This window comes from Perca flavescens, chromosome 2 (genome assembly GCF_004354835.1).
Source record: "Perca flavescens isolate YP-PL-M2 chromosome 2, PFLA_1.0, whole genome shotgun sequence".
Classification (NCBI taxonomy): domain Eukaryota; kingdom Metazoa; phylum Chordata; class Actinopteri; order Perciformes; family Percidae; genus Perca; species Perca flavescens.
Window position 1 is genome coordinate 8,298,515 of NC_041332.1, and position 144,179 is coordinate 8,442,693.

The 144,179-nt window shown below is 39.8% G+C and overlaps 8 protein-coding genes and 1 long non-coding RNA gene across 11 annotated transcripts; 5 read left to right on the forward strand and 4 right to left on the reverse strand.

The window, feature by feature from the left end:
* The first annotated feature begins 10,349 nt into the window (after positions 1–10,349).
* LOC114546641 (B-cell receptor CD22) lies at positions 10,350–32,716 on the forward strand. Its single transcript, XM_028565577.1, has 7 exons — positions 10,350–10,468; positions 27,926–28,083; positions 28,181–28,441; positions 31,006–31,087; positions 31,209–31,269; positions 31,977–32,164; positions 32,338–32,716. The coding sequence occupies exons 1-7, from the start codon at positions 10,350–10,352 to the stop codon at positions 32,420–32,422; spliced, it is 954 nt and encodes a 317-aa protein (XP_028421378.1). The 3' UTR covers positions 32,423–32,716.
* Positions 11,328–12,699, reverse strand: LOC114548872 (uncharacterized). The gene is made up of 3 exons (XR_003691443.1): positions 12,630–12,699; positions 12,322–12,551; positions 11,328–11,498 (listed from the first exon to the last, which is right to left on the reverse strand). It is a non-coding gene; the product is annotated as an uncharacterized LOC114548872 (long non-coding RNA).
* Positions 32,717–35,123: 2,407 nt separating the features above from the next.
* LOC114546646 (B-cell receptor CD22) lies at positions 35,124–50,900 on the forward strand. Its single transcript, XM_028565591.1, has 11 exons — positions 35,124–35,130; positions 35,275–35,475; positions 36,990–37,217; positions 37,443–37,796; positions 37,908–38,129; positions 40,489–40,716; positions 40,807–41,064; positions 43,519–43,779; positions 44,066–44,326; positions 50,553–50,613; positions 50,818–50,900. The coding sequence occupies exons 1-11, from the start codon at positions 35,124–35,126 to the stop codon at positions 50,822–50,824; spliced, it is 2,088 nt and encodes a 695-aa protein (XP_028421392.1). The 3' UTR covers positions 50,825–50,900.
* Positions 50,901–53,041: 2,141 nt separating this feature from the next.
* LOC114546678 (complement C3) lies at positions 53,042–90,988 on the reverse strand. The gene is made up of 41 exons (XM_028565646.1): positions 90,906–90,988; positions 88,442–88,631; positions 87,220–87,385; positions 86,395–86,465; positions 86,087–86,178; positions 85,282–85,364; positions 82,997–83,084; positions 81,633–81,735; positions 80,536–80,650; positions 78,560–78,675; positions 78,232–78,375; positions 77,155–77,370; positions 76,129–76,329; positions 75,227–75,382; positions 74,773–74,902; positions 73,374–73,442; positions 72,179–72,472; positions 71,262–71,538; positions 70,128–70,213; positions 69,427–69,566; positions 68,788–68,997; positions 67,206–67,266; positions 66,739–66,822; positions 66,453–66,656; positions 65,827–65,902; positions 64,965–65,127; positions 64,005–64,112; positions 63,114–63,270; positions 60,773–60,936; positions 59,536–59,688; positions 59,205–59,264; positions 58,952–59,042; positions 58,222–58,273; positions 57,996–58,083; positions 56,572–56,661; positions 56,168–56,273; positions 55,764–55,853; positions 55,571–55,654; positions 55,275–55,355; positions 54,884–55,031; positions 53,042–53,367 (listed from the first exon to the last, which is right to left on the reverse strand). Exons 1-41 carry the CDS (start codon positions 90,986–90,988, stop codon positions 53,232–53,234), a joined length of 5,226 nt encoding a protein of 1,741 aa, XP_028421447.1. The 3' UTR covers positions 53,042–53,231.
* Positions 90,989–92,662: 1,674 nt separating this feature from the next.
* On the reverse strand, positions 92,663–101,460 carry yju2b (YJU2 splicing factor homolog B). Of its 2 annotated transcripts, none has more exons than XM_028599270.1 (10): positions 101,344–101,460; positions 99,306–99,347; positions 99,129–99,182; positions 98,947–99,029; positions 98,447–98,502; positions 98,286–98,346; positions 97,501–97,643; positions 97,111–97,283; positions 96,595–96,733; positions 92,663–94,428 (listed from the first exon to the last, which is right to left on the reverse strand). In XM_028599270.1, the coding sequence occupies exons 2-10, from the start codon at positions 99,306–99,308 to the stop codon at positions 94,181–94,183; spliced, it is 960 nt and encodes a 319-aa protein (XP_028455071.1). In that variant the 5' UTR covers positions 99,309–99,347; positions 101,344–101,460; the 3' UTR covers positions 92,663–94,180. The 2 variants fall into 2 exon arrangements, with proteins under 2 accessions (XP_028455071.1, XP_028455065.1); XM_028599264.1 differs by lacking the exon at positions 101,344–101,460 and adding an exon at positions 100,147–100,196.
* LOC114569438 (transcription factor IIIA-like) lies at positions 100,196–101,929 on the forward strand. Its single transcript, XM_028599254.1, has one exon. The coding sequence runs from the start codon at positions 100,341–100,343 to the stop codon at positions 101,451–101,453; it is 1,113 nt and encodes a 370-aa protein (XP_028455055.1). The 5' UTR covers positions 100,196–100,340; the 3' UTR covers positions 101,454–101,929.
* A 10,712-nt stretch (positions 101,930–112,641) lies between these two features.
* Positions 112,642–113,481, forward strand: LOC114546697 (persephin). Its single transcript, XM_028565683.1, has 2 exons — positions 112,642–112,720; positions 113,015–113,481. The coding sequence occupies exons 1-2, from the start codon at positions 112,642–112,644 to the stop codon at positions 113,479–113,481; spliced, it is 546 nt and encodes a 181-aa protein (XP_028421484.1).
* Positions 113,482–114,470: 989 nt separating this feature from the next.
* On the reverse strand, positions 114,471–124,527 carry wdr83 (WD repeat domain containing 83). 2 transcript variants are annotated; one of them, XM_028596335.1, is made up of 10 exons: positions 124,308–124,527; positions 123,857–123,970; positions 122,170–122,290; positions 121,560–121,665; positions 121,360–121,408; positions 120,946–121,072; positions 119,525–119,592; positions 117,760–117,868; positions 115,945–116,059; positions 114,471–115,258 (listed from the first exon to the last, which is right to left on the reverse strand). In XM_028596335.1, exons 2-10 carry the CDS (start codon positions 123,957–123,959, stop codon positions 115,103–115,105), a joined length of 954 nt encoding a protein of 317 aa, XP_028452136.1. In that variant the 5' UTR covers positions 123,960–123,970; positions 124,308–124,527; the 3' UTR covers positions 114,471–115,102. The 2 variants fall into 2 exon arrangements, with proteins under 2 accessions (XP_028452136.1, XP_028452126.1); XM_028596325.1 differs by having other exon boundaries at positions 124,295–124,527.
* A 28-nt stretch (positions 124,528–124,555) lies between these two features.
* On the forward strand, positions 124,556–132,579 carry wdr83os (WD repeat domain 83 opposite strand). The gene is made up of 4 exons (XM_028566470.1): positions 124,556–124,754; positions 125,669–125,774; positions 126,626–126,723; positions 132,165–132,579. The coding sequence occupies exons 1-4, from the start codon at positions 124,705–124,707 to the stop codon at positions 132,229–132,231; spliced, it is 321 nt and encodes a 106-aa protein (XP_028422271.1). The 5' UTR covers positions 124,556–124,704; the 3' UTR covers positions 132,232–132,579.
* Positions 132,580–144,179: the final 11,600 nt, after the last annotated feature.

The window sequence follows — 144,179 nt, forward strand, 5'->3', positions numbered from 1 at the left end:
CATTTTATTTAAAAATCTTTTATAACACAATGTAAATATATTCTGCTAGCTACAAATGCGTTTCTCACCTCTGCAGTGGTGTTAGGAACACCCGATACAGTGTCTGGGTAAGGCGTGTCTGGAACAAAGGAAGGGCTTCTTCTTTTGGGCGGGAGACCGGTCGTGTATGGCTTCACAGGCTGGAATTAGCATTAGATTAGATTTTTTTTTTTTTTTTTTTTTTTAAATACAACACGCTATTTTACTGCTTTCCTTTTAAACTCACCTCAATAGATCTCTTCCTAGATCTCTTCTTAGGCTTGTGTGGACATACGTATCTGCTCCATGGGGGTGACTGTGTGAAATCGTCCTCAGGCGTCAAATACAATGTAACTAAGTCTTCCGTCGCCTTTTAGTTGCTAAAACAAAGGAAAAAAAGCCTTTTTAAAATATATACATTTTATTTAAAAAGCTTTTACAACACTATGTAAATATATTCTGTTAGCTACAAAAGGTTTTCTCACCTCAGCTGCTGTGTTACTATCATAAGATACAGTGGTCGGGTAAGACGAGACCGGAACAAAGGAAGGGGTGCTACTTTTGGGCGGGAGACCGGTCGTGTATGGCTTCACAGGCTGGAATTAGCATTAGATTAGAAAAAAATCTTTTTTTTTTTTTAAATACAACACGCTATTTTACTGCTTTCCTTTTAAACTCACCTCAATAAATTGCTTCTTAGGCTTACGATGGCGAACGTTAGGCGTAGCAGCTTTCACAGAGAGGGGCATCGAAGCACATGGTCTTTCAACAGGATTGATTTCAGCCACATGGGAGAGCGAGTAGCCCTCGCCCTTGCGGATCCTTTGTTCAGGGGCTGATTGTCTAGACAAAAAAATATATATATATATATATATATATATATTAGATGGCTACAAACACAGTGATAAATTAAACAGTAATAAATATTACATACTGAAAGAGATAAATAAACCGTAAATACCTGTTTGCTGTGTTCTTATTCCTTATTAGAGTGGCCTTTGGTTTAATGTTCTGGCGTGTTGGGGTCTGTAGGAATGGGCTACACGGAGCTTTTTAAAAAAAAAAAAAAAAAATGAATGAAAACACAGTACTAAATCAATTAATGCTGTAGTGTATAATATATTTATAAGTTTTTTACCTTGTGGTTTAATAGTTTCGTCAACTAACACAGCCACGTTATCCCAGCTCTTTGCACGATCACCTAATGATGCAAACTACATTATAACACACAAAAAAAAAAAAAAAAAAAAAACGTTTTTAAGTCACAAATGTCTGAATGAATTAAATACCTTACAATAAGCTTCTTTTTTTTTTTTTTTTTTTTTTTTTAAATATACTCACCAAATGCAGCCATTGCTGTAGAACCGAATCCTCTTTCTTCAGAGGACTTTGTTGAGAAAACGAGGGAAAGTTTTAGCTAGCCACGTAGCTACAAAATGCAGGTAAAAAGTGAGCAGACCCGTCTTGAAACAAGGGGTTTTAAACACCACAAACCAAACCCCTTTATGACGATTTAACACTCACAACAAAAGACCCCACATTTACAAGCTAGCTACTGGTCTAACACAACTTTTCTTTTTTTTTTTTAACACTAGCGTCATGTGGTACAACCCACCAGCATTACGAACACACGATCAAAGTTTTAGCTAATTCATGAATGACTGAATGAATTAAATAGCTTTGAACATTCTTAAACACAAGCTTTACTTACCACTTGTAGGTAGCGATGAAAAAAAATTAAAAAGTGAAACTCCAGAGGGCTTTTGATGTGGAAAAAAAAAATGTGGAAACAAGCTAGTTACCAGACTAGCTAAAAAAAAACATCTAAAAAAGCTAAATAGCAGTAAACAAAAGGCTAAAGAGGGCACTGTTGAGAAACGATCCCTAGTTGTTTTTCACCAAAACATAAGACAAACGCCAGATGGCCTTTTGTTGCGGAAAAACGCAACGCGGTAAAAAAAAGGGTACTACATGTACTATGAAATCTGTGAGAATACGCCTCCGCTCAAGTGCACCAGACCCCTGTAGTGGTGAAGCGGCCGCCCACACTACATACGTCACCACGTTCGCGAAATGCACTCCCATATTCGACCACTAGATGGCTATCGCGGGTGTTCCGACATTCGACCGCTGCGTCATCACATCCGCTAGAGGCGCACGCAGCATCGACGGCGGGATGCGCTCCCATATTCGGCCGCTAGATGGCACTCGCGGTGTGCCGACGTTCGACCGCGACGTCATCACATCCGCTAGATGCGTGCGCAGTTTCGACGATTAGATGCACTACCATATTCGGACACTAGATGGCGCCCGCGAGTACCAGCAACGATTAGATGCAATACCACATTCGGCCACTAGATGGCGACCGCGAGTACCAACGGGCACCCGCGACGTTACATGCACGCTCATATGACCAGATTACATGGCGGGTTTGCGCGTGCGTGTGATGACGTCACACATGCACGCGCAAAGACGCCATCCTATTACTACTTACATTCATTCTTTAAAAGAGGGAAAATGTGAGACTGAAGGTCATGTGGAAATAGGTTGGTAAGTGTGAAAGGCAAACTTCCCAGAAACGCTACAAATATTAGTTTTGTTTACACTTTTGATTGTTTTTTTGTGAATTGGATATCAGCAAGATCTTTAAGGAGTTAGAATCATGCCAAAACCTCACACACACACAAAACGTGTTTTACTCACGCCCAACGATTCACAAACAAACTCAGTGTGGTTTGCAAATACAAAACATCATTCACAAACTAATGCATTTTGTTCTGCAAATAAGAAACCTACCTATCAAACAAATACAGTATGTTTTACACATACAAAAACGTATTTCTTCAATTACAAAAAATATCCTGCAAGTACAAACTAAAATCTTTCAAGTACAAAAAAAAATCCTTCAAGTACAAAACAAATTCTACAAGTACGGAAAAAAAAAATCCTTCAAGTACAAAAAAATCCTTCAAGTACAAAACTAATTCTACAATTACAAAACTAATTCTACAAGTAAAAAACTGTCACGTGACTTTTGACACTAACTTTCCGCCTTGCTGATCCACACACAAATGCCCACAGATCCACACACAAATGCAGGTACATTTTCTAACAAATGTCCTGTAATTCGAACTCCACAACAGCAGGTGGCGCTGTTAAGTAAATTTAAGCTAACTAGGCCCATAGATATATACACCGGATTTTTTTAAACGTTATTATGGTGCATAACTTACTGGAACAAAACTGAGCAACGTGTTGTTGCTGATGACAAAACCACTGATTATATATATATATGTATATTGAAGCGATTTTTTGTCATTGAAGAAATACGTTTTTGTATGTGTAAAACATACTGTATTTGTTTGATAGGTAGGTTTCTTATTTGCAGAACAAAATGCATTATTTTGTGAATGATGTTTTGTATTTGCAAACCACACTGAGTTTGTTTGTGAATCGTTGGGCGTGAGTAAAACACGTTTTGTGTGTGTGTGAAGTTTTGGCATGATTCTAACTCCATAGTTCTTCTCTTGTGTTGGCCATCATCTTTGACTTTTGTATGAAGTAACTCTGTGCTAAACACTTTTACATGCTGTAAACAGAATATTGTGGGTTTTAGACTCTGTGAAAACATGTTACTGTTTAATCTGTTCTAAAGACGACCCTGGTTGTAGAAACAGCTCACTTTTAAATCACGGTGAAATTTATTTTAAAGGAATACTGGTCAGTGAAGTCTCCCATACCGTCTCAACTTCTCTTTATTCATCACACATCTGAGCCTGATGACCTCAGTGTTCTCCTTTTTTTAGTTTTCACACTTACCTCAGCATCAACCTGACCACAGAATGAACAGAGAGGAAACTAACCAGGAAATGTATATATTAATATACTTATTATCCCTATAATGTATTATGTATGTGTTTTAAAGGTCGGGGGGGGTCAGGGGCGGTGTTGGTATAAAATATATAAATATGGGTAAGAAAGGACCAACAACGCCACCTAGGTTTTGATACTGAGGCCTAGGACCTCTTTAAAAACTACAACAATTAAAAACTAAAAGTCGAAGATTAAAACAGGTCCTTTGTACCGGGGGAGAGCAGTAAAACACGGTGTATTTAAAACAATGAGTAAAAACAAATAGGAGTAACACATTTATTTTAACAAAAGGATAAAACAATAAAAATTACTTAAAAAAACCCCCCAAAGACTTAAACTAAAAATCTAACTAAAAAACAGTCCAAACAGAACGGGAGTCTTGACTTTAAAATGTCCACAGGGTTCTGCTGGCAACCAGTGTCCTCTCCTTGTGCGGCTTTCCTCGGGCATAACCTGTAACAGAAAACTGCGGCCAGTAACACGTCCTTAGCAACTGCTACCACTTCATGACGTTTACCACCACCTAACACCACTTTTTGCCGCTAGCGGACGGTGTTTGTGTTTCTTCGCTGTAGCTTCAGGGCTCTCTAAGGTTGTCTTTCTGTGTGTCTTCATCTGATCTCCTGTCTGCTTCACCACCTGTTCCGAATGCCCTGTCATATCTCAGCATCTTCACTGGTGTGCTCTCAGGCCTCCCTCATCTTCACCATGGCCTCTCCTTCTCCCATGTGCCCCTCTCTCTCTGGCTCCTCTAAGGTCCTGCCCTTTTTATACAAGGGCCAATCAACCCCCTCTCACCCCCAGGCGAAAGTCATTAGCCTGATTAGGCCTGCTAACATGTTTACTGGCAGAAGTCAACATTAAAAACACCACACATTTCAGAATAAAAGCATGCACTATAAAATATAAAAACACAGCAAATCCAATAAAAGCATGTACAAATAAAAATAGACTTCCGCCCCGTGACATATGTATATTAATAAATATCAGCTCTTCAACTTTCAACCTATTTAACTCTTCCGTTGTGTTTACACTTGTCTTTGCCTGTTCACTTTGGTTTAATTCTGATGTAACTTTAAAAAAGTATTATTTTTAACAGGAGGTAGACTATAAATTAAAACATGTATGTTATGTATAATTCTGCTCTATCCTAGAAGAGTCTGGTAAATGTATTTTTTTGTTAACATGTAAGAAGCACTTCTCAGGCTTATTTTTTCAAAACAATTAACACATATATTTAAATACAATAATTTAACACTTTTTCCTGTGTCCCGACTATGATGAAACACAGATAAGACATTTCATTTGTGTTTAGACATCTGCTCTATCCTAGAAGAGTCTGTAAAATGTATTTGTATTTTCTTGTTGACATGCAAGAAGCACTGCTCAGGCTTATTTTCACAAATGTTTTTTTTTCAATTAAATAACCAAAACCAAAACCAGAAGTAACACATATCCCTATATGTCCCAACTATAATAAACTATGATAAAACCTGATGAAATTCTTAAATACAGTTAAGTTAGACAGATGCATGATGATGAACTTTTTATGACTTTTTTAATAGCTGCAGATAATTGGTCTGATAATTGAGGATTTTTAAGTTTGTCCAGGTTTTTTTTTTTTTTTTTTCCCTAGATCATGTTGGTAGTATGATTGTTATCTGAAGTTATTAATTCATTGTGCTCTCTGATGTTCTCTGTGTTGCAGTGATACAGGGTCAGGATGACTTGGGAGTGACTTACACCTCTACTCAGATCTGTGCCTTCAAGGGATCAACAGTGAACATATCCTGCAGCTACACATACCAATCCAGAATAAATGACCTTGTTACCAAAGTTGAGAAAAGATTCTGGTTTACTGAATTAGGTAATGGTGAAACCGTGGATCTGACAACAGTCTCAGAGTATTCAGGTCGTGTGCAGTATCACTCTGAAAACAGCGACTGCACTCTGAGAATCTCAGACCTGAGAGAGAGAGACTCAGCTGAGTACAAGTTCAGGTTCACAACAAACCATGGTGCAAAATATATTGGTTCACCTGGAGTCACTCTGTCTGTCACAGCAGGTAACATTTTTATCTACAATATTTAATAAATCACTTTCAAGTGTTCAATATCTTATGAAAGTGTATGTGTTGGTGGGTTCAGTCTAAAATTAAGACTTCTGTTCATTATTATTATTATTATTATTATTATTATTATTATTATTAGTAGTAGTAGTAGTAGTAGTAGTAGTAGTAGTATCCTTATTATTATTCAGGTCTCCAGGTGCAGGTGAGCGAGTCTCCTAACCAGGCAGATCTGAAGTGTCAGAGCAGTTGTCCTCTACCTGGTCGTCCTTCCTACATCTGGTACAAGAATGGACAGAACATTCAGGGACAAACATCTGATTATTATTCAGCCTCCTTTGATCCTGCAGACAACTTTTCCTGTGCTGTAAGAGGACATGAGGACTTCCGCTCTCCTTCAGTGTGTGAGTTTACTTACAGTCTTCCTCTGACATAACACCATCTAGTGGAGCCTTTAACCTTTTGTACTGTACCTTAACTGCATGTAACTACGTGATATTTGGTGATAATTGTGCAGAAGTGAATGAAAACCAAATCACTAATCAATGATCTCTTATTTCCTGACCTCACTGTAAAGTAAAGCTGGAAAATAAGAGCTCACACTGGAAATTTGTCCTTAGACTTTTGTCTTTATATGACATTTTTCATTGTTAAAATGTGTTATTTAGTAATCTTGACCTTTTATTTTTAAAAATTAAAACACTTAACTGGTCCAGGTTTTAACTAACATGTTTTTCTTCTGGTCCATCCAAAAACATGAGTGAAAAGAATGAAGTCAGATGTTCATAAGTCCTGAATATTTACAAATTATTAGTGTTAGAAGATCTGTCCGATCAAGTTTCTTTGTGGAAGTGATGATGTCAGAAAATGTCACAGGAGGAAAAATCATGTCTGACACATTCTCATTATTTAAAGGTCCAATGTGTGGGAATTTCTGCCATCTAGCGTTGAGATCATATATTGTAATCAACTCTCTGGCACCACGCAGTTCAAAGTACATATTACAGCTACTGTAGCCTTCACGCTTCAAAAGCCGGTCTCTTTCTCTTTTCGATATCCTTTTTCTTTTTCTGGGCGAAGAAGAAGACTCCTGTTCCTAAAATTTGGATTTTGATTACGTGTGGTCCTCCACGTTTCCTTCTTCAAACTTGCTGGGGCCAGGAAGCTACGATACCCGTTAGCAGCATTAGCAGCACCTGGGAGTTTATCATGTGACAGAGAAAACGCGAAAGGCGGAGCAGTATGTCCTGTATGACCCTTACCGGCTAACGTATTTCAAGATGGCGCATGAATATGGAGCGTCTACCCCAGTTCATGTGAATGCAAATGTAACATTTCAAGTCAAAAGGAATACTTGGAATTGATGGTGGTGGTAAATATTCATGAAAAAGGACAAGTTTGTGAACGGGCAACACAGATTTTGATAATGAACTAACTAAAAACGTTACACACTGGACCTTTAATGCCCTCATGTATCTTATTAACCAGCAGAGATCATCAGTAGACGTGACAGTGTCCAAACACACTGAACCTCAATCATTTCCTTGTTTACTTCACTGCGTCAGTTAGAAAGGATTAAACTAGTAACCATGGTAACAGGACACCATGTAGTTTCTAATATAGAGGAAACTCAAGCTCCATCACCCACTTTCTGTTTCTGTTAACTATTGTCCACTTAAGTTATGTTCCACCGGGAATACAAACTTGTCTTTAAATTAAATGTGTTCACATAAGATAAACTTTTCAGGCATTTTCTGACATTCTATATTTTAATTCAGTTCTTGTTAGACTGATGCACTGAAGTTATTAATTCATTGTGCTTCCTGGTGTGCTCTGTGTTACAGTGATAAAGGGTCAGTATGGCTTGGGAGTGACTTACCCCTCTACTCAGATCTGTGCTGTTAAAGGATCAACAGTGAACATACCCTGCAGCTACACATACCCATCAGCTGTAGGTGGAGTTGATACTACAGTTGAGCAGAGATTCTGGTTAAATCAACAGTTTGTGGATCTGACAACAGTCTCAGAGTATTCAGGTCGTGTGCAGTATCACTCTGAAAACAAGGACTGTACTCTGAGAATCTCAGACCTGAGAGAGAGAGACTCAGCTGTGTACAAGTTCAGGTTCACAACAAACCAGGGTGGGAACTATGTTGGTTATCCTGGAGTCACTCTGTCTGTCACAGGTAACATTTCCATCTGAACGTTTTGTAATTTACTTACAAGTGTTCAACATCTTATGAAAGTTACCTGCGTCCGTGTGTTTTTATACATGTGTGTTCAGTCTTAAATGAAGACTTTTCCATATTCAGGTCTCCAGGTGCAGGTGAGCAAGTCTTCTAATCAGACAAAGCTGAAGTGTCAGAGCAGTTGTCGTCTACCTGGTCATCCTTCCTACATCTGGTACAAGAATGGACAGAAAATTCAGGGATACACGTCTATTTCTTATACAGCCTCCTTGGATCCTGCAGACAGCTTTTCCTGTGCTGTAAGAGGACATGAGGACTTCCCCTCTCCTTCAGTGTGTGAGTTTACTTACAGTCTTCCTCTGACATAACACCATCTAGTGGAGCCTTTAACCTTTTGTACTGTACCTTAACTGCATGTGAAGTCCAATGTTTCCTGAAAGTCCTGAATAATAACGAGTGATTAGGGTTAGAAGATCTGTCTGATCAAGTTTTATTGTGGAAGTGATGATTGTGGACATCATGGAGGAAAATTTACCCAGCATAGGTCCTCAGTAGACATGACAGTGTCCAAAGACACTAAACCCCAAACATTTCCTTGTTTACTATCCTATATCAGCAAGTGTCAGTATCCATGGTGATAGTGGTTTAAGTTGTGGTTTCTGAGTTTGTAATATGTAAGTTCCACAACCCACTCTGTGTTTCTATGAACTAGTGTTGATTTAAATATGTTCCACTATGAAAACATACTCCTGTTTAAATGAAATGTTGAATGTGTTCATGTTTTCTCCTCCAGATACTTCATTTAAAATCTTTCTCATACCAGACACACAATAAACTAGACAAGACAGCAATAAAAAAAGATAAAAAGATGGAAAAAAAGAAAATGAAAAAAAATCAAGAAAAGCACACATACACACACAAATGTAAGGTAGAGTCTCAGGGCCCTATCTTGCACTCAGCGCAATTGCCTTTGTACACCAACGCATGTATCATTCCTATTTTGCACTCGACACAAGGCGGACTTTTCCCTCCACAGATTCCCGTCGGTAAATTAGGGAATGTGTTTGCGCTCCCGGTGGCGGTTCAGCGAAAAGAGGAGGCGTGTTCCGGCACAAATGTTACGTGGTGATATTTAGCAGTTTCAGAAAACAATTCCGCCACTGACCAGGAAAAACCTGGTCTAAAGTCAGTGGTGCTAGTCTAAAGTCAGTGGTGCGTTATTCAGATGCTATTTTAGGGGCGCATGCTTGGCCATAATGTAGCGTGTGCACAATGTGCATACACTTCTCTCTTCTAAATGGACACAGCAGTTCCCATTTTTCTTCGTGAACCAGTGTCTTTACTTTCTGAGCTCACTAGATGGCGCTCTCTGTTCAACAAAGGGTTTGAAAACCCATTGAATTGCCATTCATCTAACCTTTTTCTTTGAACAGAGAGCGCCATCTAGTGAGCTCAGAAAGTAAAGACACTGGTTCGCGAAGCTTCATTTGACCATCACTAATTATTAGACTAGGCATGGTTGCAGCTAAAAAAATAATATTACTCAATTGGAAGTCTCCACTGTCCCCATGTTTCAGGAGGTGGCTCAATGAAATGCACACAGATTGTAAATGGAACAGATTCGTAAAAAATGTTTTTGATATTGCTTAATGAGACCTAAATGTCGAAGTTTCAAACGTATCAAAGTATCAAACGTGAAACGCAAGTAGCTTTGTGGGCGGATCTCGGGCGCTGTTGCTATTTTACCGGCGGGATAAATGAGTCTTGCGCCCGACGCAAATCTAAAATGGGTTGGTCTGAAATAGCTAGGTGTGGTTTGGGCGTCACGTGCAATAAACCAATCAGAGCGTTTTCAAAGCCATGCCTTTTCAGTGGTTGAAAGTAGCCATACTCTGACGACCGAATTCCCCAAAGTTATCTGCGCAGACTGAACAGTAGGCTGACTGAGGCGCCCTCGTTCAGGGAATCACAGATAGGCTGTTGACTTTAAGCTACAACTGAGCTGAGCCTGTCCTCATTTATCCTATTCCATCGCTAAAATCAGGTTTGCAAAAGTAATAAGGTTTGAGCACTAGCCTAAACGATTTCACAGAATCACAATGATAAGGACTTTATTTTCAGGGGTGCTGAGATGATTTTTACGGGTGAACCCCTAAAAATAGCCTAGAGTTACACTTTAACTGAAATGTTAAATGTGTTCTATGTTTTCTCCTCCAGATGGTCCAAAGCTTCCCTCTGTGTCAGTGAGTCCCTCTGCTGAGATAGTGGAGGGCAGTTCAGTGAATCTGACCTGTAGCAGTGATGCTAACCCAGCAGCTAAATACACCTGGTACAAGGAGAATGAAGACTCACCAAAAGCATCAGGACAGATCTTCACCATCACTGACTTCAGAGCTGAACACAGTGGGAATTATTACTGTGTAGCCCAGAACAGAAGAGGAAGTCAGAACTCCACCTTACATCTGATTGTTGTAGCAGGTCAGTTTTTACATTCAGCTACAACTTACAAACATACATGCTTGTATGTCTTCAGTTAGGGCAGGACTTGTTATCCTTAGTGATATTGTTAATAGGGGAAAAAGAACATTGGGAAGCATCTTAACCTGACAGTCACATCCTCTGAAAAAGAGGCAGGAGATACAAGTGTGTTCCAGTTATCTGGGAGTCAGACTGCTCTGCCTCCCTAGAAACTCTGATACCAAGATCCAATAAAGAGAAGAGTCCAGATTCCATCTTCAGTTTGAAAGAATGGTCACGTTTTTATGCATCATTACATTTTTCTTCCACTCACAACTTCATCAGCTCATAAAACCATAATTACATTTTGTAAACTAAATTGATGTAATATGGGCACAAGCATCATTTTTGTCATATATCCCTCTATGGAAACAATGAGCTTAAACATGTTATAACACCCTGATTAACTATCTGTTTTCTTTTGATCATCATATCTCAGGATCAAGTCTGTTAATAGCTGCTGGACCAATCAGTGTTGTTCTCCTGGCTGTCCTATCCCTCTCTGTCTTCCTGTGGATCAGGTGATCAGTTCTGTTTCACTGAATCATTGTTTGTTAAAGCTATAGGCCGCAATTATTTTTTATTAATGAACGTCTGTTACATTCAAGCCATTGCCAAATGAGTTGACACAAAGCTAATTAAGCCTACCAGCTCCACACAACTCTCTCTGTATATCTCAGCATGGCTATGTTTACAAAATGGTGTAGTCCGGCTACATTCCCTCGCAGCAGCTCGAGTGATGTGTTTTATGTCACCGCTTAGACAGGAAACATCAGCATTCAGCTTTGGAGAGGAAGAGGAGTGCTGCAACAGGTGAAGGCACGGCTGAAAACCTGAAGAAGAGCCCACGGAATGTTTCAGTCAGTGATTGTAGTGCTAAGAAAAGACCTGCACGTTTAGCAGAAGGACCACAATCCCACGGACCGACCACATTGCTGTTGTATAAAAATTACAAGATAATTACCTCTTCTAAAATGTCAATATTTGTTTTTCATCCTCTGTGTCCTCTTCGATTTGAGGGATAAACGCTACTAGCAACTGTGTGGAGGAGGGGTGGGGGTGGTCCGCGATCACCGAAGGCTTGCGTCATGTGGATGAGCCGCAGCGTTGTTGTCATTACTTAGAATTCCTCGTTCCTCACACACTTTAGCTTTAAATCACTAAAAGTCAGTTTGTCAGAACTAAAACATTCCATCATTTATTTATTTTTAATTGTCCTGACCAGAAAGAAGAGGGCTTCCAGGGACTCGTCTGGACCAGACAACAGGGAACAGGTGAGAATAGTTACGTATATTATTCTAGTATCAAAGAAAACCCATTCCATTAAAACTGCTGAGTCACTTACTGTCTTTAAGGGCTTCTAGAAACCAACTCTGACTGAGAAGGACCTTATGCTGCTCTTTTTATCTCTTTTCAAAGAAGTTCATTTCTATCACACTCTTTTATTCTCCTATATTCTTGGTAGTTTTCTTACTATTTGTCCCTTCCTTGTATATTCCTTTCCTTTTTTCTGTCATACAGCAACATGTTGGTAAAGCAGGGATATTAATTCCATCCGTCCTGGTTGCAATCCTCTGCAAGAATGCACTATTCAAATGAAAAACCTACTCATGTAAAATGCGTAGCTGAAAGTAATTGTGTCCCTGCAGTGTGTACCTGATCCGAGTGAGCCAGAGGAGCAGGTTGACCTTCAGTACGCCACCATCCACGTCTCCAACAGCCAGGCAGATCCTCTGTACTCCAACATCAGAGCTGCTCCGCCCCTCAGACACAGGGAGCAACAGGAAGCCGTTGAGTACGCTGCCGTCAGCTTCAACAGTGGCAGTACTGCCCCGAGGTGAGCAGCTCCTCACACAGGAACATTATCCTCACTACAAATCACACATCTTTGAATTGAAAACATTGCTTTTACGTTCCTATTACAGTATGATGAGGATTATATTATTTCATATCTTCAGAATCACCTTTTTTTTCTTCTTCTCAGAAACAGAGGTCGGGACACTGGAGAGGATCCAGCTGCTTTGTACAGCACAGTCAACAAGACCAGATGAACACAATAGGCATTGCATTTATAGTCTGATATTTCTATCTTTTTTACCAAAAAAGATATTTAAATTAATCAGGTAACCATTGATTTATATATATTTTATTTTCAGGATGGCTCTCTCCAAGAATGTACAAAGAGACAATAATAAATCTTATAGAAACTTAAATGTATTACTTAAACATAAACCAGAGTCAGCTGTAAATAATGAGTTAACTATTTCATGATTTAATTTGTTAAATTGTATATATACTATGAAAGAGAACAATATTCAGTGACCTTTCATGTGCGGTTTGAATTAGTCTCTAACTGGTCTTCCTCCCAAACATACCTGAAGTATGCAACAAGGGATGTGATCCCCAACTGGCTTCCCTCCTGCAAACACTGGAAGTTGTTTTTGTTGGAAAGCACGGTCAAGCCAACAATGGCAATGTTTTCATATTTATTTTTAAATTTCTTTTTTTATGGATAGACCTGAGAGACCAGAAGGGGGTGTGTAGGTGAATTATGTTGGCAAGATAAGCAGGGGCCTGACCATTTAGAGCCCTATAGGTTATGGTGAGAATTTTGAATTGGATCCTAAAGGTTACAGGAAGCCAGTGAAGGGACCAGAGTAGAGGAGTGAAATGGGTGCGCCTGTGATCTGGAAGGGCTGGAAGATTTTTACCAGGGGACACATTTCCCCTGAGAAGTACACTCACCTAAAGGATTATTAGGAACACCTGTTAAATTTCATGTTAATGAAATTATCTATTCAACCAATCACGTGGCAGCTGCTTCAATGCACTTAGGGGTGTGGTCCAGGTCTAGACAATCTCCTGAACTCCAAACTGAATGTCAGAATGGGAAAGAAAGGGGATCTAAGCAACTTTGAGCGTGGCATGGTTGTTGGTGCCAGACGGATTGGTCTGAGTATTTCACAATCTGCTCAGTTACTGGGATTTTCACGCACAACCATTTCTAGGGTTTACAAAGAATGGTCTGAAAAAGGAAAATATCCAGTATGCTGCAGTCCTGTGGGGCCAAAATACCTTGTTGATGCTAGAGGTCAGAGGAGAATGGGCCGACTGATTCAAGCTGATTGAAGATCAACTTTGACTCAAATAACCACTCGTTACAACCGAGGTATGAAGCAAGGAAAAGGAAGCTACAATTTGCACAAGCGCACCAAAATTGGACGGTTGAAGACTGAAAAATGTTGCCTGGTCTGATGAGTCTCGATTTCTGTTTAGACATTAAGATGGTAGAGTCAGAATTTGGCGTAAATAGAATGAGAACATGGATCCGGCATGCCTTGTTACCATTTGGCAGGCTGGTGGTGTAATGGTGTGGGGGATCCCTTTCGCCTTCAGAACTGCCTTAATTCTTTATGTCATTGATTGAACAAGGTGCTGGAAGCATTCTTTAGAAAGGTTGGCTCATATTTATAGGTTGGGGTCAAACACGGTATTAGTATGATGTTCCTAATAATCCTTGAGGTGAATGTATATTCTAAATGACTGTAAAGTGACTGTATCTTGCTGCTTTGCTATTGTAGAGAACATGTGTTCCATGTGTAGTTTCCAGCTGTTGCTACTAGATATAAGTAAAGAGTTATATTTTACTATTTTACTGATAACAGACCATTTCTATTTTTTGTATTTTGTATTCCATGTACTGCATATAGACTTTTGTAATTGTGCTATATTGTTTTTTGTCTTGCTTAAATAAAAAGTAATAGTTAGTAAACATGTTGTTTTGCCCTCTTATGTTCTTTGTCCTGATGAGTCAGTATTTGTCCAGTACAATCTCTTAAATGGCTCATGCGATGGGTGTTTGTAGTCTTTTTGTGCTTTTTGTTAAAGTGATGGTTCGGAGTAATTTACCCTAGGGACCTTTGCACCATGACCTCGAGCCAAACACACCCCCAGAAGCTTTTTTCACCTGGGTCTAACATTGGGCGAGTTAGCGTAGAGTAGCATTAGCCGCTGAATAGCTTAGCGCAGGGGCTAATGGACCCACGTTTGTATCTCGTAAATGACCCCACTAATAATGCCCAAAATGATACCAAACTTCTACACTAGTACAAATAGGTTATGTACTCATAAAGCGATGGATTGGAAAGTTTATAAGTACACCAGAAGTTTATAAACACTTGCCTGCTCTCTTCTGCACTCTGTTGTTGCTGCTGCTGCTACCTGCAGTTAGACGAGTGCTTAGGGCTGTCTACAAATTACTACACCGAAAAGAGATACAACAAAAATATTTAATTTAATGATTAAATATGGTAATGTCTCCAAACTTACCTCAGTTATTACTTGTCTCCTGCTAGTTATACTACAGTACTTAGTTAAAAAAAAAAGTTAAATTAAAAAATATTTTTGTTGCATCTCTTTTCGGTGTAGTAATTTGTAGACAGCCCTAAGCACTCGTCTTACTGCCGGCAGCAGCAACAACAGCAGAGAGCAGAAGCCGGCAGGCAAGTGTTCATAAACTTGTGGTGTACTTACAAACTTTCCAATCCATCGTTTTATGAGTACATAACCTATATGTACTACAGTAGACGTTTGGTATCATTTCGGGCATTATTAGTGGGGTCATTTACGCGATACAAACGTGGGTCCATTAGCCCGTGCGCTAAGCTATTCAGCTGATAACGCTGCTACGCTAACTCTCCCAATGTTAGACCCAGGTGAAAAAAGCTTCTGGGGGGGGTGTTTGGCTCGAGGTCATGGTGCAAAGGACCCTAGGGTGAAATTACTCCGAACCATCACTTTAAGCCTTTGACATCCCATTTGTTTTCTGCTCTGATTAAACAGATTAGTTTTCCAGAGTAGATAACAATCTAAATCCTCCTAAATGACACTAGACGTCCCCATCTTAGAGTTTCCTCTTAAGACCCATTCAGAAATCTGCTGAGAGCATTTTTAATGAGAAACAAGAGAACTTTAAGCTAAGAGAAGGGGCAGGGTTGACCCCATTGTTATGTGATGCTGTGTTTTTATCCCATTTTAAATGTAGGACATCTCTGCACACAGTGTATCCAACAGATCCACCTAAACAAGTCAAAGTCATTCAAAGTACCTTTTTCTTATCAACATCATTATATCACTATTGTGTGTCTACACCAAACCCTACCAGTTTGATTGTTTGTGTATGTTAAATGTTCATGTTTAGTTAACACTAACATGCATGTGAGTTTGTCACACCTCAGTGTTCTGCATTTCTCTGCAAAGAGAAGCAACCTGGCCGCAGAGAGAACAGAGAAGAGACAAACCATGAAAATAATATACATATTTCTAGTGATGGTCAAATGAAGCTTCACGAACCAGTGTCTTTACTTTCTGAGCTCACTAGATGGCGCTCCGTGTTCAAAGAAAAAGGTTGAATGAATGGCAGTTCAATGGGTTTTCAAACCCTTTGTTGAACAGAGAGCGCCATCTAGTGAGCTCAGAAAGTAAAGACACTGCTTCGCGAAGCTTCATTTGACCATCACTACATATTTCCATCCCCTCTTGTAATTAATACTCTGTTCTATTTCGCCCTCTAAGGGCTGTTGCTATTGGCTTTATCCCTTCGTGCATGTGCGGTTGTGAAGATTTCTTTCGCGCCCTTGTGTCCTGCACGGTCCTCTATTACGTTCACACTTAATGTATGTTACTACTGTGAGACCATAGATCCTATTTTTTTCAGGCGTCTCACCTACTTTGCCCGGTGCGCGCGTTATCTCACTATGTTTTACACACGGCAGACATCAGATGAACACAGCAGCTGTTCGTTCATTACAGAGAGTGCTCACAAGGTGCGGCTCTTTCAAAGCGGCGGCTGTCTCCCTGGCTGTGTGAAGCTTTCACCCAAATCTATAGCACGGAGGGAGTGGAACCCCCTCAGGGCATCCGGGCACATTCTACGAGAGCACGATCAGCGTCCGCGGCCCTCCTCAGAGGCATGACGGTGGCTGACGTCTGCGCAGCGGCTTCCTGGGCATCCCCGTGCCCGTTCATCTGTTTTTATCTGCGTGATGTGTCTATGTCCTCCATGATGCACTCGGTCCTATCCACACTCGACAGCAAATGATGTGCTGTTGGATGTGTTTTTGCTGCTGTCTCCATCCCTCCTGCACTTGAGTGGCTGTGAGAAATGTGGGTGCTTGCAGTTATTAATCATGATATTGATTTTTGTATCATTATAAAGCACTTTCTCAATCATGACGTGGGCCTTACGATCAGTAATAGGCCAATTCATAATCATGACAAGTTTTTTTAAAATAATATATTATTTGATACATGAAAACCTTGACCCAATAGCAACAGCTCTTAGAGGGCGAAGCCTACAAGAAATAGAACGATAGATACGTATTGTAACTCCAGAGTCTATGAGTATAGGCATAGCCCTCTAAGATTCAGGCCACCTGCTCCACTAGAATTGGCTGAAGAAAAATGCTGATGTTGGGAGCAGATCTATGGTCTCGCCGTGATAATCAGGGTGCAAACTACGGGGGCAAGATGAACCGAAATCAGCTTTATCAATCTGTGATCAACAATCTCACAAGGCGAATGCCAGAATCAGACCTCCTACTAATGATAAAACCCCTGGACAAGCAGTATTGGCCACAGGATCTGAATGCTTTGATCGTGTATTGAGAAAACAAAGTACGTGCACTTGCTAAAATGCTCGGGGAACCAGCCACAGAGGTGGTCGAGGAGTTTCGCGACTGGAAGTTACAAGACTGGGCACCAGGCAGAAAGCTGGAAAAGATTTGTACAGTGAGTAGAACATACCTTCCTACTTCAGCTGAGTGGGAGAGGGGATTTTCTGCCGTCAATGATACTGAAAGCCTCTCATCGCTCCTTTTTCTGGACATTAATGGACCCCCAATGGAGAGTTTCGACCCAATTTCCTTTATCACATCTTGGATTAAGGCAGGTCATCGCCCATCCACTTCTTGGATTTCTGGACGAACAGCAAAGGAAGCTGACCCCAGGCCTCTGTGGTGGATTCTGTGTTAAGGTAAGGCATGCTATTCCCAATGTGTTGTCGCTGGGTTGTTAAAGGTCTGCATGACTCTCGATATTTTAGGCCTAATTGAAAGGAGGAATTATGGTATTCTTCGGTAGCCTGAGTAATTTGTAAATGTCAATCTGATGTATTATTTGTTGTTATACTATTTGTGGCTGGCTGTTTGCTGTTTGACCTATCAATTCCTGTCAATAAAGTATAATAAGGTAAATCCTATAGTGCATACACTTGTTGCTATTATTTCTCTTTGTAAGTCGCGGCATTACCCCCGTGAAGAAAATAAAAAAGTTGGCTGCCCCAAAGATCACGGTATAGTTTGAACACTGCTTTGACAGAGGTCTGCACTCTCAGAGTTGCCCTTCTACTTTCCTGTTTTATCCCATTTTAAATGTAGGACATCTCTGCACACAGTTTATCCAACAGATCCACATAAACACGCCAAAGTCATTAAAAATTTTACTTTATAATTTTACCCCTTGTTTTGTTACGTGTCCATGTTTAGTTAACACTAACATGCATGTGAGTTTATCACACCTCAGTGTTCTGCATTTCTCTGCAAAGAGAAGCAACCTGACCACAGAGAGAACAGAGAAGAGACAAACTAAAAAAAAACAAAGATGTCATTTTCCATTCCCCTCTTATGATTAAGACTCTGCTCTTCATTCTGTTCAATGTAACTGCCTCATGGTTCACAGGTCAAATACATTCCTGTTCCATCACTACACCTGCAGACTGTGTGACATCCTGAATCAGTGCACATAGAGATGAACTGTCTGTCTGTTTTTCTCTTCTCTTTATGAATGCTCTTTTCTGGTGTCGGTGGGATGTTGGTGGTGAAACAGGTTTCCTAATAAAAGGCCAATATTAGTTGTTACTTTTTTTTTAAGTTTATAGTTTGTAAAACAACATAACTTTATTGTGTTGTGGGTACTCTATGTACTGGCATTTGGCTCTTCCTGCATATTAATGATCCAAAGAGGAAGGAAATGTAGTCTTTATCAGCCTGATATCTGTCTTCTGCTTACTGACAACAGAGGAGAGGCATCTTTAAAGATGACGTCCGTCTTCATTGTAAGTAGAAACAGTTTATTGATTAGTTTATTGATACTGTATACCTCCTGTGTACATTATTTTATCTGCTGACATGTTTTATTGTCTCACACAGAGAGATGAGAGGAGCAGCTATGAGTTTAACTGCAGCAGCGAGTGGATTTGTTGTCTTCCTTCTCTCTGTGTCAGGTACTGTATATCTACAGTTATATTCAGTCTTTAAAAGAGGATTCTGGGAAAATGTGGGACTGAAGGTCATTATGTGTGAATAAGTGGATCAGAGTTGTGTGAAAGGTAAACTTCCAGAAACGCTACAAATATTAGTTTTGTTTACAATTGTGGAAACTCGGCAGACGGTGTCAGTTTTGTTTCTTGTTGTGTTAATTGGACAGTATCTTTTATTGTGTCGTTTGCATGAAGTAACTGTGTGCTAAGCACTTTTACATGCTGTAAACAGAGAATATTGTGGGTTTTATTCAGAACTGTTCCCTCCTCACTCTGTGAAAACATATTAGTGTTTAATCTGTTCTAAAGACGACCCTGGTTGTAGAAACAACAGTTTTTTTAAAGGAATACTGGTCAGTAAAGTCATCACCGTCTCAACTTCTCTTTATTGATCACACATCTGAGCCCAACCCTGCTAGTTCCTTCTGTACTCTCTGACTTCAGTGTTCTGCTTTTCTTTTTAGTTTTCACACTCAGCATCAACCTGACTTTTTTTTTGTTGTTGAAATGTACAGACTCATATACTTACTATTATCCCAAATAATGTTTAATGTATATTAATATACATCAGTTCTTCAACTTTTAACATATTTAACTTTTCCTTTGTGTTTAGACTTCTCTTTGCCTGTTCATTCTGGTTTAATTCTGAAATAACTTGAAAAAAAGTTATTGTTAAGCCGCAATTCCTCCATCTTAATCCTCTGGGAGCGAACATTGCTAAAGAGAAGGCGAAGGCGTTGTTGAATGCCGCTACTTCTCCCTTGTTTCCGCGGCCGCTTGCCTCCGCGCTGTCGTAGTTCTCCGGGAACACGATCTAACACGCCTGGTTCTGGAGCAGCTTTCCTCCTCCAGGACAACAGCCAGTCCCTGCCCCGCAAAGTCAGCTCATTACCTTCGGTAAGTCTGGTGCCATCGTATTACGAGCATGTGCAAAAGGTGGATGTAATTAGCAGCAGCAGCTGCAGCCACACTCTGGTGAGCGATTCTCTTTCCTATAGTGAAATTCTCTTCCTTGTTCACTTCATTTCTATCAAACCAAGCAGACCACCAGCATTTGAAGCACTTCAGCACCCTTGACATAGACTTTTGACAGACTTGACGAACTTAAAACTTAAAAATGTACGATTATTTTTACAAATTGACTTAGACTACCACGGAGTTCTCTCATGCCCGTGTCGCCAGCATTGCTGCGCCACCAGAAGTGGCGGTAGGAGGTAGTGTAGGGCTGAGGCTGGCTCTGTGTTTCACAGAGTTGTAAAGGAGTGAATGAGAGACCAAGGATGCTTCACCACAGCTGCAGTCCCGCCTACAGTTTTCTTTTTACTTTATTTTCTTGCACAATTCTCTTATATATCTTAGTGCCCTGGTGTTGACAAGTTGCTGTTCATGCTAGTATTTAAATACACTATAATAGCTTTTACTTCCCTTATTCGTCTGTCTATGTAGTGCTGTAAGATGTGGATAAGCCCCCCGAGATCAATCAAGTCCTATCTTATCTTATATTCACTGGTTTCATACATTAGTTCCCTCAACTGGAAATATTTTAGATCTCAAGAGGTTAAACTGTACAGGGTTTACGCTACTTTCCTCTTTGAATGTGAGTTATACCTTTTTTTGTTCCAACTTTGTGCCTTTCACCAGTAGTTTAATACCCTGTGTCTTAACTGTGCCCACACTAAAAAAGTTAGTGGTGTTCTTATTTGCCGCAAAGCTAGTTTCTCACAGTTCCTTAAATAGATTGTATTAGGAAGTTCATAGTTTGCATAAACAAGTTACTTCTTTGTTTTTCCACTTAACTTCTCTGGCTCATCATACATGTAAATGATGTAATGAGGAAGGAAGTTGGGTGTATTTTAAACAACTTGACTTCTGTCTTCTGCTCTTACACGACATAGAGATCGTGTCTAATCAAGACAACTTGCTTTCACGTGAAGTTTCTAATGTGACTGACTTGATACATATGTACGTTATTTACCTGCAGGCATGTTTTATTACTTCTGAACTTACACACAGAGATATGAGAGGAGCAGCTTTGAGTGGATTGGTCTTCCTTCTCCTCACTGTACCAGGTACTGTGTTTTTACATCTGTGTTTTAGGATTTTTACTCAAAGTCATTCTCAGGTCACCATGTTCATAGATGTGACCTGTAAAGTGATGCAGTGTTTAAACTTAAAACTGTGGACACTTCCTGTTCCGGCAGCATGACGTGAACACGTCTTGGTCGCTCCGTCCTCTGATAAAGTTTGTACTTTTGACCATTTCTTTAATCAACACTACACAATGTCCTGCATTGCAAGTTTTGAAATATTTTGCAATTGTAAACGCTTAATTTCGGGGAAAGACCATAATTTGAGGAGCAGTTCTGCCATGCATTCAGTCAAGGATCGCACGGAGCTCACCGTGATTATAAGAGATTTTATTCCAGAGGGGATTGGTTTGGCATTTGAATTAAAATTGCAACCGATAAAGCAATCACTAGACTCTTTACAAGAAGTTATAAAGGATGATGACCATCGTCTGACTGAAATGGAGAAGAAATATGCCAATCTACACGTAGAAAACATCTCATTGAGAGAAAAGATCCAGCAAATAGAAGACCACAGCCCTACATTTAATGTTCGCCAGAAGGAGGACAACCGACGGCCTTCATGAACAACGTTCTGAGGGAAATGTTTGGTGCGGACAAACTTGGGCCGCAGCCATGTGTGAATATTGTGCACCGCACCGGTCCTCAATCCCAGGCACGCACAATGATCGCCTGGCTGTTTAGCTGGGAAACTAAAAGTATCATTATGAAACTTGCCAGGGAACCAGCTGGAAATCTGAAGTTTCAGGGAAAGAAAATACATACCTTCCCCGGTCTTTCCCCTGACCTGTTGAAGAAGAGAGCGGCATTTAAAGGAACACGCTGACTTATTGGGAATTTAGCTTATTCACCGTAACCCCCAGAGTAAGACAAGTCGATACATACCCTTCTCATCTCCGTGCGTGCTGTAACGCTGTCTGACGGTTCCAGCATTAGCTTAGCCTAGCATAGATCCTGCAGGTAACTGGTTCCAACTAGCCTACTGCTCCAAATTGTGACAAAAGTGACAAAATAACACCAACATGTTCAGGATTGCTGGAACCATTCACCTGCATGTTCTGTGCTGGCCAGATGCTGCTGGAGCCGTCAGACAGCCTTACAGCACGCACGGAGATGAGAAGGGTATGTATGGACTTGTCTAACTCTGGGGGTTACGGTGAATAAGCTAAATTCCCAATAAGTCGGCGTGTTCCTTTAAAGAGACATAAAAGTTTGATTGAGAGAAGCAAGAGTGAAATACGGCTTCCTGCATCCATGCAAGCTGATAGTTGCTCATCAAGAGACTACGGTGACATTTACTGACACTAAAGAGGCAAAGATCTATTATGAGCAGGTAATCAAACCATCCCTCCGGGATCCACAAGTGTGAAATGTCCGTATATGGATCTCTTTCTCGAGTTTAGACTACTGTAAGCACCACCAGATTTATTTTTTCTTCTTTTTTTATTATTTATTAAAATTTTTGCTGGTTGTTTTCTGGCTCACTTTCTGATATTGAGTATATTTATGTTTTGTTAGATAAACGGGCCAGGTAGTCTATATGGCAGTTTGATTTTCTATTATTATTACTATTTACGTCTTATCTTGCCTTTTTTTATTCTTTTTTTTTCCTTTTTTTCTCATCATCCAAATTTTTGGCCAGATGGCGTAAAGGATTTAAATGAGTAGACTGGGAGTTACATGGAGTATGGACAGTGTTTTTGTTTAGTTTTTACTCTTAATGGACAATAGTTAAAGGATATGTTCAAACTTCGATATGGATATTTAAGTTTTATGTAATTGAGGCGGAGCTGACTGTATACCATGCAGCACCTCTTTCATTACTTAGACGGGGACATGTACAGGGAGTATATAACGTTATTGGGGTGGGAGTTAGGTCTCGGGGGTGTCGTTTGTAAAGTATGTATTTTCTTATGTTTTTTGTGTGTTTTTTGTAATGCATCTCGGTTTCATAAGTACTCATATTATGTTGTTTGTATGTGAGGCCGAAATATAAATTTCTGAGTTGGAATATTCAAGGGCTGGGGAGTTCTGCTAAAAAAAGGAAAGTCTTGTTGCACCTTGAATAAAATAAAATAGACATAGCTTATTTACAAGAGACTCACCTCATACCATCTGCTCATGATCATCTTAACTGTAGTTGATTTGGGAAAGTGTGTCATTTGTCACTTACATCTAATTTGAGATGGGTGGCTATTCTTATCTGTAAGAATATACCTTTCTCCCTAGACGAAGTTAAATCGGACCCATGTGGTAGATATATATTTGTTAAAGTTTTTTTAGCATTCATATAGTCCTAATTATGATGATCCCATTATGTTACTCCAATATGATATTCCAATATTTCGGGGTGGAGATTTTAATTGTGTACTGGATGCAAAATTGGATAGATCATCTCAAAATAAATAGGTATTATCTAATATGTCAAGCGCTTTGGTAAATAATACATGAAATGTAGGACTCTATGAAGCATGGACAACGCTTCACCCAGAGGAGAAAGCGTTCTCTTTCTACTCCCATGTGCATGATTAATATTCACGATTAGATTTTTTATTTATACCAGCTGATTATCTTTCAAAAATTATATGAACTGCTCTTACTATGCTAGGATTCTTTCAAACCCCTCTGCTTTGATTTGTGAAATAGAATTTGGAAAGCTAGCATCAAATTTCAAGCCATGGAGATTTAATACTATGTTATTCTTAAGAGGAATTTACATCGTATATGAATGCATATTGGGAAACGTTCATTTAGGTACATCAAAATAGCTCAAAGTGTCCATTGATAATATGGGACACGCTTAAGGCCTACATAAGAGAGTGTGTGATAGCCTTTTCATCATCATTGAAAAAGAAAATTTGTTGAAATGCATTGAAAACGATATAATTAATCTGGAGAAGCAACACTATGTAAGTAATGACTCTAATATTTTATTGCTGATAGATGAACTTAAGTTGAAGTATAATTATATTAATACTCATGCATGTGAATCAGCATTCATAAAATCCAAATTATCCAATGTAGAAGAGGGTGAAATGGAAGGCAAACTATTAGCTAGGCAGATCAAAAAAGAGTCGGAAGACAGAACAATTCTTAAAATCCAAAAACAAGATGGCGGCACTACCAAGGACCCTCTTCAGATCAATTATGTTTTTAAATCATACTATAGTGAACTATATACATCTACTTCACAGTGTGACCTGGGCAGATGCAGATCTTTTTTGGAGAACACGTTATTACCTACCTTAGCACAAGAAGATCTCACACACCATTCTCTGTTATTTAGTTAAAGTCTGAGTTTTTTATTAGGCTAAATGTGGTATTTTTTATTTTTAACTACTGAAACTGTTTTCTAGCTGCTCACATAAGGTAGCTCTGTGTGAAAAATATATAATCCTTGTATTTTCTCATTCTGTTGCCACAATTTGGAAAGGCACAAACGCGAACGATTTCTTTTCCACAGTAGATCAACACACGTTATTCTTACTCCAAGCTTCTTCCCTTGTGAACACCTCCGATCTTCACTCTTCACACACTACGCTCTGATCTGCACACTACTGTTTACCATTTCCTGCAACAACTGAATTCCCACGGGACTTCAGCACGAGACTAGAGCTAGCCTTCAGTAATGCTATTACTGTGCAAGCCACAGGCATCATTTAGACCATCTTTAACATCTTTAAAAATGAAATGTAAACCTGCAGCCTGTTGGTTCTCCATGGCAAATGGTTTGATACCACTGGAAGGAGTTTTGGAAAGTAGTTTAGTTAGAAGAAAAAATGCATTAAAAAAAATCTGTTCTCTGATGTTATGAATCTGATTTTGTTTTCTTCTTCTTACAGTGATACAGAGTCAGAATGACTTGGGAGTGACTTACACCTCTACTCAGATCTGTGCCTTAAAGGGATCAACAGTGAAAATACACTGCAGCTACACATACAAATCCACCACTGGTGATGGAGTTATGGAAACATTCTGGTTTACAAAAGAGAGTAATAATGTTTACGTGGATCTGACAACGGACCCAGAGTATTCAGGTCGTGTGCATTATCACTCTGAAAACAACGACTGTACTCTGAGAATCTCAGACCTGAGAGAGAGAGACTCAGCTGTGTACTATTTCAGGTTCACAACAAACCATTTAACAGGGAAATATACTGGTTCACCTGGAGTCACTCTGTCTGTTACAGGTAATGTTTCATCTGAATATTTAATAAATTACTTCCAAGTGTTCAACATCTTATGAAAGTTATTTGCATCTGTGTGTATGTATGTGTGTCTGTTGACAGTTCAGTCTAAAATGAAGACTTCTGTTAATTATTCACATATTCAGGTCTCCAGGTGCAGATTAGTGGATTCTCCACATCCCCAAAACTGAAGTGTCAGAGCAGTTGTCCTCTACCTGGTCATCCTTCCTACGTCTGGTACAAGAATGGACAGAACATTCAGGGACAAACATCTGATTCTTATTCAGCCTACATTTATTCTACAGACAGCTTTTCCTGTGCTGTAAGAGGACATGAGGACTTCCCCTCTCCTTCACTGTGTGAGTTTAATTACAGTCTTTCACCAGTAGACCTCCACCTGGTGGAGCCTTTTAGCTAGTGTACTGTACCAAAACTACACTTGGGTTACAACACTTGGCTTGTAATTTTTTGGCTAACCAGACAGGTTGCATGCTTGTGTGTGTAGTCAGCTTCATAAATAACTTTTAAGTTTAACACATTTTGAAAAGTCTCACTCTGAGGAGGAGATCCAGTTCTCCAGCAGGTTTACATATTGAAGAACTTCCACAAAGTGTTCAACTCTGTCCTCCGATGTTATGAATGTGATTGTGGTTTCTGATGTGCTCTGTATTACAGCGATGCGGGGTGAAAGAGGCTGGGGAGTGACTTACACCTCTACTAACATGTGTGCCTTAAATGGATCAACAGTGGAAATACACTGCAGCTACAGATACCCATCCACCATTGTTAAGGAAAAATTCTGGTTCATAAAAGAGATCAATAGTGTTTATGCGGATCTGAAAAGGGAGCCGCAGTATTCAGATCGTGTGCAGTACCACTGTGAAAACAAGGACTGCACTCTGACAATCAGAAACCTGAGACAGATAGACTCAGCTGTGTACAAGTTCAGGTTCATAACAAACCTTTCAACAGGGAAATATACTGGTTATCCTGGAGTCACTTTGTCGGTAGCAGGTAACATTTTCACTTAAAGTCAGTTTGCTTTAAATGTTTAATATAAAAGAAACATTGTTTATGCATATGTCGACACTTGATTCTAAAACAACATCTCTGTTGGTTAATCACAGAGCCACAGCTCCAGGTACATGTGAGGAGATCAACAGTCAGATCCTACCAGCAGCCTACCTGGACAGAACTGACATGTCATAACAAGTGTCAGCTGCCTGATCATTATTCCTACATCTGGTACAAGAACGGAAAGAAATTTAGAGATAAAAAAGTTTACTTTCATCTAGACCTATTTAATCCTGCAGACAACTATTCTTGTGCTGTATCAGGATACGAGATGTTCCCCTCTCCTTCAGTGTGTGAGTTTACTTCTCTTTGTTTCACTGTAATCATTTGGCCGAAGATTTTACCTAAATAGTCGAGAACAAGTCAAATTCATCTTTTACCTCTCCCACATTTTAGTTCCTCTTCAGAAACATTTATTCCGACCAAATTGTGATGTCAATCATTATGCTTCATTCACTTTCCAAGCCTTTTTGTTTTCATTTTAAAGCACTAACATTAAGATTAATTTTCATTTTTTTATTTAAACAGGGACAATGCACAAGTTGTGCTATTTTCCGCCCGTAGTCACTTAACAGATCATTAATACAATAAAAATAAAAACAAAAATAAAAATTGTGAAATACAAGACATTAAAATATACAAATTTACAACCACAGTCACACCTAATTTACAATTAAAGCACTCACACAACCCAAATAAAGTTATTAAAAGAAAACTATGAAAAGGAAAAATTTAATATTATTTTATGTTCTTGCTATAAAGAGTTTTATTGGAGTGCAGAAAACAACATACATAATGAGTGTTATAAATCATGACCAGTTAAGTTTGAGCTCCAGTATCAGCGCTATGGACAGCTGCAATAATCAATTGAAATTAGTTAGAAAATATTCCATTGTACTTTCCTTAATTTCTTCCTGGATGAATCATTATCTTGAGAATAAATTACTACAAAATAAAATATTAATAATATTTTATAACATTCTTATTTCTCAGATGCTCCAAAGCTTCCCTCCGTATCAGTGAGTCCTTCTGGTGATTTAATGGAGGGAAGTTCAGTAAATGTGACTTGTAAGAGTGATGCTAACCCAGCAGCTAACTACACCTGGTACAAGAATAATCTAGTTCCCAATCCAGTTCTTGAACACCTCAGTGAAGAACCACAGCTCGTCTTCAGCTCCATCCAGTCCTCTGACTCTGGACAGTATTACTGTACAGCTGAGAACCTGCTGGGGAGGACATCTGCAAACATCTCTATTAATGTCAAATGTGAGTAAAATACATCTGTCACATCATTAGCTCTTTATTAAAGGGGCACACTACTGATTACACATGTATAGTATATATAATGTACAGTATAGTTTAGGAAGACATTTTTAACAAGAAGCCTGCGTTACAAGCTGTGCTGTGGGGTTCGAAGGAGTGGGTTTTTAAGAGGCAAGGGTGTCTAAATAAAGATGCTATTGATCAATTTATAATATATGTTCATAAACAGATGCTCCAAAGCTTCCCTCTGTGTCAGTGAGCCCCTCTGCTGAGATAGTGGAGGGCAGTTCAGTGAATCTGACCTGTAGCAGTGATGCTAATCCAGCAGCTAACTACACCTGGTACAAGGAGAACCAAACACTGCTTCAAGGACCAGGAGGAAATTACTATTTCACCTCCATCAGCTCTAAGGACAGTGGGAACTACCACTGTAAGGCTGAGAATCAACATGGACTGATTAACTCCTCATCTCTATCTATAGATGTCCAGTGTAAGTCACTTTTTTAATGATGCAAAAGTCTTACATAATCATGCATGACAATGTTAATGGAATATGTCTCCATACATATTGTTTACTTGCTTACCAGATGGTCCAAAGCTTCCCTCTGTGTCAGTGAGTCCCTCTGCTGAGATAGTGGAGGGCAGTTCAGTGAATCTGACCTGTAGCAGTGATGCTAACCCAGCAGCTAGATACACCTGGTACAAGGAGAATGAAGACTCACCAAAAGCATCAGGACAGATCTTCACCATCACTGACTTCAGAGCTGAACACAGTGGGAATTATTACTGTGTAGCCCAGAACAGAAGAGGAAGTCAGAGCTCCACCTTACATCTGTCTGTTGTAGCAGGTAAGGTTTTATTTTTTATTTACCTACACATGTTGATGTCAGATTGCAATTAAATGATCTGTGAGTTGAATGACTGTGACTATGGTGTGTATTGGCAGCTGATGACTAAATCTGAAAAGATAATCTTTAAAAATAGATTGCTTGAATCTCAGAAAATGGCATTATTAAAAAGCTGTCAGGTGGGGGCAAGAAACAAGAGGCAGGGTTAACCAAACCTCCAGAGAAAACAGAAGCGGACACTACAATAATTACTCATCAGACTGACTTCCTGGTTTCACTTTGACCCACCGGACTTTCTGAATTTGAAGGCTTACACAGTTGTCCTGTTACACAACCTGTTGTCTGACCAGCGCTCTCAAGTTTTGAACAAAATACAGAGTGAGATTTTGGCGGCAGGGGTTTGTGTCTGACAGGGTTCTGATCTGATAAATGACACATAAATTCGTACAAATAAAAAAATGTTTATTTATTTCTGTGTGTGTGTGTGTGTGTGTGTGTGTGTGTGTGTGTGTGTGTGTGTGTGTGTGTGTGTGTAAGAATTAATACTATGCATTGTCTGGATAAAATATAATGAAATAGCCTAGGCCAAAGGTTTTCACAATGGGGGCCGGGAGGTTGTGCAGTAAAAATAAAAGGAAACAAAAAATATTCCAAATTCATTATGGGTACGGTTATAAAAGTATTATGGGTAGGCCTATTATAAAATGGGTATCTTTATAAAAACATAAAACTGTCAGAGTAGCCCTGCAGCCGATTCAACATATAGCTATAATAATAATAATAATAATAATAATAATAATAATAATAATAGGCGCAAAAGCTACTCAGTGATTCCTCTATGTTGATTTCTGCCGCCACAGTATCAGAAATAGTGCAGACGCACAACAGGGATTCCGCTATGTAGGCCTACATGTAGTATATAAAGTCATAATTCCACGACTCTACAGAGCCGTGTGCTCTACTGAACTCAAGCGAACTGTCATCCGCTCTCTCTGAACTCAACTGGAACATTGACAGGACGTCATCACTCATGAGGTCATGGCAACCAAATAAACAACAGGGCGAGTACACTTGTCACTCAATCTTAGGCAAAGTCACAAACGGCGAAGAAAGCCACAACTTGAAATCCACACTCACTCAGCTGGTGCGTGGCAGGCACTAGCGGCGCCAGGATTTTGATTGTAGTTGGGCCTCCAGAAAACTGGATGGGCCAATTAAAATATGCCAAAAAAAATGTATTCAGGTTCCCCCTGCATTCAGACAGCCAGACACTAATAACGTTAAGACACTACCTACTTGCCTTGCTGGTGTGAGGGGGTGGCTACGGGAGGAATTGATGGGGAGAGTGCGGCCGAGCAGGATGGTAACTCGTCACTTGTAACCGCGGTACTTAAAATGTCCTCCTCCTGCTCCTCGGAGTGTTTCTTGCTGAATTTAAATGAAAACAAGCTGCTTTGCTTCGCTTTGCGTTTCATATTAGCTAGCTAATAGCTACACTCTGTGCATGTCTCATTGAGCTTGCTTGAAAAGCTTGCACGCAAACCTCATTCATTTCATTGGATCACTTGCTGGTGAAGATGCAGCCTATGGGCAGGCTTAAGAGTCCAGACATGGGGTAGAAGCCGCTGATTGGCTGAGAAGCTTTCACTCAAAGCTTTCCTTGGGCTGCTTATTGGATGAACTGCTAGAATTAATATCACTCACTACTCACTATAGGCCTGGGTCAAAATGGGCGGGCCTGGACCTAAAATGCCCAATGGTAGCGCCGCGGGTCGTGGCAGGGCCTTCTGAACTCTATGGGGAACTCACTTGATTCCTCTACCTGTTCCACCGTTATCCTGGTAATTTCTCTGCGTGAGAAATACAAGGTGAGGCGTGTGAGTGTGTGAACGGGTTGAAATGCGTGTGTCTCACTCCCAATGCGTGAGACTTGAGTGCCTTGTGTCTGACTGATGTTGCCCTGTCAGGAGTGATGTCCTTGTGTGTTCCCTTGTCCTTGTAATGTCACCATGACGCGTTTTTATGGATCCCACGTAACTTCTAGGCAAGTCCTGCCCTACGAAGCAGCTCGATTGGTCGGGGTTAGGCATTGACCTCAAGTGGTTTAGGTTAGCATAGCCGATTGGTCAGGGGATAGGACCTGAACAAATCGGGTTATGTTACCTTGCGTAAGCATGGATGCCTGGCCAATAGTAGTGTGTGTGAATGCTATTGAAGGGCGGGTCTTGCCTAGAAGTTGCGTGGGTTCCATAATAACGCCACCATGACCCATAAAAACAAAGGCCAGAACTACAAAAATAACACCCAAGTCGTGATGAACTGGACATTTTACTTTAAAAAGACCTGCATGTTTATTAAATTAGGGGCTTTGTCAGCAAAAAATGCAGGCTATGAGAGCATGCACATCAACTAGCGTACATTTTTGTTCTTATGGGTGAACTTAAGAAGAGCTTTGTGTAAAAGGGCTTGGTCAGGTGGAATGCAGATCAGAGTAACTGAGCTTTGCACTGCCACATTTTAATGAAACTCCCATTTGTTGTCACCTTTTATCACCATTTTCCCAGAAACATGGAAATCAGTCATCATTGGAACAACCCCTGCTGTTTTCCTGGTTACCGTGTGGCTCTGTGTCTTCCTACTCATAAGGTGAGTGGATCTGTTTTTACTAAAGCAGTGTAAATGAAATACCTGAAAATCTATTTTGTTCTCAGTCATTTTTGCAAATAAATTATAAATTCCTTTGATTTTAATGAATTATCCTCACCAGAAAAAAGAGAACCTCCAAGCAATTACAAGGGCCTGGAGATGGATCAGACAACAGGGAACAGGTGAGCAAGGAGAACAACTCAGTGTAAGTTCCTGTGAAGCTCTGGTTCCTCAGTCATTCAATATCATAAAGTTCTACTTGACTCCATGTGGCTTTTAAGCCAACCTTCTCCACAGAAATGAATCCTTCTTGAATCTTGGTAACCAATCAAAAACAACAAATGGCCGTGCCATAAGATGTGTCAGGTGGAGGCGTTGCGTCACTACGTTCTTGCATCCTCTACTGCAAGTCGAACACATAGTCAGCAGGTCTTGGTACCACGGGATACAGATCATTTAGTTCTGCTGGCTCTATCATGGAGTGTGAAACATCCTTGGCAAGGGTCAACCCCTCCAAGACTGTGGCCATGGTAGTCTTCTGGCAAATGGTGGATTGCCCCCAGTGGTCAAGATGCCTCCTTGATGTTTCCCTGAAAATGTTTTATAAATTATTATATATATCAACTGTTTGAGACCTTGCAGCAGCAGACGCTGGTGGGATTACATACCACATCTGGCTCAGAAAAGGCCTTAAGATCTAGTAAGCTTAGCCTGCTGCCACCATGACTCAGACAAGGATAAGTTAAGGACAATGGATGGATTAATTGATCAAGAAGATGTACTACAACTTACTAACTATTATTATATATTATATTAACTATTATATCTTCTATAACTGTATGTGTAAAATGTGAAAGTAAATTTGTCTTTGTACTGTCTACCCAATCAGTCAGAGGAGCAGGATGAACTTCACTACGCCAGTATTCACTTCTCCAAGAACCAGACAGACCCTGTATACTCCAACATCAGACCAGCTGGACTCCGCAAACACGAGGGGCAAGAAGAAGAAGAAGAAGAGGAAGACGACAAAGTGGAGTATGCTGCTGTCAAATTTAACAGTGCCAGTACTCCGCCGAGGTAAGAACCTCTTCTCACAGAACATTCTTCTCACTAAAATCTCAAAATGACATGCATTTAGTAGGTATTTATTGTCAACAGGTTGTTGCATTTGCGTACATTTTAACTCACACAGTTCTTGTATTTGTATTAGATTATACTATATTACACCCTGTTTATGTTTTTCCTCTCAGAACCAGAGGTCAGGAAACGGGGGAGGATCCAGATGTATGCTACAGTACAGTCAACAAAACTGCTGAACTTAACAGGAAACTCTAGTATTGCCTTTTTCTGATTTCAAGCCATGCTAGCAGCCTCCAATTTGTTCCAGACTAAAATGGCTCAACAACTACTCAATGGATTGCCATACACTTTCGTTCTGACATTCATGATTATCAGAGGATGACTCATTCTGACTTTGGTTATTCCCTGACTTTAATATATATACAATTTCTTTTCTTTGTAGTGTGTAAATATACATGTAGGAAATTGTAAAGAACGTGTTAAATATGATATAAATACTTTATGATGTAAACATGTAGCTATTCATGGTGATTATTATATAGTAGTGGAAAAGGGGGTAGGATTAAATAAGCTTTTGCTTATTCCTATTCCTTTTTCCGGACATGTTTAATTAATTTTTCTATTTTGTTCTTTTAGTTTTTATTATTTAAATTTTTTTTGTACATGTTCGAAATAAAGCATTCATCCATTCAACTCCAAAGCACGGCAACATTTTTGTTTTTTGTGACATGTCTTGACCATTATTGGATGGATTGTGATAAGAGTTGCTACAAATATCCATGGTGCTGGGTAGCTCACCTGTGACGATTTCCTGCATGTCTTCCCTCTGTCCTCCATTTCATATCTAGCTGTCCTATCTATTAGGGGCGCAAATTCCCAAAAGATAATCTTAAAAAAAGCATGAAATGATTTTGTTGTAGTTTATTTTTACTGCTGCCACTAGATTTTAGTCGAGAGCCATATTTAACTGAGCCCGACATTTCTCTTTTGTGTGTATGCAGTCTTTTTAACCACATTATTTTCTGCTATCCTTTTTTAACCAGTTTCATTATTAAAATTCAGTTGTTGGTTTTTAGTTATTTCTATTTCTATTACCATCACAGCTCCTTATACCATTTTGCTTTTTTATACTTTTTATGGCCCATTTATTTTGTTCTATATTGCATTTGTTTACATTTTCCTTGTTCTGTTCTGTAGTGTTTTATTTTGTTTCAATAAAAAAAGCGGGTGAAATGCTCTCAGCTCATGTCCACATTGAAAGGTTAAAGGACTGCATTTTCCCTGTCTCAGCATGCACTGAAGTGTAAAGTGATGTTACAAACTTTACGTTGTCTCCTTATGAACTTGGTTAAATTGTGCACCATTGAGAGGATTGATAAAACATTGTTTAAGATACTGGCTTGTGCCTCCATTTACAAAAAAGGAAGACATGAGAAATAATCTTGTTAGTGTTGAAGAGGTGGTGTGGATGATACCGGTTTGGTTGCAGCAGATCACAAAACTGGTGTCTTTTTCTGCAAAACAACAAACAAGTCATTGGCTTTGTAATTTACTGGCACCTGGTCCACTGTGTGTATTAATACTGTAAAGAGGAAGGAAGTCTAGTGGGTTTTACCACCATCTGCTTACTCTCATACCCAGAGAGGAACGTTGCTGTTCAAGACACCTTCCTTATACATTAAAAGTAGAACGCTTTAATGTGACTAATCTATGTCTTGTGTATATTTGTCTTTTGTCCCTCACTGAAGCCACACAATGATGAGAGGAGCAGCTATGAGTTCAACAGCAGCAGCGAGGGGTTTTGTTGTCTTCCTTCTCTCTGTGCCAGGTAATGTATATCCACATTTAAACTGTAGGTCATTTAGTTCACTTATTCAGTGCAGCCTTAAATGGGATAAAAAAGTATTCTAAATAAATTCCAGGAAGACCACATTTTTCAAGTCTTTGAAGAGGTTTTGTATTTTTTAACCTGGACCCTATTTTCCCATGTTCCCAAGTGACTAATGGGGACAACCATTTTTTGAAGTTGGTCCAGTATAGAGCAAGAGCCCTGCAGCCAGAAGCCACAACACAGGCTGCAATGTAATCCTATCACACAAAGACATTATTTCTATGTAGGGTCCTTCCCATAATGTAGTCGATCACTTAGAATAACAATCTGAGCTTTTCAGTGGCAAAAACAGCACTTTTAGTGGCCATATATTGACAGTTCATAATTGCCCCATAGGATTACATTGCAGTCCATTTTGTGGCTGTAGGGATGTCGCTTAATACTGGACCAATTTCAAAAATGATTGTCTCTACTAGTCACTTAGGTCCAGGTTGAAAAGTACAGAAGTTCCCCTTTACGTTTTCTTTATTATTACTAGCACAAGTTGTTTTATTGTGATCAACTGAAGTCCTTGGGTCATTTATTTCGTACAAACACCTTACCTTAAATTTGTAAAATAATTTGTTTTCCAATCAAATGCAAAATTATTATTTTATAAACATCCAAAGGAAAAGCATCACAACTTTGTTGATCCTCAATCAACATTTCAAAGTTGTTGCCAATTTTATTTTCTTCTCAATCAACTGATGTCCTTTCAGCTATATTGTGTTGGGTAGTTTGATCAGTAATGGGGTACCATAGTTCATGGATTCTTTATATGTTTTTACTAACATCTGAATATGTAAAGTAACCAGTAAATAAAGCTGTCACATAATTGTATTGGAGTATAAAAGTACAATATTTTCCAATGGCGGTATGAAAAGAAAGGAGTCACAGTAAACTAAAAGTACCTCAAATCTTTACTTAAGTAAATGTACTTAGTTATATTCCATTACTGATGTGGGGGGCCAAAGTCATTTTGGATATTTGGAATTAGTTCAGTTATCTTGCAGCTTTACATAAAGAAACACTTTGTTTGATTTTATGTATCTGATTGTGCTTCCTGATGTGCTCTGTGTTACAGTAATGCAGGGTCAGAACTGGAGAGTGACTTACAATCTTATTGAGATATGTACCTTAAAGGGATCAACAGTGGAAATAAGCTGCACCTACAGATACCCATCCAGAATAAATGGCCGTGATACTACCGTTGAAAAAACAATTTGGTTTACTCAAGTAAGTGATCGTGAGCCTGTGGATCTGAGAACGGACTCAGAGTATTCAGGCCGTGTGCAGTATCACTGCGGTAAGAACGGCTGCACTCTGAGAATCTCAGACCTGAGAGAGAGAGACTCAGCGGAGTACAAGTTCATGTTCACAACAAACCTACCAGGTGGAAGTGTTGCTGGTGAACCTGGAGTCACTTTGTCTGTCACAGGTAACATTTTCATCTAAATATTTATTTTTGTTCATTTTTGTTTTTGTCATTCACTTCATTCATATTCTACACTTGTATACATGTATACTGTACATGCGCATTCTTTTCATTCCTCTTAAGTATATTTTTTTCAGTAGGTGTTCTGGTATTTTGATATTTGGTTAACTTATTTCTTCTATCCATCATCTATATCTATCATCTATCTATCATCTATATATACAGTACATATTTATATACTCTATATACTATACCCCCCACCCCCCCAACTATAAAGGGTCCATAGTTTTGTTCTGGTGTTTAGACAGCTGTGTATGATGCTCCTGTCAGCCTTCACGTGTCTTGGTATGGCAGGCATGGCTTACCATCTTCAGGACCACGGAATCTGCAGACACAACATTTTCCACATATTTAAAACAACTTAAAGCCCCAGTGTGTAACGTTTGTAGTTGTTCATTATCAAAATCTATAATGCCCTTCACAAACTTGTCCTTTTTCATGAATATTGACCACCACCATCAATTCCAAGTATTTCTTTTGGCTTGGAATTTTACATGTGCGCTTGCATGAACTGAGGTAGACGCTCCATAATGATGTGCCATCTTGAAATACGTTAGCCGGTAAGGGACATACAGAACATACTGCTCCACCTTTTAGCATTTTCGACTCACAGCTGCTGCTAATGGGTATCGTAGCTTCCCGGCCCCGGCAAGTTTGAAGAAGGAAACATGGAGGACCACACGTATTCAAAATCCAAATTTCAGGAACAGGAGTCTTCTTCTTCGCTCAGAAAAGAAAACGGATGTTGAAAAGCGCAAGAGACCGGCGTCATCAGAAAAAAGAGTGAACATTGGAGCAGCTTTGGAGGCACACACCAAATCCCAACTAGTCCTCCGGACCGTTGCAGTCTCCTTTTCGTTCTCTCTCCTTTCCATCGGGGGGCGCGTGTGCCCGCTCGTGGTGCAAACTGTGTGTCCGCGCCCTTTCCGACATGAACTCATGGATGTATTAAGAGAACGCATGAACTCCAACAATGGCGGCTGATAGACGGCCTTTTGTACACCTTTGCTTTTTGCAGCTTGAAGGCTACCGTAGCTGCAATACTGCGTGGCGAGAGAAAGTTGATTGTGATATATGATCTCATTGCTAGATGGGAGGAATTCTTACACAATGTAGCTTTAATAATAAGTAAAAAAATGTTAACCAATCTCACATCTTCACTCCAAGCAGAAAAACGTCTTCATCTGGAAAAATTCTGCAGATTTCCATCCTGGATTACGACTAAAAACTGTAAAAACTGTGTTTGGGTCTGTTGCTCAATGGTCAGTTGATTGAATGTTCACAAGACCATTTTTAGTGATTAATATCTCTGAATCGTTTGTAAAAATATTAGATTAGATTCTCACTTCAACATTCATTGTTCCCAAGGGGAAAACATGAACACCCATGCATAGATGCTGTGAATGTGTTCGGATTAATGTATAAATATAAATTATATTTCAGTTCCTTTTTCACAGATCCAGATCTACAGGTTCAGGTGAAACCAATTGTCCACCAGGGTGATACCAAGGCAGAGCTAAAGTGTCACAGCGCTTGTCGTCTCCCTGATCATCCTTCCTACATCTGGTACAAGAGTGGACAAGAAATTGAGGCACAAACATCTTCTTTTACAATCTCATTTGAGTTGACAGACAGCTATACCTGTGCTCTTAAAGGACGTGAAGATTTCCCCTCTCCTTCAGTGTGTGAGTTTACTCAACATTCTTCCACTAACAGAACGCCATGGCACATTTAACCTCAAATGAAATGTTTTAAATATGGATGAACTCACTTCCTCTTTCTATATTAACACCATCGTTTCTCACTTCTGCTGTCAGTAGCTCAGCGACAATACAACCTTCTCTGTGTTACTGCTGTGAAAGATTTAAAAAGTTGTAACGGCTCAGTTTAAAAATTGTTTTATCTTTCAGGTGTCTACGGTCAGCACTGCCACAGAGTGCTGTACACTGAAAAAAGCGTCTGTGCCTTCAAAGGCTCATCAGTGGACATTTATTGCACGTACAGCAGTGATGAATCTATTACATCTAAATTCTGGTTTAGCCCTGAATGTAGTCATCAGTGGCAGAGTGCGTCCCAGCCTGAGGACCTTAGTACAGACTCCCAGTATACAGGTCGTGTTCAGGTCATTGAAACATGGAGAGGATTCTCCACTCTGAGAATCTCTGACCTGAGAGAGAGAGACTCAGCTGAGTATCACTTCAAGTTCAGAACACCAAGATTTGAATGGAGGAGTAGTTTACCTGGAACAACTCTGACTGTCACAGGTACTGATCAACACAACACAGCACAGTGAATGTGACATGTAGCTGATGTAATGTAGAAGAATGTCATGTGACCCTAATGTTTAAAAAAATACCAAAAAAATGTTTGTAAAGATCCAGACATGCAGGTGCAGGTGAGGAGATATCGGTATAATTCCTGGGCAGAACTGAAGTGTCACAGCCGTTGTCGTCTACCTGATCATCCTTCCTACATCTGGTACAAGAACGGACAGAAAGTTCAGAAAACAACATTGTATTATTCTGACTACTTTGGTTCTGCAGACAGCTATTCCTGTGCTGTAAAAGGACATGAGGACTTCCCCTCTCCTTCAGAGTGTAAGTTTACTCCACAGTCTTCCTCTGACATACTGCCATGTGGTGGAGCCTGTAACCTGTACTGTACATTGACTGCTTCAGTAGGAGCTGAGAGCTGAGAGTTTGAGGGAAAACCATAACGATGATGGCTCAAGAGAATGTTAGACATTTTGCATTTCAAAGTTTACATTTTTGTGTGTGCATTTAGTTCTTCTGTTTAAATTTGTGGGATCACAAAAGCCTTGGATGGATCTGGTGACTAAGCCTTTTAAACCAACACTTAGTCATTGGGGAAATTCAATGATCTGTTTTTATGTTCTTAACTTCTTCTTTTGTGGTTCAATCTGGCAACCAGTTTCTCTTCACTCTCAGTTTTAGATGAGTAAATTGCATAGTATATACTGTATTTCAACTACAAAAATGTCCCTCTGAAAAAAAAGAGTGGCAGGTATGATAACATAAAAACAGCAGTGACTGAGCAAATGTTTGTCTAGTTCCTAGACTGATTGATTAGAGTTACAAGGTCTGGATAGTCGAGCTTTGTTGCGGAAATGATGATGTCCAATAATATGTGCCTTAAATAGATGCAATAAAATGTTTAAGATGTGTTTATATTTCAGGTGTCCATGGTCAATCCTGCAACAGAGTGACGTACACTGACAGAAGCATCTGCGTCTCCAAAGGATCTTCAGTGAACATTTCTTGCATGTACAACAGTTACCTAGATCAAGTTGAATCTACACTCTGGTTCAGTCCTGAACGTAGTCATCAGTGGCAGAGTGCTTCCCAGCCTGAAGACCTTAGTACAGACTCCCAGTATACAGGTCGTGTTCATGTTGAAACAGAGAGAGGATTTTCCACTCTGAGAATCTCTGACCTGAGAGAGAGAGACTCAGCTGAGTATCACTTCAAGTTCAGAACACCAAGATTTGAATGGAGGAGTAGTTTACCTGGAACAACTCTGACTGTCACAGGTACTGATCAACACAAACTGATACATTAGCACTCATAAGTTTATGAACCCATGCTAAAGTTGACTAAAAAGAGGTATAAAAAAATCATCTGTTGGAAATTGATCTTAATGCCTTAATTTACAAAATGAGGAAAATCCAACCTTTAAGGACACCAATTTTGTTTGTGAATGAATAATATATCGTAAATAAATAAAATACAAGGGGCATAAGTCAGTACACCCCTATGTTAAATTCCCATAGAGGCAGGCAGATTTTTATTTTTAAAGGCCAGTTATTTCATGGATCCAGGATACTATGCATCCTGATAAAGTTCCCTTGGCCTTTGGAATTAACATAGCCCCACATCATCACATACTTTTCACCATGGTTTTATTTCAGTTAGCCTAATAGCTGGTTTGATTTGCATTATGAGTGCCACTGTATATTTACAGCAGCAGTTTAACAAAAACTTTTTGTGCCACTTTCTAATAAGTCACCCATGGGTCTATACAGGCTGATCTAATGGCTTTATTAAAAATAATTTACAAATGCTTTGTAGAGTAGTGATAAAGCAATTCAACAGATAACTTTTGGATTACAAGGTTGTGAAAAAGGTTTTGGCTAGTGTGTATGTTTTTTTTAAAACTAGTTAATCAGGAAGATTACTTTCTTTAATATTCAACCACTACGTGTCATGGTTGAGGATGATAAACATCAGCTAAAGAGATTTTCTGCAACCCAAAAGTTCTCATGCATGGCTTGTAACTGACCTATACTGTACATTAGGGCTGCAACGATTAATCGATTATTCGATTACTTGTCAACTTTGAAATGAATCGCCAACTATTTTGATAATCGATTAGTTGGTTTGAGTAATTTTCTTCAGACAAAAGTTAAAATTCTTTGATTCCAGCTTGTTGAATGTGAATAATTTCAAGTTTTCTTCTCTCCTCTGTGACAGTAAACTCAATATCTTTGAGTTGTGGACAAAACAAGACATTTGAGGACGTCATCTTGGGCATTTGGGAAACACTGAACAACATTTTTCACCATTTTCTGACATTTTATACACCAAACAACTAATTGATTAATCGAGAAAATAATCAACAGATTAATCGACTATGAAAATAATTGTTAGTTGCAGCCCTACTGCACAGTATTTACAATGTTTAAACTTTTTTTTTTTAAAGTGCATTAACAACATTTTTGTGTTACAAAAATATGGGTTTCAAGTTAAAGTGAAAAAAAGTAAAAAACAGTTGTTATGATTCTCGTAGGGTTTGTATAAACCTCCTTACCCACTTTTGTTCGAGGTGTTAATCATTTAGGTTACAGATATCTCAAAGTATTTCACAGCTGTAAAGATTATCGCATGTGTGTGATGTCTGTTAGCTAATGACATTGTGGGTTTCTCCTCTCACCTACAGCTCTCCAGGTTAAGGTGAACAGAAACATAGTCTACCCTTCTTATACCTATGCAGAGCTGACGTGTCACAGCAGCTGCAGTCCAGCTGATCGGCTTTCCTACGTCTGGTTCAAGAATGGAGCGAGAATCATGAAGGAGGAAAGTTCTTCATATAAAGACCGGTTATATCTCGGAGACAGCATCTCCTGTGCTTTGAAAGGACATGACAATTACAGATCTTTGGCAGTGTGTGAGTTTACTCCACTGTGTACCTAACAAACACTTTGGGTGTAATATTTGCTTCTCCAACTTATAAACATATTGATGTTTTCTACTCCAGATGCTTTGAAGGTTCCCTATGTGTCAGTGAGTCCCTCTGGTGAAATCATGGAGAACACTTCAGTGACTTTGACCTGTAGCAGTGATGCTAACCCAGCAACTACTTATACCTGGTACATGGAGGAACAAAAACTTCTCAACAAAGAACCACACCTTGTCTTCAGTTCAGTCCAGTCCTCTGACTCTGGAGAATATTACTGTGCAGCTGAAAATGAGCTGGGAAAGAGGACATCTGAATACATCTTTATTAATGTGAAATGTGAGTGAAATTCAGTTTGTACTAGAAAATGCATTTCCTGCAGAAAATGCTTGTGAATTCTGAAAAAAAATGCTTGTGAATTCTGAAAAGCTAAATTGCTAAAGCTAAACTGGATTCCTGGCATAATTGCGTAAGAAGAAGGTGAAGTAGTGAGAATAGTTGGGAAAGTGGGAATGGTTTTAATTAGTATGAATTTCATTGAAATGTTGAATACAAATAATGTATCAAACAATATTTTGGAATATTTTAAGTTTTTTTTTTAAAAATACACTGAATTCCTGGTTAAAATGTGTAAGAAGATGAAGTAGACAAGTATGTACGTTTTGACATATAATTAGTGTATGAGAAGTAAGAATTGTGGCCGTGAGAGCAAGTTAAAGAGTACGTTTTAAGACGATGTTCTCTCATAGTATAGTATGTTGAAAAAATTTATTATTTTGAAAAACAATCATAGCATAGTATGTAGAAGAAGGTCATAGTATTCAATGTCGAAAAGGTGATAAAAAGGCATAGTATAGTATGTTGAAAAATGTGATAAAGTCATAGTATAGTAAATAGAAAAAGGTCATAGTAATTGATGTTGAAACAATTCATAAAAACATAATATTATAGTATGTCCAAAAAAAGAGATAAAGACTTTTTGATGTTTTTTTCGACAAACTATAGTATGTTGAAAAAGTAATGAAAAAGTCATAGTATGGCAGAGTTGGGGGTACAGTGCCTTGCCCAGGAGGTGAACTGGCACCTCTCCAGCTACCAGTTTACCACCATACTTTGGTCCATATGGGGATTTGAACCAGCATCCCTCCGGTTCCCAATCGAACTGCCAACAGACTGAGCAAATGCCACCCTGTGATACAGAATGCCGAGAATAATGATAAATAAATCATAGTATAGTATGTGGACATAAGTGATAAAAAGCATAGTATAGCATGTTGAAAAAAGTCTTAAGAACATGCAAACTCCAGACTGGGAATCAAAACAAGGGTCAAAATCTGCTGTGTCTGCTCGCAGCAGTACTAACCACTACACCCTCGTACCACCAAGCAAAGTGTGTTAAAACAGCCATAGCTTTGTATGGTCAAAAAATGTCATAGTATAGTATGTTGAAAAAAGTGATAGTATAGTATGTCAAAAAAAGTGATAAAGAAGTCATAGTATGTCGAAAAAAGTCATGAAAAAGTAATACTATAATATGTCGAAAAAGTTTATATATATTTACATAGTATGGTGAAAAAATTGATAACAAAATAATAATATAATAATATATATATTAATATAGCATGTCGAAAAAAGTCATAGTATAATATGTCAAAAAAGTGATAAAGTCATGGTATAGTATGTCAAAATTGTCACAGTATAGTATGTTAAGAAAAGTGATAAAAGTCATGGTATAGTTTGTCGAAAAAAATCATAAAAGTCACAGTATGGTATGTCGAAAAAAAAGTCAAAGTAAAGTGAGTCGGAAAAAGTCATAGTATAGTATGTTGAAAAAAGTCAATGTATAGAATGTCGATATATAGCAAGTATAGCGATGATAAAAAGCGATAAAAAAGTAGCTCACCTGGTAGGGCATTAACACCATGTAAAGAAGAGACTCAGCCCTTGCCGCAGCGACCACTGGTTCAATTCCAACCTGCAGCCCTTTGCTGCGTGTCATTCCCCCTCTCTCTCCCCTTCAATGTCTAAGCTGTCCCATCAAATAAAGGCCTAAAATGCCAAAAGCTTCTTAAAAAGAAAGAAGTCATAGTATATTATGTCAAAAAAATGATAGCATATGTCAAAAATGTGATAATTTCTAATAGTAGTTTGAAAAAAAAGTCACTGTATAGAATGTCGAAAAAAGTGATAAAAAAGTTTTAGTACAGTATATCAAAAAAAGTGATAAAGTCAGTTTAGCATAAAAGTCATGAATGGTAGGTTTAAAGCAGCGATAAAATAGGTCATAGTGTATTATGTCAAAAAAAGTCATGGTAAAGTATGTCAAAAAAAGGATAAAAACGTCAAAGTATAGTATATAAAATAATTTACTAAAATTATAATTGTATAGTATGTCGAAAAAAGTGATAAAAAAGTCATAGTATGGTATGTCGGAAAAGTCATAGTATGTCAAAGAAAATCCGGAAGAACATGAAAACACACAAAAAGTGTAAGTCACACAATACACACCAATTATAAAAGCAGAAAAAGGTGTACAGAAGAATCGGATAGAAATACTATGAATGCTGCTGAATCAGCATTTACACAGTTATGCAGAAAACATTCAGCTTAATGTTCAGGTTTTAAACACTTAAAAATAGTCTTTCTGGGTCTTCAACTCTGTCTGCTTCACATCACAGTCTGCTGCTGCATTTAACTGAGCAGCTCCAGTAGTTGCTTATGGAGAGGTTTAATTCACTATTGGCAACATGTGGCTGATTGTAAAGTTAACTTATGTCAAATCATCTCTACCAGATGCTCCAAAGCATGCCTCTGTGTTAGTGAGTCCCTCTGCTGAGATAGTGGAGGGCAGTTCAATGACTCTGACCTGTAGCAGTGATGCTAACCCAGCAGCTAAATACACCTGGTACAAGGAGAACCAAACACTGCTTCAAGGACCAGAAGACATCTATCATTTCCCCTCCATCAGCTCTGAGGACAGAGGGAACTACCACTGCAAGTCTGAGAATCAACACGGAGAGTTAGCCTCTAAGTCTGTATTTATAGATGTTCAGTGTAAGTATTAAACATTTGCACTTCTCTTAGGCTCACACTGTATTTAAAAGTAGGGATTAGTGGGTTGATTTGTGCGGTTGGGGAAGTAGAGCCACCTGTTATTTACAGGAAACCAAGGACAAAGTTGTCTCATGTGACCATACATTTGAAAGAGTGCATTTTATGTACTCCATAATGGCGATAGAGGGACACAAATATGTTTGTACATTTAAGTTTAAACCTGTCCAGACACACAGCATGTCTGCAAACATTAATGATTTGGCTCCTTTTACATGTTCTCCTCCAGATGGTCCAAAGCTTCCCTCTGTATCAGTGAGTCCCTCTGCTGAGATAGTGGAGGGCAGTTCAGTGAATCTGACCTGTAGCAGTGATGCTAACCCAGCAGCTAACTACACCTGGTACAAGGAGAATGAAGACTCACCAAAAGCATCAGGACAGATCTTCACCATCACTGACTTCAGAGATGAACACAGTGGGAATTATTACTGTGAAGCCCAGAACAGAAGAGGAAGTCAGAACTCCACCTTACATCTGATTGTTGTAGCAGGTAAGTCTTTTAATTCACACACACACACACACACACACACACACACACACACACACACACACACACACACACACACAGATCATAGATGAGATCATAACACACCATCTGATGTAATGCAGTGGGAACAGATCCCCTCCCCATCAAACCAGTTATGTGAAACTGCTCAGACCTAGTCACCAATAAGATTCGTAAAAATATAATAATAGATAAAAACTAGGGGTGGTACAGTTCATGAAAAAACATCCGAACCATTTGGTTCGCTTGTCTCGGTTCGGAGCGTTAGGCATCACATGGTTCGTCAGTATACTGTTAATGTGCACTAACCTCTTACTGCCGTAGTGCCCACTTTCAACACCTATGTTAAAACACTTACCGGAAATGACGAGGGGGATTAGCTTGACGAACGCAACACATGGCAGCTGATTGGACGAACGTGTGACGTGGGTCTTGCTGCTCCCCGAATTTCAAAACAGACTCTAACGGCGTCTCGTTCTGAATACGATCTCGTATTTTACGAAAATAGTTCACCGAAACGTGTTTCTGAAAACATTTTAAGCGAGCCTATTGTTCCTCAAGTGGAGTGTGGAGTGCTGCAGGTCACGTCACATGCAGAAATGTCAAGTAGGAGAGATAAGGAAGGCTGACTGGAGTTGGAGGATGCGTCAGCGTCATATATAGTCTGGTGTGTGGCAACATTTTGGATTTCATGTTACCTATGATGACAGCGGAAATAAAACAATATATAGAACTGACACTGCATTCATGTATTGTGCAACATGCATTCAATATGCTAGTTTTAGCTATACATCATATGCTGAAGTATATATCTGGATTTTAAAGATTAAAAGAAAAAAATAACAAGAACCGTAAAGAACGGTGACCCGAAAACCATGATACGAACCGAACTGTGGGTTTTTTGAACCGTGCCACCCCTAAGAAAAACACCAGCCATGAACTTTTTCAACCCTTTTGGACCCATGTTACAGTTTTTTTCTGATTGCTTTAGCACTACTTTGAAAGCAGGAACCGGTTTTTCAAAACACTACACACAATTAGCACAACCAATCAGCAGAACACCTCAGACCCTTTGCAAAATGAAACACTTTTGCAAAAACTATACACTTATTTATTAAAACCATATTTTGTTTACCATATGAAACATACACACGTTTCATATGGCTTAATTCTGTGTGAACCAGTTACACACTGCTGTTGCTAACCTAAAACACTTTTAGCAATTCTACTTCTCAGTGATTAGAGTACTGTAAATGAAGTACACAGAGAAAGTGCAAATATACAATAAGTTCACCAAACACTACACAAGACTGAGGACTGAGGAAAATATAATTGATTTCTCTCCATATACCCAAATCAGTCAACATGTCAACATGGAGAATCACAACAAAACATGTCCCAGTTTTCATACAGCTACTACAGTAGTGTACATAACACTGTTAGCTCAGCAAACAACAGACACATAAAATACTGTATCCACTACAGGTTAAAATCTGAAAAAGTACAGAAAATACTAGACATTATCTCTTCGCCTAGCTGAATCTGGCCAGAGAATTTCATCAACATCACAGGCAATATCCTCATTGGCAAGACACCGTGGGAAGAACCATGTTGAATGTCGAATCCATCCTTGCACAGCTGCAAGTCAACTGGTTCACAGGTGTCCTCCATGGCCTCAATGAGGGGTACCCCTTCCTCTTCCTCCTTCTCATCCTCTGTGGATTCTCCCTTTCACCCTCCCTCTTCTTCTGACTCCTTTAATTTTGGTTGAAGGCAGGTGAACTTACCTGCTGCATTTTTATAGTGGTTAAACCTGATTGGTGTGTCTACAATTAAGCAATCATGTGTTTCCACACCTGATGGCTGTGTTTCACAGATTGGCTGAAAGGTGTGGTCATTTGACTGTCAAGTGCTTTGGAATTGCAAGGAAGTGACATCATGACATACTTCTGTGTCTAATCCGTGCGTTCATGGACATCGGAAAAACGTTTTTCCGAATGAAAACGTCACTATTCACGTAACGTCCTGTGGGAATCAGAGGTGGGAAACTCGGGCTGGATTTTGATAACCGAGTTTCCCAGTTGGTGACGTGTTGTTGACAACTGACGTTTGATGGAGGCAACTTTGGTTCACTGAACATATTTTAATGATAATAAACTGTTTATTGTGGACAAATGCCTCTGCTAAGAATCATGCCATGAACCCAGAGTGTTATTTAATACTATTAACTCTGTTGTGAATCCATCCACCTCTGATCCGACAGAGGTTTCAACTAGTACCTGTGAGAAGTTTCTCTTTTATTTTATTGACAAAGTTGCATCTGTCAGGCAATACGCCAGTGTTAGTTTTAATGTGTTTGTACCTGCTGCTCCTATGCATTCTGCTGTGTTTGAGGAATTTCAGCCAGTTTCTCTGACATTGCTTTCTGAGATCGTGCAACACATGAAACCTACCCACTGTCCGTTAGACATTGTTCCCGCCAGGATAGTGAAGGAGGTTTTTAATGACACCATTGGGCCGAGTCTACTCACTTTTTTTAATTCTTGTCTTAGTTTAGGTTCTGTCCCGGCTGCCTTTAAACATGCTGTGGTCAGGCCCCTACTTAAGAAGCCTAATCTTGACCCTACAGTGTTGTCCAATTTTAGACCAGTCTCCCATCTGCCTTTTCTGTCAAAGGTTTTGGAAAAAGTTGTTTTTATACAGTTACAAGCCTTTTTGCAATTGAACTCTGTGTTTGAAAAATTTCAATCTGGTTTTAGATCACGTCACAGCACTGAGTCTGCACTGCTTAGAGTGCACAATGACATTGCCCTGTCTGTAGATGCCGGAAATCCTACTGTTTTAGTGCTATTGGACCTCACAGCGGCGTTTGATACGGTAGACCATGCAGTCCTCCTCTCTCGCCTTGATCAGTACATAGGCATCCGAGGCTCGGCCCTTCAATGGTTTAGCTCCTATTTGGCGAATAGGAGCTTTTCTGTTATGATTGGTGACTGTTCCTCGTCAACCACTCCTCTCTTGTGGGGTACCCCAGGGTTCAATTCTTGGCCCAATCCTGTTTTCTTTATATATATTGCCGTAAGGGGCTATAATAGGAAAGCACAACTTATCTTTTCACTGTTATGCAGATGATTAGCAAATTTATTTGCCTATCAAACGGAATGACCGTGTCGCATTAGACTCCCTGCTAAGTTGTATCAATGATATTAAGTTGTGGCTATCACAAAACTTTCTAAACTTGAACGAAGATAAAACGGAGTGTATCATCTTCAGTACTTCAGGCACGACAAACGGTCCATCCTTGAGTTTGGGAGCACTGGCTTCATATTTTAAGCCAGCTGTCAGAAATTTGGGGGTTACTTTTGAATGCAACATGAAATTTGACAAACAAATCAGCAATGTTGTTAGAATGAGCTTTTTCCAGCTCCGTCTACTAGCTAAAGTTAAGCCATTCCTTAACAGGCATGATCTAGAAAAAGCGATCCATGCTTTTATTAGTTCAAGGTTGGATTACTGTAATGCTTTCTATGTTGGTTTGAATCAAACCTCCATCTCACGCCTTCAACTTGTGCAAAATGCTGCTGCTCGCTTTTTAACAAATACATCTAGACGTGCACACATCACTCCCGTTCTTTACACCCTACATTGGCTCCCTGTGCGTTTTAGAATAGATTTTAAGATTTGATGTTAGATTTGATGTTAGATTAGATGTTTTTAAGGCCCTTAATGGCCTAGCCCCGGAATACCTATCCGAGATTTTAACCCTGCGTGAGCACAGCCGGTCTTTGCGGTCTTCTAACCAACTGGTTTTAGAAGTGCCAAGGTCAAGGTACAAACGATGGGGTGATCAGGCTTTTGCGGTTGCTGCCCCGACACTCTGGAACAAGTTACCCCCTGATATTCGCACAATTACAGATGTAGCTCTTTTTAGGTCTAAACTCAAAACCTACCTGTTTAGAATGGCTTTTAATACGCAGTAGTGGTGTGATAATTTCCTCTTCCTGTTTCTGTGTAACCTTTTATGATTTTACTGTTTTCTACGTTTCATTCTTCTTATTGCAAGATATGTTGTCTATTCTTAGTTCCGATGTGAAGCACTTTGGATACCTGCTGGTTGTTTTAAAGCGCTATACAAATACATTTTGATTGATTGATTGATTGATTGATTGATGCACAGACATAACATGTTTGAAATTATTCATAAATAGGCCTATGTATAAAAAAAAACAAACACATTATCCGTGTCATTTCACGTTCGTTGTCCTGCAGATAACACAAACAAACACCTGGTCATGTGCTGTTTGGATGCTCGTATAAGAAAACAGCAGAAAATCTTTTGTTATTGTGGCCTCCATGTTTTCACACACCTGATGCTCTAGGCTACGGCCAACCGTTGGTGGCAGTCATGCAAAAAGTTGTTATGCCAAACGGCAATATAACAGAAGAAGAAGAAGACGCATCCCGACCATGTGAACGCTGGCAGTCGGAAAAACAACGTAATCACGTTATCCCTGTTATTCCCAGTTGGCATGAACGCAGCATATGTCTCAGTAAAATTAGGAAACTTTTGTTTTCTTGCTGTTTAAGATTACAACTGGGATGGTCAAATGCATGTTGTTTCTGTTTTGAATCAGACTTTTTAAAAATAATTCACAAACATCCGGTTTGGATAGGCAGAGACCAGTGAAGATCTCAATTCAGAAGTACATGGATCGAATAGAGGATATAGCCATTATTCTTTTACTGTCCCAAAATAAAAAATATATTAAATTGTATGAACAAGTATTTTTTTTACATTGTCACTCTGAGGCTAGTCTATATCCTTGACATTCCACTTCCGGGATTGCTCCGTTGCTCCCGGAGAATCTGCCGGATTTCACTGATTTGGGCCGGATATCCGTTGCCTTGGGCTTCCTTTGTGTTGACATTTTAAACTCTGGTCGATTTATGAGGACTACAGTTAACCTTTTCTCTGATATCTGCAGGGTAAATCCAGACCGCTAGCTAGACTATCTGTCCAATCTGAGTTTTCTGTTAAAACAACTTTTAAACGTACACATCTTCCACCAAAACAAGTTCCTTCCAAGCCTATTTTGCAGTGGCACCACGGCTTTTCTCTGGTGCTTAGCACCGCCCAAGACGATTGTGATTGGTTTAAAGATATGCCAATAAACCAGAGCAGGTTTTCCTCCCATCCCCGAATGCTATGTGGAGTAGCCAGACTCTCCTCCAGCGCGTTTTGGAGGAGGGTCTGGCAAAGCGAGACTACTCTGAGGCCAATGGTGCTGTACATCTTGCAACAGCCTAATTAATTGTCAGTGTTGTCATTTTATCACCTCTTCTAGGAATATGGAAATCATTAGCCGTTGGAACAACCATTGCTTTTGTCCTGGCTGTCATACTGCTCTCTGGTTTTATGTTGGCTAGGTAAGCACCTTCATAGAGTCATTGAAACAAACGTGACTCAAACAATAAACTTGGATCTTATTTTTGAAAAGGTTTGGCCATACATTCTGTCATTTTTGGCAACACTGTACTACAGTTATCCAGAAACAGGGGGGCATTGTTACAATTTAGTCCAATGTGGAAAGAAATAAGGCAATAGTTTACTTTAAATGTCAATGGTATCCATTATTATGTTAAAGGTCCCATGGCATGAAAATGTCACTTTATGAGGTTTTTTAACATTAATATGCGTTCCCCCAGCCTGTCTCTGCCCATCCCCTTATATGGTCTGCACTTCCTGTCTTGTTAGTTTCCCTCTGTTTCTGCTCTCACCTATTCCCAATTATGGTCTTGTCCAGTCCCCTGTCTTCCTGTTAATTGGTCTGTGTATTTCTACTCCTGGTGGTCCTCTGTCCTTTGTCGGTTAGTCTCTCTGTTTGTAGTTGTAAGTTTGTAAGATGTAGAGTCAGAATAAAGCATGTTTGTCTGAACTTCTGCCTGGAAGAATCTTGCATTTGGGTCCTCCTGCTGAAACCATGACAGTTAACACAAAACTATGGATACAATAGGTCAAAAGTTGTAACAGGAAGTCAGTCTGTAATCTGTGATTTTGGGTGATGATTTTAAAGTTGGCCTAAATTTTCTTTTCCAAATATGTTTGTTTAACCTGGAGGTTTGCTTAAAATGTTTCCCTTCATTACATTTTAAATCCTTAAAGCAGTCAGTTTGTCAGAGTTAAATTATTCATTAATTTCTTTCTAACCAGAAAGAAGAGGGCTTCCAAGCAATCACCTGAGCCTAAAGAGAGACCAAAACCCAGGGAACAGGTGAGGAAGAAGAGTTGAACCTGCTGGATCACATGTGAAAGCACTTCATCTTGCTCCTTTTCCCAAATTTTATCGGGCCAATTACATTGGGCTGCAGCATTCTATACCCCACCTGTAATGATACTTCCTTGAACGTCTGGCTGTGGATAGGCCACCTCTGGGGGAGTCCCTTTACTGTAAGTAACAGTGATCTTGTCTCTGCAGTATCTAACTACTCAGAGACAGCCGGACAATGGGCAGGAGGACCTTCACTATGCCAGTGTCCAGTTCACCAAGAACCAGCCAGATTCTCTCTACATCAGACCAGCTCGGCTCCACAGACAGAAGGAGGAAGAGAGTGTTGTGTACGCTGCGGTCACATTTAAGAGGTGAGCAGCTCTTCTCACAGGAACATTATCCTGACTTTAAGATTAGAATGACTATTAGCTTGGACACATCGAATCGCTGTTGCATTTGCCTGATGTGCTTTGACCTGTTTTATAAATCACTGTTAGTACCATTTAATATCTTATCTATTAAAATCCCTGATTCCATTTTTTTTCTTTGAAAACCAGAAGTCAGAAGTCAGACGGGGAGGATTCATCTGCATTGTACAGCACAATCAACAAAAAACCTGCTGAACACAGAAGAAATCTCCAGCATGGTATTTATATTGAGTAGTTTGTTTATGTGAGCAGGTAACCATTGATTGTATATATTTCTTTGTGAAAAAACAGCATTACGAGAACCACAGATTTCAAACTTACAAAATTAAACAGACATGTTTTTGGGAGTCTAATTATTTAGAAGTACATTCAATGACACCCTGTTGTTTGGATGTTTTAACCCCCAGCAGATACAACCCTCTACAATTGATTGTCATGTGTGTAACAGCGATTGAACCAGTGGCGTAACGAGCCAACACCGGGCCCCTATGCAGGATTAACAAGGCGGGCCCCCCTACTACAGCACGTGATGACGGCGCAATGTCCACGAGTAGGCCACCATGAATAGGACAGGATCATAGAGACACAGATTATAGGAAATGAGATGACACGCACCACAACAACAAAAAAACACTGGTGAATGTGCACCATAACACATTAAAAAACCACACAAGGGCAGTCCTTCCAGGATTTTGCGGCCTTTTTTGGAGATTGTTATGGCCTAAAATGCCTGATTTCACGGGAGCTTTTGCAAAAAAATGCGATAAAAATTGCAATGTCTTTTGTAGGTTTGTTGCAATGAAGTTGCAGAAGACAGTGAAAGTTGTAAAACAGGTTGCATTTTTTTTGTATAGTTCTTTAAAAATAAAAAGGAAAATAATAATTATTACTATTAATTAATTACTCTGGGCTGAGATTTCCTAGGAACCTTACCAAAAAGGCTCAGGATGCTGCAAATGTTGGTATAATATGAAAATGGCTGGTGGATTTAAGACAGAAATTAATAATTTATTGAATTAATCAAATTTGAACATATATGTTACTGTCAGTGGCTTGTTGATCCTTACATTGTTAGTTAATTTCCTATCCTGGCCACACACACACACACACACACACACACACACATTCATACGGTGTGATAAAGTACTTATTGCGCTTTAACTTATCATTGCACACTTGTGATTGTGTGTGTGTGTGTGTGTGCGCGCATAGGTCATGGGGGAAATGGAGCAGCAGCCCCGCCTGCAGCAGAGAGCAGACAGTATTCAAACAGCAGCCGCTTCAGTGACTATATAATGAAAAAACCATTACAGCGTACATTGATGTTAAAATGTATACAGGTTGGCAAGACGGTCTGAAAAGTTTAACACGGTCTTTCGCTGTACATTTTGTTTTTAAATGTGAGATGTTCAAGTCACACACTTCTCATCTTCATAACAGAAACAAGGAAATCAATTTGACCCGTTCTCACTCCCGCTTGGTCAGTGGCTGCACGTGGGACTGCTGGGATTGTCGCAAGTAATGAAAATGCGATAGGGGGCCCTGGCTGTCAATCAATATCTTCCAGTGATGCGGGCCCCTGATTGGTCCGGGCCCATAAGCACCGCTTACCCTGCTTACCGATAGTTACGCGTCTGGATTGATCTCTCTGCAACCTGAACTTAACTGACCTGTTAACCTAAGTATGAAACCTTGGTCAACCATTTCATTCGAAGTGATTATGTCTTTGTGAGGCACTTTGGTGCAAAACTTGTTTGCTTTTAAGTGCCCTATAAATGAAATAAACTTGTATGCAGGATAATGAAGATGGTGTCTTTTGCGACAGTTTGTTGTATTAATCCCATCCTTTTATCAACAATACATTTTAGGCATTGCGACTGTTTTTTCTTAACCATTCTATAAAAGCTATGATACCCTTGAGAAGACAGTTTAGTTTTCTTTTATTACTGATGTTTATTTCTTTCTCATTCTTATATCATTACAGTAAAGATAAACCTGTTGGGTATGTTGCTATAAAAAAACTCCACTTCAGTTCTTTTTTCTACAGTGAAAACACAAATAACTTTAATTAATGTCATTATTACTCTGGCATTAACCCTAAAATGATCATTAAATGTTTGTGTGAACAGTTATTTGACATCTTTGCCACAAAACATCACAGGATAAAGGTGTGCAGTTGCGTCTCAGATGCCTCTACACCCTGCAGGCATTGACAGACAGTTCATCTGCAGTATCATCGAGGCTCTTGCATTTAGCTTGCATGCTGGAGCACTCTGCAGACGTAGGCCAGCGTTCCACCCAGGTGTCCTTTCCCAGCATGTAGATGGATCTGGCAGACAGGGAGGAAAGAGAGGAGTCTAGACTGTAAGGGTGTATTTTGGCTTGTGCACCTTGCCTCAAAATGGCTAGGATACATCTTTTACTGCAGTTTCATTATTTAAAGAATATCACCGGTGTAGTTTCTCTGTCCTTCAGTCCCTAGTAGTACTTAGTAATAAGTGATACCGTCACTTTACCTTTACATACTCTTTACTTACCATTTTACAAACTGTTTATACATGTGTATACTTATACTGTTTACATTCAGTGAATTCATTTGCAAGTACTCTACACCAGCCTAACATTTATATTACTTTATTTCATTTCATTATTAGTTGTTTTATTTCATCCCTATTTTTCAACTTCTGCAATATTTTATGCCTGAGATTTTCATTTTTTTTTTTTTTTGCATTGTTTTCTTTTTATACATATTTAATGAGCAGTATTGGAGGATGTCAGAGATCAAACATTTTCATTGCCAACTTGTACATTGGTAATACATAACTTGAAACTTGATTGATAACTAGGAAAATAAAAATAAAGGAACCTTTTTACTGTAAGTCAGAGTTTGTACTTAGGGGGACACTAAGGTTTTCTCAAACGTCAGTTTGCGATGCAGCAAGCAAACAGTACCGGTGCTCATATTATGCGCTTTATTATGAGTTTGTACCAGAATAGGTTTACATGGTTACATTTTCAAAAAACACCATATTTTGGTTGTACTGTACATTGCTGCAGATCCTCTTTTCACCCTGTGTGTTAAGCTCTCTGTTTTAGCTACAGAGTGAGGCATCACACTTCTATCCCATCTTTGTGGGGAGGCGCATATGCGCAGTAGCTAGGTAAGGATCACATCAGATAGTTGTTTGTTTCTCCAACTTCAGTTAGTACAAGGCAGAATTAGCTGGGAGACTTCTTCTAAATGAGGGCGCACTTCCAACTTTGCGTGGAATACCTGCAGAACAGGGACATGTAAGTAGTTCTTTTGTAGATTATGGTGAACTAGTGTGTGTTGTAGCAGTGTTTTGCCATTGAGAACAAGCTAGCATGCTACGGTTAGCCACCTCGTCTCAGCTACTGACGTAGAAAGCCGTGCAGATTTTGAACAGCTCACCCGGAGACTGAAGGCAGAAGACATTCAGAAACCCGTATCTCACTCAAAACAGCATGGATGGATTTTGAAGTTTGTATGTGTGTGGAAGCACCAGAGACACAAAATAACACCCCAAATCCCAGAAAAAGTGATTTTTTCATAATATGGGCACTTTAAATTTTCAGGAAGGCATGACTTTTAATCAACTGGCAACAGCTGACAGTTTACTGCATGCATCCAACTTGTTCTACTCGGGTAGCTTCATATGCATGGCGGCTAGAAAACATACATTTTCCAAATTTGACTACATAAACTCATCCATGTTTATAGTCAGAACCTCCAACTGTCACTTGCACTGCAGCCAACTTCTCCTCCCACAATTGCCTACCATTTTTTGTAACGAGTATACTTATTTTTTCCTTGCTCTTCTTACCTGTTGGTGTCACTATCAATGTTCCACAAGTCCTCTTTGGGGCCGATGATGAGGTACTCGGAGCCCTGCTTCAGGTTGATTCCATCCCTGCAGCCTCCGTGAGACATGAAGAACCTCTTCTGACCCACCTCGACTCCTGCCTCCACACCTGGACGGTAGGAGGAGATTCAGATGATACATAGCTTCAGGACTAGAGAACAGACCTTTAAATCCACCGAGTGTGAATATGGGTCCATCTGATAAGTAATCATGCTATTTGTTTGGATAATCTACATTGTGAGGCCATTGTGAGGATGTCTCTTACTTAGTAGTTAGTGGTTAACTATCCTTTATTTGAAAATAAAAAAGAGCTGATAACCATAAAAGACAGCCGGCTATTGCATCGACTCACCCAGCTTGATAACTCGTGTGATCTCCATCTCATATTTGTCGTAGTAACTCTGGCTGACATTCAGCACCTTCACTTTGAAAACTAAAGCACAAGAACATCTCATTATAAGGAAATACATTAATTACCACTAATAGGTATGGTTGCTGTTAATACTTCTTGCAAAATATTGAAAGTAATTAATGACCCTTTTCTCTGCATATTGTACCAATAATTGCAAATAACCATCCATGTTATCCTCTCATATTTGCTTCTGTGATTAATCAAGTTGTGTGTGAGTGTGTGATAGTGTATCATACCGTGGTGTAAAGTATTGCAGGCAAACACCTCTCTGTCTTTATTGAGGAAGTTTTCACTGTCGGTTTTGGAAATGCAGCAGTCACCTGGACAGTATGAGAATTTATTTATTTTTATCCAGAAATTGAAAACAACAGACACCATAAATACAAACGTGTCCACTAATGCACTGTTGCAGACATGTGCACACGTTACCCTGCGTGCAGCGGCAGACGTTGTCCCTGCAGATCTGAGTGAGCGCCTCTTTGTCCTCTCTGGGAGTGTAGGTGCGACTGCAGCGGTGATCTGAGAGAGAGAGAGAGAGAGAGAGAGAGAGAGAGAGAGAGAGAGAGAGAGAGAGAGAGAGAGAGAGAGAGAGAGAGAGAGAGAGAGAGAGAACGTACAACACCTGTCACCATCATACTGAAAGATTAAATATTATTTTTCAATATTACTATCACAATAAATAAACTGGACATATTCTACATGATCAAACCAGGACCAAATCTGCCTATTATTTTGTCTCAGTTTGGGTCTTTTACTGATGATTAAGATGTTTTGGTAGTGAACTATTTCTTGTATGTGATATGAGCTATGATGGTCAGAATGTGTTCTCCCACCAGGGTTGTAATACTCGTAGACAGTAACCGAGGATGGCTGAAGGAGGCCGACTTTGAAGCTCTGCTGAAGCCTGAAGATCAGGATCTCTGGCTCTTTGTGAGACACCTGAGAGGACAAAGGGGGATAACTAAGTGCAACAGAGAAAAGAAACAGCCAGTGAGGATACTATTTTTGCAAGCTTGAGCTCCAAAACATGAGGTCATTCTCTAAGATGTGAGTATTCTGTGTAACAGTGCTGTGTAAAATATGGAAACTCCTTACATTTAGTTGCTCCAAGTTTTATTATGCAAAGTTATGGAGATAATTCAGGCACAAAAAATGGAGACATTACCAGATGCACAAACTGACTTCAAGAGACCGTTTTGACTTCCTTCTGGTAGCTAACAAGTAAACAATGTTTTACCTTGAACAGGTGGATGATCAGAGAGCCTCTGTCACTCAGGTTATCAACAATCTGAAAGTTATTGATGTAACGGTCCACTGAGTTCGACAACTGGACAAACACAAAAATTACAGAATCAGTTAGCAAGCCTGGCCTAAACAGGTAGCCAGTGTCATTTTCTTTGTTATTATCCCGATATAGAAAACATCAAGTGATACATGTAGCCTTCAAAATGTACTTTCTGTGCTGTTTTGGGAAACAAAACTTGGTGCCCAGTGCTATTTTAAGACACTTAAAAACATGGCTCTTTTATTAATACTGTTTTTTAAACTTTATATTCTTCTCACGTGGAAGATCGCCTTAATAGTGACTAACACCATACAACGTTTCAATACAACAACTACTGATGGTGAAATGCCAATTTTTTTACTTGCTCACCCGATGACAGTCTCCTTATCAGCAGGGCTATAGAATAATATGTAAAGTTTTATATGGAAAGTTACTTGTATAATCCATGTTATCAACTCAGGTCGGTCTTTTGTGTGTTTAAGACAAAGACCCAGACAAATCCGGGGCAAAATGAACCTAGGGGTAAATAACACATGTCCGAGTTCGACCATTCTCTGGGATATGTTTTCATGCTAATCGAATGTGACCAGTTTTAGCCCAAAAACGCTAATTAGCTTATAACGCTAGTCATCAGGGCACGGGTAAAGTAAAAAGAAATCGCTATTCCTATACCACTAACAAGGCTCAAAATAGCACCACACTTCCACAGTAGCATAATGAGGGTTCCTACATGTAAACCGAAGCATTGAGAACTTTGTAAGTGTACAGACAGTTTATTAAAAAGATAGTTTAGAAAGACAGTACTGTTCACGTATACAGGCAAGCGCCATCTTGGGAAAACAGTCACGACCAGTCGAACAACGAACGCTGTGTAACCAGTAACCAGTAACATAGCTGAAACACGGCATTCGTTTACATTTAGGGACCCTCATTATGCTACCGTGGAAGTGTGGTGCTATTTTGAGCCTTGTTAGTGGTATAGAAATATTGATTTCTTTTTACTTTCCCCGTGCCCCGACGACTAGCATTATAAGCTAATTTGCGGTTTGGGCTAAAACTGGTCACATTCGATTAGCATGAAAACATATCCCAGAGAACAGTCGACTCGGTACACATGTGTTATTAACCCCTAGTTTAATTTTGCGGCGGATTTTTCCTTTAAGTATTTTACTCTTCTGTTGTGAAAGTGGGAAATTATTCTTTCAAGTGACAATCACTTCAGGTGTTCTTCCAAAATTAAAGCAAAAAGATAAGCAGTAAAACTATTAATCATTCTCTTGTGGTTTTAACTCTTCAAAATAAGTGGATATGTCCTCAACAAAAGCTAGTTAAACTTGAACCTGGATCATCTTAATCTAGCAGTAGAGGCTGATTACCATCTCCAGGTCGGAGTTTTCTGGGGTGAAGCCGGTGGGCAGATTTATATCCAGAATCACCATCCGGACATCTCTGGGTCCTAAAGCCCTGTGGCATAGAAAGAGACAAAGAGATACTTTAGTCTTTTATTCCCCTTATATATATATATATATATATATATATATATATATATATATATATATATATATATATATATAAAGGTTAAAGAAAATAACAGTAACTCACCTCACTTTGATGGTGAGCTGGTAGGATTTCTCCACATCTGCTGGAGGCTTTTCTGTTATGGGACAGAAAAATGTGCAGAAGTTTGGTTGCATGTCCTGTGGACTTTAATTTATATAACACTATAATTTATTTGGCTGTGCTACCGTATGCTATTTTATTTTTACTTAAAGGTAAGTTGGTTTGTGTTGTTGTATGTCAAAAAAATACATCTTAACATGCACTATTTTCTTTTTTAAATCGGTTTTACATTTTCAGGTTGTGAACATCCATGTTTTACATATTACATATTGTATAACTATTCTTTAAAAAACATTTCACCATTGTTTTAAAAGGTGTTTTATAAATGTAGGTTATTAAATGTATTTATGCATTTTTTCATTAAGATGTTTGATGTTCTTAATACAAATGTTCATCTTTGATGTTGCTTTCTGCTATCTTATGTTTCTGTCATGGCAGGTGTTATTGGTTAAAAAAAGCAAGGACGGTTTTAAGTTTTCTTTGTCATATTATGCTATAATGTAATTATGTCATGTTTTAAGTTGTTTGTTTCAGATATATTAAGGAAATGGAACAATCCAGGAGATTTTTTTTATCTTTGCTGAAATGTATTTCATCCCTTTGTGGCACTAAAAGTGACTTATCTTGGTCTACAGTAAGAGGACAGAAAACAACACTGAAGAGAAAGACACCATTCATACTCTATATGAGACAGTGTGAGAACTCGCGTTACCGCTGGATTCTTCGATAGCGACGCTAAACTCAAAGTCCTTGCAGGAGATCTTCTCATCCACCTCCGGCAGCTGGTTGTAATGGGTCACAACCTAGAGTCAAAGACACCACATGCAAAACAAAAGAGAGAGACATACAAGAGAAACAAATCATGCAAATTATGGTTAAGTAAAAGCCTTGTACTGTGCAAACAATATCCTGCTGCATTTCTGTATGAAAAGAAAAATGGCGCTAAACTTAAAACTTGATCATACCTCCAGTATTCCCTGTCCATTCCCTCGAGCCTCCACTTCCAAATCAAGATCAGCAGGCAACTACGCAACAAAAGCACCAGAGAAGAAGACATTTTAGTAGCATACATCTTAAATAATACATCTTAAAAAATACATCAAAAAATACAATCCCTGGTTATTTTATTGCAACCGGTGGTTCTCTGAAATCCCGAAATGTCCCACAAACACAGTGTTTGATGTTATGAAACTCAGCTGAGTTTCTGAACATGAAGTGATAAACATCATGAGACACTTCCAGTGTCTCCTACTGATGAACCCGCCTGGATTTTACATTTGGTCTCATGTCTCTCACCCTGGAGGAGCGAGCAGCGTAGGCGTTCACAGGGTTGAAATGGTAGCGGATTTCTTTGCGCCCTGTTATCCTGACATCCACATCCAGACTGGCATCATCAGGAGGTTTGTTTATCAGGTACTCGGACAGCGCCTGGAGCACCACCATGGTGGACTGGGAGCCAACAGAGAAGGGAAACAGAGAAATTATTAGAATAAGAGATTTTAGATAGTAGTGGGTGATGTCTGTCCTCTTCCTGTTAACGTTATTGCGTAATCCTCAGTTTGCAAGCGAGTAAGAGGTGCAGTGCTGTAAGAGTGAATTAGTGAAGTGACCAGCCATAGTACTAATTTCATTATCATACCAATGATTTTTCAGAAGATATTAGGGCTGTCCTCGACTAAAGAAATTCTTAGTCGACTAACACTTATAGGATTATGTCGACTAATCGATTAGTTGATTTAATTGACAGAGCTGTGTGCTTTGAGAGGTGGTTAAGACTAGAAAAGCACAATATAAATGTATGTTAATTAACCATCTGTAAAACTGAGTTTCTCCACAATTAATCCTGCAAAAGCACCACTTTAAATCTTGTGTTTACCATAAATGTGCTCAGAAGTGTCTTGGAAATAAGTAATTAAGCATGAATAAGCATAAAAAATGACTAATCGACTAAAGAAATCTTAGTCGACTAAGACCAAAACGACCGATTAGTCGACTAATCGACTAAGAGGTGGCAGCCCTAGAAGATACACACTTTCAGATTAGAGCTGCAAAGATTAGCCAATCGACAGAAAAATATTCAGCAACTATTTTGATAATCGATTAATCGTTATTTTTTTTATTTTTTCGTATATTTGTATTTATTCTTTATTAAGGTTCTATTGCAGGACTGTTGTATTAGATTGCATCAGTTTTAAATAGATATACATAATAAACAACTGGCAACTGAGTGCATGTGTACATATAGCATATACCGCTCCCAAAGATCGAGAATAAATGACTTATAGTCTTCATTCCCAACAGAACTGTTGTCCATGAGGAAACAGTGTGTTGAAGCTTCATCTGAATAATCTGAATGAATAATCTGAATGGACGTGAATAAACTTCTGCTTTACTATAATGTAACAGTAAACAGTGTAGTCAACATAAGGCAGTACCTACTAATCAGAGCCTGGAGCAGGTGAATTTACTAAAACAGACAATAATGTTGGATTTGCAGATGCCAGCTCAGCTCCATGACTCGCCCTACTGTTACCTGAGTGGAGCCGAAGCCTCCTCCTCTCCTCCGCTGGCCGTTCAGCCATTTAAACGGCGCTGCAGCTTCCTCCATGCGCCCCAACTTCACCAGAGCTAGCAAGGCGTAGCCGGTCGCTTCCAGGGTGAACAAGGTGTTCTGACTGTCGAGCCAGTGGCTTCCCCCTGGAGGAGAGAGGAAACAATTAACAGTAAAGGTGGATTTAAGGAGATATATTATATGCATCTTCTTTGTAAATCTCTAAAACCATTCACTGAAAGAACCAAACAGGCCTGCTTTATTGCACGGTCCAAATCTTCGTCAAAACTTGCCATTTTCGAGGCTTTTCGTCTGCATTGACTTCCGGACACCCTATCAAAGGCCACTATCTCCCTAATTCTTAAGAAGGGGAAAGACCCTCTGCTTTGCGGCAGCTATAGACCAATCTCACTCCTCAATGTTGACCTCAAAATTCTCTCAAAGGTTCTAGCACTCCGTCTTCAACGGATTATATATTAGATCAGACAGGGTTCATGTCTGGCCGACAGTCTTCCCACAACACTAGACGCCTACTTAACATCATCCACTCGTCAAGTAATGATACCCTGGAAACCGTGGTGTCCCTCGACGCTGAAAAGGCCTTCGACAGGGTCGAGTGGGGGTACCTATACGAGGAAATGGACAGGTTCGGCCTGGGCCATGACTTTATCCTCTGGATCAGATTGTTATATTCAACCCCGATGGCCTCAGTTCAAACTAATGACACATTGTCACCTCTTTTCTCACTTCGGAGAGGCACAAGACAGGGCTGCCCTCTGTCCACACTCCTGTTCGCCATCGCAATAGAACCTCTGGCCAACTGGCTTTGCTCGGCGGAAGGTTTTGAGGGTATCACACGATCTGGCACGACTCATAAAGTCTCACTGTATGCGGACTCGTGTGCTCCTCGTTATCGTCATTTAAGTGGGCAGAGGACAGCTTTCACTACTTGGGGGTTTTTGTTACAACGGCCGTATCATGTTCCACAAATTTTTTTTACCTCTGGTCGTAAAAACTGAAAGCGGTTTTGACCGCTGGTCGGTCTTACCGCTCTCCCTCATGGGCCGGATACATTTGATTAAGATGGTTGTCCTCCCAAATTTCTTTATCTTTTCCAGCACATTCCGGTGCTTATCTCAAAATCTTTTTTCGACATGCTGGACATGGCGATATCTAAATTTCTCTGGGGCGTCAAACCCGCTGATCCGCAAGGAGATATTACAGTCCCCTAAGACTGAGGGGGTCTGGCACTCCCTAACTTCAGACAATATTACTGGGCAGCTAACCTGCATAAACTTTTATACTGGATGAACGACGACTGTGCCTCACTTCCTGTCTGGGTACTTTTGGAGTGGGCAGTTCTACTGCGGTCGGCCCTCTGCTCCCAAGTCCCTTTGCCTTCAACATCTGTGGGCACATGCCCGATTGTATCCCTCTCGCTTAAGATCTGGAGTCAGGTAAGGAAAAACTTTAGCCTGGGAAAACCCTGACACACTCCTGGCAAATTTGAGATTTGCTCTGCAAGTCAGTCTGGCCAAGAGCCCATTCAAGCCCATTTCCAATTTTTTCCAAATCGAGGCACCAATCACAACCGTTGAGGCGGACTTTACACCAATAACAACCGTTGAGGTGGGCTTTACATGATGACGATAGCGCAGCGACCAGCGAGCAGCTTTTTGTTTACATTCAACATGATGGCCACCAAAGCACAACAACCTTTAACTGTCTATGGCAGCAACCCGTTGATGCCGCTGTCGCTGCTACGTCACCCAGATCGTTAGCTCGGAGGTTGTTGTTTCTCGTAGCGAAAAGGGACTTAAAAAATGGTAACACGCAAATAGCAGGAGGGGGGGAGAATGAAATACGCTGCCAATGGCATGTTTATACCATAGACTGTAAATATTATGATTCATATATACAGTCTATGTTTATTCGCACAGTGACAAATAAAATAAAGTGAATTGTTTGAAGCAGTAATTTGATGTATTTGTAGGTAAGACTCTCAGTAGTGTACAAATTAAACTGGGCTGAGTGTATGAGATACCTGGAGCTGCAGCTCTGAGTGTATGAGATACCTGGAGCTGCAGCTCTGAGTGTATGAGATACCTGGAGCTGCAGCTCTGAGTGTATGAGATACCTGGAGCTGCAGCTCTGAGTGTATGAGATACCTGGAGCTGCAGCTCTGAGTGTATGAGATACCTGGAGCTGCACCTCTGAGTGTATGAGATACCTGGAGCTGCAGCTCTGAGTGTATGAGATACCTGGAGCTGCAGCTCTGAGTGTATGAGATACCTGGAGCTGCAGCTCTGAGTGTATGAGATACCTGGAGCTGCAGCTCTGAGTAAAGATGGTGTCGGGTTGTAGGGCGAAGCATTCCCCAGCAGAGCCAGCGCGTACGAGGCGATGGCCACAGTGTACGGCCTCCTCCCCGTCGTCAACAGCGCACTCTTCAGGTATTCAGCCGTCTTACCAACAGCTACCTACAGCAGACACATATGGTAAACAACAGTTTTAACCACTGTAACAACGCATTATGTAATAACAACGCATTATGTAATAAAGAGTCAACATGTAATACATTTTCACTTCATTATGTAATAACACCCGCATTATGTAATAATCTGCCACATTTTGTTATAAATTCGTACATAATGAGTGTAAGCAATAACAACATCTTTGGTTGTTTTAAAGTGCTCTATGAATTAAATTATATATATATGTATTATTGATTGATTGAAGTAAAGATGACAGTAATTAAAATAGTTTATAATGAAATAGGCTATATTTATTACTTTTTGATTTTTTTCTTCATGCTGCCTTTCAAAGCCAGCAGAGAAAGACTTCTATTCCCATAGGTTATACATAATGCATCATATCATTACACTTTCATAAAAAAAAGTGCAACCCTTAGCATTTTGTAAGAACTGCAGCTGTATAATTTATTACAAAATGCAGCAAAATCAATTACATATTGCGTTTAGGGTTTTTATTATATATTGCGACAGATTATATTGCGGGTGTTAAAACATAATGAAGTTAACTTGTATTACATTTTATTACATAATGCTTTGTTACAAGCACAACTACTGATAAAACCTCTGATCATATAACAATGAGGAATAAAAGTAATAAAATAAACATCAGTTAACTAAAAATAAAATGGAACTGCTTGGCAAAACTTGGCAACTCTGCAGATCATTTTAGTATGAATTACCTCTACGCTTGGACCAGTGCAGCGGATCCTAGCCTGCTTGGCCTCGGCAAGTGCTATGAGGACGAAGGCCGTCAGTGTTGTCTCGGGGTCGTCACCACGGAGACCGCCCTGGAGACACAGGAAAAGAGGTTTTTACTCAAATAGAAAAAAAAACAGTTCATTCCAATATCTGCATAACACATTTATTGTATTTCGTAAGTTTTTAAGAATGCCTTTCAAAACTTGACTCCAAACACCAGCCCTGTGGCTGCACTGCATACTGGTCTATTGAGGCAGAATGAGAAATGTGTCTCTCTGTCTCTGGTAGGACTGATCTATTTCTGGCAGCCCTAAAAAGAAGCCCTCACACTTTGATTCTGAGGACGTTGCCATTAATGTTTAAGTTTTGCAAAAAAGATATCTGCCAATCCAAAAGACTGTGAATAAATAAAATAACCATAGTAAGTATAAATAAGATATTAAGCACAGTATATAATATAATATATAAAACAAAAAAAGTAACTAGGTAACTTTTACTGCAAGTAACTTTTAAATTAGCTACTTTTTAATTTTACTTTAGTAGATCTTTATACCGGTAATTTTACTTGTACTTACAGTAAGTAAAAGTTCATCAAATAAATATTACTTTTACTTAAGTAGAATATTTTTCTACTCTTCCCACCTCTGACTGTTTTACAAAAGATTTAGTATGAACATGAACTTTACCATTGCCTACTAGGATAACAACATACAGTACATAAGTCATCCACTGATACAGTAGCTACATTTAATGATGATGTTTGATTGTTTACTTGATTAGGAGGATATTTATATAATTCTGATATTCATTCATTTAAGTTTAATGAAAAAAGGAACAACCAAGAAGGAACACAGAGAGGGAAAGAGGATAGACAAAATGCTGAAAAGATTTCATAAGTTTTCAGCAGGGTGACATGGTGTGTTTTTAAGTGTGTGTCTCACAGTCATGGTAGTGGAGTAAACTGGGTTGTCCTCTTTGAAGCTCCCTCTCAAAAGCTGGTGTTTGTTGTTCACCAGGTAGAGCAGAGGTTCACACACTTGCTGCTCGTCGATGCGAGTGATGGAGTAAGCCATGGAGAAAACTTTCACCACGTACGCCGTGATCCTGACAATCAGGTGGACTGTTATTAGCCTTTATTTGGTCACATTACACTACTTATCTAACAGATTAAGTAATGAGGAAGTGAATACTGATAGTAATACACACTAATTTCATTTTCAGAATGTGGCATGGTATAAATGTGTTTGCATGCATACATGCATTCAAACTAGGGCTGAACAATTTGGGGGGGGAATTCTAATTGTGATTTTCCTGCCAGATATTGTGATTAAGATTTGATTTGCGAATTTTTTTTGTGCTACATATTGCACCTTCTGTGATCATGTTAAATAAAGTTTCTGACATTTCTGTAAACAATCTGTAATGTGTAACATTATTCCAGCATTTATCTTATGAAAAAAACAGTAAATATAATAATCAAAAGAGGAATAAAAGATGTTAAATGTAAATGTTGCACCTAACATTCAACTAAATAATTCACATTTGATTAATTGCGAATTTCAATTCGAAAACGATTATTATTCAGCCCTAATTCCAACCTCTAAAATATAACATTGGCTACCTTATTTTATCAGATATCTTAATACTGCATACATGTCAGTCTACAGAGAAGCAAAAATTTGAAATTCCCAAATGATCACAAAAAACGGAAACAATTCTAGCTTATCTGTCTACCAGGTTTTCTTTGGAAATCAGCTCATGGGTTTTAAAGATTTGGCTAAATGTGTAAAATCTTGACAGTACCATGTACTTGCGCCTTCCCTCCTGTAGGGGGGGTAAGAGCCATCACTCCTTCTGTATGCCAGCTGGTTCTCGTAGCCTGAAAACAACATGAAGACTTTAAAGACGGGATGTGAATTTATTCATAATGAAAACAAAGCTTGTTCCCAAAATCATCCATCAAGCTAACTAGCCATACATCTGTCCAGCAAGTCTGAAGTTCATTGATCAACCATCCTGATCATTATCCATTCACCCGTCCATCCATCCATCTGTGTACATCCAACTATCCATCTGTGCCATCAATATATCCACTTATCCTTCCATCCATCCATCAATCCATGTGTCTAACTCTCCATCTATCCATGTAATAAACTATTCATCCATCCAACTACTCACTGATCCATCCATCCACATTTGTATCAAACTATTCATCCACCATCTATCCACCTATGTTTCCAACTCTTCATCCATCCATGTACTCAACTGTCTATCCATTTAAACATTCATCCCCACACACTGAGATCAGTCCATCCACTTAGTAGTTATACACCAGCAAATTAATCATCTATACCATATTTTTCTTAAACTTTTTGAATTCCATCCATCCATCCAGCCATCAATCCATCCATCCTTTTCCTCTCTCGCACCTCTCCTGATGTACCGGAGAGCCTCAGCCTTGCGCTGCACCCCTACACTCTCCCAGCTGTTGGTTCGATCCAGGTAGAGGGTGGCGATGAGCGGCAGCGTGATGCTTGCCAAATTTTGCTCCACACAGCCGCCGGGCATCTGGATCAGGGAGGCCAGAGAGTCCTCGCTGATGGAGTTATCAATGCTGTCTGCCAACACATTGCCTGGAGGAGAGAGGATGAATCAGGAATCAGTCTTTCTGGTAGCCTTATTTTGAATTTTTCCACCGCTCTGTCAGTGACTGACCTCTGACATTGATGAATGTCTCTGGCCTAGAGTTCGGCACAACTGACTCCAGTTCGATCTTGCCCACTCGAACCGTCTGTGTTCCTATAGTGGACGGAAACAGAACCATAAATTTAAACTTTGTTACTAGTTAATCCAAACCTGACAAGGATCCATCTCTTACAAGGTAAAGTCAATTCTAATTCAAAACATTTTAGTCATTGAGGGTTCTTTTGCGTCAGGTCTGTGAGAACACTTGAACTGGATAATACTGGATTTGTAACTCATAAAACTGTGATCTAACAATAATAATAATTCACCATGCGAAATGTTGGGTCCACTACAGAACACCAGAGTTAGAGGAGGAATCAACTCATTCAGAATAAGGAGAATACAACTTAAAACGTAAAAATCTGCATAATTCTGGCATATTAACATGCGTTTGACAGGAGTTAACAGGAAATGATTCATCACTGCGATCTTCTTACCTCCCTCAGCAGACGGGTTCAACACCGCACTCCAAACTTCAGCCTTCTGCACTCCCTCCAGCTGTTTGGGTTAAGAAGAGATATCCTTATTAAAAGGAACATGCCAATTTATTGGGAATTTAGCTTATTCACCGTAACCCCCAGAGTTAGACAAGTCGATACATACCCTTCTCATCTCCGTGCGTGCTGTAAGGCTGTCTGACGGCTCCAGCGGCATCAGGCCAGCACAGAACATGCAGGTGAATGGTTCCAGCAATCCTACTGCTCCGAATAATAATGCCAACATGTTACTATTTCCATGTTGTGATTTATAGAGTTACAGCGTGTACAAAAATTAATGTAACATGAGACACAGCCGTCTTCTAACTGTGAACAAACCGGGAACTATATTCTCAGGCGGAAGAATATAGTACTTGGGCGGACTGATATGCTCGCAGCAAGCCTGTCTGAGAATATAGTTCCCAGTTTGTTTACTGTTAGAAGATGGCTGTGTCTCATGTTACGTTGTTTTTTGTACACGCTGTGACTCTATAAATCACAACATGTAAATAGGAACATGTTGGCGTTATTTTGTCACTTTTGTCACAATTTGGAGCAGTAGGCTAGTTGGAACCAGTTACCTGCAGGATCTGTGCTGGGCTAAGCTAATGCTGCAGCCGTCAGGCAGCGTTACAGCACACACGGAGATGAGAAGGGTATGTATCGACTTGTCTTACTCTGGGGGTTACGGTGAATAAGCTAAATTCCCAATAAGTCGGCGTGTTCCTTTAAGTCAGTCTCAACTTTCTTGTTATTAGCTTCTTTATATGTGTTCTATTTGTTAACCTTTAAATTGACTTAAAGTGCTCATATTATGCTATTGGCTTTTTCCCTTTTCCTTTATTGTGTTTTATATCTTTTTTGTGCATGTAATAGGTTTACAAAGTCAAAAAGCCCAAAGTCCAACCCAAAGGGACTTACCGAAAACTCTGTTCACAAACTGCTCCAAACAGCTCTATTGTAGTCCAGCCTTTACTTCCTTGACGAACGTGCATCACTTTGTAACACGTTATAATGCTCACCTAGCTGCTAGCGTGGCATGCCCTCATACCTTGCTTCTGACTGGCTAGTAGTCCTTATCTAGCTACTGCGCATGTGCGACTCCCAACAAAGATGGAAAAGAAGTGAGATGTCTCACTCTGTAGCTAAAACGGAGAGCTCAACACACAGGGTGAAAGATGAGCTGCAGCAATGTGCAGTACAACAAAAATATGGTGTTTTTGTGAAAATTAAACCATGTCTACATATTCTGATATAACCTCTTAATACAATTTTGAACCTGAAAATGAACATAATATGAGCACTTTAAGTTCATTTCTGTTTTGCATACTGTCTACATGGCAATTGTTTTGGGATCATGGTAGTACCATCAAAATAAAATGATTGGGACCATGAAGGACACTTATTTTACAATGCAGAGCATCAACTTTCCTGTTTTAGCAGCGGAATTTCAGAAGGACAAAGCAACCTCCAAAAGGCTGGTGGAGTAGACACACTTTATTCACTACCGTTAAAGAGCTCTTCATCATCAAGAGTGACTCACCACCACACGTAGCTGTTTCTGGATGCGGTCTCCTGCCGTCGTGCCTCTGGCCACCACCATCACCTCCAGAGGAAGTTTCCCCACCACCAGCGGTACAATGGTGTAAGGCACCGCGACAGAAGAGCCGGCCGGCAGCGTCACTTCCTGTGTGTGACTCTCTTTAAAGGCAATGCTGCACATGCCTTCTGTCTTCATCAGCACCACCCTCACCTAAACGTAAACCAGTCACAAGATTTATTCATCCAAGACTTGATTTATTGAATTATTGAGTGGCAACAGAGTGAACCTAGAATTGTTTTAGCCATAAATCCTGTTGACTTTGACGATCCCCTGACTTTTCCTCTAGTAGCCTAGTGCCACCATACAGCTCACATTTCTGGTTCTACAGTAAGTGAAAAGTCTGGACAAATATTGAATGGACTACCAGAAAATACGTGCAAAACTAACAGCATTCCCACCAGCATAAGCTGTCCTTGTGTGTTAAGTGCTAACTTACATCTAACAAATGTCACCTGCTACCATGCTAAACTAAGATTTTGAACAGTATACTCGCAGAAGATGCTTTCTATATTTACTAAATTCCCCAGCTGAATAATAAGGAAGTGGCTGTGCTGAGTAGTTTTGAGGAGATATACTTACATGCAGTTCCTCGTTGTTGTAGTTATGGACCACAGCTTTAATCTCGACCTGCTCGTTCCTCGCCACTGAATACGGCAGCTTCAGGTCCACAAAGAAATGCTTCCATGCTCTGAAATTGTAAGGTTCAGCGACACAGAAACCTACAGGCATTCAGAAGGACATTAGTGATGGGATGAGGCTTCTGCACATGAACGTGTATAAGTAACTTTGAGTTTAGAGATTTGAACTTTCAGTCTTTGCAAAGTCTGAACAATTTATTCAGCCTTTGCTTTTTCAATAAATGGCAACATTAAGGATTAGGTTTGTTGTGGTTTTACACTTTAAGCACTGCAATTATTAGGCCACTGAAAGTGTATTGATTCCCTGTAGAGTTAAGCAACTGAATGAGTTGTTGGACAACAGATTCTACAGAAAGTCTACAGAAACAACTGTTGATAATATGCTGAGATGATTTGGTGGAATGCAATGGGGACGATTGCTGTTAAGAAATGACTGTATATACATGTGTGCATTCTGGCACAAAAATGTAGACATCTCAAAGTCAAGTGCTTGCATTTTCATCAGTTATAAGTCATAAAATTGGGGACACTCCAAATAATGATGAATATGTGACAGTCCCCTATGGTCTTCTTAAAAGCACAAGCAAAGTGTCATAAAATGTGTCAAAAACTGAGAGTCACAAATTGACAACCTCCTCGTACCTGTATGAGGTGATGCACTGATGGCCAGGACTCCCCACTCTGTGATGCTGTCAGGTAAGGGGTTGTCCACATTCTTAGACGCTAACCTGTTAATCAGATTCATATCTGTGTTATCACCAGGAGGTCCCAGGTCAAAGCCTCAGACTCTTTTTAAACTGATGAAACAAAATACTGTATAGCATAGCTGTAAAAATGTTAAAACAAAGAATGAAATACGATTTTAAAACTCTACATTTTCTTTTGCTTTGTTGCATCATACTACAGTTTCAGCAGCCTGGTCCTACCAGACTCTTGTACATTTCATAGGAAAATGAAAATTGAGCGGAAGTACGTAGGAGGGCAGAGCCAGGCTACAGTTTCAGCAGCTATCCTGTAAAATGTTAACTTGGTGATAAAAAATAACAGCAACTTTGCAGTTTTGGTTGACTGATGCATTTCACAATGCAAACAAGGACATCGCACACACAGGAATCAGAATTCTGATCTGTTTATTCAGTTGCTATCACTGACTAAACAAAACATGATGCAATGCAGGAAGTTCACAGTGCTACCTGTTTGACGTGATCAAACTGATTAAGAGGCTTTGGACTGTCCCTGATCCATCTGTTTATCAGACAGGAAATGTGTGTCAAATATGACACACCATGAATATGGCTGGATTTGGACTTTTTGTTGCTGGTCCATTACAGCATTTTCAAATTGACATTGCACAGAGGGGTGCTACTGTGCTGTGTTTGTTTAAAAATCCTTGACGCTTGCTTGGTTGTGAACCCAGCGGCAACCTAAACCAAGGCAGAAGAGCCTTAAACCAGCATTGTTTCTAATTGTTTCTACCTCATCGAGCTGTCAACCAGGACAGCGCTTTAGCAATGCATATCCATGGCACTGTGTACATTTCTTAGAACTTTGTCCCTCTCACAGTTTGTTTTCAGTTATGAAAGTTAATTACTTTTAATGCTGATTCCCATCATTTTGCTCCTGCAACAACCTAACTGCAGCCCAGGGATTAATAAAAGGCACTAATATAAATCAAATCTGAATACTGACACTGTTCCACCAGATGATGTTTAAGTTAATTAAATGCTATAAATGATTCTGCCTCTGATGTAACCTCTACTTTTATCTATTACCCACCCGTCTCTGTCTGCCTGGCTGGGAAGGTTAACGTCCGTCCACAGCCAAGACTCGTAGAACTTGGATCGCAGATACACTTGAGATGCATCCAGATACTCCTCCTCTTCTTCCTCCTCCTCCTCCTCTTCCTTCTCCTCGTCGTGCCTCGCTTCCACTCTTAACACTTCTCTTTCTCTCATAGTGTCTGCATTTGAAAAGCTCATATGCAGTTCAAATCCACCACGTCCAGACATTCCAGGCTGTCCAGGCGGTCCAGGCAACCCACGTTCGCCCCAATCTATTTGAACACATTTACATATGATTAGTAGGTCTCATTACATATCTCCAATATATGATTCTAGAAGCTGTTAATATGTCCACACAACAACAAACTACTGCACAATTAAAAATATGACCTGTAGACTTTTCTTGTAAACAAACAAAAGATATGAATACATTCATTGTGTAAAAGCTTTAGATCTAACAAAACATGTTGAATACATTTCATTCCTCATTTGCAGAATTATTTTACGTCCATGTTTAGCCTGCAGTTGTCTTCCTCCCTGCCATTTCTGGTGCATCGCTTAGTTTTTTCTTTGGTGTTACTGCCGCTCGTAGATTAGTGAAGAAGTGGTAGAACATTGGTAGGGATGTGAGTCATGGATTGCCGTGATATTTGGTTCATGTCCCACTCAGGAATAATTAATTATCCTCTCTAGCGCCAACATTAGATACAATTTTGAATGTGTTCAATACTTTGGTTTACGACCAAATATTTAAATAACTGATGATGTTCCCATTAGCCTCTGCTGTGCTTTGTGTGTAGTGATAATTAGCTAATGTTAGCACGCTAACACTACATTTCAAAGCAAGATGTTTAAACAGTGGTAACTAAAACTTAAACAGAATGGCAAAGATAAGGTTGAGGTAGTACTTACTAAACCTTTCCCGTGATAGGTGTATTCGTTCAGTCCTTTCCACTCCACCAAAACTATGGAAATAAATGGGAGGGGAGGTGGTAGGGGGAGTTGTTGTAAAGGGTGGTGGGGTGGTGGGAATCTGGGTGTTAAACTCTTGGTTCCTGTAAGTAGCGCAGCAGTATCTGAAGGCTTTCATGCACTCCCAGCCCTCTGTGATGTAGAGGGAGCGTCGCGTACAGGAGTACGGCATGGGGATCCCCCTGAGGCCGTCCGTACAGCAGCGGCGCTGCAGCTTCTCCGTGTAATGACTCTCTGGAGGCAGAGGGGGGAGGAACCAGAGTCATTAGTACGAGTAATAGTATTAATAGTTTTTCATTTCAACAATTAATGAAATGATGATGTATAACAGAGAATGATCATTGTTGGTGAATAGCTGGTGAAGAGTGGAATATTTAGCAGCTAAAAAGCCAGATATTTCCATGGCACTGCGTGAAGCGCATGGTGCAGGTGCGTTTAGGGCGTGTCCAAATCCACTTTTGCTAATTGGACGGCGGAAAAAAGGGTCCGTGCGCTGGGCGCATGGTTCAAAAGGGTTGTACTTAGTGTCTTAATTAATCATAGGTGTGTTTTGGGCGTAACATGCAATAGGCCAATCAGAGTGTCATCTCCCATTCCCTTTAAAAGCCAGGCGCGTTTCTACCTTGGCACATTGCTATTCTGATGGCAGATTTGCACCGCCATCGTAATTTGTAATCTTTTGCATGTTTGTGTGCTGCTGCACTTCCCTGTGTGTGTAACAAGCGAAGTGTGCGCGCACGCTGTGCATAAGCCTAGGCGCATTTTACTAATTTGCCGTTAAAATAACAGTGAAATGCTGCGTTATTAACTTTAGACCAGGTTTTTGTTGGTCAATGGCGAGCAGATAGGCGCAGGTGCGCTTGCTATTTAAACAACGCGGGCGCTGGTCAGGAAATTGACAACTGCATCGGTCTTAGAATAGCAAAGACACTTTGCGTCGGGCTCTGTGCTGCGCTGCACCAGGTGCGAGATAGGGCTCGTAATGTTGCTCTTTGTCTGCTGGATGTGTAAAAAGGCAACTGCTTGCTATCACATTGGAAATAGCAACGTCATAACTTTACAATATCAGCTTGTTGCGGTGTTCTTATTTCCCTAAGTGAGCAATTAATGCAGTTCATCCACTCATTTTACTCACCCAGCTCGGCTTTACGCTGCAACCGTTCAGCAGAGCGCCTCCTTCTGGCACTGCCCGGACACCGCAGGGCTGACGAGAGGAGGGGAGAAAACATCTTTAACCGTGGCGTGAACTCTTTCTTTTCTACTGCCATCAGACTCCTGAACAGCGTTAGGAGTTTATAATCATGGTCTACCTCATATACCTGTCCTTGACTGTTTACATTTTTTCAGTTTGCACATGCATAACTTGCACTGTTTACATTCACACTTTTTATAATTATTATTGTTGCTTTATTTTCTTTAAAAAAATATATTTTGTATAGTTGTAGTATATATTCAAGATTTGACATTGTTTGGCATTCTATTTACAGCAAAGGAAGAATTGTAATTGTACATATGACAGTAACACTTTGAATTGAATTGAATCAATGCTCATTTTGTTGATCTGCTTGTCTCTATCACAGACATTCTTTTTACAAATCAACATATCTGATAAACAATAATCAGCTGTATAAAAAAAGATCAGTGCTGCCAGTCTGCCATAGATACCAAGGATGTAATAGTATGCAGTTTCAGCAATAACTTATTTACAGGATTACATGATGGATCAATATTACACTGCCTATCTAGAGGGAGCCTAAGCTAGACTAATTCAAAGTTTAAGCTGATTCTAAAAATCTTAATGTTTATATATGATTATTTTCATTTGCAGTAGAAGAAGTACCTAAGCAGTTTCAGGTTTTTAGTAGAGAGTTGTATTGTCCCAACTATATACCTAAATGTTGGCATTTTATCAGCCTTTAATAGGAGTTACTGTTTGTCACAGTCCACCACCTATAATAGCTCCAGTATTTCTCCACTTTGAGCAAACACACAGTGCAAACATGGCCTTGAGCTGCTACAAAGGGAAAGACGGACTCAAACAGACGACATCTCCTTTTTTACAGGAATTTTACAATTTCTGATTGTTTTCTTATGGTATATAAGTTAAAGTTCATTGTCTTTACAAGCTAACTGTAACAAGAGAAGACTGGCAGAAAAGGCTCACCCTGTATGTGCTATTTTTTCAACATCTGTCCAAATAACAGCTTGCAATTGAGTATCATTCACTCGTTTATCCAGTTTATTACCTACCAGTAGTTTTAAAGCAGAATTTGCATTTCCAGACTTTTTTATAGCTTATAAATAAATTAAGCATTATTTACACTTTGTTTACATTACAGCATATGAAGTAATCCTGTGAACTAGTCTGTGTTTTGCTCAACAGTTTGAGGTAAGAAGCTAGAATAAGGAGCCCCTCGAAAATGAAATGATTCATCTCAAGGGGTTATCCTACTAATCAATACTCTATATAAGTGGATGACTCAAATTCATCTCATGGGCTGAGCGTGCAGCTGCTGCTCCATTCTCGTAGGTACCTTGTCTGGTTGTGGTTTGAAACCCGGCACTGGAGGCGTAGAGCAGCCCTGCTTCTGAGAACACCGCCTTGGCATCTCTGCCACCCCCTCGGGAGCAGCCGATGTCTCCCTGCTCCACCGTACCCCAAATCTGAGGAAAGGGGAACATGAGTTTTTTTTTTTTCAGGATAGCATTTTGATTAAAAAAAGCACACAAATGATACTAGTTGGTACAGAACAAAAAAAAACTGTTGACTTGTAACACCATAAAATTCCACTGTCTTCCATTAAGTCACTTAAAAACTGACTTTTATAACTAATAGACAAGTTTGCAAAGAAATAAATACTTTAAAACAAAGTGGAAAAACTATGTTTAATTGGTTAAAAAAAAAAGAAGAAATTTATAAAGATTTTTTTCAGTTTGAGGTTTTTATTTTACAAATACATTGTTTACTGTTCACACACACACACATACCTTCCTCTGTGTAAGTCTGTCCCTGTTGAGCAGATACACAGCATTGTCCACAGCCACCAGGCTGACCTTTGCCCCCGGATCGCCTCTGATCTTAAAAGTAAAGCTCTTCCCAGGCGTGTAATCTCGACGTATGCCGTCCACCGGCCCGACTTTCAGCTGTAAGACAGCATAAAATAAAAAGCATCACAACAAAGATGTACAAAAGACAGAAAAACAGAAAATATACTAATTTCCAACAAACCCCACAAAAAAAGACCAAAACCAGCAACATGTTTGTCTCCGCGACTTCCCTACCCTGTCAGTCACACTCTGCCCCAAACTCGTTGGTTCCTGCTAAAAACAGAAATCTATAAAAGTTGGTCAGGATTATACTACTAAATTATTTATTTAGTAGTTTAGTTATTTCCCAAAACATCTAGACACTGTAGTTTTTAGTGATTGTAAACAGTCAGGGACTATCTATGAACGTGAATTAATCCACATTCGGTGCTCTAGTGAGTATTTATGTCAGCAGGACGATGGATGTTGGGTTGAGTCAGAATAAACTAATGAAGGAACATGTCACCCAGTACAACAGTGTGGCTCATTGATGTGCTTTTGTTAGTTTTTGGACAACAATGAAGCTCTATGGCACAGAGGAAGAAGATAGATCAGGCTTTAATATACACACAACACTTGATAGTCAGATCAATTCATTGTTGTTTTGGTCTTTTCATGGGATTTATGTAAACTAAGAAAAGATAAAGGACAGCCTGATGATTTATGCTTCAAGCCACGGTTTGTTGTATAAGAACACTTTTTACATGTTGACAGACACATGCAGTGAGTGCTGAACTCTTTCAGCTATGCAACAAACTCTGGAGGCTTCTCTAGTGACCTATGAGACTGAGCTGATCACTCACCCCTCCAACACAGGAATCTGCCACATCTACCCAGATAGAGTCTGGCACCACCTCCTCCATCCCCGCCCAGGGAATACTGTAGAACGCCACAAAACGGAACGACGGCATCATCTCCGGGGTGACCGTCACTCCGACGCTGGTGACCAGCTGCCCCGTCACATCTACACGCTTGGCGACAATAATTTTTCCTTTATTCAGCACCTGAGGGAGTTGTGGGGAGAAAGTCATGATCAATACAGGTTTTGTGTTGTTGTTACTTGCTGATGGTCAGTGGTGTAATGTACTGAAACTAAGTACATTTACTCAAGTACTGAACTTAAGTACAAATAGTGATTTTGATGCTATCATAGTACTGCCCCTAGCACTCCCATTCAAAAGGCCATTTGACCGAAAACGACAATACGGTAAATCTTAAAAGTGGCGTTTCCGTCCTATTTATGCTTTTAAACGAATGTTTGACTCAGGTACATTCACAAAAAGAACCTAGGTTGCATTTTGGTGAGAGTTACACTTGAAAGTACTTGTACTTTACTTGAGTCTTTTTTTTCATGACACGTTGTACTTCTACTCCGCTACTATTGTACTTTTTACTCGCCTCATTAATCTTACAGCTTTAGTTACTAGTTACTTTACACATTAAGATTGTTTCACACAAAACACATGTAGTTTATGAAATACGATGTGTTATTATAAACTGTCCAACAATATAACAGCCAACAAGTCCAACTGAAATGATTAGCCGTTTAAACACAGAACTGTTTGGATCGTTTCCAGTTTCTAAATTGTGAAGATTTTTCTGCATTGGGTACTTTTACTTTTAATACTTTAAGTACATTTTCCTGATGATACTTACATACATTTACTTAAGTAACATTTTCAATGCAGGACTTGTACTTGTAACAGAGTCTTTTTATAGTGTCATATAAGTACTTTTCAAGGAAACAATCTGAAGACTTCTTCCACCATTACTGATTGTTCTACGTTTCTACTTTCTGACTTCCAGTTGTACTGGAAATGTTGTCTCACCAGGTAGGTAATGTGTTTAATGTACTGTCTGTGTGTCGGGTCTGCAGGAGCGATGATCAGCTTCAGGGACAGTGTGTCTTCTACAGACACCGTGGCGGTCCCTGTGGAGATATACAGGTAGTTCTGTTGGTCCCGGTTAAAGGCGACGTACGGCTGAATGGTGATTTGTTTCTTGGCCTGCTGGTCTGGTCTCAGGTCTGCCTGCGTGGTCTCAGCCTGGGAAACAGACAAAATAAAAAAACTAATTAAGGTGTGTAACAGTTCTGACTTTATAATCCCAAAAGTAGACAAAAGAAATCAGGAAAAGACATTTTAGAAAGATGTTCTAATACCACACATTACAAAATGTGTATCTAATTGGTCTATGACCAATTACAAAATAATGTCTTCTGAAGACACTCAGGCACTTTTGTATGTTAATTTTACTTTTAAAATGTATTTATTCATTTGGATTATTTATTTGATTCATCTGCTGATTTGTTTGGGCAGTTTTGCGTGAAAAATGTCTTTAACAATTAATAGATTATCAAAAAGATTTGATCCTGACTAACTATCTGTTGATAGACTAATCAATCTGAATCAACCAATCATGTCAGCTCTGTTCAATAAATTATAAATACAATTTTAGATACCAAACTTTTCAAGGATACTAAATATGTCACGCGTAACTTTGGGGAAATGTTTCAACACATCAAAAAGCTGAATGGTGAAGTGTGAGACAAATTCATTTTTAAAAGTGCTTAGAGGTCTGTAGAAATGATGTCAGCTGGTGAGCTACAATGTTCTTTAGCTGTGGTGAGATGATAATAAAAAATTAAATGATCCATGTCAGTAGATCAGGCCTTTCTTTCAACAACCTTTACAGGAGGACACAACAAGATAAACATGTGTAGAGCAAACAATGGCAAATATTAAATTAATACAAGAAAGAGCAGAACATTTGGAGTAAAAGTGAAAGGAGGAAAAAGTGTGAAGCAAGAATAGAAGCCGTGCTTCTGAAGAATTAGTTACAATTAGTTAAATTTTACCAACATTCGACCATCTCTGTGAGTAAAAGCAGAATGCAGTCATACTAACAGTAATGGTTTGTGGCTGTTGATCGCGGGGCATGTTGATGGTGACCCTGTTGTTGCTGGTGGAGTCAACCGGGGAAACGCCCTGCAGCTTCAAGTTGACCGGGATGTTATGGGCCGGGGAACCATCATGGTGGCTCACCTGGATCTGGAATGGAAAGGATTTTGTGATTTTATACACTTTACAGTGTTTTACTCATAGGGGATGAGCTGAAGGACACATGAACACAAGACACAGAGGATCCAGCTTGTGATGTTTAATTTTACTGGACGTAAACAATAAAGTATCCAGTTTTAGTGGATAGATCATTAACATAGATGATAGTCCTTACTGTAAAGTCCAAGGGCAGGCCCGGCTTGAAGTACTTTGGTATGTCTTTGAAGGATAGGACGTACATAGACTCCACAATTTTAATTCCAGTCTTCTCTGCTTCAACCAGATCACTGCCTGTACAGTACAAAAACAAGGGTCAAATACTACCAATAACCGCAAACCTGAATCATTAAACCCTTGTGTTGTCCGCGGGTCAAATTTGACCACTAGTTTTTTATATCAGAAATATGGGTTTCTTTAAACAAAATTGCCCCAAAAATGTCATGGATGCATGGATGTACGTTGTGATCTTCGCAGGTAAAACTGATGATACATTTTTATTTAATTTTGGGTGTTTTATTCAATTTGATGGCATTTGAAAAAAAATGTAAATGGTTTCAAAAACAGTATCCTGACTAAACTTTACATTTACCTGTATGTGATCCACTCAACATTCTCTGATCTTAACTATAAGGATAAATAATTCACAATTTCTGTTTTTTTTTAAATTTAAAAATGAGATATAATGTCATATAAACTACATTTATTGACCATGACAAAAGCACTGAAAAAAGCTCATGGTCAACAGGTTAAGGAATCGAGACACAAAGGTCCCCTGTGGTATTTTGACTTTTTACACCATGTCACACACTTAATGGATTTAACAGTTCCTGAAGGAAAACTGCAAATTTTTAAACTTTTTTATTTTAAAGGGTAAAAACAAATATATTTGAATGCACTGTCACATTGTTTGTACCAATGTTTAAATCTGGAGGCTTTTCACATCTGTCCAAGTTTTCAAATAGCTTGAGTCAGTTATCAAATGCAGAAATAAACAGGACCTTTGCATTCAAATATCTAAAATAACTCCTCCCAGTTTCAAACTTATCACATTTTTGTGTTCTGTGAAATGCCCCACATTTCCCAAGAGCTGAGCCACGGGGGAATGTGATGACTGTCTGTCCAGAGGGTCGAAGGTCATGTTGATACAAATCTAACCCCCCGGGCATTGAGCTGTCCTGTACAATGAAAAGAATAAACTTTGGTCTGTTTAGGACATTTTGACGAGTTTAGTCTTACTAGGCTGTGGTGCAAGGAACAAGGCAAACACAATAGATACAATGCAAATCACAGTTTGTTTGTAATCCAGTCTTGTTAAGGTAAAAACTCAGGAGCAGCACAACTCATTTCACATATGTGAAGAAGTTTCGGGAGACTCTGATGAATTACACAGAAGTATTTAATGGACCCTCAATTGAAGAGAAAATGTAGGCAGGCAGTACATAGTACGTGCCGTCCCAACTGGCTGAAGTTCCTGTCTTTCTGAAGGAGTATTTAAACTCATGCTGGAGGCGTTAAGTTTAGCTGAACGTTCAATGTAAACAAAGATACTGCAGGTGCCGTAAACACAGATACTTATCCCAAATTTCTCAGCACACACAGAATGTGTTATATGTTTGCTTCCTCCATGAACTTGGCAGGATGAAACAGCACTGTGTTATCATACAGCTGTCTCCCATCATCTATGGAGACACAGACTAAAGTATTCCTCTGTCTGGAAAGGTTAGGAGGTTATGTTGGACACTGACCTGAATGACACCTGAGTACCACTCGATCAACATACATAGCATGAGTTCATAAGCTGGAAATTCCATCACAAGTCTCCTACAGTACGTTGTGTCAGCACAAGAAAGATAATTTCTTGCACCCGGCGCAGCACAAATCCCGATGCAAGTGTCTTTGCTAGTTTAAGACTGACGCAGTTGTCAATTTCCCGTCCAGTGCCCATGTCGTTTAAATAGCAAATGCACCTGCGCCCATCTTTGCTGGTCTTACAGGGAGGTGTGTTCAGGTGAATTCTTAGCGTATTGGTATCTTGAGGCAGCAGGACGTGACATTGACCAACAATTTTTGTGTACACATTTTCCGAATGACTATTTATTGACTTTCTGTTGTTTTTTTTCTCCTGTGTAGCCACTGACACAAAGTGCTTACCTGAGTTGGTGAGCACAGAGGCCTTCACATACACAGAGTTGCCCACCAAAGATCTAACATCGGGGTAAGCTCTCTTGATCTCCTCCATGCTCAGACGGATCACTCCTCCATCCAGCTGCAGGAGAACAACAACAGAAAGTAATTTCACAAAACATTTGACAGGAAAAAAGCTAATTGTTCCACTGGTAATACTGACTTAAATACTGTTATTTAATATATTACTTATTATTAACCAATATTTATAATTTCAACAAATTAAATCTTATCTCAAAGTCCACTTACAGGCTTCTTCTGGAGCTTGTAAAGGTGCAGTACGTACTTATAAAACTAACTTTCTGTCATATTTGCTGAAACTGACCCTATGTTCAAGTAGAACTACATGAAGCAGTTTAATTTAATAAAAAAAAAAAAAATCTGGCTCCTCTGGCACCACCTACAGCCTGTAGTGCGATTTGCAAAAATTCACCGCTCCCTGTTCAGATGCACCAATCAGGGCCAGGGGGGTGTCTAACTGCTGTCAATCTCTGCTCATGCACACGCATTCATTCTCCCTTGTGGGGGGAGGGGCTCAGCAGACCGTTTTGGGCTTTAGCGGAAAGGTTGGAGGGACTTTTAAGTTGTCGATGTTCAAATTTTTTGGCTAAGTCCTGGATCTTTGCAATCCTACCTACAGCATTTTAACAGCACCCCCACAGTCTTGATAAGCAACTGATACTGACACACTTATACTGAGCAAACTTCCTCCCCTGAAGAAGGCTGTGAGATGTGGTTGAAAGCTCTAGAAAATGCTTTTAAGGTGGACCTTGAGGTAGGATTTCTTCTTTTTGTCAAACTACTATTTCAAAGTTCAAGAATTAACGTTCACACACATTTGTTTTCGAAAAAGCCAAATGACTCTGTGCTGCACTCAGTCAGAGTTAACAGGGGAACTCCGGGCAAAGCAGAAACGCAACGCAAAAACTTAAAAATAAGTTTAATAGGAAAGCAAATAAAGACAATGCTAAAGAAAACCAAAACTTGTAGTAGCAGCAAAAAATTATGATGTGCATGGCTCACAATTGTGGCAGGAAAAATTCTAGGATGGAGCAGTGACTTACATCCGACACCTGCTTCACTGAAGGCAACCTTCTCATCTCTTGGTTGATCTTCACTCCAAACACAACATAGGCTGTCCCATGGACCGGCTCCCCATACAGGTACCTGAAACACAATCCCAACAATGGTCCGTCAACAGTCATTCATTTTTCTTATAGACAAGAATTTGCCTATACGAAAATAATGCCTATATTTGTATAGCACATTTCAGTAACAAGGCAAGTCAAAGTGCTTTACATAAAACATTAAAGAGCAGGTAAAAACACCTAAAATAAGAATAAGACAGGTATGAAATACAGGAATAAAAGTTACAATGCAGTGTAAGAACAAATACATCAGAAAGAAAAGTCTTCAGCCTTGATTTAAAAGAACTGAGAGTTGCAGCGGACCTGCAGTTTCCTGGGAGTTTGTTCCAGATATGTGGTGCACAAACAAAATCAACGCTGCTTCTCCATGTTTAGTTCTGACTCTCGGGACAGAAAGCAGACCTGTCCCAGACCACCTGAGAGGTCTAGATGGTTCATGTGGATGGTTATATACTCAAACATTCTGGAGGAAAATCTGGATGTCATCAGATATCCTCATTGATGAGGTTTATGTGTCCATGTGTATGTTCCTGTGGTTTCAGAATGACGACCAAAGCAAGAAAATGTTTGCACCTCCTGAGTTCTTCAGAGGCTAGTTTGGACCAAAAGGTATGGTTTTAAATTTAGATTAGGATTAGGCTATCCACAACGTTCCACTTCCGGGATTGCTCCGAAATTCTGCCGGATGTCCGTCACCTTCCGCTTTCCGGTGGATTTATGAGGACTATGGTTAACTGCTCCTCAGATCTCTGCAGGGTAAATCCAGACAGCTCGCTAGACTATCTGTTCAATCTGAGTTTTCTGTTGCACGACTAGAACAGCCTTTGAACGTACACCACCAAAATGTGGTGTTCCACCAAAACACATTCCTTCCCGAGGCTATTTTGCAGAAGCACCATGGCTCTGTCCGGAGCTTAGCGCTGCCCATGATGATTGTGATTGGTTTACAGAAATGCCAATAAACTAGAGCACGTTTATCTCCCATCCCGGAATGCTATGTAGACTAGCCAGACCTTTCTCCGCAGAGCTACGGGGGAAGGTCTGGCAATGCGAGACTAGGTTAAAACTAAAAGCAAAATTGGTAGGAGTTAAGGTAGAGAATTAATTGTCACCGAGAGAATTAATTGTCACCAAAAGTAACAGCTGAAATTCAATCAGTAGTATTTTAGATTAAGGTTCACTTTAATGGGTCAGTGAATGAACATGGCCAAAAGTTGTATAATAAACTTCAGTGTCATAACAAGCCTGTGTGTGTGTGTGTGTTTGTGTGCTTGACCGACCTGGCCGATATTTCTACTACAAGTTCACTGTCATCCAGGCTGAGGAAGGACTTCCTGGGAGTCAGAGTAACATTGAAGGCAGGAAGCACTGAAACACAACACAACGACAACAATAATAGCTCTGTATTACAAAGACAGAGAGCCTCGTAACTCCTTTCCAAAAGATAAGATAAGATAGGATGAACGGTAACACTTTACTTGAAGGTATCTACATAAGAGTGGCATGACACTGTCATGAACAGATGACACAGTAACCCTAACCCTAACTCTAACCCTAACCATAACTTGTCATGACAAAAAACCGAATGACACTTACTAAAAGAAACGTTATGTCATAAATGTTTATGACTTCTTGATAATGTTTATGACATGTTCATGACAGTGTCATGTCACTCTTATGTAGACACCTTCAAGTAAAGTGTAACCGGCTAAACTTTATTGTTCCACAAGGTTAAAAATGTGTCTTGGGCGAACCCCCATGCTGCTGCCATTACCATTACAAACATACATACAGACATACACTACTGGTCAAAAGTTTTAGAACACACCAACATTTTTTATTGAAGTTTTAGCAGTTCAAGTCCAATGAATAGCTTGAAATGGTGCAAAGGTAAGTGGTGAACTGCCAGAGGTTACAAAAAAAAGTAAGGTTACCCAAAACTGAAAAATAATGTACATTTCAGTATTTTACAAAAAGGCCTTTTTCAGGGAACAAGAAATGGGTTAACAACGTAAAGCTGTTCTGCAGCAATGAAGGTTGATCAAGCTTTGAGAGCTGGTGTTACCAATTCCAACTGGTGTTCCAACTGATCTGGATTACTTACATCCCCCTCTGTTTGTATAAAAGTATTGTTGGAACACACTGTGGTACCATACCCTCGTGAGCATTATTTGAACAGTATTGTACTGCAGAAAGTAGTGTGTTGCTATAAAAATGGTGGGAAAAAGCTAATTAATAATGGAAGAGAGACAGACCATCATAACACTTAAGAATGTTGGTCTTTCCTACAGAGAAATTGCGAAGAAAGTCAAGGTGTCAGTGAGTACAGTATTCTTCACCATCAAAAGGCACTTAGAAACTGGGGGAAACTCTGTCAGGAAGAGGTCTGGCAGACCCAAAGCCACAACAGAATCAGAAGACAAGTTTCTGAGAGTCAACAGCTTGCGTGATAGGCGGCTCACAGGACAACAGCTTCAAGCACAGCTTAATAGTGGTCGTAATAAGCAAGTCTCAGTTTCAACTGTAAAGAGAAGACTTCAAGCTGCAGGTTTGATAGGTCGAGTTGTAACAAGAAAGCCATTGCCAAGACGAATAAGAAAAAGAGGCTTGCCTGGCCAAGAGACAAGAAACATCGTCAATGGACTACTGAAGACTGGAAGAAGGTGCTATGGACTGATGAATCAAAATTTGAATTTGGTTAGTCACGCAGGATTTTTGTACGCCGTCGAGTAGGCGAAAGGATGGTTCCTCAGTGTGTGACATCAACTGTCAAACATGGAGGAGGAAGCGTGATGGTCTGGGGCTGTTTTGCTGGATCCAGGGTTGGTGATTTGTACAGAGTGAAAGGCACCCTGAACCAAAACGGCTACCACAGCATTTTGCAGTGCCATGCAGTACCCTCTGGTATGTGCCTAGTTGGTCAGGGGTTCATCCTACAGCAAGATAATAACCCAAAACATAAGTCTAAGCTATGCCAGAACTACCTTAGCAAAAAAGAACAAGATGGTAAGCTTAAACATGGAGTGGCCAGCACAGTCACCAGACTTAAACCCCATTGAGCTGGTTTGGGATGAACTGGACAGAAAAGTGAAAGCAAACCAACCTACAAGTGCCACACATTTATGGGAAATTTTGAAACTGTACTGAACTGAACTTTCTGAAGAATATTTGAATTCCATTGTAGAAAAAATGCCACGAGTGTGATCAGCTGTTATATCTGCCAAAGGGGGCTACTTTGATGAGTCAAAAATTTAGAATACATTTTGGTTTATAAATTGATTCCATGATTTATTTTATAACTTAAATTGTTCATTTTTTCTATTCTTTCATTCAGAGTACAATAAATTTCAATAAAAACCTGGACAAATTGGGGTGTTCTAAAACTTTTGACCAGTAGTGTACATCATACACACATAGATGTTATTGAACAAATAACACAGCAAGGTTTCTAAAACACTAATCCCTTAGTAAAAAAAAAAGTAAATCATTTAATAGTAGTAAAACCAAAGAGATTCTCCCAGTACGTCTTTACCATTGAAAATGTGACATTCAGAGTTTGACCTACCGTATTTTTTCACCTCGAACGGGGAGGTGAATGTGTTCTGCTGCCAGTGGTCAAGCTTTGCAGTCACTGTCCATTTCCCTTCGCTGCCAAAGACATAAAGTCACATCAGAGATCAAAGTTAAGTAAGATTCATCCTCTTGGAACCACGAATGTCTGTAAATAATGTGTCAATCCATCTCGTATTTGCGGAAATGTTTCATTGAATAAGTGAGAATTTGGACCTGCTTGTGGCACTATAGTGAAACGTCAGTGTCAGTCAATTTCAGTGAGATTCACCCTCTGGTGATCGTGAATGTTTGTATAAAATGTCACAGCACGTCATCAAATAGTTGTTAAGATATTTTAGGAAAATAGAGGTGGATCCAAAAAGCTATTCTGCTAGCATAGCTAGAAATATCAATAAGTCATTGACATTTTAATTATGATCTGTCAAATGACTATAAAAAAAAGTCAAGACAGGTGGTAACAAATGTTATTGTAGAGACGGTGTGAAAACCACTTTCCCCAGAAATCCTGTTTACATTGACAAAATGCCCAGGACCTATACATGCACTAATGGAGAGATGTCAGAAAGAGGGGGCTGCCCATGACAGGCGCCCCGAGCAGTTGGGGGTTCAACATAGTATGTCCAACAACCAAGACTCTACAATTCTGTGTGTAAGTGAAGCAGGATGGCTGTCAAAAAAAAAAAAAAAAAAAAATGAATGTTGAGCTATCGTCCCTGGATAAAAGATTGAGATAAAAACATATAAATTTCTTGGCAGTGGAAAGAGTTGGAGAAATGAGTCAAATAAGTTGAACTTACTTAACAATGTCAGAGAGCGGAAAAGTCTCTGCGTAGACGCCATCAGCAGCTCTGACCCTGGAGATCTGTTTAACCACTATGCCATCTGGATTCTGAAACACACACACACAGGGTTAGGGTTAGGGTTCATGTGTCATGACAGTGTTATTACAGTGTCATGTGTTCATGACAGTGTCATGACACTCTTATGTAGATAGCTTCAAGTAAAGTGTTACCAAACTATAAAAAATGGGTAAAACAGCCAATCCTGTGAGCCTGAAACAAGAGAATAATATACAAATCAATTCATCTTCTGATCATTTCTTTACCTGGATATCAATTGTGACTGAGGTGTCGAAGGCTTTAAAGGACGGTGAGGATGCGAAGGCTCTGAACCGAACTGGAGAGGGGCAAAAGACACAGAAAAATGCTCAAAATAAAGTTTTCATGATTTGTACATCAGTCCAATATTACTCAAGTGTGTCATCAATTCAGAGCATTATCATTTTTACTGCTACTTCTACTAGTACTTTTTCTCGGACCATCAACTGCTTATATCACCTCAACTAAGAAGTAGGTTTCACTTTTGACGACAAAATAGACACATTTATTTGAAATTACGATATTAGGAAAGTATCTAATTGCGATTATTTAGACTGATTTGCGATTGCGATATGATTCTCGATACTGGAGGGAATTATCCTTTTTGTATCATAATTCTCATTTTCATTGAAAAAAATTAAACTAATGATTGAAGTGTGATTTTTTTGCTGGAATTTGTACCAAACAAAGATTTTTTCTTTAGTCTGTAGGATATGATTTGTAGGCCGGGATGTCTCTGCAGCACCACAATACTTTATTTTAGAATGGTTTGACACATATTTTGCCAAATATTTCGACCCCCCTGCGATTTGGATACTGCACTAGTTCATATTGCAATTTTGATAAAAATTGTGCAGCCCTAATTGAAAATTGAATTTTTTTAATTAATGTTATCCTACACAAACCTTATCCACCAAAGTGAATCAGCAGTTTTAACCCGAATTCTAATTGTGGTCGTTCATATCCATGTGGTTATTTCAAGGTTATGTTTGTTAGTTAATTTGTGTCACTGATGCACCATTATCGTATTCATCAGCATCTTCAGTTCTCACCAGTATCTCCAGGTTTATAGATGGGTTTGTCTGTCTGGATGAATATGTATCCAGAGTGAAAGGACACCATCAGTATCCTCTCCTCCGAGTGGTAGCCCCCAAAAATCACCTTCAGATGCACAAACTTGTTACTTTTCTCTTCACGATTCAAACGATCGGAGGGAAGCTGGGATAAAAAGAGATTCAAATACAGGATGATGTTTAGAATTTGGAAAGCATCATCATGAGAGTAACTGCTGATAAAGACTGATCTCCATCCTGCTGCTGGTAATTGGTCTCCTTAGTTCCTCTGTTGTTTATGTCATATTACATCATAAAGCAGGGCTGTAGTCAAGACCACCTTTGTCGAGTCCAAGACAAGTCCAAGACCAGAACTAGTCGAGATCAAGTCGAGACCGAGTCCAAAAAGGTTAGAGTCCAAGACAAGACCGAGTCCAAAAAGGTTCAAGACCGAGTCAAGACCGAATCCAGGACAGAAAAAAAAGTCTTATGCATGACAGTTTCAAGACAATCATTTGGGTTATTATTTGTTGATCTAAAAGCAAAAAGAGTGTCACAACACCCAGGATTTGTAAGTATAGCCATTGCTCTTGATATCATATCATCTAACCTAAAGAAAACAGAATGACATATGGTGATACCTCATAATAGCAGTGTTAGAACTGATACAAACACCAATCCACTGCTATTACCACTGCTGGGTACTAGTACTGAGTATTTGAGCAACTAAATGAAAATATAGCTTCACTCCAGATATAGTGTAGAACAGAAGTGACCAGTATTGTGTGATTGGTTATCAGGTGGCCAGTGTTTCACTTTCCCTCCAATATTATTACAAACATAATAAAGACACCTGGACTCGGTTGAGACCAAAAGCCATATTTGGCAAGACCAGTGGCAGAGACCGAGACAAGTCCAAGTCCAAATACCAGCGAGTTTGAGACATGTCCGAGACCATAGAAAAACCGTCTTGAGTCTGGACTCGAGTCTAAGACCAGACTCCAAGTCCAAGACCGGATTCGAGTACTACATCCCTGTCATAAAGTGTGTTTGCATACACTAAAGCAACCAGATTACTTTCTGCAGTTTCATCAGGGAGCAGCATCAATAATCCACTGAAAATAAGAAAGCCGTGATAACAAAAGGGGGTCAAAGGTAGAAGAGAAATCTCATTGCCGACCTTTGGCATGTAAACAAAACACAAACAACCCTGGTGAGTCACCTGTATAGACTTGAGAGCGTGAAATTCATTTTCCACACTGAGTGTGACCGAGTCCGTGAGGAGGGTAGTGGTTTTACTGAAGTCCAGGATGGAGATGGAGACGACGATGGGGACGGACACATCGTTTGCCTGTAGGTAGATGTTCTCGTGGCTGTCTGTCCTCAGCAGGTCTGGAGCCAGCAGGGTGAACCTGCAGGTAAAAGCCACAACATGAGGCATGGGTAGGTACCGCCATATTCACTATCTTTCACTACATCAGTACTACTTTATTACTTACTCACACGTCTACTAGACTACCGCAACCTTTGTCTACTACATCTCCTACTCAATAACTTATACTTTATTTAAGAGGTCCTAAAGGATCCTAATTATGTCCTGGAAAGGATCCGATATGTCATTTCTAATGATGTTTACAGGAATGTTCTACACACTGCTGAAAGTAAAGGTGTGTACACTTCCTTACTAGAATTATATTCATAGAAGTGTGGATAAAACTCTATTTAAACTAAATGAATTCAATTATATAAAAGAAAAGTGAAAGAAAAAAGTTTGAGACTTCTGGTCAACATGTTTAGAGGGAGGAGGGACCTGGATTCATTATCTCTGACCCTCAATACTGGAACTACCTTCTACTATTGCCACTAAAAACAAACAATATATACATGTGTTAAATAGTGTTTTTTATAAGAAAAAAAATGAGAGAAACACTGCAAAGCTTGTGAGAGGCAAGTCAAGAAATTTAGGAGTGATGAGATGACAGAAGAGAATAAATAAACTGCTAATCCTACAACAGAGTTTGGTCTGACTGTTGTATTAATGCCAACTGTACCTTGGTGAATTACTAACTGAGATCTTTGGGTCTGGTAGGCTGCAAATAAACAGAACAAGTATTAATTTCAGTCATGACACAGCACTGCAAACTAGAACTTTTATAACATGGTATTGAGCTTAATTATGGTTTTTTAACATTAATATGAGTTCCCCTAACCCTATAAAAGAGACTTCAGATACAGTATTAGGGGACCACTAAGGTCTATATAAAAGAGACTTCAGATACAGTATTAGGGGACTACTAAGGCCTATTTAAAAGAGACTTCAGATACAGTATTAGGGGACCACTAAGGTCTATATAAAAGAGACTTCAGATACAGTATTAGGGGACCACTAAGGCCTATTTAAAAGAGACTTCAGATACAGTATTAGGGGACCACTGAGGTCTATATAAAAGAGACTTCAGATACAGTATTAGGGGACCACTGAGGTCTATATAAAAGAGACTTCAGATACAGTATTAGGGGACCAATAAGGTCTATATAAAAGAGACTTCAGATACAGTATTAGGGGACCACTAAGGTCTATATAAAAGAGACTTCAGATACAGTATTAGGGGACCACTAAGGTCTATATAAAAGAGACTTCAGATATAGTATTAGGGGACCACTAAGGTCTATATAAAAGAGACTTCAGATACAGTATTAGGGGACCACTAAGGTCTATATAAAAGAGACTTCAGATACAGTATTAGGGGACCACTAAGGTCTATATAAAAGAGACTTCAGATACAGTATTAGGGGACCACTAAGGTCTATATAAAAGAGACTTCAGATACAGTATTAGGGGACCACTGAGGTCTATATAAAAGAGACTTCAGATACAGTATTAGGGGACCACTGAGGTCTATATAAAAGAGACTTCAGATACAGTATTAGGGGACCAATAAGGTCTATATAAAAGAGACTTCAGATACAGTATTAGGGGACCACTAAGGTCTATATAAAAGAGACTTCAGATACAGTATTAGGGGACCACTAAGGTCTATATAAAAGAGACTTCAGATACAGTATTAGGGGACCACTAAGGTCTATATAAAAGAGACTTCAGATACAGTATTAGGGGACCACTAAGGTCTATATAAAAGAGACTTCAGATACAGTATTAGGGGACCACTAAGGTCTATATAAAAGAGACTTCAGAGACAGTATTAGGGGACCACTAAGGTCTATATAAAAGAGACTTCAGATACAGTATTAGGGGACCACTAAGGTCTATATAAAAGAGACTTCAGAGACAGTATTAGGGGACCACTAAGGTCTATATAAAAGAGACTTCAGATACAGTATTAGTAATCTCAAAATACAGTTTTTATACTGTGTGTGTCAGGTTTTCTGTTAAGTCCAGCGTTGGTTACTTACTCGTGGAGATCCCAGTAACTTTCTATTGGTGTAAATCTGGGGAGCACATTAAAAAGATATAATAACTTAAGCTGTCAGAGGCAAAAGGTTGCAACCGACTGTATAAAAACTAGGCAGCAAGTGTATATGACTTCTGCACATGCAAGCACGCAACACACACACACACATACCTCTCATGCCAGGGGGGTCTGTAAAGAACAAAGAATCATTAGTAAACTAAACTGTATAGATAAACAAGCTGTCTTGACAGGCAGCAGAAAACAGAGAGGTACCTTCTCCTCAAAGGGTTAAACTGTCCATTAGAGCTGCAGAGAAGCATGAGAAATAAAATGTTGTGAAGCGTCCACCGTCCCATGTTGACTGACTGGGAGCCTCAGTGTCCTATGTCCACAGCAGAGACAGTCAACTACTGTAACCCCCCCCCTTCTACCTCATCATACACTCATTGTACAGTCAACAGGAAGAGGAGGGGCAACAGTTTCTGATTAATAAGAATGACTCAAAAACAAACTGCAGGTTTGTTGGTCAGGAAGCTCTCACACTCCACCTGCTGCCAAACTGTAAATAAAGGGGGTCATTGATGGAGCCCAGAGTTCAGCATTAAAATGATAAAATCATCCCATGAACGATGGCACACTGAGTATCAAAGGAGATTTCTCCGTTTTTTATTTTTTTTGTCCAACTATTTTTAACCAACATCAACCACCACTCCACTCCCCACAAAAGGACAAATATATTTATGACACCTTTAAAAATCTTTCATCCTGAGCGCCCAGATAGCTCAGTTGGTAGAGCAGGCGCCCATATATAGAGGTTTACTCATCGACGCAGCGGGCTGTGGTTTGACTCTGACGTGCGGTCCTTTGCTGCATGTCCTTCCCCCGCTTTCTCCCCTTTCATGTCTTCATCTGTCCTGTCAAACATGAAAGCTGAAAAATGCCCAAAGAATTATCTACTCAACTTGTGTCCAAAGTGGGAAGGCTATTCTATACAGCTAAACCTGTACCGGTAACTCAAACTATTACCACATATTACTGGTTAAAGTATATTGCCAGAAAGATAATCTTTCACCAAATTAATTCTTTTTTTTTTTACAGACTTGGCCCAGAACAGGGCCCACTTTTAAAACGTCATTAACAAAATCCCACAGTGCATTGCAGGTCATTTCAACAGTTCTATACTGTAAAACCCTAAGCAACAGACAACAAAGAAAGATCTGTCTGTAACATGCAATGACGTTTTCTGAACACTGAAAAGAACAATACAATATCAACTGCACTGTACAAAAAAGTCCTGGGTTCATTTTTTGGTACAATCGCTACACATTTACCTGTCTACTCATACAATATTGAAAACTGATTTAAACCAATGAGAATGTCATAGGAGGATGCCACTTTTCTTAAAACTGTCAGATTAGGGTTGCACAATATTGACAAAATGTGATATTGCGATATCGATTATGAATATTGCGATATCAATATTAATTTCGATATTTTTAAACATATGTAAAATTTCAAAAGTTACGGGAAGACGCGTCAAAATAGATTCATAACAAATTAAACAAGTTTTCTTACAACACAAGGTTTATTTCAACTGATGAATATATAAATAAGGACCATGTCTACACACACACACACACACACACAATAAGGACCATGTCTACAGAACAGGACATGTTCTACTGGTTGGACAGTATCAAATATATAAAGAAAGAAAGAAAGAAAACCGGACACAACTTTTCTTTCTCTTCTCTGATTCGTTCCGTTTTGTTGTCTCTATCTATTTCTTCACTTAGACTGTCACTCTGTCGAAATATGCCCACACGTGGTATGCTCCATAGGGTTTGTCACGTAGTGGACCCGTGCGCTGACGTGCACTAACATGTGCACGTGGCACGGTAACTGGCCAATGAGACATGACCATTACAGCGTTTCAAGCGAGCTCCAAATCAAACTCAACTAAGCCACACAGCCAACGGAGGGGACGCAGCGCTCCACAAAATTTTTTATACTTAAAAAATATATCGATATATTGCGATAACGATATTGCATCTATATATCTTGCACCCCTCTATATAATATTACGCAACGTGATATTGCAATAAAGATATTGAGTCGATATATCTTGCACCCCTATGTCAGATTTTGCTTCATATTTGGGTGAGTTAGCACACTGGAGCATATATGTGACAATTGTCCCAATTAGTCAACATGTGGCATAGTTTCTGGTTTACTAGAAATACCGTTAGTGGACAAGTGCTTTCTCTGCGTATACAGTCATGATTTTCTCAGTGTCTGATTATTGAAAGCCGGTTGCCAGTTTTGCTCTTTGATTCTGTGACATTCGGAGTAAAAAACATAACGTTCACCACTGGCTGATGTAAATTGTTGCAACAATGTGTAATGTTTCAGGTAACAAACTCAACTCAGTCAACAGTTCAACGGTATTTTACAGTGTTTTTTTTTTTTTTTTATTTCACAAGGTGCCTGACAGTTTTGTCATCAGATCACATTAGGGCTGCACTATATTAGGAAAATATGCGATACGCAATAATGTCTTTGAATAATTAACAGATAACATATTAGAGTGTACTCAGTTCTGCCTTCTGTTGCTTTCATTTTTCTTTTAAAAACAAAAATCGCTTGTTGAATTTAAAACAATTATTCTTTCTAACATTCTTTTATTGAGCAAATTGAACATTGAATTGACAATGACAAAAGAATGACATACACTTTAAAGTGCAGTTTTCTACTGATATTTTCTTTCAACACAAAAAATCTCAGTATGTATTGCGATATGTATATTGCGCCAGATGATATTGCTATGACGATAAAAAAAACAATATATTGAGCAGCCCTAGATCACACATATGTATTCACTTTTAAAATCTAAATAACCAACTACTTTAAGCTGGGTTTGTAGTTTCTGCACAGAGGCCTTATATACTCTATATTACTAACTTTCTTTTTAAACACATATTGAAGTGATGCTGTTGTCATATAACATTTATGACAATGAATTCTACAGGCAGCCAAGCTTAAAATTAAAATCTTATTTCACAGTTTATTAAAACTAAAGTATTTCCGATCAGACAGGTAACTTAACCATTGCTGTTTTTTTCAAAGTGAAAAACGTTTAGAAAAACGCTGTAAAAGCGTTACAGAAGATGTCTGCGGTCGTGACAAACATCTCCAGTTTATTTCACTCTCACACAATGACACATTGACTTTGCATATGAAGACCTCCGTTCATTAAATACAGAAATTGTCCCTTTTAGCTCATCATTCAGCCTCATTGTCCAGGGTCTGAATCTGAGTCGCTGTAGTCTGCCACCAAGGATCCGAGTGCTCCTAAACTTTTGCCCTGTTCCTTCACCTTCCCAAAATCCTTTGAGTTTGTCAGTCCTTTATCTGCTTCCTCTGTGGTTTTAACATGCGTCTCCCTGGAGCCATTGTCATTTGTCTCTGTTACGTCCTGCCCCATTTGTGTCGGTACTATACTTGGGGCCTCCTCTCTCTGAGGGACCTCTCCGTTAGACATGTTGATTTCAGGGTTTGACTTCCTGCGAGCGATGGTGGCGCATGGTTCGCTTTTTTGTTCCCAGTCCTCCTGAGCGTTTCCGGATAAGGGAGCCAGGTGAGGAGCCCAGGGCTTTGGCTACTGCTGCTTCTTTCCCCTGCAGGCCCAGCTTGTGGAGCAGACTCCCCGCAGCAGTTCCCGGTGTGGCCGAGGCGGAGTTGAACCACGAACGGGAGGCGATCTCTTTCCGCTTGCTGTGCTGCTTGTCCTCATAGGCTGATTAGGGAGGAAAATAATTAGCAAGACAATTTTTTTAAGGCGTCGTAATATTAGAATTCAAACTTTGCTCTGTTCACACACATGTATTAAAAGGAACACGCCGACTTGTTGGGACTTTGTCTTATTCACCATATCCCCCAGAGTTAGATAAGTCCATACATACCCTTCTCATCTCTGTGTGTGTTGTAACTCTGTCTGACGCCCCCACCGCTAGCCTAGCTTAGCACAGATTCTGGAGGTAACTGGCTCCATCTAGCCTACGGCTCCCAATAAGTGACAAAATAACGCCAACATTTTCCTATTTCTTGTGATTTGTATAGTCACAGCGTGTACAAATAACAAGGGGACACAGACATCTTCTAAGTGTATATAAACTGGGAACTATATTCTCAGAAAGGCAAAGCACTGCTACTTCTGCTACTTGGGCAGAGTGATTTGCTCACAGCACCTGAGAAGCCCCGTGGTGAGGAGCAGAGAGTTCGCTTGGAGTTTGCTCAGAGTTCTGAGGATATAGTTCCCAGTATGTATACAGTTAGAAGATGGCTGTGTCTCATGTGATCTTGTTATTTGTACACGCTGTGACTATACAAATCACGACATGTAAATAGGAACATGTTGGCGTTATGTTGTCACTTACTGGGATCAGTAGGCTAGAGGGAGCCGGTTACCTCCAGGATCTGTGCTAGGCTAAGCTAGCGGTGGGGGCGAGTTACGACACACACATAGATGAGAAGGGTATGTATGGACTTATCTAACTTTGGGGGTTACAGTCAATAAGACAAAGTCCAAATAAGTCGGCGTGTTCCTTTAAAGAATATCTAAAACGTAAGCGATAATATAGGAGAGACTTTCATGTCATACAAAAGAGGAACAAAATTGTCTTTCTACTGGTCCACGGTGCAAAACAAAAAGAATGAAGGATGCAACATTTAGTGGGTGTGAAGCACCCATTCAGACTACTACACATAAGGTGCAAACAACACAAGACATAAGCAGATACAAATAAGTTACAAACATGAAGTGCAATAACAAACAAGTAGTGTTAAGACACACCTTGCAAAGGAGAATGTTTTGGTCCCTTTAGAATGTCTTTGTGTTAGTTGGCGGGATATCCAAAAAGCTTACTAAATTAGAATGAAATCTGGTACAAAGTTTGGCCATGAGAAAAGGCAAAAGTACTAAAGAGGATAGGCTTTCTCAACAAAGGTTTTTTTTTTTTTATTTATTATTGCCATTTTTTAAGCAATATGTTCAGTTTTTATTTAAACACGTTTCAAACAGTGTTGATTCAACTTCATGGTCATTTTTGGAAGCTTTAGTTTGGTCATTTATACTGCATTTTACTGAGAGGGGTTTTTAATATTTTACAGCAAGATTACATCAATGCAGGTGGCTAATTATTAAAAATAATAAACTGAAATGTAAAAAAAAGAAAGAAATTATGCAGATTTGGTGCCCGTGTGTGCTTTCTGCGATTCAGATGGGAAAATTGTTTGAGGTTTTTCACAAATATAACCTGTTTCCAAGTCCAGGTAATACATCTAGACTGGGTCCCCTGAATAAGCATCTTTAAATTTAGACCCTATTTTAACAATCTAAGCGCACAGCTCAAAAGGGTTGTACTTACTGTCTTAATTAATCACAGGTGTGTTTTGGGCGTATCATGCAATAAACCAATCAGTGTCTTCTCCCATTCCCTTTAAAAGCCAGGCGCGTTTGTACCTTGGCGCATTGCTATTTTAATGTCAAATTTGCACCATAATTAATGTTTTGTATGTTTGTGTGCTGCTGCGCTTCCCTGTGTGTGTAACAAGCATAGTGTGCGCGCGCTGTGCATAAGCCTAGGCGCATTTTACTAATTTGCTGTTAAAATAACAATGAAATGCTGCGCTATTGACTTCAGACCAGGTTTTTATTGGTCAATGGCGCAATCACTTCCTGCTGCCTCAAGATAGCAATACGCCAAGAATGCACCTGAACACACCTCCCTGTAAGACCAGCACACCCATGGGCGCACAGATTGCCGCAGGTGCATTTGCTATTTAACGACGTGGGCGCTGGACGGGAAATTGACAACTGCGTCGGTCTTAAACTAGCAAAGACACTTGCGTCGGGCTTTGCGCTGCGCCGGGTACAAGCTAGGGCCCTGTATCTGTTACTTACAGTCAGGTGCCTGGTATGTAAGCAGTGCTGCCAGTTTCTTGTCCTCCTCCTTCTCTGGCAGCAATGGGATGGACAGGTTGGTCCTCATCCTCACCGAGTTGTCCTTCTCCTCCTGCTCAGCACGAACTTTCTTCTCGGTCTGTCAAATTAAAGCAGCGGCGTCAGTTTATTGACACAATGCAATACAACCTTAAAACATCTGAACTTGGCACTACTACTTCATGTGCTGCTGTGAGTAACGTTGTAGTAATTATTTGGTCTTCTATGTCACTGATGTTTGAGCTCTCACGACACGAATCTTTTTTGGCCTGTGTGTGAGTATGCCAGGCATGCAGTAATATACAGTGGATTTTATAAACAATAACTAATTAGAAAAATACAGTGGTGCTGCAGGTTTTACTTCACTTTAAATTTGATCAACACAAAACTAGCAGCAATATACCAAAAACAGATGGTGAACATCATCTTGGGTAGCATTAACACAGCAGTCGGCAACACAAGAGATCACTATTCTACCCTGAACTTCCTGCGGAGGGAGCTGTTGAGCTGGAAGTCGTCCTTCTTGCTGGACTGGTAGTCTTGGATCTCGGACAGAGAAGGCAGAGCCTTCTTTAGCTTCTCCTTGTCTTGCCCACCGTGGTCAAGTTTGAACATGGCATCCGTCTCAAGTTTCTCCTTCTCTGCCCGCTCTGTACAGAGAGACGGGGGAAGAGAGGTGTTTAGAAACAAAAAAACAAGCATGCAAAAGAAAAAGAAAAAATCAGGTGGCCATAAAACAGATGCAGAAAATTAAAAGTCTAAAGGCAGTGAGGACATAAAGACATCTTCACAGTTTGAGATGGGCTGTGCACTTGACGGGGTTCCATGATCTTAAGAATGTCATTTTTCATTAGATTGATAACAAACCCGTGGTGAGGATCTGCTCATTCTCCGCCATGTCCCAGCGTTCCTCCTTCCTGCTCGCCCCGCTTACTATTAAATAGTCGCAGGTCGCCGGATCTGTCTGCATCTCGATGTAGTTGACACACAGATGGCACTTCATCCTAAACCTGATTGAGGAGGCAATAAAGATGACCTTAATATCTTAAATTGTGCATTTTTACATTTGTCAGAAGGGTTCATGAGGATTTTCTGTTGTCTAAAAAGATGCTGTGAACTGCACCACACAACTTACCACCATTTTCCACCAGGCGCATCTGCATTGCGTGCCGGTAGGCGCTGTGAACCCCACGAGCAATTGCGGCCATTTAAGTCAATGTTTGATATTTCACCAGCTGCTATGATATTCAGAAGCGTGCATGAAGCGGCTCTCCGCTCCGCTAAAGATAAGCGCCAGGTCTCTTTTCATGCAAGCCGCGGGCCGTTCGAACAGCCTGACAAGAAGCGAAAAAGCGAGAGCATCCAGTCAATTTACCAAAAGACCCAGTTCAATTGCAGGAGTGCTTGGAGTGGAAGGTAGATACTAGCTTAATCAACACTTGATTGCTCTTTCAAGTACTTAAGAGTACTAAGAAGTCAATCAAATCTGCAAGTCGGGCAGGCAAGATGCTCCGCTTCCGAGACACTCCCGGTGTGGAATGGCGCGTGGCGGAGGACAGAACAAAACCACCACACAGCCAGATTGCAGCGCAGACGCGGCCAGTGGAAAAGAGGGGCGGAGTGACGTTCATGTCAGCAGTACAGCACATTACCTGTAGATTGGCGTGGTGTAGTAGTTCCCCACTTTCTTCTTCTCAGCATTGTAACGGACCCCTGTACAAGCAGAACATCAGTGTCATGAAAATGAAAAGCGGCTGTATGAGACCGTGAGATTGAATCTAACTAAAAGGGTCATGTTTTTCTTCAAACTTACCCATGCCTATGTGATTTTTACAGCCATCACACCAGATGTTGTATGGCATCTCAAACCTTAAAGGACAACAGTCAAACAGTTAAAACATACACTTAGGTTGAGTGTAAAGGGAAAACACAAGTTCTGGTCAACGATTTTTAAGGTTGAGCATTTGTGTTTTTTTTAACTTAATTAAAATCATGGAATTAAGTGTTCCCCTAGTTTATTAGGTATATGAGACATTCCCATTAATATTCATCAAGTTATTCTAGATTTGCTTATTTTATCATATTTCAACAAGACACTTGTTTGTGGTAGTTAAATACATTACATAAAAGGTAGTAAAGATGCACTGTAGCATGTGTGCCTGTCATTTTCTTTTAAGAAAATGTCTTTTGAAGTCGCTAAAAAAAATGATTTAACATATCTGACAACATGTTAGTACTTGCCTGGATTGCAAATGATATTTTTTTATAATTTCCGATCTCCAGCCAACATCAGATCATCATGTGTGCACTAACCTGATAATGAGGATGCCCTGGGACAGTTTCCTGGCCCTCTCCCGCAGGGCGTGAGTTTTATGATAGCCATTGAGGGATCCATGCTAAAGACAAAGAATTATGAAACTATAAGTCAGTATCAATACACATACCAAGTGACACTAAAGAGACTGACAGACACTGGTCTGTGTGATCATACACACCTTGGCCGGATCAAAATCTGGAGGGTAGTATTTGTTTGTTCCTTTTCTTTCACCCTGTCAAGAAAACAACACAGGACACTTTGTTAGTGAAGTGTACAAACGGAGTATTAAAACACAAAACCTTTGGGATTATTTGTATCTTGAAAGACAAGTGATTTGTAAAACACTATGACTTACCATTGTGGCGACTGGATCTCTACGCTAGTAATGGATTCTCCCCTTTTTAACCAGATAAAAAGAGAAGTCATGTCACTGACACCATACTGTAAGCTAACAGTTACATGTAAACAAACAATTATACACACTCAGTTGTCAGTCTATTAGTACATTTAGCTGAAACTATGGTATGGCATATGTGTATTAAAGTTAATCTTTTATCTATTTATTTTTACAATTGGTGAAAACGGCAAACCATACAAACGCGCAGGTCAATTCAGCCACATTGTTTGTCGACGAACTGTAAAAATCTATCAGTGAATGTGTCCTATGTCATCAAGGGCCTGACTAGTGTAACGTTAAATACAAGCCATAATAACGTTATGACAGCAATCCTTCTCCAAACTTAGTTGAGCTGTTTGAGTGTATACAACTAACAAGTTAACGTCATAGCTTCGTCAACAAACCTTGTTGTTGTTTATTCAGCAAAATACTTTGTTACAAAAGTATTGTGCTGAATACTAGCAATGGTAGCTTACAAACGTCTGCTTCTTTTCTGATATGTGAGTGAAGTTTATGTTGACCGTAAACGCTTATATTGTTTTTAAAAGCTACATGAAAACATTAAAACTGACAGAATTTTGCATGGAGTTTGGTGTGACTAACTAACTGTATGGGAACGCATCGGAGCTAGAAGCTAACATTAGCAGCAACAGCTAGCTCGCTATGTAACGTTAGCTTCCTCTTCGCGTGCATATGAACAACATGTAGCTAAATGACAACTGTAAACAAAACCATGCCACAATGTTTAATGCGCTGTTGTCAAATCAACTCTAGAGTACAAACCTAAAAAAATACTTACAGTGCTCTTATAGTTAGCTGCAAAAACAACCATCGACCAAATAGTAAAACTAGAGGGCTGATGGGTAATTTCCAGGATCCGGAAGTGGCGTCACGTTGCAGAGGATTGTGGGAAGTATCGGTGTCAAGAAGACGGGAAAGCGTGGCTGGAGCTCTCAAAATATACCCAACCTGTGATTTGTTTATGCCGCAGAAATGGAAACTAAAACGGAGTCGCTCAAACGGTACATTTGCTCGTATGCCGGCTGCTCGGCGGCCTATAACAAACAGTGGAAGCTGGACGCTCATTTGTGTAAGCACACGGGCGTGAAGCCGTACGCCTGTGAGCACGAGGGCTGCGGCAAGTCGTTCTGCAGCCCGTACCACCTGACGCGGCACGAGCTCAGCCACAGCGGCGTGAAGCCCTTTCGGTGCACCGAGGACGGCTGCGAGGAGGCCTTCACCACCAACGCCAACCGGGCCAGGCACGTCGGCCGCGTCCACGCGCAGCACCAGAACCAGCAGCAGCAGAAAAAGTACGTGTGCAAATTCGAGGGCTGCGGGCTCGAGTTCAAGAAGAACAAGCAGCTCAAGGCCCACGTGTGTGAGCAGCACACCGAGCTGCCCCCGTACCAGTGCACGTTCGAAGGCTGCCAGAAGCGGTTCGCCTTCCCCTGCAAGCTGAAGCGGCACGAGAAGGTGCACAGGGGCTACCCCTGCAAGGAGGAGGGCTGCGGCTTCACGGGGAAAACCTGGACAGAGTACACCAAGCACAGGAAGGAGCAGCACAAACACAAGCGCAGGCTCGCTCTGAAGTGCGACCAGTGCAGCAAGGTGTTCAGGGACTCCTGGTTCCTGCAGCAGCATCAGCACGTCCACTCCGAGACGCGGGTGGTCCTCAAGTGCCCCAGGGACGGCTGCGACAGAGCTTTCACCACCATGTTCAACCTGCAGAGCCACATCAGCTCCTTCCACGAGGAGCTGCGGCCCTTCGCCTGCACCCACCCCGGCTGCGGCAAGACCTTCGCCATGAGGCAGAGCCTCCGGCGTCACAGCGTCGCCCACGACCCGGAGAAGAAGAAGCTCAGGAAGCCTAAGCCCAAAAGATCTCTAGCTTCCAGGTTGAGCGGTTACAGCGAAACAACAAAGCGAGCGGTTTTCGAAAACCGCAGGCAGCCTGAATCCCTGACGAGGTGTGCACAAAAGAACACGAGCCCACCTGGTCCTGTTGAGTTGGTGTCCCTTATGCAGGACACGTCCTTGCTGTGCAGTCCTGCTGTGGACACACAGGAGCTTACCAATGTCCTGACTACACCTCTGACAATGTAGACACAAATGCAGGAGCAGCATTGATGATGCTTTATTATTCCTGACTTGGTTATAGGAAGGTCTCTGTGTTGCATACATTTACTCCGCCACTGTCAAATCACAAAGAGGTTCCATATTTTGGACACAGTATGGTTTCCTAGGCCTGGGAGCTAAAAAAATGAACTTGCACCTTTTTAGTTGATTTATTTTTGATTTGTCTTTTCTGAAAAATGAATCCTGAATGTAGCACGGCTACATTAAAATTTTCACTTGGCACCAAATTCTGGTGTTCCGTCCTTCTGGGTGCCGTCACCTGTTTTGGGTTTTTTGGGGGGACTTGTTCTGGAGCCATTAATTCTCTCTTTGTGTAATTTATATTTAAATATGTATATCTTGCCTATATTGTGACGTTGATAAGAAAATTCAGTATTATAAAATGTCAGAAAATACAAATGCACAAAGACAGTGTTTGTTTAAATAAAGACCTGTTGAATGTATTTTGTGTCTGAACAGGATTTACTCTTTTAAAATCACACAGGCCTGATGTTAGAATGTTAAACTAATCACTTTTTAAAAAGTGTCAAAAACCATTTCGACATGATGCATTTTGGCTGTGTATCGATTACAAATGTGTCCATTTTAAAGCTGTGATCATGATCTCACCAAACTTAAGATTAATACACAACCTGCTCTACTTCCTAAGGCACATCCGTCTGCATGTCAGTGGCAGATAACTGAACGTTATCAAGGATGAGGTTAGAAGATAAACGGTAAATGCTGAACAGTAAACTTCACTGGAAATTAGTTTCAATTATAAATACATTTTTGAAACCCAAAAGTCCAGGTCTGTAAAACATCTTGTGCTGTAGTGTAATTTACTAAAGATTATCTTTTGCCAATTAATGCACTACATTAATAATGATATGTTAACCTGTTTTCAATCAAAATTCATCGCTAAATTTGGGCACTGCTCTTTCTTTTCTTTTTTCTGCTATTGAAGTTTTTCATTCTGTCTGTTTTGAGTCTTTAGAATGACTGCTGTAACTGACTATCAAATGTGTCTTCATGTGTGTTCTCAACATGCTTTCACCAAACCCTTAACGGTACTGAACCTATTACATGTCACCGTGACAACACATACAGTCCACATTTGTCTCCAGGGCCATCCAACTCTTCAATACCACACAAAGGAGGAGGGGAGAAATTGACTTTTCAGCATGAGCCTGTCTCTCTCACCCCCTACCCTACCATTATATCACTTTGTCTGCTGTACACCTGACTGTCTTATAGGCTATACAGTACTAGCCCTCCTACACATTCTGGACTGTAGTCATAACATTTACATCTTATAACTTATTCCCTGTTATATATTGTTCTTAAAGTGTATTCTTTCTTTTCTGGTTTGTCAAGCAATTCTATTATGTTCACATTCTTGTCTTTTCATAGTCATAGTTAATAATAAGCTCCTGCACTGTTCAATCCCTACACTGTTCACTTTTGCACTGCCACCATTGCACACACTCTACCATAGCACCTTATCATGGTCATTGCATCACATGGTCAGTCGATACCAGACCTTTGTAATCACTTCACAAATTGTTAACTCTTTACATTTCTTTGAGTGATTTTTATGTATGTTAGATATACAGTATGTTTGTATGTGTGTTTGTTGTGTTATGGTTGTCTAAGCTACTGGATGCCTAAAATTTCCCTCAGGATGAATAAAGTATCTATCTACATTATCTATAAAAGTATGAGGACATCCCTGTCCACTTAGATTTTTGTACTTTAATGGCGCTTTTCCATTACATGGTACCTACTCGCCTCGCCTCGACTCTACTCGCCTTTTTTGGTTTTCCATTACGAAAAAAAGTACCTGGTACCTGCTAAAAGGTACTTTTTTTAGTACCTGCTCAGTCGAGGTTCCAAGCGAGCTGAGGCGAGCCGAGAAGGTGACGTGAAACCCTGCAGGCTGCTGATTGGTCGGAAAGAAGCGTCACTGATCACTGCATTGCTAGCGAGAGACGGAATTTTTAAATAGTTTAGCCAGCGGTGTTTTTTTGCTGCCGGAGGCTCCACGCAGAGCTTTCTCCGTAGCATACAAGTGGCCTGATGGTTATACTGGTGCGCTGGTGTGTGCATGTGTGATGTGTGTGTGTCGAGTTGCCGTATGTGTGTGTGTGGGGGGAGCTAGTGAGCGAGGGAGAAGTGAGAGACCGCAGCGAGTAGCAACTCTAGAGTCATATATATGTGACCACGGTGGGAAATCTGGAGCAGTAAACGTTAACTATCTCTTTGATATCATGTTGTTTACGGAGACGGAGAACCAGGAAATGCGTCGGGGATATGCGGGGATATGTCGATGGGAAAAGCAAGCTACTAAGCCACGCCCACGGCAGTCGCTATGACGTCCATCCACGCTGAGGCGATACTAAAATCTGCAATGGAAAACGGACGCCCAGCGAGTCGAGGCGAGGCGAGTAGGTACCATGTAATGGAAAAGCACCATAAGTCAGGGGCTGTTTTTCATGGTTTTTGATTGACCCTAACATTCCTATTAATATAGAATTCTTAAAGCTACAGCACACAATAATATGTCAGACAATAGTGTGTTTCCTATTTTGTGGCTTTGGGTAAAGCCACAAAAAAATGTTTCAACATGACAATGGTGCTGTGCACAAATCCAGGTCCATGACTTCAACCTCATCCAAAATGAACTGGAACGGCGACTTTTGTGGCTGAATGGTAACGAATCCCAAAAGCCAGGTTCCCAAAATCTGGTCCAATTGCTTTCCAGAAGAGGGGGAGGCTGTTAGAGCACCAGATTCATGCCCATGGTTTACTACATGTTCAACAATCACATATAGATGAATGTTCTATACTTTGCTTTGGTGTCCACATACTTATGACCACGTGGTGTATGACTCTCAACGTTATGTCGTCATGGTCCAGGAGTCTGCAGCTGATGCCGCTGACTTGCCAACAGAACCAACAGACTAAAAAACAGCTTTTCCCCCAGGCTGTCAAAATCACAAACTCTTGTCACCAACTCTTGTTCCTCTATAAAAACTTGTGTGCAATAAGCCCCAAAATAACATTATGTATATAGGGCCACCGCATCGTGTTTATTTATCTTGATTGTTATATTTTACTATTTAAATGTTCTATTTTGTTGTTATTTTCTATTTTACTTTTTAAATTTTCTATTTTGTTGTTATTTTATATTTTACTATTTAACTCTTCTGTTGTCCTTGGGTCAGATTTGACCCATTTTCAAAGTTTTTTCTATCAGAAATAAGGGTTTCTTTCAACCAATTTGCCCAAAAATAACATGGATGCACTGATGTTTTAGCAGGTAAAATTAATGACTTCTTTCATTGAAGTTTTATTAAATTTTATAGAATTTAACATACACCACTCAACATCCTCTGTTCTTAACTATTATTATTAAAATAATTCATATTTTCTGCTTTTTTTAACAACAAAAAAATAGGTATAATGTCATATAAGTTAGGTTTACCAACCGTGAATTAAAAAAATAAAAACGTTGAAAAAATGTCAAAAACGTTGGGGGAAAAAAGCACCAAAAACAATGGGAAAAGCACCAAAAGAAATATATTTTCAATTTTGACCTGGAAGGACAAGTTCATGGTGGATGGGAAGACAACACAAGCGTTACATTTTATATGTTGTTATTTTATATTTTACTATTTAAAGTTTGTCTGTGATTTAACTGTGATATTGAGAGCTGTTAAAGCTGCTGTAAACTTTCGTTGTTGAAAACAGTGACAATAAAGATCTGTTCTATTCTATTCTATTCTATTGCACAACCAAAGCAAGGGTGTGTGTTGTCGGTGAAATCACCTGCTGCACACATTGGGCTGGAATGAAAACCGGCAGATTATTGGGCCTCGATGACACACTGTGGAGCAATCTCAGCTCTGACCAACAGATTTACGGTGTAAACAGGAGCAGCTTCGTGCAAGTTTGGGATTCCGAGACTAAATCCTCGGGAATATTTCCCGTTACAGGAAGGCTGCTCCCTGCATTCCTGCCCCGCGTAGCTCAGACGAGCCCTATATGGACTGACTGTCTGACCAGGTCACCCAGGAATGCACAGCAGACCTCATCCAATTAGCATTTATACAATTTGAATGTAACCATTATTAACCATATTCCTCATGTGGAAGAAATGCTCAGATTTGTCTTAATAAGACAGCTGCATGAGACACTGCCAACTTAATGCACATAAATACAGTGTAATCGCTGTCACTTCAGTTACATTTTGGTTGACATTTTGGTTTAAAGTCATCGCTTTGGATTAAGATTTAGTTAGAAACCGGTTTCTTTCACATTATTTTGTTAATTTGTCTCATTTATTTGGCTTTGTTTGGCCTTTAAGAGTAAAATATTTCCATACAGTGCCAGCTTTTTTTTACCTTTAGATCAGGGGTCTTCAACATTTTTAAGCCAAGGACCCCTTAACTGAAAGAGAGACAGAGCAGGCACCCCCTACTACATATACTCTATAAAATAAAGTTGCATATCAAACATGTAGGGAGGCCTAAATCTCTACACATACTATACTCTATACTCTATACATACCTTTTTGCATAGAATACTAAGCTATTAAAATAGCCTAATATTGTTGGCATGATTCTATAAATCATGTTTTAATGTTAAACATACACGTGGCAGAGTGAATCCTTAGGATGAGCTGTATCTGTGGATGGCTTTGGTGACTACCTTACCTATAGGCCAGTAAGCCTATCATTATATTTGCTAATAATATGTTAGATTCACGTTATAGCGTAACTCTCGCCAAAATGCAACCTAGGGTCTTTTTGTGAATGTACCCGAGTCAAACTTTCGTTTAAAAGCATATTTAGGACGGGAGCGCCACTTTTAAGATTCACCGTATTCTCGTTTTTCGGTCAAATGGCCTTTTGAATGGGAGTGGTAGGGGCACTTTTATGTTAGCCTCATAATAGCTATTTTTAAAAAACTAAGAAGGCTTGACATAACATGAGACTTTGCTCTAAGTATCACCAGGGGCTCTACACCTTAACTCCACCGATGCACTAGGGATATACTAAATCTGGGGCTACTTGTTTTGATATCGACTCGTTTTGACTGCCGAGGTGGTAGTGGCCGGAAACAACAAGAGCTACGGTGAGTTGTTCACAACCTTTCTTTTTAGTAAACTCTGGCTACACAAACAATGTTCTCAACTCTTTCGTTAAGGTGTAGAACCCCTGGTGATACTTGGAGCAAAGTTTCATGTCGTGTCGAGCCTTCTTAGAAAGTTTGACTCGGGTACATTCACAAAAAGACCCTTGCATTTTGGCGAGAGTTACGCTTCAAGACTTTTTCATTTTTGAAAAGACTTAAAAAATGAAGAATAATTTGGAGGCAGGGGTAATTCTAGGATCAGACCTTTGGGGGACTATAATCTCTGAGCTAACTACTGAACGTTTTTTGACGCTATGAGGGAACTAAACCTGACACTTTATAGGTCACAGTAATATCGACCAGTTTGACACAGCCGGACCCCCTGTTGAAGATCCCTGCTGTAGATCTTACAGTTTTTCACATACAGTGAAACCTTCAAGTCTCAGTTTTTCCATACTTTAACCTCTCCTTGTATAAATTTTACTGTTCTATTTTTACCTCTCCATATCAGTTTTGGCAATAACGCAGACTACATTTAGCCCATTGAGTCATGCCTGAGCCCCAGCAGTCTGGCTGCCTGTGAACAGACACACAGACTGTCTGTGCTGGGTTCTATTAAACCTCATCTTTAAGTGCTTCAACATGAAGACAAATTCTTACAGGTTACATACATTTTCTAAATGAGTGCTATGTGATTTGGCCCAGTGGGCCCAAGTCTTTTAGGGGACTAAAAGTCAATTCTGGTTGATAAAATTCCCTCGGAATTGATAAAAATAGTATAGTATAGTATGATTCCATGCTCTCCTGAAACCCAGTAGAGCATGGAACCATCATAATTAGTTTTGTTTTAATTGTCAAGTAGAGGATTTATTTGAATGTTTCTGATAGATGGGATAGACACACAGGAAGCAGTACATCATAAAAAAAGATGCCTGCTTCATGAGATAACAAAATAAATGAGCTGAACGTACAGGAATGTGCCAGGAGAGACAGAGTGCTGGGAGGAGTAAATCTCCCCTTACAGATCTACGATGCCTCGAAAAAGATTTAAAAGTGGACTAGAAACCAGATGATAGTGACATTTATGTAAGGAGCTGAAAAGCAGCCCAGAGGTTAGAAAAGCTGCAAAGTTACTGTAAGGAAAGCTGAGAAAGTGGATTGAAAAAATACAAGGAATGTCCTACCCTCCCTTAACTGTGACTGCTGTAGTGCCATCAAACAAGGCACACAACCCTTAGCTGCCCCTGTAGAGTTGCAGTGGCCACCGGATGACTGCTCATACAATGGAGTGCCAAACTTGCTTAATATCCATATATTATACATATGCAGGTATACCCACTAAGAAAGCGGCAGGATTTTTTATACCCACTTAAAAATGCGCAATGGCACATAACAACATACTTTCCATTATAATTTTGATATATTCAGAATTGTCATCTCTGTTTTTTTCCTTTGCATAACATTTTCCTGAGGGATGATACCCAGACCCCCCATTATGGTATGCCCATATATACATATATACCACATATAGGTCCATACATTTACAATAGAGTATACCCACTAAAATACATTGGACCCCACTGCAAAGGTGCCCTACTTTGTTCTAAATGTGTGATATCAATTCTGGCATAAAGAACAAGTGACACTTTGGGGCGCCCTGGTAGCTCAGCTGGTAGAGCGGGCGCCCCATGTACCAAGGCTTTGTCCTTCCCGCAGCGCCCCAGGGTTTCAAAACCGACCTCTGGCCCTTTGCTGCATGTCTTCCCCCTCTCTCTCCCCACTTTCCTGTCTGCAACTGTCCATTAACATGCAACATTAAAGGCCAAAATGCCCAAAAAAGATTCTTAAAAAAAAGAAATGAATAAGTGACACTTTTTCAAATGATGGGTAGCTAGTTTTGGAACAGCAGTAGGCAGGTTTCAGATCTGGCCTGGTTTACCACTGTATAAAAATGTTAATAGAAATTGATGCCGGGTTCTTTCCATTCCTGTCTTCTGACAACTGTGCATTCCAGACTGGTTCTTCAGGCCGTGATCCAATGGGATTGCTCTATCTCCACTGTATTTCTCCCACCACCTCCTCCGCTTTCTTTCTGTCTTTTCATCTCTCACTTGGCCTTCATCCTCCTGTCTCTTTGAGAGGTGGAAGGAATGTGTCAGGCCCTCTGCCCTTTCGTGCTCTCCATACAAATTACCGGGAAATGGATGATTTCGGAGAATGATTGCGCTTGCTTGGTGACAGCTGAGTTAAGCAGAGTTTTTATTACCAGCAATGGCACAGGTATTGTTTTCCCTTTGGGAGTCTATGTGTGTGTGTGTGTGTGTGTGTGTGTGTGTGTGTGTGTGTGTGTGTGTGTGTCTGTCTGTGCGTGTGTCATCACGGCTAAATGTGGTCCTGCAGACACCTACTGTAGTGGGATCTACCACAGTGGCGTTTTTGAGTGCTTTTCCAGGTGTTAATATGTCTGTGGACAGACCGTGTCACCATGATAGCGTCACAACCGTGCACGATGCAGCTTTACAGGTGTGTAGTTGAGATCGAAATGAAGGCGGAGTTCAAAGTTGGGTGGGGTCTGAAGCAAGGGCACCAGCAGTAGGGGGTTAGAAAGTAAGGAAGGGGTTATTGGTCCCCTGACTTTACACCCATGGCCCAATGTGGCATCATAGCTGGTGTGATCCAATCCAGGGGGTGGGGCTAGAATGGGGGCACGTGGTGGCACTGGCCCCCCCTGAAATATGATCTCCCCCGCAAGTGTTAATCTTAATAATGAATGTGATATTTCATTTAGCAGAATTACATTGTGTTGTTCTATCCTAGCCAATATTTCCTATATTTCTAAGCAGATTTTCTGTGCTATAATCTGATGAAGACCCCCCCTGACCGATTATTAGTCCCCCCTGTGTCACCCCACTAAAGAAATCCTGGAATCGCCCCTGCCAAGATGGTCTCTAGTTTCAACTTGTGCAGGTTGACAAAGATTTTCTGTTTTTGCAGAAACATGGAGGGTTACATTTGTAGTATACCGTCCGAGCAAAGCTATTGAAAAGGTCCTACTGGAGCATCTGGGTGTGGTTCTGTGTCTTTCTTAATGGCGCGTCACCTTTACCGTATTTACTGGAACCCCAGACTATAGTGTAGAGGTCCAGTCATCCAGTTTTCCACATTCCTTAGCTTGTTAAAGCCAATCCACTTTTAATCACTTTCTTTTGTGAGTCTTAAAAAATAAAATAAATTCAATTCTAGTTTGCAAAGTTGATAAATAAAAGGAAAAGTAGCATACTGAAATAAATGATGAAAAGAACATAAATGTTTTATTAATAATAATACGTTTGAGTCAGACATATTGAGTGAACTAGGTCATAACTGAGAGGGGCTCAAACATATTACAAATACATTGTCTATTTTCATGCTCACTGTCTAATTTAGTGCAGTCTCAAAATCCTTTATCCTGGAAAGAATTATTGACATTCCTGGCAGTAAATTTCATGGCCCATTATTAATTCAAGATTTAGGGATGATTCCTTTGTAATTTATTTCAACAGAGCTATAATACATGTGAAATGGGGCTGTTTAAATATAATAAATCAACCTAAAATCCCATTGGACACACTCCTCATGTCCAAATATAACTAAGTAAAGCCAGGAGGCATGAATAAAATGCAGTAGAGGTAATATTCTTTATTGTGATTACTGTATTAATTTCCAGCAACTGTAGTAAATAATATACATAATGTTTGACTTACTCTACTCCACACCGAAAGATCTCAACAACTATTTAATGGATTGCTTTGAAAAATCCATCGTGACCAGAGGATGGATCCTACTGGTCATTTCCCAAATTTTCCTGTAGCGCCACCATGAGATTCATATTTGTGGTTTGGGGTAAAATGTCTCAATGACTATTTGATGGATTGCCATTAAAGTTGTGTACAGACATTTATGTTCACCTCAGAATGACGTTGGTGACACCCTGACTGTTCCTCTAGTCTAGTGCAAAGATCTGGTCCAAACTTGATTTGTTCAAAAGGCCTATGATATTCCCATCAGCCTTGGCTGTACTTTGTGTTACGTGTTTGCATACTAACAAACTAAACTGAGATGGTTAACAACATATCTGCCTTAGGTCATCATGCAAGCATCATTGCTCAAAGCACTGCTTTACCTTAATACAGCCAGACTGAGCTGCTAGCATGGCTGAAAATTCTCTGTTCTGTTGTTACACCAATTGGTGACCAAAAGCTGCTGCCCTGATTTTACTACAGGGATTACTACCCTTGGTTTTATACAGTAAGACCATTTCAAACCCACTGTATATACTGTATGTGGTCAAGCTGAAACCAAGACCATTGATTTGATTCCCTGTGAACATAGATGAAACCCCAATACAGTGACAGCCCACTTTTTTTGAACGGCTCCGGTTCTGGAAGGGATTTTCCCCCTTTCAGTATCTCCATAGACGTTTCAATAAATGCTTATTTGAAGAGTTTTAAGCCTGGAACCAAGCCAACGAGCTACGAGATTAATAGTGACCATAAAACATTTGATTTGGCACAAAATAACATTTTCAAAACAACAAAAAAAGGGCAAAGGTACAGCCTAGGAAGGTGCACATATACGATCATAGACCTCAATGGTCGCAGCTCGCTAGCCGTTCACGGGTTCAGTAAACATTTCCATGGTATCATCAAGCTCCACCAATCAGATACGTTGCTGTTACGCTTAGGATTGTGGGTAGTGTAGTACTTCTCCGTGACACTGGGACTAAAACATGTTTTTTCTTTAACCAAGGTTGATTTCATATGGCCTTCTACAGGGATATTAAACTTTGTTTCACAATTTTGTAGCTTGTGGTAAGTCTACTTTAGACTTTATGGCTAGTAATTAAAATCCTTATGGAGAAAATGAATGGGGTTTTTACTTCCGGAACCACAGTGTTGCGCTCTTATAGAGTAGGGCAGGACAGAGACAGAATTTATTGGGGTTTAGTTCATATTTCAGTTACATCAGTTGCTAAATAAGGTGCACTGTGGTGTTTGACCTGCGCTTAGATGGCAGAGACGGAGTCCAAATATGCACATTTTTGCAAACTCCAAATTCCATTTACTGCCTGCTTGGGCCCTATAACCGTTACATAATGCATAGTCTACATATTCTACATGTCAGCCACACATTGCTGATGAAATCCCTCGATTTATGGACCAGCTCAAGACGAGTCACCCATTGTGGAATGTCTGCTGAAACAGGCCCTGTTGTGTTCTAATTATAACCCGACTTCCCTTTCTTCTTTGGCGTTTAACTTTTTAAATTTTTTTATTTTGTTGGTTTGCTTTTATCGATCCTCAGACGTTAACATTTAGGATAAGAAGAGCAACAAAAGCAGAATACAACGTGGGCCTGTTTTTAGACATTCCACAATGACTCATCCTGCCCTTTTCAACCTTTCGCCGCACTTTTTTCCTTTACATTTCCTACATGGATCATTTCTGTGTTTGTGTATTGATAAAGTTTTGTGTATGACTGCGTGCCGGCCTTTCCACCTCGGTGTCTGTCTAGCTACCTATCTACTGATTCATTTGTCACAAATAATTCTCAGCATCATCAATGTGACATCATTGTCCACTCCTTAGCAGCTTTTAAGAAGCCTCCAAACCTCCGGCAAATCCATATTGCCAGGGGCCAACATCCTCTGGAAAAACATCTGGGGGAAACTCAACCATAAGCCAGTGATTTACACCAATTAGATAATCTCAACAGGACAAATTCTGGGTCAAGCGCCCGCCTGCCCTCCTACGCTCCCTGTCAGGCTCAGGTGAGCGGGATAGTCTGTTGGCAAGTAACGGGTTAGTGTCTGTCTCCCCTCCATACACCTCCTCATCTCATCCCTTCAGCCCCCCTTCATCTCCGAGGGCTATATATTGGAGGTTGTGACTCGTCTGCATCTTAAGCATCACTCGCACCCGCAGACATTCACAGACATACAAACACACAGGTCTGGTTCATTTTGAGCGACAGCACAGACGAAGAGCAGACTCCAGCGATGAGGTCCCTGTTGAAGCTCCTTGTTATTCTGTTTTGCGTCCAGAGGGGAGAGGGCCACTGGCTGAGATCACTGAATGGTAAGTGTTGGCTGAAGGGAAGCTTGTGACCTATGACCTTTTGGCTAAAATCGATATTTTTCTTGCTTTAAAGGCAATGTGTTGAATATCGTGTCTGGGCTTGGATGTATACCACTTTAAACTTTGTTTTCTGCCTCTTAGAATATATTAAATCTTAATTAAGAGTATAAAACAACTGGTGATTCAGTTTGGATTGGGGTAAAGCTTGAAGTTAGTTGCTTTTCGCTGTCAATAAGTTCCTACCGGTAAATGTTGTGCATCAGATGTATATTAATCTCTTTCTGCCTTTTCCAGATCAGAAACAAGAAACGGCATCTCCACACACGTCACCAAATGAAGACAAGAGAAACGGAGATCCAGCCGCAGAAGACGGCCAAACGGAAGCTCCTGGAGCCGGGCCATCCCCCGATCCCATCATCCCGATCCCAGTCCGGTCACGTCGCTCTACCCTGGACTCCCAGTGCGGCCTGCGCTCCATCCTGCTGCAGGTTCGAAACCTCGGGCTGGGCTACGACTCGGACGAGACCGTCCTCTTCAAGTACTGCAGCGGGACGTGTCCGCACGCTCGATCCAACCACGACCTCACCCTCACCAACCTGCTGGTAAGCGGGGTGCTCCCTCAGCCGGCCACCGGGGAGCTGTGGCACAACGCGCCCTGCTGCAGGCCCACCCACCACGAGGACATGGCCTTCCTGGATAACTCGCACCGCTGGCACAAGGTGGAGAAGCTGTTGGCCGCAGGGTGCAGCTGTGTTGGCTAGACAGCTGAGCGTAGACGGTTGCAAGGGGGGGGTGAGATGGGAGGGGTGTATAATGGTTTGTGAGGACAAGGTGATTCTGATGAGTTTGCTGGCATGTCTGTTTTATTCCTAACATACTGTTGAGGAAGCTAAAACTTATTAAGTTAATACAAAGAAATACAAAATTAAGCTATTTTCCTCTACAAACCTCATAAATCCATGTTTTGACTTTAACTGGTGATCTAACGGGCCTTAATAGGATTTCGAATGGTATTACTTTTGGCATTTGCAAACTTTTAAAAAACTACTCCCATAACAGAATTACAGCTGCTTTTCTTAGTTCATGAACAGTTTGCATTCTGGGAAAGGGCGTTTTCATCTAACGTTAGCAAATAAATACATATAGGGAATTAGAAATGAGCTCTTTAAATGTTAATACTTTTTCTTAAATGAAATAATTGCTTATATCAACCGATTCTGCCCTTTCCCCAATCTTGGTTTTCTGACAAAGCAGTCTAAAAGCTCAAACTGAACAGAGACAGGCTTTTACTTCAAGCTACTTGACTTTTTTTGGAAATAAGCTGAAATGTATTTATTTAAAATCTTCAGTGCAATTTTTGGGGTTAATGGTAGAATGGATTAACGTACGAAGCTGCGTAGATACACCTTGTGGTCCGACAAGTTCTGTACAGGTCAGACTTATTCGTCAACAGTCCAGATACAGTTTAAAAAATAAATGTATTTATGTAAGATAAGTTATTTATTTATTTGTTGCCATTCTTTTGTCATGCTGATTAACTTATTTTGTAATGTGGTTATCTCGGTGTTCACTGTGTAAAGTTCCTAAAAAAAATAAACTTGTACAGAACTAAACAGTGTTGGTGTGAGTCCCATCAGTACAGAGTTTACATTTGCCCCATTGAGGGATTATTAAAGTGTTTCTTTCTTTCTTTCTTTCTCTTTCTTTCTTTCTTTCTTTCTTTCTAAGTGAGAAATGACATGATGTGGTGTAATTTATACAAGAAAATGTTTATTCAAGGTTTTGTACAAAAATACATGTTTTCACACAAACAAAAATCCAAGTCCTAGATCATTTAGTTAACTCTTATGATTCATTCATAAACTAAAATTAGATTTACATTGAGATCATGAACTCTATATCTGTGAACTTTGCACTATTTGTGTCAGCTGGTATGTGTTTAGCATTTGCTTCCCTTCTCCAGAGAACTAAATTTTTGGAAAGCTAACAGCCATAAAGACAGATAATCTGGCTAAGAAGTTAGCTGCACCTGACATCAACGGTGTATATGGTGCTTTTGTAGCTCACTTCTGACCAAAGTGGATTTATTTTTGTTACCCAGAGTTTGAATCTTATTCAAGTTAAGCCGCCCACATGAGCCTTGGATGCTTTGTGATTCAGTTTCATGTTTTGTGATTATTCTAATTCCTTTTTTCCAACCTAACCCTGTCTTTACAGACACAAGAAACTAAATGTGGAAGTAAGATGCTCTCATGCCACCATAAGTTGTATCAGGTTTTAAAATGATGAGGTTTACAGACTGTATGTTATTGGAAAAAGAGAAGAAAAAAAAAAAATTCTTCTCAGCATGCAAATGTGGCTTTGGACTACTTTCACCATTCTCTATGTGGCCGCTGCATCCTCCTCCGTGTCCTCGGGCTCTGCCCCCCACACCTGGACGCGCCCCTCCATGGCTGTGAGGAGGCAGGTCTCTGTGGGGTGGAAGGACAACGACTGGACGACAGCTTTCCCCACTGGCAGTTTCAAAGACAAAGATCCCTGGAGGTGAGGAAAAAAAACAAATGCTTTTAAGTACACTTCTATTTGTTACAACATAAGGCTGGACCATATTTGTCTCCACTTTGGTGGATAAAGGTCTGATTTTAGGGGGAATTATTGATTTTAAGACATAATCATGCTGCGTTCATGTGCTGGTTAGTATTGGTGGAAGTTTATTTCTTTTGTCTGCGTCTCTGTCCACTTAAGTTCTGTAAAAATGCTTATGGCATATAATGAATCCACACAACAAATTATGTAGAGCATTCATATTCAGGCAAATTGCCAAAACATGCTGGTAACTTATCCATTAATAGAGAGAGGAACAATATAAAAATAACCACAGGAGTCCTCACAAAACAAATAAATCATCCAGGGACAATAACTTCATACTTTACATTACTTTTTGTGTTGAATCACATAACATGTATAAAAAAAAATAGAAAAAAGTCAACTTTATTAATATCGCTTACAAGACTCCATACCATCATACAAGTACAAAAAAAAAACTCAGAGCCTCAGAGAGATTCAAGCTGCATCAGAGCATACAATACTGTATATAAATGGACACAATCAACAGGATATAATGCTTAAAGGTTGTGATAATATATGTGCATATCCATACATATCCAGGACGGTAACCCATCATCTTAAACGCACTATGGACATAAATGTAACCAGACACTTACTTCCACCAGGTCCCAGAAGTAGACGTGTCCGTCTTCTGAGCAGCTCAGAACGTGGGTGTCTTTACTTGACAGGCAGCAGTCCAGTTTATAGCCCTTCATCTTGTGTCCAGAATACCTGAGGGGAATAAAAACAAACACAAAAAACAATATGAACATCATAATGGAATCTGAATGAATATACACTTGTTCAGCAAACTGCAGCGCTTCACATTCAAACATTACAAGGGGTGGACAAAAGTACAGACGCGCCTTTACAATCAACAAATAAAAACAACCTTTTTGAATCTTGTAATGTTAATTTTGTCTTTTTTGTTGAGGCTGTGCCAATTGGACTCAACTCTTGTTGACGTTTTTATTGGTGGTGTTGCAGTCATTGTCATAAGGTTTTGCTAAATGGTGGGCTGAGCTGGTTTAGAGAGATAAATATCGCACAAACTGCCGTTTGAACGCCAAGTGTGTTTACATGCGTACGACTATTCTGGTTATATTCTGGTTTTTGAAGTATCCCGGTTATGTTGTGTGCATGTAAACATCATATCCTGGTCCTAGGAACCAGCAAAAGGCCATATCCCATTTTTGTCCTCATGCCGCCAAAATGTGTTGTGTTTCTTGCTGCAAGAAGATACTGTTCACCACAATGTACACGGAGTCATGTCCTGTTGGGGTTCAAAAATGCTTTCACTGATTTAAAGTAAGGTGCGATACAGAGAGAAATCACAAGCGAGCTGCTAAGTCCATTCAGGCATTAACAGTAAAACTGCAAGTAGTGTTTTGTGAATTTAGTGTGAATGTAATTTTCACTTGGATTTCTGAATTACCTATTTTTACAATTTAATTGTCATGTTTTTTTTCATTTGTAAAAAAAAAAAAAAAAAAAAAAAAAAAAAAAAAGAGGACTTGCCTTAAAGCTTTAGTTAGTAACTTTTTTGATATAAATCAACATCCGTTACATTCAAGCCATTGCCAAATGAGTTGCTCCAAAGCTAATTAAGACTATCAGCTCTTCACAACTATCTCTGGATTTCTCAGTATGGCTATGTTCACAAGATTGTGGCGTCCAGTGACTTTCCTGCGCAGAAACTCGAGTGAAAATAATATTTGCAACTTCTTGGAGGGGGGGGGAGCACGGAAGGCTGTATCATGTTGATGCGCTGACAGTTTTGTTGTTATTAGGGGTGGTACGGTTCATGAAAAAACACCCGAACCGCTCGGTTTGCTAGTCTCGGTTCGGAGCGTGTGTGTACCGCACGGTTCGTCAGTACACTGTTAATGTGCACTAACCTCTTACTGCCGTAGTGCCCACTTTAGACACCTAATGTTAAAACACTTACTGGAAATGACGAGCGGGATGGGCGTGACAAACGCAACCCATGGCAGCTGATTGGGCGATTGCGTCACATGGGTCTGGCTGGTCCCTAATTTCAAAACAGACTGTCATGGCGGCTCGTTCAGAATACGATCTCATATTATACTAAAATAGTTCACCGAAACGTGTTTCTGACAACATTTTAAGCGAGAAATAGGCCGTGCAGTTGCTGAATCTGCTGAATTTCAGACCGATTTTTTTTTCAGGCATTTTTTTAGGCCTTTATTTCCATAGGACAGATGAAGACATTAAAGGGGAGAGAGGGGGGGAAGGCATGCAGCAAAGGGCAACAGGTCGGAGTCAAACCCGCGGCCGCTGCGTCGAGGAGTAAACCTCTATTTATATGTGCCTGCTCTACCAACTGAGTTAACCTGGCCACATTATTTTTAAACAAAAACTGCTTTTTGGATTAGTTGACTGGTATGTGAATGACACTGAACAGCACTCACTCTCCCAGCATTTCCCCGGTGCTCTTGTCCAGTAGTCGGACTGTTGAATCCAGACTGGAGCTCAGAGTGCACTGACCGTCCTGACTGAAACACACACATGTGATGGGACCTGGGACACACAAACATAGTTACAAGTTACAGGGAGGCCTGGAACAATTATTACAGAATTGTCTAATCGCATTTTTATTTTTATTTTTTTTACATAATCGCCGTTTCCTTGTCTAACTGCAATTAATTGCTAACATTAGCTAGATCCTAAGGGGTATGACTGTTGATAGTAATTATCAATTCTATGTTTTATAATAATTAAGAGGCGCAGTTTACTTCATAGACGGTGTACCTGTGTCACATGACATATAACCAAAAGATGTAATCTGGGACTCAATCAAAACTTTAATTTGTTTGCAAAAAGTAATACATAAATAAATATATTTTTTTAAATTTTGACTGAAAGAGACAATTAGATTGTTAAAGGGGTGATAGAATGCAAAACCGATTTTACCCTGTCATAGTTGAATAACGACAGTTTGGTGGGTAAATAGCACATACATAGAAGCTCAAAGTCCCACTGACACCCCTTTACTATGAAAATCTCATATTTTGAAACTGCCGCTGAAAACGGGCAAATCTCAACAAAGCTAGTTGCTTACGCAAGCATCTCAAAATCCAGAACCTTAAGAGAACAGTCACGCCCCAACATTTACATAGGCTACACAACTGACCTGAGATCAGGTAGTCTTCTGAATCTAGCTAAGTCACGCATATCTCTGCTATTCCATTACAAAATTCACTTCTGAAACTTTTTCATGCGAGAAATCAACTATGTAAAGCTGAAATATGGGCCGTTTTACAAAAATGTATGTCTAATTGCAAATTTTGTCCGACTGTGTGTCGGACTTCAGCGGCCAGTGCTGTCTGTGTTGCTGCCTCGCCGCCCTTCCTTCACACACCCCGGCCTGCTCTGAGCTCGATTGAGCTCAGTTACGGCTGGCAACCCACGGCACTTCATACCCGCGCAAAGTCACCGCTTTGGGTGACTTTGAGCTCTGACAGAGCTCCAGGGCCTGCAGTTCCCCTCTTCCTAATGCCAGGTGTGTGTGAGTGAGAGCGCGGTCAGCGAGCTAGTTACGCCAGCAATCTCTTACCACAGGTTCCAGTTAATCTTATAATGTGTGTAATTATAATGTGTTGAGTTATTTAAACAAACGATCGGTGAAATACACGCCTCTTGTCCGCGAGTCTAATTGATAGAGCCTGCGGCTGGATGTGATAGAGCCTGTGCCTGGATGGAGCTAGCTAGCCTATGAGATTCTGTCGCTTCTCTAATGTGTGTGTATTGGGGATTCGCTCAACCAATCAGCGCGCATCTCTAATGTGTGCGTATGGCAATTTGCTCAACCAATCAGCGCGCAGCTCATCTAAATATTCACGAGCATACCATATTTGGAAGAAAAGCTCTTGTTAAAAATAGGGCCAAAACACAGGGATGCATAAGGGCCAATAAAATATCAACCAGGCCATTTTCAGCCCAACCAATGTTACATATCCCATTAGGAGACCATAAGGAACAGTGTGAAATACTCTATATAATCATTCTATCAGCCCTTTAATCGCAATTATTTTTGGGACAATTAATTGTACAGTAAAATTTGGAATTGTTACAGCTCTAGTTAAGGGGGATATGCATTTTCACACACTAAAAACGGTAATCGTTCATTTGACTCTTAACGAATGCTGAAAATATATCATGAAAAAGATTACTAACTGCTGATGAAGTCAACGTGCAGCTGTCCCATTCTCAGGTCGTAGCGCCTCACTCTGCCATCCACCGACCTAAACACAAGGATCGTTGTTTTCAAATAGTGCCATAGTGACATCTAAAAGTTTAATCTAACAGGTGGAGAAGCAAGTAAAGGAATGGTACAACGTCGGATACATTATCATTATGTCCAATACAATCTTAAAGTGCTCATATTATGCTCATTTTCAGTTTCATAAATTGTATTTACAGGTTATATCAGAATAGGTTGACATGGTTTAATTTTCAGAAAACACCACATTTTTGTTGTACTGCACATTGCTGCAGCTCCTCTTTTCACCCTGTGTGTTGAGCTCTCTGTTTTAGCTACAGAGTGAGACATCTCACTTCTGTTCAATCTTTGTTGGGAGTATGAGGGCGTGCCATGCTAGCAGCTAGGCGAGCATTATAACGTGTGTTACAAAATGACTCGCGTTCGTCACAGAAGTAAAGGCTGGACTACAATAGAGCTGTTTGGAGCAGTTTGTGAACAGTGTTTTCTGTTGGAGATGGTAAGTCCCTTTGGGGTGGTCTTTGGGCTTTTTCACTTTGGAAGGCTATTACATGCACACAAAAATATATAACACAATAAAGGAAAGGGGAAAATGCCAAAAAGCATAATATGAGCACTTTAAAGGAACACGCCAACTTATTGGGAATTTAGCTTATTCACCATAACCCCCAGAGTAAGACAAGTCGATACATACCCTTCTCATCTCCGTGCATGCTGTAACGCTGCCTGACGGTTCCAGCATTAGCTTAGCCTAGCACAGATCCTGCAGGTAACTGGTTCCAACTAGCCTACTGCTCCCAATTGTGACAAATGTGACAAAATAAGGCCAACATGTTCCTATTTACATGTTGTGATTTATAGAGTCACAGCGTGTACAAAAAACAACGTAACATGAGACACAGCCATCTTCTAACAGTAAACAAACTGGGAACTATATTCTCAGACAGGCTTGTTGCGAGCATATCACTCCGCCCAAGTACTATATTCTTCCGCCTGAGAATATAGTTCCCGGTTTGTTTACAGTTAGAAGATGGCTGTGTCTCATGTTACGTTGTTTTTTGTACACGCTGTGACTCTATAAATCACAACATGTAAATAGGAACATGTTGGCGTTATTTTGTCACTTATTCGGAGCAGTAGGATTACTGGAACCATTCACCTGCATGTTCTGTGCTGGCCTGATGCTGCTGGAACCGTCAGACAGCATTACAGCACGCACGGAGATGAGAAGGGTATGTATGGACTTGTCTAAATCTGGGGGTTAGGGTGAATAAGCTAAATTCCCAATAAGTCGGCGTGTTCCTTTAAGATCAACTTCAACATGCAGAGGACTTATAATGGCTTTCATGAGAAAAACTATGTTTCCTGTGCTGACCCGGTAAGCAACTCGTGTTGTGCCACCTTCAGGCTGCTGACGCTGTCCCGAGCCTCGTCTAGAACCTGGATGGGCTCAAATCTTCTGGACCTGGTGTCCCAGCACCGAACCGTCCCATCTAGAGACCCTGGACACACGCACACGCACACGCACACAGACACACAGACACACAGACACACACACACACACACAATGAGTTAACACTAAAACACAATTACAATCAGTTAATGATCAGTTTTAGTGTTGATATGTCGGTTATATTTTAACGAAAATACGGACCAAGAAACTTACAAAGACAATTCGATGTTCAAGTGGCAAGATATTTCACATAATACAACACATTGCACTATTCAAGAAAGGACAGAATTGTTACTGAATTATGTATTGTGCGTTGTAAGCATTTCACAGACTCACCAGACAAGATGACAGTTGCCTCCTCGTTGAACTGGACACAGTTGACTTTCTGTGAGCACAACATTTGAGTGAGGACATTAACAAGAACAAATAAATCATAAGTACAGAGACACAAAAAGAACAAGCAAAGTGGAACTATACAGGTGAAACATAAACATAAATGACTCGGGTTGCAAAGAGTTATAAACGGCAGAACTGACCCCGGCGTGGCCTCGGAGTTTGCGTGTGACCTGGCCTGTGGCGACGTCCCACAGTATCACGGTCTTATCAGAGCTGCAGGAGCACAAGTGACTGTTGTCATAGGAACTGTTGAAAGAGCCAATGAGAAACAAACACTGTCAAAAGATCTCTACAGCACACGTTTTTAGAGCTGCAACTAACGATTATTTTCACTGCCGATTATTTTCTCGATTAATCGATTAGTGGTTTGGTCTGTAAAATGTCAGAAAATGGTGAAAAATGTGGATCAGTGTTTCCCAAAGCCCAAAATGATGTCCTCATATCACATGTCTTGTTTTGTCCCCAACTCAAAGATATTCAGTTTATTGTCACAGAGGAGTGAAGAAAACTAGAACATATTCACATTTAAGAAGCTGGAGCCAGATATTTTTGTTCACTTTTTTTCATAAACAAAATGACAAAAACCAATTGATCGATCATCAAAATATTTGGCAATTTAATTAATCGTTGACAACTAATCAATGTAATGTGTTTGCCACTTACACTCATGTTTCACGCATTTTGATGCTATATTACCGACTTACACACGTCCTGACACACTGTGGAAGGAGGCTGGGACAATTCTCTTACCCATCAGCATCCAGAACCTCGTATCCATGGCCGCTGTAGGTCTTCAGCGGGGTCCCTCGGCTCACGCTCCACAGCTTTAGAGATTTGTCACTGCCACAGGACAGCAGGTAGTTCCCATCAGCTGACCAAGCAGGGAGACACGAGACAGAGGCAGGTATAAGATAATGACATTTCACGGATTAATCCTGTTGGACAAAAAAAAGCATGCAATAAAACAGTAACGGGCAAGCTGTATTTGCCTTGTGCAGTTAAGTGAACTGGACTACAGTAAGACTAGATCATGCAGACCCGGGACCCCCAACTGACAGACTCTTAACCCTCCCCCACCCACAGTCACTCACTAGACGTTACATTAACACACATCCTGGACTATTATCCCTGACTATTGCACATATTTAATAATCTGTGAACTATTATATTGCAGTGTTTCCTCTATGTTGATTTGACCGTGGTGGCCCCCCACCTTATCAGAAATAGGGCTGTATTGATAGGGTGCGTGTCGGAGAATGTTTGTATTTTAGGTGCATTATTTAGGCTACATGCTGAAGTAGTTACACTGCATTAAGAGAATGTAATTAATAGTGGGTTTATTTATCAAAGTTGGCCTATATAGTAACTCAAAAAATACAGTTCAATCACAACTGAAAATATGCCTCATTGTGCGTGTGAATAGCAGTGAATAAATATGGGGGTTCGGACCTGCCCCCACTGCTAAAAAAAATCCTAAAGGAAACACTGTATTGTATTATATTGTCATATATGAATTCCCTTTTTCCGAAATTGATGGACATTGTTACATTCAAAACTGCACAATTTATGTTTAAAGTTAAAGAAAATGATTTACCATGTAACATACGCGCAATGTTTAATGACAGAGATGGGGGATATCACCTAAGAGGACAACGTATGTTCAAACAACTTCTTGTGCGAACTGCGATTAAAAGCATGTGTGTTTCAGTTTGTGGGACGACCTTATGGAATGGACTGAACAATGACATCAAACATAGCCATAATATCATTCAGTTCAAAAATACATTAAATAAATCCATACTTGACAAATACAGAAAAGAATAGACCGAAACATAGGAATGGAATCGTACTGTAAAAGTATTGTGTAAGTTATTGTAAGACCTAAAAGATTGTATGTGAAGTAGGGGCAGGACCTAATAAGCTGTATGCTTCTGCCTGCTCCTTCTCAAACTTATCCTTTTTTATTATTATTTTTTGGGTCTTTGGTAAATTCTGATTGTGTTTTAATTTTGTGGTTTTAAATTTTAGTTTTCTTTTGCAACATATACATATATATATGAAACTGACATTTTTTACCATTTCTGACAAACAGCTAATCGATTAATCTCTCTCTCTCTCTCTCTCTCTCTATCTATCTATCTATCTATCTATCTATCTATCTATCTATCTATCTATCTATCTATATATATATATATATATATATATATATATTCTGTCTATGTTCTGTAGCAGCACTTTGCTTTATTGTTTATTCCCTTTTAATATTATTATTGTATGCACCAAATACACCAAATCAAATTCCTTGCAAGTATAAACTTACTTTGGTAATAGATCTGATTCAGATTTAAACCGGATTGTTCGCAAGCTGCTTATGCCGATATCTCATCAACAGTCTCTCAACATCAGGATGATACATGTGCTGTCTCTCTCCTCTTACCGTTGAAGCGAACAGCTCTGACAGCTCCTTGCTGACAGTCTATGGTCCTGAGCAGATGTTGAGGGAGCTGAGGGGCCTGAGGTCTGGGTTCAGGGAACGCCATGATGACAAAACCTGGGGGAGAAACACATCACACAGACACGTGAGCCACACTAACAACTTAAACCCCTTCATGACAGTGGTGTAGCTAGTTTTATACTCTCCTTTTTCAACAAAGCTTTAAATACTGGCTACACAAGCTATAAGCAAGGTTAGCATTATTTCTTGTCACATGTAAGTGAATGCACTTTATTAGCTTTCCTAGAGGAAACTAATGGAAGTTACCATAATACGAAAGTTCTACTAGCTTGAACGTTATTTAGACAGAAGCAGACAGCTTTTTAACGTCAGCTAACGTTGAGCATTTCCAACTCACAGTAGTTTTTCCGCGCTACTTACTTATTTAACTTACTTGCACCGTTTCACCAGAGTTCAATTTTCATGGGAGAGCCATGTTGATATTCCTGGTGCAGCTAATATTATAATAATAATGCGTTATTAATACGTTTTTCCCAGTTTGCTTTGTAACCATCAAACGCTTCCACCATTCATTTTACCCACCACCACTCATGTTTTCTAGTACGCGCAATGCACACTGGGATCAAATACTCCTGTCAAAATAAAAGTTCAAAAGCCCTCATCCCGTTTCATATTTTGCCTACGGATTATGTTACGCTTTTATTTTGCAATTCACCGGATATTACTACACCTTCTTCTCCGTTCGTGAAAAGGCCGATCAGCTGTCTTTCGATCACCGGAGTTTAGTGTTATTAATATTAAACCCCCCCAGGAGGGCATTGTGACACATTATGGCTACCAACAATATGGCAGACCCGAGGAGACAAAATAAGATTTTGAGGTGAGTCTTTCATACAGAAAATCAAGTTGTTCTTGATGGAATTAGCTAACCGTATTAGCTTGTTTAACGGTAGCTAACGGCTAGCTAGCTAGCTAACGAGCTCACCGTTAACCCAAGTTTTACCTTAAAGGGATTAGCGATTAGCTGATTTAACTGTGGGATGAATACACCACTAAACGCACACAAAATAATGATAACTGCTTAATATCTAGTCGGCTGTCAGTGGTTTAACATTTTGTCACTAAATAGTTAATATTTTAGCTTATGGGTTGTTTTTCCTTCTGTGTTTCACTGCTATTTGGCCATGCCCTTTGCTCATGCAACAAGTAATTTCCTCGGTCTTTTTTCAGTTAGTTACCACTGATTATGTTGTTGTGTTTGTGTGAAAACATGGGGCACGAAAGTTAACCAGTGACTGTCTTTCTGGAACCTCTACAGAAACAAAGATTAGACTCGAGTATGCTTCCAAAACAGTTTAGTGAAGGCCTGTTTCAGTGCCAGTGCGGCAATGCAATGCCCAGCACATGCACAAAGTCAGGTTCATAATGAAATGCTCTGACTTCACTGGCCTGCCTAGAGCCCTGACATCAAACTCCTCCAGCTCCTTTGGGATGAATGGGAATGCCAACTGTGAGAGCCAGGCCTTGGTTTATCTCCCAACATCAGTGTTGGACCTCACTAATGCTTTTTTTTTTTTTTGGGCTGAATGGCAGTAAATTCCTGCAGCCAAGATCCAAAATCTGGTGGATTTTGAGAAAAGTGAAAGCTGTTATAGCAGGAGAGTAATGCCTATGGTTTTGGAATGTGGATGTAATGTGATATTGTAATAATAGTAACGTAGAACCAGTGGATCTTAAATACATGCGTGTTACATTGTGTTTTAGTTAATATAATGTGTGTTTGTGGTGTTGCAGGTACAAGCCTCCCAGCACAGAGTCCAATCCCACACTGGAGGATCCCACGCCGGACTACATGAACCTGCTCGGCATGATCTTCAGCATGTGTGGACTGATGCTCAAGGTGACCTGCACACACACCCTCACACCTCTCTTTTGTGTGTGTGTGTGTGTGTGTGTGTGTGTGTGTGTGTGTGTGTGTGTGTGTGTGTGTGTGTGTGTGTGTGTGTGTGTGTGTGAGTTAAAGGGGTGTTGCCCCTGAACGACAGTCCTTGGTTCAGCCCAGTCCTTCCATTTAGAAGATTAAAGGTAAACTAACCTTTTTAGATGAAGGGCAACTTTTGAATTTCAGCTTTAAGGACACATTAACCAAAGAAAGGGCAGCAGCAGACTCATGTGGTCTCCCAGTCCAATAGTGGATCATTTATTTACTTGATTATCTGTCCATCAACAAAGTAAAAAAAAAAGAAAATGCAAAAAATGATTAACTTCTGAAAATATCTCAGAAGCTCTTAGGCAAAGACTGACCATGACTGCCAGGTTTCAGGGTTTCTGTCAGGGCAGGAAACACTTGTACTAACAATGCACTCAAAAGCAGTATGTTTTACTGGGGGTGTACAAAATAATAGCAGCCACCCTTGGCTTGCGGAATAGCTTTTTCCTTGAAGTGCTGTTCTCCTGTTCGGGAGTTGTGTGTGGGTGATACACCACGTGTATCTATTGCATACTGGTCGGGATACATTCATGTTTCCAAAACGAAACCACTTTAAATTAAAGAGCATCATGTACTTATTCATTCAGTGCCATTTCTCAACTATGCTGTTGTCGAGCTCTCTCCTAAGTGTTCATCCATCTTCAACCGCTCAGCCTTGTTCATCTTTGTTAATACTGTCTGTAATCTGATACGGTGTATGGATCTACATTTTGGTCTGTCACAAGCTTGTGCAGCTAACCTTCATGTTGTGTGTCTTTCAGCTGAAGTGGTGTGCCTGGATCGCAGTCTACTGCTCTTTCATCAGCTTTGCAAACTCAAGAAGCTCGGAGGACACTAAACAGATGATGAGCAGCTTCATGTAAGTATACGGCACCATTGGTGTTACTATAGGAAATACTATGTAGGGGTCCTTATCTGCTGAACTTAAATACCTATCTCTTGTACCATCACTGCACAACGCAGCGTTATTATGGTTCCCATGCAACTTCTAGGTAAGTCCCGCCCTACGAAGCAGCCCGATTGGTTGGGGTTAGGCATTGACCTTGAGAAGTTAAAGGTACCATGACATGGTGCTCGTTGGATGCTTTTATATAAACAATAATTATATCAATATTGATTAATAAAATCCAAAAATCGATCTTTTGATATATGCCTTTACTAGGGCTGGGAAAAAAATCGATTTGATTTAAAAATCGAGTTGGTAGGTCAAATCGATTCATATTTTAACCCAAATACAGTATAAATAATTTGGATGTTTAACAATCTTTGTTGCACACTGCACAGTGACTTTTCACTTAGAGAAAGGGTTTGCCTTTGCAATTTTGTTTATGTTGATGCACTTTAATTAAATACAATAAATATATATTTTTAAAATATATTTACAGTTCGCAGTTATTTTGTTTTAAATGGAAGGTGGGGGTGAAATCAACTTAAATCGTAAATCGAGTTTTTTTATAATAAAATGATAGATTTTTTTTAGGGAAACAAATCGCCCAGCTCTAGCCTTTGCACCGTGCGTTTAAAGTAAAAAATAGAGCCAGACCAATATATCGGATATATAAGTTTATTTTTAAAACTGCATTGTCATATTATTTTAGTGAGGACTCATAAATAACTACAAATAACTTAATGTTATTTATTTATTTATTTATTTATTTTATTTTTTCATTTCTTATACAGGAAAGTTAAAAGTAACATTAAGTTATAATATAAACGGGCCTGACTCAGTTTAAAACCTGGTTTCCAGCAGGTTTCTAGAACATTGAACACAGTTTCGGCACATTAGCATAGGCTAGACAGATACAGACAATTAAAAACAACGATACAGACAGTGTATGTGTGTAATGTTAGGGAAATCTGTTCATGTTTTGTTATGCGTTTCTGGATTATTTTTTATATATATATATATATATAAAACATGTCTTATATTTTAGATTCTTCAAAGTAGCCACCCTTTGCTTTTTTATTAATAAGGGAAAAACTTCCACTAATTAACCCTGACAAAGCACACCTGTGAAGTGAAAACCATTTCAGGTGACTACCTCATGAAGCTCACTGAGAGAACACCAAGGGTTTGCAGAGTTATCAAAAAAGCAAAGGGTGGCTACTTTGAGGAATCTAAAATATAAGACATGTTTTATTTCAGTTATTTTTTTGTTAGGTACATAATTCCATATGTGTTCATTCATAGTTTTGATGCCTTCAGTAAGAATCTACAATGTAAATAGGCATGAAAATAAAGAAACACCCTGAATGAGAAGGTGTGTCCAAACTTTTGGCCTGTACTGTATATCGGCCGATATATCAGATTTTTAAATCGCCAAATATTTGTATCGATATGGGCTATAAAAAGTCGGGCTCTAGTAAAAAGTACTTCAAACTAACTTTTTTCATTAACTTGGTGCATTATAGAACCTATATGAAGGTTGCTTCTTGCTTGTACATTTTACAGCCTAAGTTGTCTGAGAATCTTTTATGTCCAAGCTAAATTAGCATTCTAACTGCAATTTCCCTAGCCTAATTGATATCGAATCGCAAATTGAATCCAATCGGAGCCTCGTGAATCGATTTGAGAAATCATTGGCGATACCCAGCACTAGTGCTCACTTGAAAACATTAATTTAGATAAACTGTGAGAATCTTTACTGTCCTAGTTATCAGGGACGGTACCCTCTTCTCTGTTGCAGAGTAAAGGGCACATACAGGTACTAAGGCTGAGCAATTTTATCGATTCTGCGATATAAATCGATATTTTATTCCCCAAGAAAGTATTGATTTTTATGCCGCGAGTATCGATACATAAGTCCCATTCAAATCCCCCGTGTTGTTTACCCCCGTTCGCGTTGCAGGAAGAGCGATTTGGTCAGCCAGCTGCTAGTGTCGCTGTAGAGCAGCCAACGTCAACTGGCGGCCCGCCGCCAAAAGCTTTTAGTCTGGCCCGCAGAATAATCATGAATTCACAAAATGTAAAGAGGAAAAAATTTGTTCTGTTATTTATCATTTCAAGCATTTAGAGCAAAAACCCAGCCCCCTGTATTTACATCTCTATTCACATGCCGGGATTCTCTACAGCGATGACCGAGCTCCACATACACAGCTGAGCCGAGATGTGTGTGCGTTAAAACACACACACAGCTGAGCCGAGATGTGTGTGCGTTAAAGGTTAAAACACGCAGCACCTGACTGGGAACGATACAGAGTTAGCAACGGCCGCTGGGGCAGATGAACTCACGCTGGTCTCTTTTCTGTAAATAGGCTACAGTTAAACCTTCGTGAGTAGAAAGTCAATACTTATCAATGCACTCACCTGTGTAGACCGGCATCAACATGTAGAAAGCGATATTTCAATCTGCTCAGTCCACCGCGCTGTTTTACGCAAACACAGCTCTACTCTGCAAATAGCAAATTTTTACAAACAAGCTAAAACAAAAGCTGTCGGTTTGTAGTCTAACTGTTTATCTTAGGTTGCCGGGAATCTGGACATTTTGACAAATTCTTGTAAACCTCACTGCTGGCTGAACAAACCAAACCCTCCACTAGAGCGGACAATCTGGAGCTACTTAATATGCACGTGAATGACGCGATCGTTATGTTCAGTGATGATGATGATGGTTGTATTATTTTGCAACAACATTGTTTCATTGCAAATGAGGCATACATGACGAGTTCATAGCCTGCTTATCAGTCCATTCATCATTAAATCATTTTGGCTTTTCCACTTCAACTTTTTGCTTCAGCCTCTTTGACAGTGACATGTTTACCTGACAACAGCCTTTCTTTCTGCAAGCATTTTCCACCAATCAATAATTCTTCCATAATCACAGACTTTAACCATCACTCCTCAGTGAACTGCCTCCTAGTCTGAGATCTTTTTCTAGTTAAAGAGCCAGTTATCATTAGGGAGTTTCCATGTTTTTTAGGAGTTTGCTTATAAAATGTAGTTGATGATCCCTGCTGTAGACTCTCTGTCCAGTCAGAGACCTATATTCTGTAATTGATGTTTTCAGTTCAATTAATTAAATCCAAGTAAATGGAACACTCACAAGATGTCACCAAAATCACTCGGTCCCCTTTAAATCTTTCAGAAAATGATGTAAGTGTATCGAATTATATCAAATCGTATCGTTGGCTGAATATCGTGATATATATCGTATCGTGAGCTGAATATCGTGTATCGTATTGTGAGATTAGTGTATCGCTACAGCCCTAACAGGTACTCCTGTGTTTACCTTAAAGCCTTGAATAATTCCTCCTTTAAATCTGCAGGTTTGAATCGCTTCTGTCTGCTACTGAGACTTGGGATGAGCCAATGCTAATGTCCAAAAGCTTTTAACTGTGTGACCTCCAGGGGTGCCACATTTCCATTTGCTTCTAAAAGAGTACTACAGCAGGGCACTTGTCCAGGCCTCGCAGACAGATTAGCAATGAGGGCGAAAAACCTTCTGGTCCATCGTCAAGATGAGGTTGTATTAAAGACAAGCTTGATGCACCCGTAGTTTAGTAATTCAAAATGTTTGGCTCAGCAAGCAATGTCAGACGATGACATTAATGCACCCGCCTCGTGAGCATAGAACCTGGTTCAAGGCCAGTTTTAGGACATTTGTCAATAGCCAAGATATGATGTAAGTATCCCTGTGTTATTAAACAAAGGTGAGCCTATACAGGATAAGAGAGCTGTGGAGGGCAAGCATGTCATTGGGGTAATCAGGTCTTCATTCACGTTTGAGATGAATTAACCCCTCAGTGGCTTCTCCTGGCTCAGGGATACATTCTTTTTACAGTGCTAAGCATATGTGAATACACCTATGCTAAAGTTGACTAAAAACAGGAATACAAAATCATCTTTTGGAAATTGATCTTAATTCCCTAATTTAAAAAAAAAAAAGAAGATGAAAAATCCAACCTTTTTAAGGACACCAATTTTCTTTGTGAATGATTAATGTATCGTAAATAAATAAATGTTCTTCCTTAAAATACCGGGGGAATAAGTCAGCACACCCCTATGTTATATTCCCATAGAGGCAGGCATCTCTTTATTTTTTAAAGGCCAGTTATTTCATGGATCCAGGATACTATGCATCCTGATAAAGTTCCCTTGGCCTTTGGAATTAAAATAGCCCCCCCACATCATCACATAGGCTACCCTTCACCATACCTAGAGATTGGCATGGGGTACTTTCCATAAGATCATCTCACAATGCAAATCAAACCTGCTGACTGAAATAAAACCATGCCAATCTCCTGCGTTGGTGCTAATCAGACCTGTACTCATTCACTCAGTTTAATAATATGCCAACATGTCAGCAAAATATGTCGTTGAATAATTGAAAGAGAACTGGAGTGTGTTTTTTGCATTATAGGCAATAAGTAAAAAGTAATTTAAAAAGTCACACAATCAGAGGTGCTCATGGCCTGCAAAAAATGCAAACATGAAAGAAAATTCCAAGCTAGCGAAACTGTTCGGCTACACCTCAATAAAGGCTTCTGCCAAAATGCATAGGTGTCAGCCCTATACTATGAACGTTTTTGTTATTCTCCAGATTCTCCTTTTTTTTAGGTTTGTTTCTTAATTTCAAAACAGCAATACAAAAGCAGTTGAAAATATATGTATAAAAACAAGTTGTTTTGCTTACATACACAAAACAAAATTAACAACAAATTAAAGCAAACCAAAACACAACAACCCCCCCCACAGTCAGTAATGAAGATTAAATACAAAAATACAGACACACACACAGCATCCACATTCAGCAAAACATTGCAATAGGTAGTCACCCTATCAGTACAAAATGGGACATATTGCCAGGTTTAGGCTAGTCTAGTCTTAATCGGGAATATGTGAGAAACTATAACAATATATAGAAAAAATGGGCTCCATACCTTCCAAAATGTTTGAGAAGAAATCCTTGTAGAAGTCTAATTTGTTCTAATTGAAGGAAATAAAGGACATCTGCCAACCAGCGTGCATTGCTTTTTGAATTTTGCTCGTGATTTTATATATATATATATATATATATATATATATATATATATATATATATATATATATAAATATAAATATAAATATATATATATAAATATATAAATTTTTTTTTTTTTTTTTTTTTTTTAATAATCTTTTAACTGCAAAAAAAGGATATAAATTACGCACTTTCTCCCAACATTTATGGATCACCCCAAAATAATTCTGAACAGGAAATTCATTACATTAAGGGTAGCAAAGTGTTTTTAGTTTGGCTATGCAACTAAGATGGCAAACTTGAACATGGTGTTGTTTCCCGTTCTCTGTGTTGTCTGCAGGCTGTCCATCTCTGCAGTTGTGATGTCCTACCTCCAGAACCCACAGCCAATGTCACCGCCATGGTAACAAAATGCCAATCGCAGAAGAGCACGGAAGTAAATTGTGGATGCTGAAGTTGGTGATGAAACAGCTGACCGGCCTCTGCCCTGGCCATTGATGAAAAACAGACACAGAAAGGAAGATAATAATATAAAAGAAAGATAAGGAGAGAGAGGAAACAAATGCCCAGGAGGGGTGGACAAGTAAAGAGGACACAACGTCAGGACGAGACATCAAATGGTCTTTGACTGCGTTCTCATGTTTTTCTCTTTTTATCCACTTTGTTTTGTCAATGAAAACTTTCACATTTTACCATTTGGCTGATCTGTGGCAGGATGTCATCAAATAAATAAAGTTGTATGGTTTTAAAAGGAACTGCATGCTTTTACTTGTCTTTGGAAGAACATATTCATGCCATGCTCTCATCACATTGAAAGGTGTTTAATAGTCTATAACACGTGTCAAAGTCAAGTCAAATTCGGCCCCTCACAAACTTTGATCCGGCCCGCGTATCGATTCAGGTTCACAATAACTTTTTGCCCACCTAGTTTTTGTCGCTTTTTCCCTGACAGTCTTGGCACTTTTTAGATTTTTGCAGCTATTTTTGACATTTTGTGGGCTTTTTTCAACGTTAGTTATACTGTTTTAAATGTTTTGGGGATTTTTTTTTTTTTTCTCAAAAACATTTTTGGTGCTTTTCCCAACGTTTTTGCCGGTGGTTTTTCTCCGTAATTTTTTACGCTATTTCATACATTTCTGGTGCTATTTTCAACGTTTTTCATTGTCAATAAACTATACATGTCTGGCCGTCAATGTGATTCTCTTTTTCCAGTGGGCCTTTAGAGAAATTGAGTTTGACACTCTAACTTGTAAATACTGTTCATGTCAAATTACAGTTGTGCTAAATAACAGGAAGTGTCTTAACCGCAAACGAAAAGCTGATGTCTCTCCAAGTATAGCTGTCTGTTCAATTTATTTAATTTTATCAGAATAATTCGCTCAGTGTGAGTTTTGCTTTCCAGGGAGTCCTAGGTACATATATAAAAACAAACAATAAGGCAGTTGAAACACATTGAGCAATTACTACAGTCTATTAAGAGTTCTAGGTAACTAGTACTTTGTTACCTGTACACTGTTACTAACCTACACTATCAACTCTGCTTATTGTACACGTAGGTGAATCTCAGCTAAACATCGACTTCATTGATGGCAAATTTAAACCGCACACATGGTTACATTATATGGAGAAATACAACAGAAGAAAGGGCAGAATTAAAAGTACATAAATCAATAAAACAATTTTAAAATGAATTAAAAAAAATGAACATGGCTTTCATTTATCATGTGTATGTTGCATAAAGCCAATTTCAACGACAGTAAAGTATGAAAAGTAAAGTAGATTTTCATATCTTAAATATCAGATATGAAAGAATAGTTGCTCACAGGTAATCCGGATAAGGAATTGATTCCCTTGTATATAATTCTTCCATATTGTAGTTTTGATTGGGTAGTTCCATGTGTTATGGAGTACACACAGCAGCAGACAGCAGCAGACATCGATCTGGTAATGAGGTTTCCCTCATCCTTCTCTGTTTTGTCTGGTAATCAAACACGCACGCATGCACACACACACACACACACAAAATGGACACTTTGTCCAATGGATTTGGATTTTAATTTACTCAATAACAATTGATTCCATTTTGCAGACAATACTTTGCAGAAATATACTGTACATTAACACATTACATTAACAGAACATGATATAGGGAATGTGGTGCAACTCATGTTTTTTTGTTGTTGACAAAAACACAATCCAAAAGAGGAAATAAAGAGGCGACTCAGTTGGAATATTTTAGCTCAAAAGTGAGAGTCAGTCATTGGGAAGGAAGATGAGCAAAATAAAGGCATCAGCTGTCGTCAGGGCCCTTTGAAGGAGGAGTAGGAACACACATCCTTGGATAATGATAACAAACACGCTCACACACACACACACACACACACACACACCCCTCTCTTATGGCTGCATGTTTCCTCTCCTCTCTGAATAATGTGTATATGAAGACCCATCAGCCTCCATGATTTTAGAGTCGTGTAAAGGACATTGATTAGAGCTGATGCTGCAAAGTTTCCTCTGATGATGAGATAAAGAAGTTATCTTTGTTAAAAAAAAAAAAAAAGGGGGTTGAGGGTTGGCGTAGAGCGCATGAGCTGAGCGCGGTCAGTGTTTGTCGACCTCGGAGCAGAATGGCTGCAGTCACAGAGCTCTCCTTCCTGCTGTTTGCTCTCATCAACAACATCCATGCAGAAGAACGGCTCATCATCCAAAAGGAAAGGACCTCTTACACCTTCAACCTCCCCAACAACACCAACTCCTGCCTGATCTCCAAATTTGTTGGTGAAGAGAAGCTTGTCCTGTGGAACACCTCTGACCTCTGGTCCAAGAACTCCTCGGTACCTGAAGACTTGAGACAACGACTTGTCAGCACGGTGAATACTACTTCTTACACCATCCTCCACCTGACCCATTCAGACTCCGGCCCTTACCAAGAGCAATGTTGGACTGAGGGCAACGTGACGCATGAGAACAACATCATTATTACCGTTTGTACTTCAGTAAATAAGAGAGTTAGAGGAGCGAGAGTTGGACAAACAGTGGACGTGCCATGTGACGAAGCAGCTGACAATCTGGATGTCCAGTGGCTCAAACGGGACTCTAGATATGAGCAAGAAACATGGAGTAGAGTTTTTCGGGACGATGTTACAGGAAGATACCAAGTGGTCACAAACACATCAGCTCTTACTGTAGGCCTACCGAACGTCACAACAACAGACGTTACAGAGTACAGATGTCTGGTGATGGACCAACAGCAGTGTGTTAGCAGTCACACTGTACAGTTGGTATCCTATGAGATAATCTACGGCTCAGTGGGAGAGACCGCTGTGTTGCCGTGCACTAGCACTGACTCCGCTGATGACCAGCCCCCACGTTGGGTGAAAGTTATTAACAAAACACTCTCCATCACCAACCTAGGACAACAAAACCAGACTGTTCCTTCAGTAGACCACAACTACTCGCTGGTGTTTTCATCTCTAATGTTAAATCACTCAGGTTGGTACTTCTGTGAAGCCTCTGTGAGAAAGCAAGACTATTTGATGGTGGTGTGCCCCAAATTTGGCCCCCCTGTTGTAGAGCTCTTCTCAGAGGGAGAAGTAGTCACTCTCAGATGCAGCGATTGGGGAGAGGGTAAGGTGCATGATTGGTTTATCAAGTCAAACCGAACAGAGGGAAGAATCTTTAGTGTAGATTCAGATCAGAGCATCAACAGAGTTAGCTGGTACTATGATAATGGGAGCCTGGTTATCTCTAATATCTCAGTGGGAGACGCAGGGGAGTACTGGTGTGCAGTTACTGACCCACATCATGATTATCAGTGTGTGTCAACAGTCAGAACGCTGTTAGTGTACATCGAGCCCTTTGGTATTTACTCCACCTTCTTCAAAGTGCGATGCTTAGTGCTCAGTGTTCTGCTGCTGATGCTCTGTGTTGCTGTAGTCGCTGTGAACCAGAGGACACGGAGTGGAGTGCAGCTTTCAGCTCACACACACACTTAATATGGATATGATCATTTCATCACTGGCTTTAATGCAGCCTGGTATACACTGGCTTTAAAACAAGGGATGGGACACATTCATGCGGAGAAAACATTTAAATAAGAACATAAAAGACAGAGAGATTACAAAAACAACAAACAGAAATGATGGGAAATGAGACATAAATACCTAAAGTAATAAATACCCAATGATTATTATTATAATAATATAAAATAAGTTTTGAATATTAGAAGTGAACCTTTGATCCTGACCGGGTGCAAATGTTCCCTCATCGTCTGTATTAGTATGCTGTGTATATATATATAGTATTATATTGTATATATATTGAGTTAGTTGATCTTTTCTTGATGTTGTTGTGGATGTGTATGATTATAGTAATCACTGCTTTGGGCTATGTGTGTGTATTTCTGATGTTTTATTTTAAATCTAAAGATTATGTGATGTTTTATATTGTGTATGAAGGAATATGAATTGTCTTTAATGCATTTATAATAGTTCTATCTTGCAGTTTTGTCAATGTTATAAACTTGTCATTATATCTTGGTCTATATCACTCTGTAATCTATCATCTATATACTGTAATACACATTATTAATAAACAATCAATCTTGGGAACCAGTTTTTACTGTTTTGATTGTGATTTCTGATTAATTAATATAAGCAACACATGTAAAATATTGCTATGTTAACTTTCAGTAAGTAAAGTTTATTTCTAGAGCACATTTAAACACAGATTAATCTAACCAAAGTGCTGTATAAAAGAACATTAAAATGTAAATATCAAAACACAAAAAGAAGATCCCACCGACAACAACAAGCAGCAGTTCTCAAAACCAGAATGATAGACATGATAATAACAGGTTGAGAGATTAAAGAGCTAAAATGTGTCTTTATCCGAGATATAAAAACAGAAATGGAGGGAGCACATCTGTTGTCTGAAATAAAGCTTAGATCGGACCCAAAAAACCAAGCCCAACCCTACCCGAGCCCGTACACGTTGTGTCGGAGCCCAGCCCGGCCCGACACATTAACTGTAATTATGAGTCTGAGCCCGATTTAAACCAGACAATTTTTTAATACGTGGGCCATTATAACTGACGTTCTCAACTACAATTCCGAGTTGTTTGAACAGAAATCTGTTTAGAATTATCTTAATGAATAATGCAACAATGCAAGGACGAATTATGTAAACTGTGTTGTTTGTTTATTCAGAATGGAAGAGGCATAGTTTTCTCCCCACCCATTTAGGCTAATACATTAATGATAAAAAAAACACAAATGCTTGATCAATGGAGGATAGTGGCGGGAAATATTGTCCCGACCCGGCCCGTGGGTAAAGTTAATGAAATAAAAGGTGTTCTACTTTGTCTCAGCTAGAGCTCTGAGTCTCTCTCCCTGCTCCGGTTTCACACTGAGTCTCACTTCATGTCCCGCCCACAACACTATCTGGTTGGTAGATGTTAGACGTGTATCAGCCAATCAACATTCATCATGACATGCAGCAGCCTCAAGCAAAAGCGTCTCTGGCTCTGGGCAAGTCCCCCTCCTTTCTATATATATAAATCTAGAGCGCTCCTTTAATGAGTCATTTACTCTAGAAGAATGCAGCTTTCAGCTCAAAGACACACTTAATATGCATATAGTCAAAATATTACTACTGAGAAAAATAAGTTTTGAATGTTAGAAGTGAACTTTGATCCTGACAGGTTGCAGATGTTCCCTTATCGTCTGTATTAGTATGTTGTGTATGTATATTGTATTGTATTGTATATATATATATATATATATATATGGACCCTACTATACGTTTTAGCCTGTGGGGTTCTGCACAACATCTCGCAGGAAAACAGGGTGCCATAAGTGATGGAGCCAGATGACCCGATGCCCAGAGAGCAGTGTCCAGCACAGCCCCAACTGGGGGCTATACGAAAGGACACAAGATATTATTCCTCGCTTTTAAAAGTTATAGTGTTATGTTTGGCAATGATACTCAATACAGCAAACATGACAACATTTTTATTTATTCTTCAGGTTTTCGTTTCTCTTTTAAAGTGTTGTTAATGACCATAGTGAATGATTTATTTCTGCCATTGATTGACATATTTTGGCTTGTTTTTCCATCCCCTCTGCTGTAAGGAGACAGGGTCAAGGTGGTGGTCCAGCACGGTTGGCGGAGGACACCGCTCTCCCTCAAAGTTGTTGCCTGGCTCTGACTCATGAAAAAACTAAAATAAAAGACACTGCATAAACTCCACCAATGCGTGTTTATTTAAATATAGGTACACCATGTAGGCCTAGGAGATTGCAAAATAAGCCTGTATATTACTATTAGGACTAATAGCATACATGTGTCAAGGATATATAAATTAAATAAACTTCAGCGGGAGTCCGATTTACTACGGCAACAGTGTTGATCGCATCAGTGATCTCTTTCCATTCTGCATTCTTTCAACAGCCTTTAATACCAGTTTTCAGGCTGCGAAATAGTACATACATTATCAGGGTTTCAATCAGGTTTCAATCTCCACCTCTGAAAAGTGCCGCTTCTTAGCCAGATTACGTCTCGACATGTCGTGAATTGTAGGGGCAAGGCCTCAAAAGGGGCATTATATTTAAATTACGATTGTTTCCAGCCGCTGCATTTATCAATGTACGACCATTCTTACGCTCTGATTGGTGTGATACGAATGTTTCATGAATCACACGTGAAGCCTGTCGTAAGATGATTTCTGCGGTCATATCTGGGCTCGTTTCTACGTTAGGTTGATAAATGAGGGCCAATGTCTCTTATTTTTGGTCTCCCTGCTAGATATGTAGTGTTAAAAAAACCAGACTCTTTTGTATTCTTACACGCAGCTAGGAAGAATATATTATTGCAGTTGATTAGTGATAAACAGCCAGCTGTTATTCTTATTGTTATTCTTTATTTGTATAAAGGACAACACACATTAATTAACATTTCTGTAAATGTGCCAGTGTTAGCCAGCCGGCTAATTTTCAACTGTAGTCCTTTGGCCAGATGATTTTAGACCAGAGCAGCAGGAAACAGCAAGACATTAGTACAGGTTAAACTATACAGACAGAAGTCAGCAAGACACCATACAGACAACTAGAGCAACAAATAAGCTTTCTCAGTAAGCCATGCAGAGCTACAGGAAGAAGCAAGTCATTAGCACAGTTACACATCAACAGTATCCCCATTCAGTATAAGAAGGCATGCAAGCATCAAAACACAGCCAAGCAACACAGACCCAAGCCATCTTCTTACACCGTTCAACCATGCAAAGCACTAATTAAAGGATGAAATAGGCTACATCAATCATGAGAGAGGTGTTACAGTTTTTGCCCGTTGCTTGAACACATTTTGCAAAACTTCGCTCCTTGTGCCAAAACTCTACACACAAGTAAACATGACACAACACTGGGAAATATACCATTCACATTTGTGTCAAATTGAAACTCTACTATCAAAACCTAAACTCTGCTATCAAAACCTAACATTCCTTTGTCAAAATGTAACTCTGATGACAAAATGACAAATACTTGCATCATATGCATACACTTTCAGATCGGGGGGAACACACTAGTCTACTTCATATAAAACACTGCAGTCTTTGATTTTCAATGTTTATTCAGAAGGCATATTTTCAGGAGGCACATTTTCAAACAACCAAAAAAGCAAATAGGCCTACTCAATATTGTACATTGCAGCATTGTACATTGCAGTAACATGAATTCAGATAAAGCAAAAAAGATAATACTAATAATAGAAAAAAACACTATACTGTAAACACAGAAAATCATGGCAATTGTGCATACGTGGGCTCATGGATCCCGCCGTCTGTTGGGGTCTGGCCACAGGACCTCATCAACAGCGCAAGCAATGTCTTCTCCCGCTAGGCACCGGGGAAAATATCCCCTTGCATGTCGAAACCATCCATGGATTGCTGTCACCTGAATGTCGCCGCAGGCCTGTTCCATTGCCTGCAGAAGAGGCATGTGGGCATGTGGTTGGCGGTCATATACACACCATCTCCAAGCCGAAAAGAATTCCTCTATAGGGTTTAAAAATGGTGAGTAAGGGGGCAAGTATACCACTTCAAATTGATTGTGGTTGGTGAACCAGGCCTGGACCAGAGCAGCCCGATGGAAACTGACATTATCCCATACCACCACATACCTGGGCTGATCTGGTCTATTCTGTACAACTATATTATGGAGAGCATCTAGAAATGTGAGTTTATGTTGGCTGTTGTATGGACCTAGTTTTGCATGATGATGCAGAAGCCCTCGAAGGCTTATGGCGGCACACAATGTGATATTACCCCCGTGCTGCCCGCGTGCACAATTGCCCTGTGGCCAATTACATTACGACCCCGTCGTCTTGTTTTGCTCAGGTCGAATCCAGCTTCATCAATGAAAATTAATTCATGAGGCTGTGCAGCTCCATCCATGGCCAAGATTCTCTGTAACAAAAAAAACATAGTACTGTACTACAGTGCTACACATACAGAACCCTCACCCCATCACACAGGTACCTGTGTAGCTCTACGAATGGATCCATGTGGTACTGATATGGTACATATTCAGCTGCTACTGGATTTCACCAATATTGTATTGTAAATGTAAAGGACAGTTATACTTAACCATACATATTCAGCTCGAAGTCCTTTGACCCGGACACTGTTCCTCTCAAATGGGACCCTGTAGAGCTGTTTCATGGTGATGTTGTGTTTTCCCAAGATGCGTCTGATGGTGGTGATGCTCACATGGTTTATGTTGTTGAACACTTGCCTGTCTGCAAGTATTTTCTGTCGTAGCTGGTGGAGACGGATGGCATTGTCTGCCCTCACTAGGTCCACAATGGCAAGTTCCTGCTGTTGTGTGAACAGGCGTTGGTGTCCTCCCCCAGAAGGTCTTCTAGTCATTCTAGAGAAATACAACCACAAATTGTCATCGGTCTGCTTCTTTTTCTTACAGTACTTTACTGTATATACTGTATCATCCACTGTACTAAAACATCTCAATATAAGTAATCATGGTATGTTTCACGAAAACTACCACTTTGGCTGCAAAAGGAGCATTGGCACCCTGCAATACCCTGTACACGTGATGTGGTAATGTGATATACTGTAGTACAGTGCTGTAAATACCATCTGAGCAGAGTAGAAGGTAGAGAGGTGAAGACATACCTGTTTTCTAGTCAGAATGTTCTTATTACAGATGCCACTGTGAAGCGGCTTAGATGTGGGTGGACTCTCTGCCCAGCTTCCCTCATAGTCAGGCCATGGTTGATGACATGGTCCACCAAAGTTGCTTTATATCATCAGAAATAGGGGTCCTCTTCGACCTTGACCTTATCCTCCTCCTCCTCTGCCTCTTGCTCTCCCTCTATCCATGCTTGCAAAGTTCTTGAAATGGCTAAACTGAGGGCTTTTAGTAGCTGGCTGATTGGTGTTCAGTTTTGCAAGTAAGTGCCTTTAGGTGTGTATTTGAGTGGTTGCAATTACCCAATGTGTTTTGTATTTTGGATACATGTGTTTTCCAAATGGCACCCTGAGATTTCCTTTTTGAACGAAGTGTCTTCTGTATGAAATAGAGTGTAGTATGCAGGACCAAGTGTGTTGCATAAAGGAGTAAGTGTGTTGCAGAATTGCAACTAGAGTGCAAAGCAGTGTTTTTGTTTAAGGTATGGGTACATGTGTTTGAGGTATGGTAACAAAAGCTTCAAGTTGTGTTACTTTAGTTTAAGCATGGGTCTGTAGTGTTCAAGCAACGGGCAAAAACTGTAAAACAGCATAGGTTAATAAGATGGTAAAATAGTTAAAATACAAGTTAATCTTTCATACAGTACATACCCAAGGAATGCAGAGCGGGCTATGTTTGACACTGGGAAAGACAAACATCAAACATGTAAGCAGCAGGTCAACAGTGATAACAACAATAATATAAAATTACCAGGAGATTAAAAATGTTCAAAAATGTTAAATAGTCTGACTTTCCAAGAGCCAGGCCTTGAGACTTTGTGTGAAGTTATGGTAGCTGGTGCAGTTTCTTGTTTCATTTGGTAGTGTTCCACCTATTAGAGGCTCTGACAGAAAAGAATGATTGACTAAAGGAGCTGGACCTGTAAGGGGTTACACAGTCCCCTCTCAGAACAGACCCAGTGGTTCTATTGTTTTTTTTTTGCTTAATAAAAGTTTTGAGTGGTGGAGGAGCTTTGCCATTCAGGATCTTGAACATTACGCAGGTGTCATTGTATTTGATTCGATTTTCCCAACTAACGCTGGCATATTTGTTAAGAATTTTATAATGGTGATAAGTATTGCGTTTTCTCTCTAGCACTTTGAGGGCCTGTTTATATAGAAAAAGAACAGGATTAAGGGTTGTATCTTTTGCTTGGGTCCAGCTTGTCATACAATATAGTAGATGGGGGGGTGATCATTGAATCCAAATATAAGTTTGCTGCTGAACTTGTTAGGCAGCTTCTACCTAAAATTAGCTAGATTGTATTTAGTTATTCACAGTACTTTTTTCACTTGTTTTTTGAAAGACAAGGTAGAGTCAAGGATGATACCAAGATATATATATTTTTTAAAGTAAGCCCCAAACAGACATTTTTTTTCCGCCTTTAATATTTGACAGGACAGCTAGGTGAGAAAGGGGAGAGAGAGGGGGAAGACATGCAGGAAATTGTCACAGGGCAGTATATATGCGCCTGCTCTACCACTGAACCACGACACCGAGATATTTGACCTAAGAGACAACTTGCATATTCTCACCGGATACATAGACTTTGGGATCACAGTCAGATGCGGAGTGTAGACAATTTGCAGACAGTTTTCTTTACATTTAGACACAAGTGAGAATGATAAAGCCATGTAGTTACATTTGCCATGGCTGCGTAAAGTTTAAAAGCTGCTTCTTTTTAGTTTTTTGCATGGACGTATATTATAGTATCATCTGCATATATCTGAACTTCACACCCTGTACAAATCGATGGCAAGTCATTTACGTATAAGCTAAACAAGAGAGGTCCCTGGAAGATGGAACCCTGGGGCACACACACACACACACACACACACACACACACACACACACACACACACATCTCTCTTATCTCTGGATGTTTCCTCAATTCTCTGAATAATGTCTATATGAAGACCTGTCAGCTTCCGTGGTTTTAGACTTGTGTAAAGGACATTGATTAATGGATAGAGAGCTGATACTGCAAAGTTTCCTCTGATAATGACATAAAGAAGTCATGTTTGTTAAAAAAAGTGCAGCTGCTGATGAGGGTTGGCATGGCGATCTGAAGGTCTTGAAGGAGCTTGTTCAAAGTCTGTGTCTTAGGCAGAGGTGTATAAAGTACTAGAGACCCATACTTGAGTAAAAGTACTCTATCAAAAAAGTGACTTGAGTAGAAGTTGAAGTGCTCTTTTAAGCACCCCACTTAAGTGGAAGTACTAAAGTAGTCAAAAATGTTTGTACTTAAGTATTGCAAGTAGTTTATTTTAAAATTTACTACTCAAGTACTAAAAGTAAAAGTACAAGTATTGTGTTATGTAGTTATTAAAGAAAGCAGTCACATTTTGAATATCATATTGTTGGAGTTCAACTTTTTACTTGGTATTAAGGCAGTCACAAGCTGTACATTGCTGGATATGAAGGAAGTTTCTGAAATAAACCCCAAAAGGCACATTAATGTCACAGCTGTTATAACTACTATTATCTGATACAACAGTGGGTTATTAATCAATTATTAACAAATACTGAAATAAAATGTGTGATGTAGTGGAAAGTTAGCAAGCTAGCAAAATACAGATAAACTAGCAGCTTCACATCACAGGGTGAAACGGTTAATATTCAGTACTCATTTCAGACTGAAACAACTCAGGAATAGATTAATCTGCAGCAACAATAGCTAAATAGAAAGAGTACTTCTGAACGGGCGATCGCTGTAATGAAAAGAAACGCGAGGTGATCTCTGGGATTTCTTACGTAACTTACATAACTAACGTAGCCGTAACTACACACACTGTTACCTACACAGTCTCCGCAGCGTGAGGAATTCACAACAGTAACAAGTAACGATGCAGCACATAAAAAATGTATCGGAGTAAAAGTATTAAATTCATCGCAATATGTACTCAAGTAAAAGTAGAAGTAGGAGAAAAAAAATAATATTACATTACATTACATATAATTTAGCTGACGCTTTTATCCAAACCGACTTACAATTAAATAATACTCCAGTAGAGTACAGATACAGCTTTTTAGTACTTACGTACAGTAGTGAAGTAGTTCTACTTCGTTACTATACAGCTCTGGTCTTAGGTAGATAATTGTTATTTGATTAT

Excerpts from the sequence above, each read along its gene's own strand:
- LOC114569438 (XM_028599254.1), top strand. The coding sequence starts at position 100,341 with ATGGAAACTAAAACGGAGTCGCTCAAACGGTACATTTGCTCGTATGCC.
- wdr83os (XM_028566470.1), top strand. The coding sequence starts at position 124,705 with ATGGCTACCAACAATATGGCAGACCCGAGGAGACAAAATAAGATTTTG. Across the intron at positions 124,755-125,668 it reads AGACAAAATAAGATTTTGAG|GTACAAGCCTCCCAGCACAG; the intron begins GTGAGTCTTTCA and ends GTGGTGTTGCAG. Across the intron at positions 125,775-126,625 it reads TGTGTGGACTGATGCTCAAG|CTGAAGTGGTGTGCCTGGAT; the intron begins GTGACCTGCACA and ends TGTGTCTTTCAG.
- LOC114546646 (XM_028565591.1), top strand. Across the intron at positions 35,476-36,989 it reads AGTCACTTTGTCTGTCACAG|ATCCAGATCTACAGGTTCAG; the intron begins GTAACATTTTCA and ends CCTTTTTCACAG. Across the intron at positions 37,797-37,907 it reads AACAACTCTGACTGTCACAG|ATCCAGACATGCAGGTGCAG; the intron begins GTACTGATCAAC and ends ATGTTTGTAAAG.
- LOC114546641 (XM_028565577.1), top strand. The coding sequence starts at position 10,350 with ATGTTTTCTCCTCCAGATGGTCCAAAGCTTCCCTCTGTGTCAGTGAGT. Across the intron at positions 28,442-31,005 it reads ACATCTGTCTGTTGTAGCAG|AAACATGGAAATCAGTCATC; the intron begins GTAAGGTTTTAT and ends CCATTTTCCCAG. Across the intron at positions 31,088-31,208 it reads TGTGTCTTCCTACTCATAAG|AAAAAAGAGAACCTCCAAGC; the intron begins GTGAGTGGATCT and ends TATCCTCACCAG.
- yju2b (XM_028599270.1), bottom strand. Across the intron at positions 97,644-98,285 it reads TACACCACGCCAATCTACAG|GTTTAGGATGAAGTGCCATC; the intron begins GTAATGTGCTGT and ends CTCCTCAATCAG. Across the intron at positions 96,734-97,110 it reads CCCTCCGCAGGAAGTTCAGG|ACCGAGAAGAAAGTTCGTGC; the intron begins GTAGAATAGTGA and ends TTAATTTGACAG.
- LOC114546697 (XM_028565683.1), top strand. The coding sequence starts at position 112,642 with ATGAGGTCCCTGTTGAAGCTCCTTGTTATTCTGTTTTGCGTCCAGAGG. Across the intron at positions 112,721-113,014 it reads CTGGCTGAGATCACTGAATG|ATCAGAAACAAGAAACGGCA; the intron begins GTAAGTGTTGGC and ends TGCCTTTTCCAG.
- wdr83 (XM_028596335.1), bottom strand. The coding sequence starts at position 123,959 with ATGGCGTTCCCTGAACCCAGACCTCAGGCCCCTCAGCTCCCTCAACAT. Across the intron at positions 121,409-121,559 it reads AACTCCGAGGCCACGCCGGG|AAAGTCAACTGTGTCCAGTT; the intron begins GTCAGTTCTGCC and ends TTGTGCTCACAG. Across the intron at positions 116,060-117,759 it reads ACCGGGGAAATGCTGGGAGA|GTATTCTGGACACAAGATGA; the intron begins GTGAGTGCTGTT and ends TATTCCCCTCAG.
- LOC114546678 (XM_028565646.1), bottom strand. The coding sequence starts at position 90,988 with ATGGGACGGTGGACGCTTCACAACATTTTATTTCTCATGCTTCTCTGC. Across the intron at positions 71,539-72,178 it reads CCTATCACGGGAAAGGTTTA|ATTGGGGCGAACGTGGGTTG; the intron begins GTAAGTACTACC and ends GTGTTCAAATAG. Across the intron at positions 56,662-57,995 it reads AAAACTCCGACCTGGAGATG|TTGTCGAACTCAGTGGACCG; the intron begins GTAATCAGCCTC and ends GTGTTTGTCCAG.